The sequence below is a fragment of the Carassius auratus genome, unplaced genomic scaffold, assembly GCF_003368295.1.
Source record: "Carassius auratus strain Wakin unplaced genomic scaffold, ASM336829v1 scaf_tig00008539, whole genome shotgun sequence".
Lineage (NCBI taxonomy): Eukaryota > Metazoa > Chordata > Actinopteri > Cypriniformes > Cyprinidae > Carassius > Carassius auratus.
In genome coordinates this window covers 611022-755200 of record NW_020523950.1, presented here as the reverse complement: position 1 = coordinate 755200, position 144179 = coordinate 611022, and the positions used below count along the sequence as shown (strand labels likewise).

Genomic DNA, 144179 nt, shown 5'->3' with positions numbered 1-144179 from the left:
ATCTTCCAGTTAACATGTATTTAGTTAATCAGCAGAGAAAGCATCATTCAAAGTTATCACATGATTAATCAGTCAGACCAATCAAACACAAGTGCACTTAACAGCACCACCCAAGAGTACATCTGTGCCTTTTAAGAGAACAGAATGCTGCTTAAAACATGATGTTATTACACTGTGGTCACATCTTACAGGTGCATCTCAATAAATTAGAATGTCATGGAAAAGTTTATTTATCTCAGTAATTCAAATCAAATTGTGAGACTCGTATATTAAATATATTCAATGCAACACAGACTAAAGTAGTTTAAGTCTCTGGTTCTTTTTATTGTGATGATTTTGGCTCACATTTAACAAAAACCCACCAATTTACTTAACAAATCAGAATACGTTATAAGACCAATTTAAAAAAAACATACAAACAAAAAAAAAACATTTTTAGTGAATTGTTGACCTTTTGGAAAGTTTGTTAATTTACTGTACATGTTCTCAATACTTGGTAGGGGCTCATTTCGCTTAAATTACTGCCTCAATTTCAGTGTGGCATGGAGGTGATCAGTTTGTGGCACAGCTGAGGTGGTAAGGAATTTGACAGTGGCCTTCAGCCCATCTGCATTTTTTGGACTCTTGTTTCTCAGTTTCCTCTAGACAATACCTCATAGATTCTCTATGAGAAGGCGGTTCTCTCAGTTGGTTTTGCATCTTTTTCTTCTACACTTTTTCCGTTCCACTCAACTTTCTGTTAACATGCTCTGATACAGCACTCTGTGAACAGCCAGCTTCTTTGGAAATGAATGTTTGTGGCTTACCCTTCTTGTGAAGCTTGTCAATGATTTTCTTCTGGACAATGATTGTATAGCCATAATAAACCAAACTGAGAGACTATTTTGAAGACTCAGGAAACCTTTGCAGGTGTTTTGAGTTGATTAGCTGATTGGCATGTCACCATATTCTAATTTGTTGAGATGTGAATTTGTGGGTTTTTGTTAAATGTGAGCCAAAATCATCACAATTAAAAGAACCAAAGACTTCAAACAAACTACGTCAGTCTGTGTGCATTGAATTTGATTTAATACACGAGTTTCACAATTTGAGATTAATTACTGAAATAAATGACCTTTTCCACAACATTCTAATTTATTGAGATGCACCTGTATTTCATGTAAACCATTCAAAAGAAAAGCCCAAAGATTAAGTCTTTAATATCTGTTTTGGTCTGCTGCATTCTTTGATTCATAGAGAAGGGGAGATTTTGCGAGTAATAAACAAAAGGGATCTGAGCGATTGGTATTACAGTACATGGTAATACAAATATAAGGTGGGATTTAGTCTGTGTATTTGTGTGTTTTCTTACTGCGCAGACTCTGTGAGTCAATCCATGAAAAGCAGAGTTTGAGTATAATAGAGATATTTCACAAATATCAGCAGTTTGCAGAGATCCGATCTCTCCTGATACCAGTGCGTAATCTTCCTCCTACCTGGACGCTTGTCAATACAAAACAGTTAGACAGCAAGCACAAGCCGCTTTTCAATTATGCAGCAACCTCTGGAGCTTCAGGACCTGTGATACAAGGAGCTAATCCTTAAAACTCTTTAGCCACTTGACCATCGTTTGTTCCTTCAGGAAGGCAGAGGCCTGTACGATTGGTCTGTTATAAAAAATTCACTACCCGCTAACTCGAAAAATCTCTTGTCATGCATTATGTAGGACAGTGAGATTTCCACGCCTGGAGCCTCTCACCATGTCGCCAAGGCTGAGAAGAGAGCATCTGCTGCTGGGAAACTGCTGGCTAAAGCCGCTGGAAAAACTCTTCGCCCCAGTGCTCCTCATTAACCTTCAACAGCTCTTATATACTCTGAGGAGCAAGATCAGACGAACACTGAGGAAATCTCCCAAAACTGACTGATTGGGTTTTTGAAGCTGATATAACAGTATTGGTCATAGACAAAGGTCCTAATAAATCATGAGCATCAGAAGTCAAGACATTCATGTTGAATAAATAAGCATTTTCAAAATTTCAAGCAGGACATGAATACTCTTTTCCTGAGGTTAGAAGAAAAGACCAATGAGATTCAGCGAGGTCACCACCGAGGCACTCAAATGCAAATGTTCATCCGAAGTAGGATATCTTCAGGGCGGGAACATGTTTTCAACGTGGCTGAATTTAAGTTCTCTTAAGAGTGCGACCCAGGTGTCTTCCACCCCATCCTGTGTGTCATTTCACAATGCCACGCTGTAACCTCTGTCGGAGGGCTCCGTTTGGTCTTACAGCGACATAAGAAAATTGAAAAACTCTTGACCAAAGCGCATATTTAAAAACACCGCCTCTGATGTGGAGGTATTACGTTTTCACATTTTTCATGTATTTTCATTTAGTCTTGCTTTCACACCAATGAGATATGAGGTGGGCATGGGGGAGGACAACAGGAAATCATTCCACAAGGAGGAGGAAATATGTGCAGGGACTGTAGTACAGCCTTCTGTAGTATTATGAGAAATGTTAATCTAAGAGAAGACGAGAACCAAATACATATATGATACAACAGGGTTGCGTTCCATTCAATACTGAATTAAGAACACCATTTAAATTCTGAATTCCTTCATTTGAATTTGATGTGAACAGGGAGCAGAACTGTAGCTTGATTTTAAATGGAAGGAAGAATTCAAATGAAATTAACAGCAATTTTAACTAGAAGAGCAAAGCTTGTCAATAAAAAGTAAGAATGTTGGATTGACAAAGCATTCTTTGAAAGAAAAAAAGTAAGATAAAAGAACACTTAATGTGCCAGAATGCATTACCTGTGTTGAATTTCTTTGAATTGCAAATTCCTAATCCTATCATCACAATTAAACTTCCTGTTCAGATCACATTCAGACTAATATATGTATATAAGGATGTATTCACACCAAGAAAGTCCGCTAGTTCACTTGCTTTGGTCCAAGCAAAATACAGGTTTTTTTTTTTTTTTTTTTGGTGCAGTTCACTTTCACATTGCCCTTTTTTGCAATTGTAAGCAGAAATTGTAAACAAAACCACACATGTGCTAAGATCATCCATTCATTGGACAGAAATTCTCAAGCAGGGAAAAAGAGGAAGTGCAAAAACAGGCTAATCGTGAATATCTTTCATAGAGCAAATTTTATTTATCAGATTCTAACGCAATATAAAGAAACTAATGAGCATCACCTGAGACAACATCATACAAAGTTGTAATTACAACTAGCCAAAAATAAAATCTATAGATATAAAAATTTTCAAAATAGTCTAATTTTATTTTTGTGTACTCACAATATCAAGAAAACAAATAGAAAAACATAATATATATAATATATACTGTATATTTTCTTCAAAATAAGGAGAACAAATAGGATGTGCTTGCCGTCTCGGTCTTGAACAGGAGCGCTTCACAAAAATGCAGCAAAACTCAGTGAATATTTTCCTTACAGACATGATAAATACATCTATTGACAGCTTTAAATGACTTCAGAACAAAATAATTTAAATCCAAAAGAAAAACTCGTATTATGAGGCAATACATAAAGATGCATTTCTTTCTAAAGGAGCGTCCAATGATGAGATGGCGAGCCAGGATCATCAACTTCATTTTTTTGACACTCACTCACTCAAGCAGTTCATTAATAAATAATTCAAATATCTCCATACTATTATCCCCAGCATAGTAATGCTAATTTTTGCGGCAAGCTTTAGCCTATTAAGTGCGCACGTCATGTTGCTGTGCGCCATGATCACGAAAACTCATCATTTGCATGTGTTTTTAAGCATTGTGGTATAAAAACAAGTGATTTAAGCCACTGAAATGCAAACAACAGCACTATTAGCGCGTTCTCTCTCTTTCTGAACGTGCTTTCTGCACTTGTGTTCGATCAAAGTTGGGTCATATTCACACCTTAAACAAACCATACCAGAGTTTGTTTAGAAGCAGAGCAAGACCACCTCTTCAGCTGGGTCTCGGTACGGTAGTTTAGAACGCACCCGAGTGCAGTTGCTGTATTCATACCTGCCAAAAAGATCCGCACCAGGAGGGGAAACGAACTTATGTTTGATTCAACCCAACGAGACAAGACAGGTATAAATACACTCTAAAACACACAAATGCATATTGCATTATACACACATATATGCATACTCAGATATCTTATCAAAACAATATTTATTACAAAGACGAATTCACATGAGAAGCGAAACTACAAAAGTTTGAAACGTTTGGAAAAATGGAAGAAAATGAAGTGCATCTCAGGATTCGCTGCTCTCTTCTGTGATATATACTGTGAATAATATAATGTATATCAATATGCACTGCCTCTGTATGCATAACTAAAAAAACACTGTGCACAATCACATGCCTCTTCATATAACAACCTATAAAATACCTACATAAACATTCGGTCTCTTCCCTTTCGAGGCGTATTGCTCCATATGCACTGACTTCTTGGGAGAAAGTCAAGAATATCCACTTTGGTTCAGCTACTCGGCTGAAATTGCTTTTTATGATGGTGTGGCAGGCAGTGAATCTTTTTTTATATGTTTTCTATATGATATGTAAATTAAGTCAGAGGACAGTAGGATGGCGCCACAGTGTCTTAAAGGAAGTGTGGGGGAAGTCCTCAGCCACGGCACAGCAATTTCACACCTGTCATTTACAACATGACTACTCTAGAGAACCGCAAGTCCCTGGGAGAAACTCTTCAAAGGGACTTCCTGTTCCTCCACTGCTCTACTAGCAGGTAGATTTGACACATGGCACTTTAATTTCACCCTCCACGTAATTTTCAATGAGTGTTTAGATGAGAAATGCGATGAGCAGATATTCATAACAGCAAGTCTAGGAAACAAACATGCAAAGACCTGAATTACATTTCACATCATGACTCATTCTCCATTGCCTAGTTTTCAACATGAATATTCTAATTAACCCTGAAAACACGTTAAACTTATGATCACTTGACCTTCAGCGGCTCTCCAAGAGAAACTCATTATTCATTCAGCGACAGTCGGGATTAAAATCAAACCGAATATGATGACCAGTCGCGCCGGCCAGAGAAGTGCTTGAAAAATGTGAGGACAATTAAAGAACTACGCCCCACAAATTAACATTCCACTATGACAAACCAATAAGCGACAGTTGTAAAGTCAACCATTTATGTTATTGGATTTACTGCAGTCCCACAGATAACTGCCATTTTACAACTGCAGTAAATAAAGAACTAAATGCAAAAATCTACTTGCAAAAATGTCATTAATTACAGGCCCGGGCATCCGACACTAAAATCCCTAATTATACATCAACACTGATATTTTGGTCACGAAAACAAATAAAGGATGATGGCTGCAACAAACCCAGTTTAAAAAAAGAGAGAAAATGTCTTATAATGTCTTATAAAATGCATTCGAATGCATCTGTGCATTCATCTAAATCGTATGAAATATGATGGCTTTTAAGGTGTTGTGATTTTCATTAATATCAAGGTCGGCTCCAAAGCGATTCCCTCACAAAAGACTTTCTGAGGCACTCAAGGACACTATAAGCAGCATATTTTCAGACAAAACTGCATCTGCATTACAAAAGGAGAGAACCTGAGCGCCGTCCTCCTTATGATGAGTGAAAGAAAGCACAGAGAAATCTCTCCACATGGCTGGGGCTTGCAGTCAATGCACTGCCACCTACATGACAACATTCAATCCAGATCAGCATTGCTCGTGCCGCAAACAATGTCCTTGCGTTCCCCTGACCAGAATAGATTTCAATACAATTCCACCAAGCTTTCAGCATTAACTCAAAGAAAATCAAAGAAAGAAAAATGTGGGAGGGTTAAAATGAGCACATTTGTATGCAAGCGCTACATATCAATCCTCAACTACTCTTCACATAATGCAAATCCATTACACATGAATACAAAATATAGAGTTTAGTATTCGAACTATGCTATTCCTTCCAAAGCAGTTGAGCTTCTCTGGATCAACAGAGTAATCTGCTCCTCTTTTGTTCCTATGCCAAGACTTGAATCAAATGAAGCAGAGTTAGACTGGCACAGTGCTGGTGTAAATCTGCGGTCCTCGTGTAGCTATGCTGTAGGGCAGCAGTGAGCAACAGAGAGCACGCTATAGGTCACGTCTCGTCGACATCTCGGGATGATTCAAAGTACACAAGGCTGAGAGAGCCAGACCTGAGCTTCACGCAGACACGTGGGGGCTGAGGTGAGCCCTCTGTATGACAGCTGTGAGATAATCACCAGAGTTTTGTTTCTCTCTGAATCAGCTAAGTGCGCACACACACATCTTATGGTGGAAATGATGATGCAGCAGTGGCCCTTGCCAAAGCTTGTGTTTTTACCATCAGTCTGTGAAGGATCAATTTTGATTTCTGCATGTGTCAGGTGGTTTTGGCAATAAAATAAAATTGCTTTTATTTATAAAGGCTTTATTTAAAATTAAAACTTTTGATTTATCAAAGAATCCTGTAAAAATGTTTCCACAAAAACATTAAGCAGCACATCTGTTTTCAACAAATGTTTCCGGAGCACAAAATCAACTTTAAATCAACATATTAGAAGGATTTCTGAAAGATCATGTGACAGAAGACAGAAGGAGTAATAGTTGCTAAAATTCAGCTTGGGCTGTCAGAAGATTAAATGAATTTGTTCAAATATATATAAAAAATATTTTAATTTGTATTAATATTTCACAATCTTATGATGACTTATTTCAATCAATAAATAAATCATTAACTTACCGACCTCAAACTTAGTGTACTTTCCAATAAATGTTGAGGTTATTTGGATCTGAATATTTTGGATTTTACATTTAGACTGTAGAAACTTTTTTTCTGTCCTTCTTTGTATTTAAAAAAAAAAAACAGCTTGTCCATCATGAAAATCAAAAGCACTTTCTCTTTTTTTACAAACAGCATTACCGGTAGTCATTCAACACTTCATCATTCAGATGAGGCAAAGACGAGCATTTCAAGCCAGTTACTAGTAGAATGTTGTCACTAATCTGTCACTGAAAATTTAATGATTTCAGCTGCAACGCAAATATTACATTTTTACTTATTTTCAGCATATTCAAGATGCATTTTAATTTCTCCTGACAGCAAAGAGACACCTCCAAAACTCACTTCCAACTTCTATGAAGTTCATTTCATATATTACCGGTAACTCAAAGGTTTTGACAGGCTGCTTCAATTTCACACACCCACTTATTAGATAAAGTCATATATTATATGTTAACTTTATTGTTAAGAATATGTATTCTACAGAATGTAAAAAGACAAAATGTAAGTTTCCATGGCAAGATTGTGTTCTCTGTATAATTAACTTACCCTAAAGAGACAATTATAGATCAATGTGACAGAAAAACTTGTTTTTGTGACAATAGTGAAAAGGATTAAATTGCTATTAAGTGCAAAAAAATAATTGTACAGGCAAATATGTTTTAGTGCGTTAAATCCCTTGATGAAAAATTAGTATGTAACAAGCTAGAGCTATCACTTTTAGTCCTAATTTGAGTTAATGTCTCTGTGCTAAAACTGTAAAAATTATGTGAATATCATTAAAGACATGTACATGTATTTTCCCATAATTTCCAAAATCATCAATCACTTAACACAAAAAAATGCTTTCAAGAAGCAATACATGTTTGTGTATTTAGTGCTGTATTGTCATGTACTACAGCCTGTAAAAAAATATAATGATGTTACTTTAGCCACATGAATACTTTTCAGTTCCTTATAACGTTCAACAGCCTTTTCGACAGTCACTACAAAGAAGACCTCGGCCCATCATCCTCTCATGGTCCCTAAAGCAGTCAGAATCCAAAGTACAGAAGCTAAATCACAGAGAATACTAACTCAACACATGCACTCTACTGTCGATCCAGATCTCTCCGACAATCTCATCAGATGACATCTCATTAATCTGTACTCTGTTTACTGTAGATCGTCACCTCAGTAGGGAAAAAAAAAAGATAAACAAACAAGTCCCAGTTACACGTCATGCGAGGCCGGGCTCAGCCATTAGTGCTCGTCATCCCTCAGATACCACAGGCGATGTCATAATTAAATCAGTCTGTTTGCTTTTTCACGGTGCTCCATCAGACTATATTGTTTTCATATTTTTTGGAGATGCGTCTGCTAAAGCTGTCCATCTGGCATTTCTGAAATTGATTTGGGGGAGAAAAACAAATGTCTCGACTTTTTTTGTTTACACGCTACAGTAGCTCCCTCCATTTATCAAACCCTGTCTTTGTCTTCCTGATTAACTTTATTCTTTGGAGGAAGAAAGAAGCATTTCTTCATACTTAGGCAGGAGCCCTTCAAGACTCCTAGAATCGTCTCAAATTAGCTACCCATTACAACTATGATTTATACAGTTATTGACGCAAAGACAGAAGTTGAGCTACTCATCTCACCATTATATACAACATGTTGCTCTGCGTGCTTAGAGAAGTAATGATGCCTGAGATTGTTTTCCTTGAGAAATGCAGTTTTAGACGTGTAGATCAGGTAGATACTCCCATTAAGGAACAGGGAACATCACAAACTATTTAAAGATATATAGCAATGAACACACACAGAGCATTTGTAAAAAAAAAAAATATATATATATATATATTATATTATAGCTCCTCAAAATATATATGGCTTCCCAAGCCTGTCTATGTCAGAGCAGTGACAGAGTGATTTATACCCCTGCTGTTAAGAAAGCGGATGTTTTTTGGTTGAATATTTATTTACTTTCATTTTAAAAGGACAAAACACAAATGAAAGTAATTTATTGTTACTGTAATAATACCACCATAAAGCTCAGGTGATTTGCAAAAGCATCATTGTCTTTCCTTTATGAGAACATAACACCTGAGATAATGAAGACTTGTTCCAACCCCAAAGGTTAATGACTATTCGACCAGGCACTCAATCATCTTTGAAAGTAGCTGGGAAAGGATGGTGTATGACTGGGCCTTATTTACTTGGTCAAAAAGCACAATTTCAAAGCTGGAATAAAAAAGATGAGCGGTGCATCCACGCTTTCTTGCTAACCTGCGCAATAATTTTTACTGCAGCGCCATTATAGAATGCACTGCTCTCTCTCTCACTCTCTTATTTTATTACTCATCCAGTCCAACGCACACCTTGTATAAAAATCAAACCTTGCACCCATAAGCTCAGCTTCAACATTGAAATTCACAGCAGCGCATCACAGCAAGAGAGATGACAACCCACCAGGTCTCTCTCGGGACACTTTTCCTTTAGAAATCAATACATTTGACAACATCAAAGTCACAGTGTGTGACAATATGTTTAACTGAGTTTTGATTGCTGTGAGATTTTCACCCTGTCTGGAGACGAGCACTATGAAGTAGGCTGGTAAAGCAAATTAGGTAACACTTTACTTAAAGCCTTTATGCACAATACATTGTGTTTATTACGCAACTTACAATGCACTGAATTATCTGAGGAATAATTATAATCTTAGTTATAATTATTATAATACTAGTCCACTCACTGTTACACATAATGCATTAAAACACATAATAAACAAACCTTCAAATATTATAATGCATTTTATATCTAGTTACAATTATTTATAAAAAAAAAGATGCATTACAATGTACATCATGAATAACTTTATAATGTGTTATACTTAAAGGCTTCAAGTAAGTGTTTCCGCAAATTATTTCTCAGCTTTGAAACTATGGTAGTCTGCAACAAATTGGCAACATTGGGTAATTGGGAAAAATTGTGCCGTGATAAAATTTCAAGAACACATATATACAATCAACTGCAGTTTCCAGAACTAAAATAAACTATTAGTGGTAATAAAACACCAACAACTTTTATTTTTAACTCAAATTATGATTACAGAGGCAGATAATAAACTTATTTTTGCAAGTCGTGATTTGTAAACTAATACATTTTATGTTTCCATCACAAAACCATCTTAATATACAGCTTTTCTAATGTAGTAAACTTGCTTGGTAGCTCACCTGGTACAGTACTACAGAGCACTTGAGAAACACAAGTCACAATAAAAGTGCTTAAAGATTTGTAGAAGCAATCTGAAGTGGCAAACTTTACATTTATTTATTTATTTAGGCTTGGGGAGAGTTAAGTGTAGGTGGTACAATATTTTGAAAATACAAGAGAGAATTAAACTTTTAGCATCACTTACCAGACATTTCATTTAGGGAATATGTACAACAAACAATTTAATAATATGTTGCCAGATTAACACTTATCTGTTTCGGGGGGAAAAAAATGAAAGCTCCTTTAGCATCACTAATATAAAATAAGCAGTGTTAAATATGCAAATATGCATATTTTTGAGCCTGGGTTGCAAAATATACTTGAAAACTTGACATGTTGTCTGAGAGAAAGGAGGTTTTGAAAACGTGTTTGCCTCAGTTCACTCAATGAGGCATACAGTTGCAATATACCATGTGGTCACGCTACATTGCTGGTTCTTAAATAAGGTAGCTTGTTATTGGAAAAGCTGAGCTACTGTCATGCTAATGAAAATGCAGTTAAGGTATTAGTGCTGCCAAATGTTTTTTTTTTTTGTTTGTTTTTTGTTAGCTACACGACAACACTGTAGCTTAGTTTCATTTGCTAATTAATTAGTAGCTCTACTGCAAGGGTCTTGATAATATTTCAGCTACAGTACTCATTTAGCAGAATTTGCATCATGCAAAACTGGATCGACAAAATCTTTTGATCTTAGAACTACTAGAAAATTCCAAGTTTCCATTTCTACTACTAAGGGATTATGAGGCATTAACCATGCAACTGCTACAGTCTTTACAAAGCATCCTGTGCTTTAACTCTCTACACAGCTTGAACTAGCTCATGTTTTTCATGTCTGATTAAAAGACAGATTTAAATATAGTTCAAATGTTTGAACTATTAAACTACAGTATGTCATTTTAGCTCAGATATTGGTTAGATGAACAGATACATTGAAATGTTATTAGATAGGAAATGAATGCCAGATTAGGTTAAATTCTACTCTCACGTTTTTTGAAAGATCCCCATATTAAAGTCATTTTGGGAAAATGAATATTTCATCCATTCACACAATGTTGAAATGCAATATTGAAGCGCACTGGAATCCCGTGTTCTGATTTACAAAGCTATGTAAAGTAGTTTCTCGCTGAGCTTTTTCCAAGATCCAATTATCAGTGGAAAGATGGGTGGCCAAAGAGCAAGGCAAAGGGATTGGGAACTTCTATGATGCAGATGGTGAATAAAAAGTGTATTTCAAGGCTTTGCATTAGCCAGTTGGTTTCCGTTTAGAGTCGCGGACAAAAACTCTTCATTCAGCAATCAGTGCAAATGAATTTATATTCAAATTCCAATTAGCTATTGACTCAAGTCATTGTGGGAAGAGGTCAAACCACAAACTTTGACTTTGCAGATGGTAAATTTTGCTATGAGGAAGCCGCCTTATTTGATTTCTATAAAGCAACGTTAAGGCCTGTGATCAGACTCTCTCAAGGGTGTGCAGGCTTCATCAGTGTCGTCTGCTGGACAGAAAACACAAGTAGCACAATTTGAATTGACCAGAGGAAACGAGGGACAAACTGACTGACAAAAATGGCAACGCTTTGGAAAGGGCAACAACCGCTAACAGTGACAGTCTCCAATCTGTTGTTTTCCCCTTGCAATTCTATATGGAAATTATACTACGCCCACATCCTCCTGCAGGCCATGACATGCTACAGTTGTTAGATCCAGTGTTTAAGATTTCTGTTTGCAAAATGTATATTATTGCTGATATAAAACAAAGAGATCTACAACATCTGGAGAACACTATCCATTAGCATCATTTTTTATTCTTAAAACCTGTAAATACTGTGTACTAATTACTCTAGAACTGCAGGAAAATGATTACTGATTGGCTGATGGCACCACAAAAACATACACGGTCCCAAAATCTTAACTAATGGCTATTTATGATGTAAAAAAAGTCTATATAACAACTTCCCAAATACAAATGAAAACATCTACTACACTATAATGAAATATTAATATATGCATGCTATTTCTATCAGAATACACAGTTGCCTTTAAACGATTATAAATGGACAAAGACTTTTTTGAACCAGAAGGTACAGTTATGGCAACGAGAGCTAATGAGGCCGTGCTAACCAGCAAAACCTTGACCCCCAGATATAAACAACATGATTCCTAGCAAGAGAACAGCTTTGAAAATATTTCATGTACAGCATTTAATCATTTGCATGTGTTTTCATAATATCAGTGATGGAGATTCATGAAAGAATGCTGTAATCTCAAATAATGCCTAAAATCATTTATACTGTACAATGAGAACACAAAAAGTTCCTTTTTTTTTTTTCATTGGCCACTATAATTGTAACATACTGTTCTAATAATATCCCCAGTGTTATCTTAAAGCCTGTTATGATAAACACAACTTAAAAACGCTTATTCCTCTATGCCGAGCTTCATGTGAAGAGCGATATCCGATAACAAGAAAAGCAATTTCCCTGTATAAATGAGAGTTGAATAGATGTTGTTGGACTGCACAGCGGACTGGCTGTGTGACAGAATGACAGTCCACTGCAAGCAGATCAAACAATCTACAAAACAGCTAATTTCGCTTCAAGAGACAAGCAATGTGTCATTCCATCCCCGTTTGCCCATTTTCAGCCCCTCTCTCCTAACACTTCCTCTTCAATTAGATTGGTCCACCCAGCTCTCAAATTGCCCTTATAATAGCACCGGTTTGGTGGCACAAGCCAATTATAAGACTATAAGGCTATGGGGAAAAAATGTTTATAGACCTGAACTCAGTAGGGACGTTGTATTTTTTTCCTTTTTACCAGCACAATTACTTGGAGATATTTTTAGCTTGAGTGAAAAAGTGTGGTGTTGTAAAATGTCTGAGTAGCTAAAATATTCAATATGGACATAAATTAATATTGCAAGTGTATTTGGGTCATTACACTTCATTGACCATATGGTGTTGCTTGCGCCACATCATCCGAGAACTTCACAAGCAATGCTTTGCATGTGTGAATCACATAAACACAGCAGCGCTTAGCCACAACACAACTGTTTGCCAGTTGCCAGCCAAGGAAAACGTTTAAAGATGCTGAATTTTCACATAGATCAAATGTCATTAGAGTTAAAGAAGAACCGAGATGAAGGAACATGCATTGAGTTATGAAGAAAACCAATGGGAAATCAATAGATCAAAACTAGCCAGCCAAAGCTCTGATGGCCTGGCTGGGTGGTCACATGGCATTAAACAGTGCAAATGACAGCGATGCTCAAGACTCCAGGAGGATGAGAAGGAGATGATTGGGTAGGTCAAAGGGGTCGTTTGAAGATGTGAAACTGGGGTGGGTTACAGGGGTTAAAGAGGAGATCACTCATACAACTGAGGGGCTCATTTGGAAATGGCTAAGGCTTATGAAGTAATGAAAGCAAGAACAGCAACGGAAAGTTAGATGAGTCAAAGTGTGAGAAAGCTGCTAAAGGTAAAGATCCAGAAAGATAATCGCACCTTACAGTCGCTGACAGAAATATAGAGGAAGTTACAGAAAGCAGGCATTTTTTGTTAGTTTAATATGCAGGGATAACTATAATTAAGCAAACTGTAGAGTGATGCATTTATGTAGTGCTAAATATGGCATCATTATGGCAAGATTGGCTCATATAATGGCGTTAAGTTTGGTACACAGGCCCAAACAAACATATACTTTACTGTTTAAAACAGTTTTTGTATCAGTTTGAAATCTATATCAAATAAATTTTGTTATTCTGAAATTACTTCAGAATAAAAAATCATGTTGTTGTTGTTGTTGATTCATTAGAATCCTGAAAATGTTGACAGTTTCCACCAAAATATTAAGCAGCTGTTTTTAACAATGATAAAATGAAATATTTCTTGATCACCAAATCAGAATATTAGAATGATTTCTGAAGGTTCATTTGACGGAAGACTGGATTTTTTTTTTTGAATAATAATCATCAAATAAAATGTGCAACCGTAAGTATGGTGTTATTTTAAAATCATGTGTGGGAAAATGCTTTTTGCTCTGTAGAAGATGAAAGGGAAAAAAGAAGCGGATCTCATTTTGGATGTTTCTGCATTCTTGAAACACTTCTTTCGGAGCAAATCATTAAATCATTCATCGATCCTGCTTCGGGAATGCATCAAATAAAGTCAAATTCTGGCAAAAAGCAAGATGGCATCTGATGGGTTGTTGTCAGCGTTTAAGTGTCAGTCTTAAATCGTATCAAGTGTTAAGCACTCACAAACAGCTTTCCCTCCAATACACTCTTTTATCCAGCAAATGGTGAGGAACCCTGCTTGACAGAAGTTAAAGGAAGCTTAAAGTTGCCAATAAGTACATTAAAGCAGATGCAGTTAGGGACCGAGTTTGAGTCTGATTAATCATATTACCTCCTCAAAGTAAACAAGACAACGACTTTTCCTCCTCTCTCCTACCCTAAAGGGAAGGGGTTCATCCTCTTTTCATGGTGCATTAAATCGAAATGGAGGTTGTCCCAAGAGTAACATTACAAAGCAGCAAAAATGCAGAATCTCTAGCAAGAGCCTGAGATCAGTGTTTTAGCCTTGCACTTCCCTGGCTGGGATCCGAGCCTTGAAGCTGATGCAGTCTTGCCTATTGGAACAAAGCCCTGTTATCCAGCAGCAGAGTCTAGAAGTAACGTCCCACTGACTTCCATTTTCTCAGCATGAATGTACAGTGGTTTCACTGCCTTCGGTACTATAGAAACACACAGGACATCACTGCAGAAAACAACTACGCTTTTAAACAACTCCATTTTCTGTTGTTGTTGCTCTACATCCTGATTTTCATTTCCTGTTTGCTTCGGATAAACACACCTGATTTAATACCGGAAAGACACAATCACATCCTCATAACTAAATTGCATCTCCCCGTCTTATTTGACCCCCTCTTCACGCCTTGGAGCTGCTTTTGTTACCAATCGTTAAGATGGCATTATGCGTGAGTGTTGTCATTTTGTTACCTTTACTGACCTAAGCAGAGGTCTCAGAAATAATGAGGCAAGGGTCTACTGTGGCATAAGTAGGGAATTGACTTCCACGGAGAACAAAGGCAGATGCCTCATTTCAGGGTCAGGAGAAATCGGAGGAATTAGTGAGACTAAACAACAATATCCACATGATTTAGAGCAGGCTTTTACTGAAGAGGATTTAAAGATTAACTTTTTAAGATTTACAAGACTTACGCTTAGAACAGAGTAACTGACTAAGGCCTCTGCATAAGTATTGCAGCATAATTCATAACTTGTATAATTCATAACATTTCTCATAATTTGTGACTTTATATTTCACAACTGAGACTTTGTACCTCACAACTGCATCTGTAAATCTCACAATTGCTACTTTATTTCTAATAATTGCAACTTTATTTCTCATAATTAGGACTTTTTACTTCACACGTTTGAAATCTCACAGATGGGAACATTTTAGATTAGATTCAACTTTATTGTCATTGCACATGTAAGGTACAAGGCAACGAAATGCAGTTAGCATCTAACCAGAAGTGCAATAAGTGCAGTTAGTACAGGATATACAGTGGCTACAATATGTTATAAATGTAAAATAAATATGCAGATAAGGCAGTACTATAGACATAATTTACAGATTTTTACATACTATCAGCATGATATACAGATGGGAGTACTACAAAAAAAATATATATGTGGATTATATAATAAGTGTACTGTATGTACACTAGAAGCAGAAACTATGAACATATGAACATCATTTACACTTGTGCAATGGACATTAAAAAAAATGCATAAAAAATATTCCAGTGTGCAAATGGATCATTCAGTTTTATCATTTCTTATAAATAGGGATGCACCGAAATGAAAATTCTTGGCCGAAACCGAAAACCGAAAAAAAGAAAACCAAGGCCGAAAACCGAAACCGAAACACCGAAAGAAATGATGCCAATTATTAGTACCATTGCATTTATTGCTATGACCGTGCACTAACTTTACTAAAATTAAGACATTGCAATTGCATAAATTAATATTAAAGTTTCAAAGATAATTACAATTACATAACTTATTTAAAAAAAAACATAAAAATACATAATTACAAATGATGCAAATATTTATTAAGCACATTGCAACAATGCACAGTATAAAATAAAATTCTAACTAAAAATGTATCCCACTCATGTGTATATTTAATAATAATGTACAGGCCTACTGGCCTGCAGAAAGGTTTTAAAATGAACAGTTCTCTCATAAAAACAAAGTGCATTTAGGTGAAGTGCATTTGAAATTGTTCTCTGTAGGACTAGAAAGTGCATTACTTCTCCTATAGGCAAGACTGTTATCACTTCTGGGGATGGGGACTTCAGACAGATAACCATCTAGCTGTTGAACAGTTGAGCTTGTCATCTGCCTGACATTTGAGAAATATATGAGAAAGTGTATTTAATTTTTTTTTTTATCAAATTAAAGCAGAAATCTAGCAGAAAATCTAGCATAAATATGGCTACAATCTGATATTATGTATGTATATATGTTTGTGTGTGTGTGTGTATATATTATATATAGTAGCCTAAGATCAAAATAGCCAACGTATTATTATTATTTGAGGCACTTTCTTGCAGAATTCCACTGAACATATCAGACAACGATGGTGAATGCCACTCATCTGGTGCAGAGACCAGTCTTTTCTGCGCTCTGATCTGTCTCCTGCGCTTGGCGCTTCTCCGTCTCCACGCGGGTTCTCCGCATACAGCGCGGCCTGGATCATTTCTCGTGCGCGCTGCCTTATTTCCGCATCTAAGTAATGGTCTTTATAACGCGGATCAAGCACATTCGCGATGAAGTGCAGAGGATCCGAAAAGATCTCAGTGAGACGTGTGCTAACAGACTCTATAAGACTGTACTTTTCTTTGTTTTTACTTCGTGGTCCGTCTTAATCTCTTTGTTAGGAGACGTTTTAGTGCTGCGAATAAAGGAATAAGAAGAGAGAGAATGTTCTCACTGGTGTTAAGTGAATGTCGCGTGGAGCTCCTGGTCTGCGCTTTGCAGGTGCACGTGCAGGTCGCGGTTTCTGTTTGCGTCATCACAACATTTCGGCCGTGTTGTTTCGGTGATAAAAGTCTATCGGCCGAAAACCGAAAAGCCCATTTTCGGCCGAAAATTTTCGGTGGCCGAAATTTCGGTGCATCCCTACTTATAAATACGAATTTCTCATAACTGTGGCTTTATTTCTTATAACTATGACTTTATACCTCATAATTGCATTTTTATAGGACTTTGTCCTTCAAATGACCACTTTATACCTCACAATTAAATTTCTGTATCTCACAATTAGGATCATTTTTCAGAATTGGGACTATTTTTCTAATAATTAGGACTTTTCCTATAATTGACACTTTACACCTCAGAATTAAATTTTTATACCTCACAATTGTGACCATTTCTCTTAAATGTGACATTATTTCTAATAATTAGGCCTTTATATCTTACAATTGAGACTATCTCAATTGCATTTTTATATCTGACAATTGCGATCATTTCCCATAATTATGACTTTATTTCTTAACTGTTACTGAGACTCCAGATTCGTATCACATAATTATGACAATTTCTCATAATTGTAACTTTTTAATCTAATAATCTTTATTTCTCACCATGTTAGTATTTCTTTAAAATCCATATGACATTATATTTTTTTACAGTGATGCAAAAACAGGCTTCTAAAACAGAAGATAAAAGGCAAACACGTTGTATGTAAAGGAGAAGTGCACCAATTAAATCACATGAGAGAGACATAGCGAAAGATAAAATGAGACAAATTTTGTCACAAGAAAGAAATACAATCAAATGTGTGAGGGAAAAAAAATTATCTGGCTTTACAGATAGTGAGCGTTTTTTATCAGCAACCGCTACCTGTAAATGACTGTGATTTCACAATTCAATGAGTAAACAAGCATATGACAGCACTGTATTTCACACATCCAGCCTCACTACTGCCCCCTACAGGGAACTGACTGCAACCCCAAAACTTCACTTGTAAGCTTACGTGGCACACGAGAGCAGAAAGGTATTGAAGGGGACCAAGCGAGCAGGTGGGAAGAAAGAGAGAAATAGAAAACTACAGAGAGAGTAAAAGTCAAAGGAGAAGGCCCAAGGCTCCCTGTGCAAATGCGAGTTATGATCAGACTCTGATCATCAGAGACACAAGTTCTCAAAGGAGACTCACTCCCTTTAGAGCGGTGCTTGAAAGGTGGCTACACGGTATTACAGTATGCTTGTTTACAAGAAAACTGACGTCTCACTTTATCTGCACATTTCTTTTTTCAAGCATTTGTTAGCCAGGAACCATCCATACTTTTCTTGTTTTAGTGTCCATCTGGCATTATTACAATACAAGCCTGGCATTTGCATTGCTTGATGCATGATATTATGAACGATCGAGTAGCATTAGAGAGGCAAAACACTCTTTTCAAGCAAATGTATTGCAATTGCACTTTAACAAACCATAACGCCCGCAGCAAGGCTTGACTGACATGTTCAGTGTAGCGCTCATTGCAATCGACTGGGAGCCTGTGTGCTAAACACACAGGAAATCACTCAACGCCTTGGTGTCATGAATTCAATGAGACAAAAGAGGCAAAACACGTCCCTCATCTTCTCAAAATTTCAAAACAGCGGGTTAATCCTCCCCGAAACTTCAAAGTAATGTGGAAGATTGAAACCAACGAGAGCACACAAAGACAGATGCATTCAAGCAAACGTTCTCCTCATGTGTTCCGCTAACATAATAACTCCCCATTAGCCCTCATGTTCTGTTTGGGGTTTGAGAAAACGCAAAGCTCTAATCTCGAAAATACACTGAACATCAGGTTTATCCTTCATGACTTTTTCTAATCCTGTGAGAACTGATATGCAAAGAAATCTAATGAGAACACACACACACAAATGAACTGTAAATGAAAATGTATCACACATTCTTAATGAAATATGTTCAACATTATAATGTTTGGGGATTTAAAGGGGGGGGGGTGAAATGCTCCTTTTCACTCAATATCCTGTTAATCTTGAGTACCTATAGAGTAGTACTGCATCCTTCATAACTCCAAAAAGTCTTTAGTTTTATTATATACTTAAGCGAAAGATAGTCTGTACCGATTTTTCCTGGAAAAACACGAGCGTCTGTAGGTGTGACGTGTGGGTGGAGCTAAAGAATCACGAGCGCCAGTAGGCTTTTGCTTTGATAGCGTTTGGAAGCTGTGACATTACGTGAGGACAAAACCAACCAAAACAAACCATTGCTAACAGTCAGATTAAGCGTATATTTATGATCCAGAATCAGATCCAGAGGCTGAAATTTAACAAGAGCAGCAGCAACAACAGTGTCTCTATGTGGTATGTACTGAAACTGTATATATTTGCTTAGCGGTTTTGGAAAATGACTAAGTTCCACTTTGTCGTCTTTTTTTTTTTTTTTTTTTTTTTTAAGCTGTACATGTGGAAAGTGCAGTTAGATGACAACATCGCATGTTGTTTACTTGATGTCCCTTACGAAAATTAACCATGGTTTTACTACAAATAAAACCAAAAAACCATGGTTACTGTAGTTAAACCATGGTAACCACAAATTAACCATGGTTTTGCTATATTAACCATAGTTTAACCATGGTATTTGTAGTAAATCTGTGGTTTTACAAATGGCAGTCAATACGCCAAAAAACCATGGGTTACTACAGTTTTACTATAATAAAACCATGGTTATTTTTCGTAAGGGGTGCTTACGCGCCGATAGCTAAGTTAACAACACAGAGATATTTGAAGCCGTTTTACTCACCGCCTGCGGTTCCAACACACGATCGTGACCCTTTTCCGTTGGGACTGCATTATCCTTAAGAAATAAATGATGTGCAAATCCGTCGTCAAACTGAGCCTTGTTTGTAAAACAAGCATCTTCGAAATGCAGGGAACAAACACAAACACTTGCACAACTCCGTTGATGCTCTGTAAAAATAAACTCCATCCACTGGTCCCTTAATGCTGTTTCTCTTTAGGTAATCTGTGCAGGGTTGTCTTGCCCTGGCAACCAAAAACACACTTCTTTTGTGACTTTTCACGATGCTCTCGCTCTGATCAGTGAAATGTCTGTGCTCAGCCTCGCTATACTGGAGCGCGCGCTCTTCCGGCAGAAGTGCCCTTAGGACCCATATAAGGAAATTCCGCTCCATCTAACGTCACACAGAGCCATACTCGAAAAAAACTTTCCGAAACTTGTGACAAACCGGAAGGAGTATTTTTGGAACAGAAATACTCCTTCAAACGTACAACTTAATTTTTGAAACTTTGTCCATGTTTAGCATGGGAATCCAACTCTTTTACAGTGTAAAAAACTCAGTATGCATGAAATAGCACCCCCCCCCCCTTTAAAGAATCCAGGTTTAAAAAAATATCAAATGAATTCACACAAAGGAAGGCAAGTGGAAAGAGAAGCAATTGTTTGTGGTCAGTAGATTTTCACAGTAAATATTTTTATAATGTAAAATGGTTTCTATTTTAAATACATGCTGTTTTTTATTAATCAAAAAAAAAAAAAAAATATATATATATATATATATATATATATTTATATATATATATATATATATATATATATATATATATATATATATTTATATATATATATATATATATATATATATATATATATATATATATATATATATATATATATATTAGATTAAAATTATACACATAATTATTCAAATTATTCATAACATGATGCAAATGACATTACATAAATCGTTGGGACAACTAAGTTAAAATATATAAGAGGGAAACTGAAAAAACATCACAGCCCAGAATCCATCCAAACATCCAAATTATATTTGCTGGGGCTGGGTTTCATTAAACCACAGATTAGTGATTTAGAAGTGTAAAAGATCAAGAGTTCCCTAATGGGTCTGGGACAAATTCCAGAGTAAGAAATGCAAATGTTGCAAGCAGCACCCCTAGAGGACAACCTTTATTTTGTTACACTTATGCTGGCCTTTCAATAGAATTACTCCTTTCATCAGTTGAAAGAAATTGAAGCAGGGTCATCTTACAGTAATTACTCATGCCCTTACATGAACTTCTTGAGTCCACTGGGAATAAAAGGTGCATTTCTGTGCACGCATAAATGTATGCACAATATCGGCATCTTAAGGAGACACCAATTAAAGAAATTATGTTTCTAAACAACTCAGAATGTTGCACAATGTGTCAGTTAATTGAGAACATTTCCACTATAACATAAGGAATTATTCAGCTAATACCACAATAATAACCCCAGCCTAAAATTAATCACCTCATTCTCTTCAGAAAAGCCTTCTATATCTAGCGTTTCAACTTTTCATTATCTGCTCCAACACCTGAGCAGGCATAATACAGCCATCCAATCAAAACAAACACATCTCAATGCACTGCTTGTAATTACAAGACCTCTACAAGCATCGCTCCTCATTACCTCTATTTTATCTTGTAGGACTACAAAGAAAGACAAAGAGAGAGAGAGCTAAACCATTGCTATGAAGGATAGTCTTCACAGTAGCACATCTCATTATCAGCATGTTCTTGGGATGGGGGCATAGCAGTTTGGTCCAGAAACAAACCAAAAAAATGGCACTACCCATCTGTCACACCTGCAATGCAATGCTCATGATTATATTCTACAATTTCCTCTGGCTTTAGAGTTTAACATATAACTTACCATGACTATGCACACGAAAGGGATAATGATTAGATTCCCTGACCAGCTTTGATATTCTCTTTGTGTATTCTCTTCAGTTGCGCAATAAATGTCATACACGCAACCTACATTACAAAGAAGCTTCAGCCAGACCGAAAACACATACTGTCAGTGGAGAGTATTATGATATCCCCTAGGAGCCCCAGACGTGCTCTCAATATGTCAAATCTTCCTAAGAATGAGGGCAATCCACGCCATTAAATTGTACACTACTGTGAACGTAGACGGTCGTGAGTAGACTTCGTTCCGATGAAACAGGTAGTGCAAGATTTATACTGAGCTCCCAACCAATTAGATGTCAGAAAATGTGCATCTGAGGAAAAATAATAACATTGCATGCCATATCTTGAAGGTATCACTACACGGCTGAAACACAAGATGAAGAAAGCAAATATCCGTTAAAAAGCATCCTGATGTGCAAAGGACAAACTAGAACAGGGGTCTACAACAGGGGGTCCACGGCTGGTGAAGCAGGGGGTCTGCCAATTATTGTTTGACCATTTTTATGAAGCAAATATATCTATGGTTACATATATATTTATATACACACACACACACACACACACACACACACACACACACACGTGTGTGTGTGGCAATGGCTTTCTTGATCTACCAAGGCATTTTAACCCGAAAAACTTTGAATACCCCAATATTATAAGTCTGAGGAAAGCACCGCAGCCACTAGGTGGCGAGATAGGAACCTTGTTGAAAATCCCTCAAGGACTCAAGCTAACCAAAAGTTTGTAGCCTACTAATGTTTTGATAATTAGCTACTAATCATCAGTCTTTATGCTGGAACCAACTTCAAAGCTGGCCTATGCCGTCTCCTGGCTCTTCTTGGTCCGTACTAAAGGGTGCATTTGGAGGTGCACCCGCATACTGCTGGACACTCCACACACATAAATCACTGTGACTTTCTCAATGGGCTCCTAAAAGAGCTGCAGCATTGCCATGCAGCGCACGGAGCGCGAGATACTTCTCTTGGTGTGCACATCATTAGAAGGCTCCTCTGCAATCAAGTAAAGCGCGTGTGATAAAATGCCTTCATCAGTCGTCTCGGCGAACAGAAACGATGCCGATTTCGCATTCAAATGACGTCACGTATTCACGAAGCTATCGCAGAGAACAGATTAGGAGGGGATTACTAATGACAAAACTGTCTAGTCTCGATGCATGTCTAGAGTCCCTCTCAAACACCCCAAAGCATTGTGCGGTGTATAAGAGAAGGCATGAACGAATATTCATTTGCTTCTGTATGCATTTAATTATATGGTTCTTTTCACAGGCCTTTGGGAAACACAATGTGAAAAGCAGTTCTGAATTGAGATTACATATCCTGAATTTCTTGTAGAAAATATGTTTGCTATGGTAGATTGCTTATGCACCAGATTATGTAAATAATAATAATAATAATAATAATAATAAATAAACACTTTCGATGTACGTTCATCGATCAAATGGTTATACAAAGACAATAATAACAACTTTAAAAATTCCCAGTTTTGCCTTTATAAAAATGTGCCGTTAATAGGCTAATAATAAATAAAAATACAGTCACTCGCATTACAAAGTTTTTTTTTTTTTTGTGACTAGACATGTATTTTAACAGCATGACTATGCTATATCGGTTTAACATATCAACCTATTTGAGCTCTTAAAATATTTGCTACGATTACAATGGCACACAGGTGGTGCACTGGAAGGTCACATGCTGAAGATCATCACAACTGGCCTCTCCACTGACCAATCAACAAACAGAGCACAGTGCTACTCATACAAACAGAGATACTACTAGAACAAAGGCGTAACATTAACTAAATAACAGAATGGAAAAAATAAACTCACTTTTGTAAATAAACGAAACCCACTCCACAAATTATAAACCAATTCACTCAACAATTTTACTGTACAATTACGTATTGGCTTGTGTCTAATATATATATATATATATATATATATATATATATATATATATATATATATATATATACATATATATATATATATATATATATATATATATATATATATATATATATATATATATATATATATCCCCACACAACGGTACACTCAAACTCACAATTTTAGCCACATAATTTCAGACATTTCACATTCACAGACATTTACACTCTTGAGAATCATATGTAAATTGACCATTTGGGGATGATTTATTGATGCCTGCATAAAGCGTGACTTATTTAACTTTCAGGCATGCATTCGTCACCTAGCCAGAAACACATGCGCTACAATATTTATTTGTTTAGTGCATCAAACCTTAATTAAATTAAACAAGCGCATGCTCTCACGCCAGATTGACTCCTGCCAAATCCCAAGCACCCTGGCCTCCATCTCAGTGGCCCCTCGGAGGAACCCTCTCTTTTACAGCTCTGATTTAAGACCTCCCTTGGACCCTATCCGATCTCGCGCGCAGTGCCAATCCTCGTACCCATCGCTCAAGCATGCACGCGCACGTGCGCGTTCGCTCAATCCTTTTACAAATAGTATCACCGACACCCTTGTCTTCGAAAATCCAAGTTTGTGTGCGTGTGTCTGCTTTTAAAACGATGTCATAACGTGGCATGCATACAATGCGGCGTCGCGAGGAACCGCTTCCAGTCAAACCACCTGTTCTCAACCACCGTATAGACCTGATAATGGACGCATTGATGAGGACAGATGGAGATGTTCGTCTCTCTAACCTGATATTAGAGGCATGCATCCATTTCAACACGGAACTTGATAAATGTACGTTAACTGGACCGCAATTTCTTAATGAATTGCTCGACAATGCACAGATCTTCTCTAGCTACATGAAAATAATCTGTAGGCTACTGAGGAATTAGTCATTAATGGTGCATCCGAGATCTGAACTTACCAATGTGAATAATTGAATCGGGAAGTACAGGCTCCCACTCCAGACTCCAAAATGTGATCAGAAACAATACTGCCGGAAAAACTTTCATCTCTCCCTCTGTTAAAATCTATCCTCGTTAGGTTCAGAAAGATGCCGAAGCGACGATAGTTTTAAATCCTGTGCAGAAAGGCTGCTTGTCCTCCTTTCAAACTGTCAACCGATGCTTTTTTTAATTTATTTTTTTGGCTCGGATGCGCTTCTGTTGGAGGCAAAATCTTCAGTAACCCGTTTGGAGAGCGCCCGTCAAAACATCCTGATGCTCAAGATCTCCAAAGCCAATCCGAATCAATATCAGACAAAGTTAAAATGAGCCCCATACACTGCTGGGTTTTCTGTTCTCCCGCCTAGGTGAATAAATCGGGGTTCCGTGCGCTAAACACGACGCATTTCACAGCATCAACCACCACACGAGTGAACAGAACTTCCTCTGTGCTGATGCAGAAAAGCGCCGCACTCACAACCACGAATACAGTTGCGGATTTTTGCACTGAGCCCTTATTCCGATGCAGTACTGCGGAGAGTTTTCTGCGACAGAGACCGAGCTGCTCTACATGCGGATTCTCGAGCTGTGATGAGTGGGAGGAGGCCTCCAGGATAGATGCGACTACAGGGGCAGCAGCATCAGCACCCGGCGCTGTCCAGAACTGAATTAACAGATGAAAGAGAGACGTGGGCAGAGAGCGAGCGAGAGAAAGACCCACAGTGGGGTGGGCGGAGGTAGTTTATGATAATGTGGCTCCTCCCTTGTCCAGCAACTGCCAATCATTTAGTCGGCAACGGTTTTCTAAACTCAACTCGACTCATTATTTATTATTTTATTTATTTGGTGTAGTACGTTACTGATAATGGTTAGTTGTGGTTAGTTTGTAACACTGTAGTTTTCATTAGATTTCTAGACCTCAATTTCATTTCAGTCATCTGCAATTAATATGTAAGCCCCCTTAAAATCTATGATTTATTATGTATTTATGTAATTATGTAACAGAACTCCAGACAAAAAAAAATAAGAGGGAGATAAAGTATATATTAAGTAGATTTAGAATGACAAATATATATATATATATATATATATATATATATATATATATATATATATATATATATATATTGTACTAGCTGTATTAAATTACTAAAGTGATCCTGGATGTATTTATGTAATATAAATTTCACCCTGTTTTGTAATAAAATAAAATAATAATAATAATAATAATAATAATAATAATAATAATAATAATAAATTGAGATGTTGAGCAAAACTTGGTCTGTTCGTTGTTGATTGAAGGAAACACTTATGCTCACTAAAGTAGTCAGCTGACAAAACCGCTATAAACAAACAACACTTAGAATGAAAAATATTGCGTAAATTTTAACTTTTTGTTGCAGCTGCGACCATTTAGTTGAACCCTTCATGATCTTTTCATGCGTGTTGTAAACAGTGGCTGAAGTTTCACTATGAAATCCTGTCCTTGCCAGTACCTAAAACATTTGTTACATTCAACATTCTTAGTCAAGCGAGATTCAAATTTACAACCTCTCACTCTTATTGCTCTGAGCCACAGCAGCTCATATTTGGATACGTGATTGGGCCCCCCCAAAGGCTGAAATCCTAGAATCATCCCTAATGACAGTCACAAACTGGATTTGCACTGCACTTTATAGAAGTATAAAGGCTACCCTCCATATCCACCAAATGCTTCCTGCTCCACTGGGATAATTTGTAGCACTGTGTCATGGGCCGTCTCCACTTCGCAAGATAAAACAAGGTAGTTCAGAGTTCAATTTGTACTTGTACTCACCTCATAAAATCCTCTAGTTTATTTACCCATGATCTTCAGGTGATGTGCCTACTTTTCTACCTCAAAGAGACTTCCATGAGCTTGCAGTCCATAAGATAAAGCATAGCTCACACTCAAAGTCGACAAACAATGCTGCCTAATGCAAAATCAACATCTTAAAAGATCGTTTTACCGGGCAAGGTATGACATTTTGTCATTCCATCACAACCTTAAAAATGATAACTTTGTGTAGTTTGACTCGAACGACCTGTTTAACCATTCAGTGACATTGTTGATTTTAGTGTGACCCAGGGAACCAAAAGGATTATGGGAGTCAGGAACACAAAGCCGTTGTCTGTATGCCTAGATCAAATTCAGAGAGCGAGAACAATGGCTCATTAAACACAGAGACTGGATCAGGCGTGTGACAAAATGGGAGGAACAGAATATCAATGTATCCCAGAAGAACAGTACAGAGGTCAATAATAGCAAAGCTTCAGTCTAAAACAGATACAAGCAGTCAGCCACTTGATAATCATTTACTTAATTCATACTAAGCCACCAATGCTGTCTATTAGAGATGCATGTAAAGGCATGTGGGATTCTGCTTGATGGGTTTCGATTCACATTTGGCTCCCCGTCCTCTCTTCTTTTAGCTCCAGACATGTATAAATATTGATAATCCACGCAGGGAAAAACAAATGCTCACACGAAGGCTACACTGTCTCCCCAACTGAAAACAGATGCAGCACTCCATCAACTCTTCCTTAATGCAAAAAAAAAAAAAAAAAAAAAACATTTCCATTCTTTTAGACTTTCCACCTGGGCTCATTTATAAAACACAGATCACGCAGCCGTTCATAGCTCACCAACAGGGTTTTCTGAAAATGAATTATGTATAAGCAAGCAAACAGAAATAGACACGGGGTTATCTGCTCACAATGTCATGGCCTGAGATTGACTGAGCAAAATTGGGGTTGAAAGTCAGTTGTGGGCCACTTTTGAAGATGTTATGGAGCTTGTTTTGGCCACAGCAGCTGTCCTGATATACTCACCAAAATATTTATAGGTCTTCTGGCATCAGAGGATTCATTTTTAGATTTGTGCGTAAGAGAAGAGACTTTCCAAAGATAAGTTTCCAAAGTTTCATTAATAATAAAACACCTTTTAACTCGAAAATATCGCAAAGCTAGGGGGACTTCCGAAACAGATGTATACAGTACAACAGTGCGTGCGAATAAAGAGAGAACTGTATACATTTCTGAGATTATTTAATATGATAGTTAATTTAAACACTTGCTTTGTGGCAATAGCTATTACAAAAGCTGAAGTTTTTAAGTCAGTAGATTTACTTTGCCATTCAAAATAAGTGTAACAGACATTAATATTTGAACTGAAACCCAGACAGAGCTGGTTAGCACACACTATGAATACAAATTTAGTAACGGATTATTGTAACATTAAGTTGAGACCTTTAAGTTTGACAGACTGCATAAAAATCAGTTTCAAAAGCCACTGTGTCAGAATGAAGAGAGAGCACTTCAACTTCTATGCGTTACAGTCCATGCATTATTTATAGCACCACCTGTGAATGAAACCCTGCGAGCCGTCGGGCCGGTTAACAGCTGATCACTGGCTCAAATATAGACCAAGAAATAAAACACACAATTGCAACTTTTATTTTTATTTGTTGCACACTTGGCTGAAATGTGCTCCCATTACTAAATGGCATCAACTGCTCATAAATGGAGAAAAAACAGCTTTGTGATTTGTGGCTGTTACGTGTAATTTGTTGCCTGGGCATAAAACTTGGTGGATCAATTTTCTGATATTCACTCCCTCCAGAAAATGTGATTCCATTGACAAAACCTGCAAGCCAGAGCCTGGTCTTTGCTGGACTACGATGACAAGTGTTTCAAAAGACATCATTAAGTAGCTGTGGTCTATAAATAAGAGTCTATTCACTCACAGCTGGACGAGGGGAGGGCTGCTGAAAGAGAGTGCTGATCTGCTACACACGACTCAGGGAGCTGTTCACTTTATGATGGTGCTGAATTCCAGGAAGTCAGTTTAGATGGTGTAGCATCTTAAAAGTCAATCCTTTGGCCATGACTTGCATTTTTTGAATCATATATCCATTTTTTTAAGTGATAGCGGACATTGAACTGTATAGCTGACTAACTGTGGCTGTCTTATGTGCAAGAGAAAACCCATAGGTGGCAAAGCAGTACCTCTTGACAAACAGCAGAGGGCTCCCTTCTATTTGAGCTGCCTGACATTTGACTTTCTATAAAATAAGGCTTTGAAGTAACTGAAGATTTGCTGAGGAATAGGAAAGTAATGAGACTTTCAGGATCAAATGTTTGGATTGTTGATTGGAGCAAAAAAAAAAAAAGATTGATCTAAACATTAAAAGCATGCAGTTCAAGCAAACTCCCTCGTAATTGACTTGCCCCGCAAGAAAAGAGGTAACGTTTTAGATTATAATGTCATTACTAAAATATCGACAAGTCTGCTCATACAGGGACTGCGTATGTCCATAAAGGGACAGTGTTGCAGTGCTCGATTTTGTGGAGTGCTTGGGTCAATACATAGGTGGAGAGGTCTGAATAAAGATGAGTTTCAGGTTATTTACAGTTGCCGCACCAGGACCACGCTCTTTAGATCAATTACTCTCTGTCCTCAGAGAACAAGAGAGAAAGACCCCAATCACACAATGCCATGGCAGCTTTGGTGTCTGTCTATTCTTCCCCCACCCCACATGAGCATTGAGCGGGCACACCTCCTCAGGTCAAGAAAATAATCTGCGCAAGCCGATAAGTTATGGCCTCTAACACAAGACCAAAGACATTTGTTTCAGTGGAAACAACAGCACTGGTTTTAGTCTCCTCAAGTGCATAATCAATCTAAGCTCTGATATTTACTCTTCCCACCATTTATCAAACCAAAATTTTCCTGTCACAGAGTTGGCTTTTATATTTTAAGAGCACTAAAAAGTGTGTTTAAGGGCTGAGGACACAACATGCCCCCTTTGAGACAAACTCATTCCCCCCATGGGGTCTGCCAACCTTCGGGCAAAAGGAGGCCAACAGACACAATCCGACCTCCTTAGCACTGCCCTTCAGTGGAGTTTGTGTTGTATGATTAATGGAACACCTTGCACATGGATGTCTCCGGTCATTGTGCGAGCTGCCTGGAGTTAGACTCAGACTCAAGTGCAGAAGAAGCAACTAATCTCGCACGTCTGTTGCAGAATCCTGGCATAATCGAGCTGGCAAGACTCTGAAAACCCAGAAGAAACTACGCTATCAAACTAGCAACAAGCAAAAGATGGCTATTTCCTTTCATGTCAGAGATGCAGGAGGGAAACTCACAACGTCCAATTTCCATTTCACCCGTGAGAATAATTGACTATTCCTCCCCTGAATGTATAAATCCATCAATGTGATCCTGTGATCTTGGAGCCGAGGCAGGTGTTTTTGCTGATCTGTTTTCTCCAAATTTGTTTGTGTATTGTGTCTTGTCGCAGTGTCTCTCACAGTCAAACCATTTCACCCTCCCCTTCAGCAGGGTGACAGAATACTTGGAGAAATTGGGTCACACATTCATGTATCCCGAATTTGCAGCACTTTTTGAGGGATAAAGACGCAAATGGAATGATAATTTATTTTGGCTCTTCAACAAGATAAAGACAGTAAGCGATACAGCGATTCTGTGGTAATGGGCCATTGCAGGAGGTGAGGTCTAATGCTGCGTTACCAAAAAGGTCTCTAGGGTTGCTGGAGTGAGACTATAGTATCACGGCAGGCCTTAACCCCTCTCCTTTTCATTCAGGTGATAAAGGGAGGCTGAATAATTGGTTTTCTGGCTGAATGACCCTGAAAACACAGAAAAAAATGTGAGTTGAAATGAAGTGAACTGTCTGGGGGTGGATGGATAGAAATGCTGAGTACTCGAGAGTTGATAAGAGCCATTTGAATGTCCAAAATGTCCACAGAGGATTGCAGTGAGACAGCAGAGCAAGAAAGAGACAAAGAGGCCTGAAATAGGAAGAAAGCATTTGGAGTCTCCAGGCTTCCAGAAGGCCTCTGGTGCTGTGAGTGTGGCAAGGAAGAAAGAGGACGGATTCACCAAACTCCTGGAAGTTCTCTGCTGCCATGAGGCTGGAGGAGAGGGTTAGAGAGTTAGTTTTGTTTACAAGGCTTCTAGAGGAAACAAGTTTAGGAAAAGAGGCAGAGGGACTTCTCTGGGAAATGATTAGCAGTAGGGACTTAATTGAAGCAGGTGGGCACCAGCATGATGCCATTTGCTGTGTAATATCACAGCGATGCAGATTACAAGCAAACATAAGAGTCCACGGGTCATCACTATCACCGAAATGCACAGGTGCTCTCTGCCATTAAAGTCTCTCTGGAAACTAGTGCAACCGCATGGCACCTGAGAGCCACTGTGCTGCACAAATTGGCTGATGAAAATGGCAAAAAAAACAAACAAAAAAAAACACTGTACTAACAGTGTGTGTGTGTGTGTGTGTGTGTGTGTGTAGTCAGTCATGTCAGGAATTGCATGAGCTGAACAGTGAACGGACATGATGAAATGATGGGCATGTTCGCTGTTTAATTAACTGACCCAGTATGCATCCTATATATGAGATCAAGAAGGTAGATACACAAAATAAATTTTATGTTTTTGAAAGATGTATTTTATGCTCACCAAAGCTTAATCAATAAAAAAATATAGTAAAAACAGCAATACTGTGAAATATTAATAAAATTTTTAATTACTGCTTTGTATTTGGTTATATATATATTTTTTTATTGAATTTTTACTGTTGATGGCAGGGCTGAATATTCAGCATCCATTACATCCTACAGTGTCAGATGATGATTCAGAAATCATTTTAATATTCTGATTTGCTGCATATGAAATATTTATCATTATTATCAGTGTTGAAAATGGTTGTACTGCTCAGAATTTTTTGTGGAAACTGTGATGCATCCCCCCCCCCCAAGATTATTCGATGAATAGAAAATCTTTTGTAACATTATAGAAATTTTTAGCAACTTACTGACACCGTTTTTTGTCAGTTTAATGTATTCTTGCTAAATAAAAGTATACATTTGTTATTAATCAAAGAATTGATAAAAAATAAACACCCAACGAGCCCAAACCTTTGAATAATAGTGTACATTTGCACAAAATGGCTTGAATGAATGAGTGAAAGTTGCATTCTATTCAGAAAGATATTGTGCAAGAACACACTAAAACTAAAACAATTAATAACTAATGCATAAAAAAATTACAATATTGTATCATAATGTATTCAATGTAATGTTATTCAGAGTAGATTTCCCACACATTTTTGTTAAATATTTCATATACAGTATTATTTGATTTTGCACTGTCAACAAAGTTATTTTCACTGACTAAAATTTGCTGCCATTTTAGTCAGAAATTTAGTAAAATTGCCTAAATTGATTGACATGAATCTCTCACAACAACAGCACAGTGCCCTGCAGGTCGGAAGTTTTGGGTAATACGTAATACAGCTTTGCAGGTTGCCGACTTGCTGTGTTGGTGTTGCTGCAGACACTGGTTTTATAAGTCCTCATTGTGAGCAAAACCAAGAAAAGGAAATTCACAGCTGAAGCATGGCTCTGATGAAAGATGCAAATGAATGTGGCGCCACGGGTGGGAAAACAACTCATAAATGTATCCCAGCATGCATCACTATGCATAAGTACGATCATACTTTCTAGTTATTGAAATCACCACTCAATATGCTTCGCCTGTGCTGTTATCTGATATGAGAATGCTTTAGCATCTCAGCCTGACAAGGCCCTGGACCACAAAATTGATAAACACAAAGTAAATTAATGGGGGCAAATGAAGAAAAAAAAAAAAAAAAACGCGGCTGCACATCGGGGAGGGAGTGAAAGACAGATAGAGTGAACAAGAGTCATTTGACTCTCTTGCTCGCAACCGAGAAACCTGCTGATAATCGCTGAGAGCAAATGAGCCCCAAGTCCCCGCTGTCCTCCCATGACGGAACAGGGGTGGCTGTGCCGGTGCTACATGTCTGATTATTTCTTACATCCCTGGGTCATTTCCAATTTAAGAAGCATGCTATCAAAGCAAGTCAATATTACACGCCGTACCCCCATGGAAATCGCTGAATTCCTGTTAGAGGAAGAAGCTGACGATAACAAGGAGCTCTGGTTGCTCTCTTTGCCTCATCCGGGAAGGAAAGGAATAATAACCACATTTATCTGTCATTACCGGCACCCTACATTTGTTTTGGATGAGTTTGTGCAGAGAGCTATTGGAACACGGAGCGATTTAGGGATTGTAGATCAGCAGAGGTTACTGAGAAAAGGAAAGAAAAAGACGTCGTTTGATCAACAAGCCAGATGATGTGTCATAGCAGATGATGCTAATAATGATTGAAAAGCTGCTCGCCAACCATGGCAACATACCGTGGAAAGAAACGGCACTGCCTTTACCACCCAGGAGCTGTGTGGGCTGCTCTCACTCATCTCCCACTGCTTGTTTCATTCCACAGTTGTTGGAGAGAAAGCAACACCCTGTGGGAAAAGTACGCTGGCAAGCTTGTCTCTTCTTGCTTTCAAGAAAGGCTCACCATGCCAGCGTGTCTGGGCAGGGTGAGAGAAGAGGGCATTGCTCCGGGCACCTTAGGGAGATGGGCATGCCAGCGGGGTGCAGTGGGCAACAGTCACAGTTGCTGGCCCACTACGACCTTCTGTGAGTTTGGGGGGGGGGGGGGTCAACTCAGCATGGGTACTCTCATTGGCAGGCCACAGGCCCAAAGGGTTTTGGACATAGACAAGATCAGTGATATCAGAAGAAGCATCTGGTCGTTCCCAACCCGAATGATGTTCTTTCTTCTGTGGAATACAAAAGGAGAAATTGTGAGGAATGTAGGTCGCTCTTGTCCACACAATGAATGTTGGATGTTTCAGCATCAGTGACAAACTGACAAGTTGGAATAAGAAACAAAAAACAAACAAGGACTAAGTTGTTACAAATCTTGAAACAAACAATTTTGGAGAAGATTCTTGAGAATTTCTCACGGAGGTGTCATACATAACCACATCAAACTTATGAAGACACAGATGAGCGACGACAGGAAAATACACCTCTGTGCATCAAAGTCAGCCCACTACATCAAGACAACAAACACTTGTCATTCCCAGAGTTCTACGGTAACGGTTTTCCTCCCTGCGGAGCAGTGCAATTACTTTTGCCCAGAAGATGAGGGTCTACATCCGCCCTTCTTTCTAGCTTGAGATAACTTGTTTTGGATGACTAAGAGTAGCAGCGATATATGCTGTGAAACCTGGAAATATGAAGTGGACTGTGAAGCCTGAACAGAAATCAGAGAAAGAGAGTGATTTAGACAGGGACCTTGTGAAGTTCGCACAGGCTTTCGAGCTTTACCTTCTGATGCAATACACTAAAGGAAACACAATAAGCAATTTCCATAGGATTTCTCGAGTAGGAAAACATTCATTTTATTTTTTCACCGAGAAGCAACGGCAGGCCAGAGAAAAGGCTACATTTAGACCACTGCAGGCCATCAAAGCAATAGCATTTTCCTTCCTAGTTTTCAAAGATGATGATTGTAGCAGTAATTTTGCTTACACTGTACCCTCCTCGTATGTTAAAATGATGTCAAACATCAAGGAGCAGGTGTACTGATGGAGCAGTGCTGGCAAAACAGTTAATGGAAAGCTTAAATGTGGAAAACATTCTATTATTAACAAAAAAAACCAGGGGCTTACATGTATCAAAACTTATTTCTTTTTTTAAAATATTGGTGTTTAATGAGTGAGTATATTACATTTGGTGAAAATCAGAACATCATAATAAAAACCACCAGTGAGAGAAATAGATACAGATAAAGGTTATTTCAGATCTCTTTTGGGTTTAAATCTCTTAAAAGTAAAATTGTTATGCAAACCCTGTTCATACTGTTGAAAAAAAAAAGAAGAAAATAATCAAAATGATGTAAGAGATGATTTCGGCATAGCAACAGCATCTGCCACAAAGACAACTTTATATGCACTGATACAAAGAGTTCAGACAAACAAATAATAGCTTCTAGTCATTTCATAACATTACATAATAAATAAGGCCAAACAAATAACTATTCAACGATGAAGAATTCTGAATTCGGAAATGTGACGCCACATATAGTCGTGTAGATCCATGTATAGATCCATGAGTTTCCACTCTTGCACAGATTCGACACATGATCCTGCATATTGAAGTCTGTTTAAAAGTCCGTTCTTCAAGCATCATTGCTCAAACGCGTGGTTTAAAGACATGTGTCAAAGACACAAGGGAGGCTCAGGAAGGAACAAGGACAATTCCTGCCTCTGGGAACGCACATTTAACATTCACCAGTCACAAACTGGCACCCACTCAGAATTTAAACCGTATTGCTGACTGCAGTTATCCAGGGCTGAATTGTCTCAAATTGGCTGAAAAACAGCAGTCTGCTCTCTTGAGGTCATTCAAACTTAACCGTTTGCCTTGTATATGGATGAATTAAGCAGATTTTTTTTTTTTTTTTTTTTGGATACTCAACCCTAATAATAAATTCCCAATCATTTTATTTACTGTACATATCAAAGCCAATTGTAGCTTATATTTAACTTCTTTTATTGAAAACAAACACGATCTAGTTAAGGGAGTGAAATTTCAGTATTGGAGCATGTACTAAAGCCTTTTTCTCCCGGACCTGATCACACCGAGAGCTGGAAGTAGGTCTGGGAGGGAGAGGGAGAAGGAGAAAGAGAGAGAGGAAGCGATGGTTCTCCCAACAGATTGCTGAAATTGGAGCACTGGACCTTAGGGAGCAGACCTGCTGGATAGATGGGACTGCATTTCTTCAGGGTTTCCTTCTCCTCCGTGCGTCCTTGCTTGAGCTCCTGATCTGCAAAGCCGGGTCAGCACTGTCCCAACTTTACACCAATGTTCTCCCAAACATTCTCGCTGCCAAAACAAGGCCATTCCTCATTTCAACCGTCTGTCTTAAAGAGCCACACAGATGGGAAATCAAAAACTACCTGTATTACAGTGTATGATGTAGCTGTCCATCTGTGTAAACAATGTGCAAAGTAATTAAACCAAAAATTACATGATTTATAAAGTTATTGGCTTCTAAAGTAAGGAGTGGACTCTGAATCGCTGAAACAAGTCGTTATAGATTTCAAATCTTTTGCCCATCTCTATGTACGTCACTAGGAACACTTTGCATAATAATCTCCTCCTACCGTGTTGGGAGAAACAAAACTCTGACCTGCCCCACCCCCCACACAAAGACGCTCTGGTTGGTGTGATAGCATCATGTCGAGCAGACAGTGTGTTTTTAATTGTAAAGGCAAGTTTGTTTTATTTTCACTGCCAAAGAATGAAGATCAGAAGAACCAATGGCTAAAATTCATTTTTACCACAATACCAGAGCAGTACAACAAATCCTTGTTGTGTTCACAACATTTCACTGATGACTGCTTTTCTAATCTCGGTGAGTACAGCGGGATTTTCAAAGCGTTTGGCCATAAAAGAGGATTCATTACCAACTTTATTTAGAACAACCAGCACATCCGAATCACAACGCGAAGTATGATTAAGTAGTTATGCGTCTGTTTTCTCCCGAACGTCTTATCAGTATGTGTGCTGTCTGCAGTCTGTCTGCGCTGATCTTCATGTACAAATGTATTCAATGTATTAAAATGAAGTGTAACTCCGTGAATACTCAACGAAGAGACATGAGAGAGATATCTATAGAAAGCTTGACATGTCTACTTTAAAACTAAACAAGTGCTGTGACAAGTGAAAACAGATATTCTGTGATAAAGTAATCCATATGAAAACAACGCGATGTCTGTTTTTCATGTCTCCCTTCGTCATATCTAATGTTACCATGCCCCCGCGCAGAACGCGCTATTCAGATTCAAACTGAAGCGCGAGGCTTGAATACGCACACACAGAAGAAAAAGCAGCGAGACTGTTCAAGTTTTTTATTTTACTGTTTGATTCGCGGTGAGTGGAATAAGACATAATTCGCCCCAAACAGATGCTAACGCATAGTTTACCGTGCAGGTGTGTGCGGAACAACCAATCCAAATTGCTTATGTTAGTTGACCAATCAGAACACAGTATGCTACCGAAAGGTGGGGTTTAAGGAAACTGAATCTTTTGAACAGCTTCATGCGAACCGTTTGGGGATCTCTGAGAATTGAGGTAATTTTAAAATGATATTTTGACAAAATGACAATGTTTTTTTTAACCTTGGATGGATTTAAACCTAATGTACAGGACTTATTAACAGTGATAGGAAGCTTAGAATTTTCATCTTACTGGCTCTTTAAGAGTCTGCACTGTATGAGGCAGCTGAAGTTACCAAAATGTTTAATTACATTTTTTTTATGAAAATTCAAAGTCTCGTCTGTCAAATGTAATTTTTTTACAAAGAGGGTTCTACTTTTGCAAAGAGGGTTCTACTGATTAATGAAGGGCATTTCTTTCTTGATGTCTAAATGTTTATGACTTGAGGCTCTCACCGAGTCCTTCCACAAGAGCTGTCAAATCTATTTCAGCTTAGATTCAGTGCCAAAAAATATTTTATTTTTGTTTGAAGCAAATGCAAAATGAAAAAAAAAGAGAGAAAGCGTTACTTGTAATTAGAAGAGGCTAATGAGTGTTAAACTCCCTAAAAAGGGTCTGATAACACGTGGGCAATTCTCACTGGCAGCACAAGTTTCAGTGCCCTCTCTTTGACTGGGGATTGATTCTGCAATATATGCATGATTCTTCAGTGTCACGTTTCCAAGTGCAAAACAATGTGCTAGACTATTCATATGACCTACTATCATAAACATCACTACTAATTGAGCTCAATCTAATAAGCAAGCCAATAAATGGGAGTCTAGGCAAAGGCTTGGAGTTAAAAAGGTTTTGAAAACTTTAATAAAGGTACTACAGGGTTTTGGCAAACTACTGGTGGGCGAATTGAGGAACCGGCCAAAAAGTTTCGGTACTCGTCATGAAGCTGTATTTTTATGTCTTTTTTTTTTTTTCCTCATTCACATGTGTCAGTTTTTCACATCTTCTAAAATGATTGTAACAATATTTTGATAATGGTGGCTTAATATGAGTAACATTTCTACATAAATCAAATATACCGTTCAAACGTTTGGGGACAGTATGTAGTTGTTTTTTTTTTTTTTTTTTTTTTTTTGCAGGAGTCATTCAGTTGATTTATTCAAAAGTGACAATGCACATATTAACAACATTACAAAGGATTTCTATTTCAAATAAATTCATAAAACAATCCTGAAAAAAAAGTTTCCACAAAAATATTAAGCAGCACAACAGATTTCCACATTGAAAAAGAAGAAATGTTACTACAGCAGCAAATCAGCATATTATAAAAATGTGACACTGAAACCTAGAATAATTGCTGCGTAACATTAGGATTTCCATCACAGCAATAAATCATATTTAAGATATATTGAAGTTATTTTAAATTACAATAATATTAAAAGATATTATGGTTTATCACAATATTAAATAAATGCAGCCTTGGTGAGCGTAACCAACTTCTTTCAAGACGCATAAAAAAAAAATCTCCAAACATTTGAACTGTAATGTCACCAAATGGAGATCTGGAGAAACTGTTCTTAAGCTAGACATTTAATTGATCGCTTACAGCACTATGTTATAGTTCATAATGGAGTTACCGGGTTACCAAATTGTACAATTAACTTGCCAAAACCAATTTTTTACTTGAACTTACTCGGTAAGTTTTAATGTTGGATCCTGGATTTCTTTTAATAAATGTAATGCAACAGAAAATGTTGATATCACCTCTAGCGTTTCAGCAGAGCTGTACAATGTGATAGTGTTGCGAGTGAATCTCTCACCCAAATGTACCGTCAATTTAAAGTACTTATCAGAGCAGCATATATCATTCCTTCAAAAAAGCTTAAGTAGTGCAGACGACGGATTGGAATATAGATGATTACTTTAACTCCACAAAAGATGAGATGAGTCTCAGTGTGTGGTTAAAGTTCATTTGAGGTTTGAGAGGAAAAGTGGGTGTGAAGGTACTTGCGGTCACTGAGGAACTGCACCAAGAGGTCACATCCATCTGAGGCATGTGTCAGTTTTCTTTATGTGTGTGTGTGTGTGTGTGTGTGTGTGTTTCAACCGTCCTGCTGAGCAAGAGCCTGCAGTTCGGCTGTATGGAGCGAGTGCTGTAGGAAGATGTTCTTTCGGGTGTACATGTGTAAAGACAGAGGCCCACGGGGCGGTTGACCCAGACGGGCAGTAAAGGAGGACTGAAGCCTGGGAATAGGGCCTCGCTCGCTCCGTGGCCCCCGTTCGCTGTCTGAAGACAGGCTGCGTGAGGGACTGTCTTTGCTGGGGAGGCTCACGCTGCTGCCAGCCACAGCCCGAGGGATCTGAGATGGCCCCGGGTGCTCTGCCTTCCGGGTCCCGGGTAACTCAGACATGGACTGCCCACCTTCAGCTCTCCGTAGCGGCTCCCGCAATCCTCCTCCGCCATTGCTGCAAGCCCTCTCTTCACAAGGCTGACTGTGATGGTCTGCGGCGGACGTTCGTGTCGCCCTTCGCTCCCTTGTGAGGCTGCTGCTGGGAATGTTGCTGTTTTGGCCTGTGGGTCGACTTGGGTAGACTGCCTGTCGAAAACAAAAGATGGGAAAGAGAGAAAAAAAAGTAAGCCACTTAATTCGCTGACATTGTGACAAAGATTCGTTGGCAGTGTAGAACCTTTTCTAATTGTTTCCAGACCAACTGGAATTTTGCCTTTTTTAGAAAGAGGAGGCCAAAGGCACACATTGTGGGGAGGTGGCACAAGACAAATCTGTGCTTAGGAGCTTGAGCCACCTGTTCATTTTGCACACAACACTGCCTCTTCCTTACATAACCAGCCCTATATAATGCTGAATGAGTGCAGGGGAAATATTGTGCATGTAAAAAAAAAAAACTGCAAACTAAAGAGTGACTGCTCGATTCATGCTGTAACTCGACGTGTAACTCAGACTGAGCTGGCAGCCAGAAAGTAATACTTGATGCTAATCGGCATTTCACAAAGTGAGGAAACCTAATTAAGTGTGATGTGGCTAATGTGGGAAACTTCAGCTGTGACGTGAAATTGAATTTAAAATCGAGGCTGTAATTGAATTTGTACTTTATGGGGAAGAATCCGTGCGAGGAGTTGAAAAAAATCAACATGCACTCTAAAAAAAAGAGAGCATTTTTTAAAGTGTGCCAGTGCAGGTGACATGCCTTTCATGTGTGCTAAACTTATTTTATCATTTATTGTGTGAAATGTATTTCATACTTTCATAAACAACCCATTCTGCACATCTAGTTCAACCACAGCACAACCAAACCCAATATCTGGTTCCAACTGGATTTTATAGCAACACTCAAACTACAAGCTCTGTACTGTTAAGACGACAGAATTATATAACAAAAAGGACATTTTCCATGTTCAATGTTCAAAATCCTGAAAAGTTATCCAAAACTTATTTTCTGATCTCACTACTTGCTCATTTATAGTCCTTTGATTTTGTTCTATTATTGTGTAGCACTTCAGATATACAAATAAATGACTATTTACAGTTCTTTTTATATGTTCAGTTTTTATATGTTTTATATGTTCAATAAAACACATACACAACTCTGGGCCTCTCTTTACAGATACCATGCTAAGCAGCGGGTGTTTGGGGACTGCAGCTTGGATTTACAATGTCTGCGTCCTCTCAAGTACATGCGCTGCACCATTCACAGCACAAATTCAGGTGCTAGCAAACATAAATACATCAAATGGTGACAGAGAGAAGGAAAAGTTTTGTACCTGCACTGGAAAAAGGCCAGAAATGCACGCACACGCACACAACACTAGAGTCATCCAGTGGAAAAACAGCGACCAGATTAAATCAGACTGATTTAACGGTCCTAATCCATTTGGGGCTTTATTAGCTTGTGAAGAAGCTGGTCCTGTGTTAATGGCATGCTTCTGTTAAAAGCCCTCCGGCTGATTATGCAGTAGGCTGGAAGTAGCAGGATTCAGCCTACTCATTTTCCACACTTCAGCACACCTACAAACACACACACACACACACACACACACACACACACACACGTGTGCAATGAGCAACTGTTGCAAAGAGGCACACTGTCTAAGCCGCAGGCAATGGACAGTAATCCTTGTGTATTATGTATAGCAGTGGACTGATAACTGAGAGCAGTGTACAGATATCTAGTTATGTATTACATAAAAAATCCACTCAAGCAAGCACAGCTCACTTTTAAATTCCCCGAAAAAGTAATATGTTTGGGTAAGGAAAACAATTCTGCGGCACTTCTCGTCAAGAGTCTCGAAAGACAAGAATGTATTTCTTTGGTGTTGTTGTTTTTCCCCCTCTGGAATCATGTAAAATGAATAAACAACATGAATATCTTGGTTTACAGACAAAGAGCTTTTCTCAAATAAACATGATAAAAAAAAGGAACAGAAGAATTTCAACTTTTTGTGTGGCGACCCCGTATTAAGAAGAGCATGCTCATCTATTCATCTTTCCAAATAAAACTCACATTAAACAAACTGAAACGCACCTTTGCAATCACTCTCAATCAGACAACAACAAAGTGTGGGTAAACAATCGCCGTCTCTCAGATGCTAGGCTCTATATTAAGCCAAAGAGGGGCAGAGAAGCATGTTGTCTGTCTGCACTTCCTGAAACTCCATCCGTCTGAACCTAAGTTAAGATGATGAAGAGTGGCTTTCAGAAAGAGAGAGAGAAAGCGAGAGAGGATGAAGTGCCACAGTCTGAGGGTGCTTAAAGATAAATGGCTGTCCTCCTCGCCAGCGGCTGATTACAAACCGCCTCTGAATACTTTTAATGGGCTCATGGGCTCCCACAACTGCCACACTGTCTCAGCACCTTGTGCCATGCTTTGACATATGAGCCCTGTACGGATGTACAATAAAGACATTTTCATAATTTAAAACAAATCAGTTATTAAAGTCAGCGGAGCTGTCTACATGATCTAGTTGTGTTTTGCGATTTGTATTAAAGAGTGTAAAAGTGAAAAGTAATAGCGTTAATATATTTAATATATTTCCTTCCAACATTCTTTATTGATATTAGGCACACAACATCCATAAACATCCATCTGCCTGTGTACATTAATATTCAAATTTTGGGGTCGGTAACATTTTATAAATTATAAAGTCTAGGCTCACCAAGGCTGCATTTACTTTGTAAAAACAATATATATAGAAATGTCATTAAATTGTTAAAATGTACTTTTTTTTACTGAATGTGATAATATTTTTATAGAATTTTCAGCAGCCATTACTTTAGTCTTCAGTGTCACATGATCCTTCCAAAATAATTCTAATACGCTGATTTGGTGATTTAGAAACATTTCTTAGTATCCATCTTGAACACTATTTGACAGATTTGTAATATAAGTGTTTTTGAAAGGCCTTTTGCCAAAGCGCCCACAGCACGCTAAAAAGAAGTTCCTCATCCCCTTGCCAAAATCAAATAAAACAAGAAATTCTCGATAACCTAGTTGAACTAACCGGCTAATCGTTCAGCAGACGATTAGCACAGCGCCCTGACCAATCCGTCTGCGGGCAGATAAGAGAAACAAATGTCAGCTAAAGAAAGAGACAGCACGTTTATGTGTGCTGAAACAGTGATCAATTGAGAAAGACTGATCGATATTTAACAGGTGAAAAAAAAAGACTCCAGAAATATAAAAAAAAAATAGATTAAAAAAATAGTAAAGATGTGAAGGAGAAATAAGAGGAGTTGAAAGAGAACGTTAGAGCAGGCGAGTGAGAGGGGGTGGGCGGGCGCTCCGTTCACCGAGTTTCGTACAAGCCTTGTTCCTACTGTAGATGATGAGGCATGATGGAGGCTGAATTTGATGTGTGGAGTAACTGAATAAACTTCAAAGGCTTTCCCCCCTATTGAGCCCCTCCAACAACTGTCAGCTTTAGGGAAGATAAGATTCTTTACAGTCCTTCTCTTGTTCTCTCTGACAGCACAGGACCTGGATAAACAATAACGGGAAATAGATATTGAGATGTGGGGAAAAAGATCCAAGTGAGAGCGAAAGAGATGAAGAGAAGAAACAGACAAAACAAATCAATAAATTGAGTTTCTATCAGATCAGGTAGCAGAAGTCTTCAAAAGCTGATGAGATTGGTGCAGCTGCCTGGGTGTCATCGGAAAGCCGCAGCTGCCTGTTTAAGGACCGTCAGCTCCATGAAGTACGGTGGTGTGTGTGGCTTTCCACAACAACGTGTGTCACACAACTTAATTGTCATGGGCTGACTTTGAATCAACATGACGAAACACACAAAGCAATGGAAGAAACCTACCAGCGCCTTATGCTTCAGTTGGTTCTATTTAACCAGCTTCTACCAGCTTCTTCACAACAAAATATTCACAGATTTGCAGACCCCGAAAGCGATGGACAAAATGAACACTTTTTGTAAGACTTTCTGAGCCGAGTAGTCCATAATCAACCAGGCATGATGCATAATTTGGTAATAATAAGGACTGAAGATAAAATCAATGTGAGGACCTGTTCTGCAGTGGAGCAGTCATTTTTGAACAGTATTTCAAAAGTGCAGATGTCTAGTCCAACAACAATGGGACATTTCACTGTTTACCTCATTCCCATTCACAGAGAGTGGAAGCAGAGTGGAGTATACCAACTAATTGGCCAATTTGATCTGAAATGCAAATGATTCAGTAAACACTTCATGTTTACGGAACTGTATATAAGTTTAAAATTCACACACATCAAACACAGAGTTGTGCACCAGAACTGAATTGAGAATGCCTTAAATGATTTCACTCCCACTTTTCAAAACTTTCTCAATGCCATTTCAAAAAAGTTCAAATGCCATTTGTAAAATTGTATATTCTGTTTATATTAGGGCCGGGACTCGATTAAAAAAATTAATCTAATTAATTAGGGACTTTGTAATTAATTAATCAAAATTAATCGCATTTTAATCGCATATAAATATTTGACCTGAGAACAGTGAGAAGTATTTTTTTTTCACATGGATTTATAGTATACCATTGAATGAGGACTGAATACATAAGCTTAAGCAACAAAATATTGTTTATTTTTGTTCAACCAAGTCTAGCAGACCACTGCAATTTTTGCCATGAAGTGTAGCAATAGCATATTTAGAAACAATTTCAGAAATTCAGCAAGCTTATAGGTGTATATATATACTTATAAGCTTATGGCTTATAATCTTTAAAAAAAATTTTTTTTAAATGGAAATATCTGGAACGAAGGCCACTGAAAAGTGGACAGACACTGATTCTCTGTCTGCAGTCCATTCCTTTTGATGTCATTCCAATTCAACTTCCAGTAGCCCAATTCAGTTCAAATTCACTCTCAAATTCCAAGCCAAACCTTTGCTTCAGAATTTTGCCGAAACATGAGCAAATAACATTCATACTAAGCATTGAATATCAAAGTGTATTGAGGTATTAAATACAACCGCTTGCTGGTATGATACTGCTAAATTGAAAGTTTCACAACATCATCAAGTGGAAGTTCTTCAAGTTTGCCAAAGCAGGCAACTGAGGCAATTGAAGTCTGAATATTTCACGAAAAAAGATAAATGCCCTCGGTACCATCTCTTTTTTGGATGAGTGGAATGTTTGGATACATAATTGAATAAAAGCTTACTGAGCCCCTTTCACACTGATATTCCAGATAATACATGGGTAATGTGTCCTAGCAATTATTACCGGATTGTCAGATTTTGGTTCATTCACACCGCCAGTGATTTCCCGTAATCTGTGCGTGCGTTCACACACAACCCGTAAAGGCCCCGTAATGACACGTGACATCAGGATGTGACGTGTAATGTACAAGTCAAAAATGCTAGGCACGTTAACTTTCAGTAAAACTATGACACACAATTTACAGCATTGGTTCTAGCTTTTGTTCACACAGAGCTTGTTCCGGGACTGAACCCAGCAATGTTACTAGGTCCCCAACCCAGGATCGATCACGTAATAAATTCTGGGACATGTTTGCATTCAAACAGAAGGCAATTTTCAAGGACCAACTTTCAGTGTGAAAGGGGCTTTAATGGGGAGCATTTCTGGAGTGTGGGCTTGAGTTTTTCTCCCATAAAACACCTGTGAAAACTGTCGTCTGACCCACTCCATTTCCCTGTGGCTCTTATCAACACAGACTGCTACAGGGCTTGCCTACTTCACAGCACCTCGTTTCTTATACCAGTACATCCTGCATCCAAAGTCAGACACACACTCATTCGCTCTTTCTCTCTTTAAGGGCCTAAGGGCCATCACAAAGCCTACACTGACTGGACGAAAATGCATCTTTAAAATCCACCCTAAACTCAGACTCTCTGGTGTTGTTTACTTTTCCTGTGGCAATTCTGAAGGAAGCTCTCCTTCCTGTTCAGCTGCAATGGGGGGAACATTTTTGAAAAGTTTTCAGATTTCATTGAGCAATTTTAGTTATCATTATGGTACTCAATGAGCTCAAACAACTCAAAACAACCAGCCAAATTAGTTGGAATATTTTATTAAATTGTTTTCATTAAAAAATATCTCAGCTGATATAAAGTTTGCATTAAGCAATATAACACATGCAATAGTGTTGATGTTTTAAATATGAACAAACAATATGAAGAGTTAATACTGACTTGTGTTTCAGACAAAATCTGGCCATTTATATTTTATATTTTGCTACTGCCAATAAAAATGTTTCAATAATGCCAAATCATCAAGCTTTTGTATAGTGCCAAATGCTCTATGATCAGCTTGATATAGGAAAGCAAAAAACACTTTGTCCTTCGCGGCTCTCCTGAGCAGAGCTGTCAGGTGTCACTCACTGTCAGATGACTGTGAGTAAAGGGAAGGCTGGCCCTGTGTACGCTCATCTCATATCTAACTCACCTTGAAGGCTCTACAGTAAGGACCCCTGATGCCAGCTACTCACAAACACACACACACACACACACACAATCAGGTCAAACACATCAGGTTGAATAATTCTAAATTTACAAAGAAAAAAAAACTGAAATGAATCTCTGTCAACCTAGAGATTCACACCAGACTTTTCAGTGTAAAGCAAGAGAGTTTTTTTTAAATGTGGAAGTGTGTGGGTGGCTTGTCTCATTGAAGACACTCCACGTTAAAAACAAAGACAATTTATTCTTACCGGATTTTCCTGTTCTGCATTTTAATTCTCTGTATTTGTCGGCAAAACATTGCAACTATGCACCTCGAGGCATTTGTGAATGTGCAGATTGCAAAGGACTTATTCATTAATATTTATGCTTTAGCTATTTTCATTAATGCTGCAGTAAATTGTTGTATGAGATTGAGAGGGCTTTGGTCCTCATTATCTAAGAGCTGATATATTCACAGCACACTGCAGAAGAACCCCAATGCTTATCGAGTGGGGTCCCATTGCATTAAGCTGGAGAGCAGGAAAGACCCTGGCCTACACAGAAGTGGTCCTTGTGGTGTATGAGTGCATCACGCCTCAACTCTGAGCCTCTGATAGATCCAGGAGAGGCAACTCACACTGCACCTGCCCTACTTTGGTGTGACTAATGAACCTGGGGTGTCCTGAATCTGTCCACTGGCTGGAGGGGGAGGAGAGGTGCAGAGCTGGTCTCTCAGCTGGCCATGGCCACTCACTATAGAGTAGTGATGGATATGCACTCTCATTTCTGGGCACGGAGCCAGACCGAGCATGGACACATGTGAACACACACACACAGAGCCAGGTAACAGTCAGAAGGATGCTGCATCAATTAGCCACGCTGAGTGGGGGGATGACCACGGATCTAACTAGAGGAATGCAGCACACGTATGCCCTTCCTGTCACAAGACTATTGTTCCTGGAAGCATGCCGACAACTTCATTTCCCAAGATGGCAATATGCAAAGTTGAACAAATCATGTTGTATGTTAGGAGGCAGTTCTTTTTGAATTTCAAATGATTGCCTTCATTTCGCTCACTCCCTCAGAGACCCTCAGCTGGTTCTCAAGGACAGATTATGGACTGGGCTGATGGGGCCTCTGACTGCCAGCGGGCTTCAAGCTTAGATAAGTGCAGAAACAAGCCACTACAGATGTAAAATTGAGATAGATAGACAAATGGCATTTGAATATGTGCTGGTAACTTTTGGCAGAATTTAAAAGAAATTAGAAATGTTCTTCACTCCACTGAACCGTTATCACCTGAATGCCCTGTTTAAGCTTTGATGTCTTATTCTGGTCATGGTACACTAAAGTAACTGCAACTTTATTTTGTCTATTTGTAATATTGTGCAACTGCATCTTTATTTTTCATATTTGCTATGCAACTGCTCCTTATTTGATCATTAGAGAGGGATTCAGACTTAAACAGGTCATAGGATGCCCATTTTCCACAAGTTGATATGATTCTTTAGGGTCTTAATGAAAAATCTGTAACATAGTTTAAAACAGCTCTTTTCTTTAAATGTTAATGAGCTATGCTGACCCTGCCCCTCTCTTCCTGCTCTCTGAGGAACGGTTTACTTTAGCCGCATTCATCATGAAACTTGCTAATTAGCACATTATTAGGAAAGGCAATTTGCAACGATTCGTTAAAAAAAAAACTTACACTCACTTCTCCTGTTGGTGAAGCAGAATCATGAATAATTTGCACGATAATAGATGCATTTATGTACATGGGGGGAGTATTCCCTTCAAAAACAAATGTAATCAATTGCATCTTCAGCGGCTCAGATGTTGGGAGTAAATCACAACTGATATGTTCATTAATGCATCCAACATTGGAACACTTCAATCGACTCCGGTGGTAAAACAGTAGTTGACTGATAGCAAACTCACTCAGGGTGGGTCTAAGGTAAGACGCCAGTCCAATCTGTGCTGAAACGCTAATGGCAATCAAACTATCATGGGAGGGGCCTGTTTTTGTGATGATACATAGACGGGCATCGGAGATCATTTCAATTTGAAAAAGGGGTAAAGATTTGAGGTGGGTGTATTTTTATCATTATAGGGTGGTTGTGTAAGCACACCGTCAGCACACATTTCAGTTAAAAAAAACTTGTAAAATGGCGCATTTTTTGTCGCATCATAAGACCCATTTAAATTGTCAAAATGGGATTAAAAATGCAAAAAATAAATGAATAAAATGATTTTTTTTGATGATTACAAAAACTCTCTGCCCCCTTCAAAAAAAAATAAATAAAATAAAAAATTGGTGAATTTACTTTTCATACTTGCTAAATAAAAACGTATTATGTGATCATTAAAGAAGGATGTGATCAAAAATGCAACAATTTGCTTTATAAAACAAAAATCAACATATTATCGGCCATTGTTCAGCATAGTGTGGGTCCAAATGAAATGCTGAACTAACTGAAAAGGAATCTTCGTTTGAGAATAAAATGGTGACAAATCAACATAATTGACTATTCTGAATATTTCAGGGAGAAATATTATATATATATATACATCTCCTACGTGGGACTCGATACTAGCGGTGGGGCTCAGGTGTAGCTCATCTCCAATCACTACACCTGGCCTCACTCCTCGTTCCCACGCCTCTCGGCCCCGCCCCACTCGCCACAATATATATATATATATATATATATATATATATATATATATATATATATATATATATATATATATATATATATATATATATATATATATATATATATATATATATATATATTGTGGCGAGTGGTGCGGGGCCGAGAGGCGTGGGAACGAGGAGTGAGGCCAGGTGTAGTGATTGGAGATGAGCTACACCTGAGCCCCACCGCTAGTATCGAGTCCCACGTAGGAGATGGAAGGATATAAAACTGGAGTGACGACCGTGAAGGACGAGAGAGGACCAGGCCTGGGATATTATTTTATGTTTTGGCTTTTATTTGTGCGCGTCAGTCGCCGTGAGGGGCTGACGCGCCGTTTTGTGTTTATTTCTGATTATTAAAATTATGTTTTGATTGTGCGCTGGTTCCCGCCTCCTTCTTCCCGATGAATATGGAGATTTGTTTGAATCGTTATATATATATATATATATATAAAAATAAAAAAAGCCATTTAAAACCAATTTAAAACATGGCCTCCAGTGAAGCTTGTGCTCTGGACCCTCACAGGACCTTGTACAATCCACCCTTGCCTGTTCTTTAGAGTAAATGGTCTGTCATTTTCAACAGTAAGCAGCAGACTGGGGTAAATAAGTTCCTCAGCAGCTCTCAGCAGCTTTGCCCACTTCGACAAACCCAGTGATTTGCAGTGATATACTGTGCTAATGATGTGCTTGAGGACAATGAATAAAACACTGATGCAATAAAACTTCACACATTCATTTACCTTCTTTAAGAGTCTATAATGTGAAGTTAATAAGCAACTCTCCGTGAAGACATAAATCCAAATCTCTGTTATTTGTTTTTATTTATTTATTTTACTTGAATCCTAATTAGAGGAAGATTGTATCTAATATAGTCCAGATAAAAATATATATGCCCTGAACAGTTGGAGAACAATGCTGGGAGGCAATGCACGAACATTTACATTTCAATGAGTGTTGAGATCTAATTCTTGCATGCAGTGATTACAGACAGTGTAAGATGGTGCAGGTATAAAACATCTGTCAACGTGTATCCCCTGACATAATCTCCCGTGAACATACACGCCATTAAATGATGATCAAGTATCTGATTTTCCATCTTCCATATTACTCATGCATATTCTGTGATGCTTTTTAATCGCTTCTTATCACATATCTAACATAACTACCTGATATCTCCAGGATAAATGTATTTGCTTCACTTAGTTATAGACCCTCAATACTTTAATTGCTTTTAAATACTTTAGATTTGTCTTTTATGGGATATACCATGGCTTAATTACAAAATCGAGTGAGTAATCTCACTGCCTAGAAAGTGAGCTGCATTCTAAGGCAGCATCATAATTGAAATGGAACCTCAAACATCACTGATATTAAAGAATCTAAATTGATATAAATATAGGTGATGTGGGATTGACATTGTCATACTCTATGGCACAGCAATATACAAGTAGCAGTGAGTACGATTTTTTAAAATAAATTAAATCTTGTATTTAGCAAGGATACATTATATTAATCAATTTCACAGTAAATACATTTATAATGTCACAAATGTCTTAAAAACACACACACAACACACATACAGACATAGACATATACATATATATATAAAGAGAGAGAGAGAGAGAGAGAGAGAGAGAGAGAGACATAATAGGACAACTCTTTTCAACATTTATGAAAATGAGTGTTTCTTGAGCATCAAATCATCATATTAGATTGATTTAAGAAGGATAACTTGACACTGAAAACTGGAGTAATGGCTGCTGAAAATTCAGCTTTGCCATCTCAGGAAAAAACATTACATAAAAAAATGTATTACTAAAACTATTCTTAACTAATTTAATTTCTAATTAACTTATGACTTTTGGCAAAATTGCTTTTTAATTCAATATTAGTGTTTACAGTAAAAAAAAAAAAAAATATTTCATTTAAATTATTTAAATAATAATAATTAAAATTTACCAAGAAAAGTCATTCAAATTTATTATTCTGAACATCTGCTGTAAAAAAAGAATTAATTAATAAAAAAATAAAATAAGATTTTATAAGATTTTAAGAAATAAAAATCTGATTTGATTTAAAAGTTAAATACATTTATAGTTGAGCTCTCTGCACCATTTTTACAATATAATCTAAGCCAACTCAAAGGTAACTAGGCCAAGCATGAAGCCAAAGCAGAAAATGCTGCAGATCTTTTTCTCCAGCCTAAAGTGTTCAGAGGGCCTACAGCTAAAGCATACTGCAATGGCCTGGACAGGCCAAGCAGAGTTCTCACAGAGACACACAATTTGGCCACAATTATAGTCCGCTTCAAGCCCTGGACTGCCCCAGTCTCTCTCTCTCTCTCTCTCTCTCTTTCTCTCTCATGTGAATGAGATTCAGCCATGGAGCTTTTCTTTGCTCTAGTCTCAATGCAGTCTGCAGTCCAGAAAAATAATAGAGTGCTAATTAATTTCTAAATCCAGCCTATTCTCAGAGATGAACAAACCTAAAATCTCACTTTTGATGAATGTGCCGATTGCAGTGGTTTTCAATTACGACCCTCAAAAAAAAAAAACCATCATCAATGCATTGTCGTCAGTTAATCGGCACATAAGTACTGTATGACAACTTTGTTCCACATTTCTGGTTTGAACTAATGAGTTCTTGGTTTCCTGAGCTATAAATAACAGTAATTAATTGAATATTTAATAAGAAACAACAATACATTTTAGGTGTTTCCATATTTTATTCCAACATTTCAATGTTACTGTGCAAATAAGCAGAAATACTCTACTTTAGACAAGTTTGTGAGGAAACAGACTGGTTTCTGAGAACATAAAAAATATTTGTTTAAAATGGCATGATGTATACAGTATATTCACTATTTTAACATAGGGGAAAGCGTAACTTTTACCAATTAGTTTTACCAATTACAAAATAACTATGGAGAGAATAAACATCTATTATGTACACTGCTATAAATAAGTTTGGGATCAGTAAGACCTTTATTTTATTTGAAAATAAGTCTCTTACACTCATCAAGGCTGCATTTATTTATCAAAAATGCAGAAAAAAAACTGTAACACGGTCAAAATAACAGTGTTCTATTTTAACTTTTTTTTTTTTTTTACTGGATTTTAGATCAAATACATATCGCCTTGGTTAGTGTAAAAGACTCAAAAACCTTCAAAACCTTGTGGTTCAACCCAAACTTTTGATATTTTACTATAACATTTGAGGCGCACAGACAGATGAGTCACATGATTAAACAAAACATGTTAAAAGACACTGAGGTCTCCCCTGAGTTTTTTCTTTTTCTTTTAAAGCACATCTGGGCACATGGACAAACTTCAGATTACCCAAATAAACCAACATCACAAGACACTTGAACTGCAATCAGTGTCACTTTTTGCATGTATAGGCCTATGGGCTTCAAGTAAATAAATACACACATGCACAAAGAGTAAAACGGCATGTCCATATCAGCAGTGCTTCATACATGACTGCTCGCTCTCCCAAGATACTGGCAAGCATTAAGAGCAGTATGGAGTGAGCAGCAGGTCGTGTACTATAAATGGCAAGACTACATTATGGTTGAAGGCAGCAACCAAGCACCCGCCATAATCCTTTAAACCTGACATGTAAAAATACAGTTCCTTCCCAAGCTAATCAAAATTAATATGGGACACAGAAATGTTGCAATAGTAACAAGCAGCACCTCTCTGAATACAATCTAAACTGCAAAGGGATCGTGAAAAAGCTCAGCCACCAAGCTGGAGCAGAGCTGAGGGAAGCAGTTTGGAGATATCACAGCATGGTTAGGCTACAGATGGCTGCGTGAGGTTTTAATAGGATCCATATGGAGACAGGTATCCAGCACAGCCGTTTGTTTAAAACTCGGAGATGCACACTACAACTCTTGTGAGAATGCACTTGGGGTCTCGATGGACTAGTAAGGGAAAGAGAGTGATGGAAAGGGTGGAAATGTTCGTTTTTATTTGTTTTATTTAATTTTTTTCTTTAAGGCTGCTTTAAAATGGTCCAGAAAATTTGAAAGATGCAAGGGGATTAAAAACAAAAACATGGTTGCGTGATTTCGACCATGACCTCACTGATAAATAAATGAGTTACACGAGGGACCTACAAGGTGGTCTTGGCAATTTAAAAGTAATGATAAAACACTGCAAAAAATGCTGAACTCATAAATAAGCAGCATTATAAAGTTTTGTGCAAGGACTGCAGAAGGAAAGAGACTAATAACTCAGTGTACCTGATTTGTTCCACACGCATGTGATTGCACAAGCAATTTCAGGGATCATCAGTGAGGAATTACTCCACTTTATATGTCTTGTTAAAGGGATAGTAAAGCCAAATAATACAATTCTATAAGTATCCCTCACCCTCATGTTGCTCAAAATTATTTTTTCCAGGCAAATATTGGCAGAATTTTTATTTTTGGGAGATCAATTCTATTAAACTCACTTTCCAGCCAAAAGAGATGTAATCTTACATTAGAGACTTAAAAGGGTCATATGACATTTTTTAAGGATCATTATTTTGTGTATTTGGAGTAGGGCTGCGCAATATATTGAATATTAGCTAATAATAATAGCAATAATTTTGACGACGATGTAAAATTAGAAAATATTGTGAATACTGAATATTTCAAATTTAAGCATACTGTACCAAAAGAATGCGCCGAACGTCCAAAAACTGAATATGTTAGTGCAGTTGTGAGATAACAAAAGTTCAAATCCCCGAATCAGAGCTTCGCCGTTACATAGATAATTTTTTTTCCTGGTGTTTTGCTTATTTTGAGCGATCTGGCAAGCATGCGCACGCAAACAATCGCTCCTCATTGTGGAAACGATGCCGCAGATGATCTGAAAAGCAAGCAAGCAGGAGTTTAGCGATCTATATATATATAAAATACTTATAAAATATACTTATATAAAATACTTATGTATGTACTATATATATATATATATATATATATATATATATATATATATATATATATATATATATATATATATATAATACTTATGTGCTTCAGAAAATAGCTTCCCATCTGAGAGGGTTTTTGGAGCCAGTGGAAACATAGTTTTATGCCACAGAGACAGTAGAAAAACTTATGTTCTTAGCTAAAAACTTGTAAAAAAAATACTTTTCCCAGTTTAATAATTTCCACCTGTTGCACAGTGAAATTTGTGAATTACATGCACTAAAAAGAATGCACTTTTTGTACTAGTTCTGTACTTCAGTTACATTTGCGTGTTAATTTAATAAAAAACAGTAAGTGATCACTTGGTCTAGAGTTTTTTTTTTTTTATTTAAATGCAAATGCAAACATATTGAGATATATATTGAATATCGTAAAAAGTTTGACAATATTGAGCTATAATTTTTTTATATCGCCCAGCCCTAATTTGGAGTAACCAAATATGTTGACATGTTTTAATGTTCAAAAAACACATTATTTTTCAAATACTGTACATTTTTGTAGGTCTTCTATGCCTGGCCTCTCTCAAACGTGTAGTTTTCTACAAAGTCCCTCCTTCTGACAAGCTCAGTCTCCTCTGATTGGCCAAATGACTGGCCGAACACCGCAAGCGAAGAAATCAGAAATCTAATGCCACTTTCCATAAATAAAGCTTCATCTTTCAAAATAAATGTAAAGACAGATAATAATGTCCCTGGTTTTACCATCAGGTCAAGCATGAAAGGGGAAAGGGGAGTGGTGTGACAGAAACAGTGATGACGCTCATATGTGTTTGCATTACATAAACAAAGGATGGTTAAGACATCTGACTCCACTGTGTGACAATGTCTCTTTCTTGCACACACACACATACACGACCTAAAAAACTGTATTTAAACAGTCAATAGCATTTACTTAAACTAATAACTAAACATACTTACAGTAGCTGAATTTGAAGCGCCAGATTGTCGTAGCAAAGTCAAAATGACCTCCTCTCCTAGGTTCACGAAACGCTCATCCATAAAATGCCTTGCAGTTCTGTTTTAAGTAATCTCAAAGATTACTTAATGCATCTATGTTCGGTAGGCCAAATAAAGTGATTTTGCTTTCGTCTAGATCCACACAGCACCTCTCTGACATGGCAGCTTCAACATTGACTGTGGTTACTAAAACCACGCCTACTTTATTTGCGAGACCATTTGAGCGACACTATGCAAATATTTCCACAGTGATGTAGACATGTAGGGGAGTGTTTGAATGAGTCGTTTTAGGAGGGCGTGGCAGAGTCTTAACTTTGATAAAGAATATCTTCTTTGGATTTGAGACTTTAGTCTTTGCAACTTTACAGAACTTCTTTATGCACCGAGAACTTTTAACACATTTCAAAGAGATAGGATAAATTTTAATCGCATCATATGACCCCTTTAATCTTAAACAACCAACATGAAATCAATTACATCTATAGTTTTCCTTAGAATTATTTATTTCCTTTGCTTGAAAAAGAAACTACTGAGAAACACTCAAAATAAAAAATAAAATAAAAAGACCCAGTTTTACTACAGCAGCCTTGACGCTTCAATTGAGGCTTATTAAAAGTTATATCCCTGGTAAAAGACTATCTATAATGGTGCGGAGAGTATAGAAACCCATCTGTCACTTCCCTAGTTTAAATTTAATGATAATATCCACTTTAATTCCTCCAACAGCAGCTGCCCAATAAACACAGAAGTGCTCATGGGAAAGATTAATTATTTTTATTGTTATAAATGTTTTTTTTTCTACTTCCAATAAAAAATTTTGGACTCACCTTGCTGTTCTTTATTATTACCATTTCAGATATTTTAAAATAATAATACTAATAATAAAAATTAAACACATACAGTACATGTACATTACACTGACAATATAAAATGTAAATAGAAATACATAAACAACATGGGCCTTTATAAGAAGTCAAATATAAAATTCCAGTGTTTATACTCTTATCATTACTGGTGACATCATAATATTACTATTCAGCATGCATCTGACACTAATATTTCAGAATATATGATCACACAGAAAAAGATGCTGTTATCTTAGCTTATCTTGATATTTGATATAATGGTATCTGGTAGCATTAGGTTCAACAAACGGGCATTCATATTCACTTCTGTCCAAACTCTTTTAAATATTCATTATGAAAGACTGCGAGTCACTTTTCTCCCTTTAAGTTAGCTACTACACCAGTGTCACAACCATATTTGTCATGCTTTCACTTGGGTTGACAAACTCTGTCAGTCATCTCTACTGAGGCAAATCTCAGAAATGTCATACAACATAACTGCAAAATCACAGCTTATCTTTTTGTTTCTCTTAGTACAGTGAACAAACCTTTCTACCCAATATTCAACACCAAATGCCAAGTTTTGGATATCATAAATGTAATTCCATTACATGTGCCCTTGAGCTTTGACAGCAGGAGTATCATAAAAGTCCAAAGATCATAAAGTATTTTAAGCAGCACTAATTTCACCAGTTTGGTATTTTACCTGTGGAGACGGGAACATACAGTGGATCAATACAGCCAAAATCTTGGCATCTATCCTTAAACGACTTCCTGAATTTATGGAACAGGTCCCACACACCTTCAAGCTAACTTTACAATACATCTTTCCATCCAGTGACACAAAAACAACACTGACAGCAGATTTATGCACTTTTCTGGTACCACAGAGCACATTACAGCATTAGCTCAATTGTATTACAGGGGCCAAATGTTCATATTTTCTCCGACTACCATTAACAGCGAAAACCACAAATTAGAGAAATGCAAAAGCAAACCCTGACAGGTCTGATTTTTCCTGCACCTGCTGTGCACCCACTACATGATGTAGCTAAAACCGGCAGAAATAAATATAGGTGTGATTTGCGGCTTATTGACATTTTTCCTGCAACAGCGCTGGAGGTTTGCTCTATAAATACGAACATGCAAGTCTTCCTCGATTCCACCCAAATCCCACACAAATCTGGGGTTTAAATGACTGTCCGACGTCTCCTTCAGCGGATATTCGCATCCGCCATTTTTCTATCTGTCATGTTTTACTGCAATGCTCAATGTCACGCTTACACCGCAGGTTTGTGATTTGCATTTTCTGTGACAATCTCAACAAAAGCATCAGCGTTGTGACAGCAAAAGCAGTTCCCATGAAAACGCCACCTGACTTAAAAACAAACAAACAAAAAAAACAGATGATTTTAAAGTGTGTAAAGTATTCAAATAAAGCAAGCAATCAACATGTCCCCGACAGAGACGATTAGGACAGAACTGATAAGATTAGCACACACCAATCACCATAATTTCATATACAGTTGCATGGCAATTAAGACATTTGTGTGTGATTATTTGTTGATGGAATTTAAAAGCTCTGCGGTTTCCCTCAATTAGCCAAGGTGAGGACTGGTGGATGAAGCTGCCTGCTTTTGATTAGAGACAGAGCCGCTCTACACAGAAATACACCCTACCTGCATTGTGCTGCCGGCGCAGGCTGCTTCTGTTTACTGCACCCATGGGAAGAGAAAGGGGAGAGGGGAGAACAAAACAACATGGAGACAGATGAACATGATGTGTACAAATGACAGAAAGGAAATTCAGTCAAGTGAAGAGAAAATCAAAAGCTTTACATGCTAACACAACACAATGGCTTGTGGCAGTTTGCAGATATACGATGCATTAGCGCTTATGTAGGTATAAACAGAAGATGAAAACATTATTTGGATAAGAATTAGACCGATGTGGTGGGCAGCGGGAGGGGGATGAGAGCAAAAAGGCTGGAATGGATATAATTCGGTCGCGCTGTTTCTCAATGCATTTCATTTAAACACTGAACAAAATGTCAGGTACAAGAGGTCAACAAAAACCGGCTTGAGCAATTTTCAACAACCATAGAGTAATTTATGATAAGATATCGGCAACACTAAAAGGTATTGCGTTTTGGAATTGCATTATGATAATATGAAATGGCAAATATTTTAAAAGGGGGCTCCAACAGAACTAGTCTGCACTAAACAAAGGCGAATGCAATTTACTAATTTTCATAGACCTAATTACATGCTACAGGGAGCAAATTATATTAAAATATACATGAGAGAGAGAGAGGGAGAGCGAAGAGGCAGAGTGAAATAAAATTGATAATTCCTACATTTGTTCATCCTGTTATCTAGATTGTTTTACAGGTTAATAAAACCATAATGAGCACAGCAGGAACGTGTGTGAAAACGTGTTTCCGGGAGAACAGGAGTCTGACAGTAAGATGGAGAGGTTGGGAAGTGAGGCAGGAGATGCTAGAGAGGCCGTGGGTGGGTGATTATGTCACACTGTGGTGTGGATGGAGAGAGAGAAACTTAAGGGAAAAATATCGCTGCCAAGAATAACAAGGGAACTTGAAACAACTGCAAAAATGGTAATCTGCCCCGAGCTTTAATAAAAGAACGCAGAGGTGAGGCTGGTCCATAAATTATTTCCCATCCTATTGCATGAAATCCAGATGAAGACGGTGTGAAACCTGCTACTCGAGTAAATTAATATATTCATTGATTTCTGGAGTCTGTAGGCAACGGTCAGGCCCGTATTGCAGCACCGCAGGGCATGACAATGTCCTTCCTTAACCAATAATATATGCTGAACTCAACATGTACGCAAAAGAACTAATTGAGGGTGTAACTGATTCAGGGCTGCAACAATTAAACCTATAAAGTCGGTTATAAACAATGACAATAACTGCCGGTGAAGTTCACTGTCAATTGTTGGAGTATTTGCGCTGTGTGGTCAACCTCCATTAGGGACACCATAGTGCCATTTCTATTAGACATATTGTTAGATTCTTATAATACCATCACTTACATTGCACATCCTAGCAGAAAGTGAGCGATGCAAGAAAACCAAAAATGAACTTTGTCATCATTTACTCTGCCCTTATGTAGCTTCAAACCTACATGACTTTCTTTGTTCTTCGGAACTTAAAATCAGATAAATTAATGAATATCCCATTTTGCAAATTTATTGGCAGTACACTGTGACTCCGTTTAATGTTTAAAAGACCCGAGTGTTTGAGCAAAAAGTACATGCCGTTTGATGAAATTTTTCAGAGTGCTCCAGTCAGTTTTCAATTCAGTATAATTCACAACAATAATAGCCTCAAAGGGCAATTTTGGTGGAAAAACAATCCAATATTGAAGCATTTTAATGTTAAAATAATATTCCAATGGATATTAAATAAATGTTCTTTTTGTAAAGAAAAGAAGTTTGGAATGACATGAGGGTGAATTAATGATGAAGAAAAAATCATTTTAAAATGAACTAGCCTTTTAAATGTTCTTGTTGTCCTTAAATTATAAGTACTTTGAGTGCAAATATAAAAACAATATTAATTCCCAGACATCAAATGTAGGTTTTAAAGTTATCATAAATGAAACTTTAAATCAAATCAAGGTGCACAATTAAACCCCCCAGGGGTTGAGGTTTGTTAACATCAGTCCCCTGAGTTTTGCTGCTTTTAAACTGAATCGTGATCAAAACAGTTGTTAGCTGCAGCCCTAAATAGATCCTCAACTCAGCACACAATAGAGAGACTGCAAATCAGCCGTGTCATATTCATATGGCAAAGGGTTGGACATATAACCAGGGACTCATAAATATTCTGATGGGGATTCATGCAAAATCAAATCTGTTTCCTGGGCAGCCAGAGCTGAGGAATGTGACTTTTCTTTCTCTGACAGCTGAATAAATAGCATGGTAGGAGATGGTAATGTCCCCACTACCACTGAATGTCACGTTTATATAATTATTTATTAATTTCTTTATTGTGGTGCAGCGTTCCAGCCTCGCTCGGCCATCTGTCCACAGTGAGGTGTTGAATGTGCATTCTATTATAGCGGCCCTGAAGGGGGCCGAAGAGGCTGGACCCGAGTTCACCTTCTGCTAATAGCAGAGAACACCCTGCGGGCAGTCTCCAGTCGGCCCTGTTCACAGGGACTCAGACCTTCTGTCAGGGTTTAGCATTACAGTTTTTACCTTGACAAAGTTATCATGGACATGTTTATACAGGCCACTGGAGCCTACACAAAAAACAAACAACCTAGAGGGTCTGTGCTTTACAAAAAGCAGAAAGGACAGGAAAGGTGGCCTCTTTGCAACAGGAAGCTAATGAGAACAAATTGGAGAATATGAATGACACATGTAAAGCACATTATATAATTCAGACTTGCCTTGATGCCCTGTTACCTCCAGATACCACTTAGATTTTTAGCGTTTTTGACACATCCACAACATTTGTGAGCTCCAACTACTTCCCCGCTGGTGAATCACACACCCGCACTTCACCTGAAGCCCAGATGGAGAGCCATTCTAATGTTTGGCATGTGTTGCTATCTCTCTATTAACCTCAGAAGAACTCTTAATCTATATATCCCTTTTGTGTTACAACTAATCTATTCTCTTTTTGGCTGTCTTTCAAGTGGTGGTCTCTTGCTCCCACACTATCCCTTCCTCCATTTCTTTTTCACACAATCCCTCTGTGTCTATGGATTCCTTTGAGCTGAGAATCAAGAAGTGGTTCCTACTCAGTGCATCTTTAGTTAAAAAAAAAAAAAAAAAAAATACAAATGAAACTTTTTGCCATGAATAAATTACTCAAATCTATTATCTTTAAACCGACATTACGGTTACTGAATTAACATCTGACTCACCCACTGAAACACAATTGATTAATGTTGGTCATATTAAACTCTACTCAATTCAAGACTTATTGGTTATCATTTAATCACCTTCATGATGTTCCAAACCTATATGGCCCTCCCAAAATGAGATATTAGGAAGAACGATAGCCTCAGTCAACATTCACAGTATATTTTTTAAATCCAACTTCTTTTATTGTGTAGTGGTTTGAACTGACATGTAGTATGTAAATAAGAGATCTGATTCAATGTTGCTGTATTATACTGACATATATATAAATAAAAAAAATGTAAACGTGTATAGTAATTCTTGAAAGAGATTCTTGAGGGTAAATAAAATGACATTTCATATTTTGGATGCACTACCCTTTTAAATCTATATAATTACTTGTTCATATTATAACGGGTCTTAAATACGCACAGTGCATTTAATAAGCTAATTAGCAACGACATTTTTGTTGTAATAAATGGTTAAAGTATTATTGTTTTGGATTAGGAGAGTGTATAATATAGTAAAGTGAAATTGTAAGCACACTCCATGAATGGTGTCTTAAAAAAAAAAAAAAAGGAAAAAAAAAACCTTATTGATTCTGGAACTTTATTTAGACAGTATTGATGAGCAAAAGTAATATACTTTAACAAATAACAATGGAAATTTGATTCAGAACTTTAAATCAAAAATGTCTACAGAAACTCAATAGCCGTCAGCTGAAAAAATAAGTACTCTCCTTTATTTAGTAGCTACTGTATGTAGTAAGTGATAAAAGTAGAGGGTGTACTAACATTTTACAGACGATACATGGACAATTTTTGTATATTTAAGCTGTAAAAACCACTGAAAAAGTAAATTCTAAGCAATATATCGTCTCATCTATTAACATTAATGAAATGCCTTTACAATATCTTAATTTTTCCCAGCACTGTATAACAAAATCTAACTGGCATTTTAGAAGTATACAGTTAAAGAACTGTTATGGAATTGGAATCTTAACTAGAACCATTAATTCCCATTCCTAGTCTCCTCCTGCCTGCTGAATTCCCATTTCTCTACTATCCTCCCTGCAGGTGATTTGAGTCTGGATACAGCCGTGAAGCTGCAGCAACAGGATGTGACTAGCAACAAGGCCTCTCTGAGCCTATGCATTCTTCTAAAGAATGAGATCTCATTAGTCTGTACGAAAATCTGTAGAGAATAAGAGGTGGGACCTCGGCCCACCTGACTACACCCTGGCCTCTGTCCAGCTCACTTATCTCAATCTCAAACTGCGCGTAATGCCACAGAGTGGCACTTAATTATGAGACAAATCGTGCTTCAAAGGCTCGCCTGACATCACAGACACACAAACTCCCAGGGGTGCTTATCACTGAAAGGAAACTACTAGGCATTGGTCTAGATACGACACACTTCAGATGCTGGTCTGGCTAATGGATAACGTAAGCAAAAGCAAGATGAACTCGTAAATAAAAGAAACGAACAAACAAGGGAGGGGTTTTGGCAACAACATAAAAGACCAAACTGTTAAGGGACAGTGTTCTGCTAATTAAACACTAATGCCAGAACAAAAGCATGAACGACTCATTCCATGGCCTGCAGATCTCACACAGACCGCATTCGCTGGAACAGCGTCAGCCGTATCCCAGGAGTTTCTATTCCTGCTAACAAATAGGTCAATATTGCCTAGTAATGCAGAACAGATACTCTCTTCTCGTGCCATTTTTTTGGCTCTGTACGACAGACACTATTGTACACATCAATATAAACAGACAAAGAGGATCAAAGCGTCAGAGGCTCACTGCTTCTCTGCAGAAAGCTTCTCCACCTGAGTAAACACAGAGCTTTCATCTTCCCATTCCGGTCGCCCTGGGCACACCGAATGTTGGGTACCGTTCATTCCAGCATCTATGTGCATTAAAATGCTGCACACACAGTGCACGTACGCTCTGTGTGCTTCCTCAGCTGTTACTTTTAAGCTTTGTGATTAAATATGTTATGGATATCTAACAGGCAGACACAATAAGTTGGATTTGAAGTGCTGGCGCTGGCTGAGGCCGGAGATGAGTAATGCATGATGGACAGTTAGAGAGCTCTAACTAAAAAACACAAAGAGGTAATATGCAAAACAAGTGTCGGTTGTACAGATGGTGTTTCAAAGGAATTCTCAAGTGGCATTTGTGAGAGTGGCCATCTAAAAGGGACTGCTGGTGTACTTCCAAGAGCAGAGAATCCAGCCGAGCGCAGTGATAACCTGGGTTGGCTTTGCTCAGGAACGAAGATAAACGGACAAGAAGGGGATAAAACAAAGGGAGAAAGTGACTAGATACAGATTTATGGAAGGAAGGACCAGTAGCTCAAACCCTGGGTGGCAGAACAGCATGCCATGCTTCGGTGGAAACACCAAAAACAACCACAACACACAAGTGAGAAAACTCACATGGTCTCCTGCAAGAGGCGCTGACTCGAGAGTGGCCCTGAAAGCAAAGCATATATCTTTGAAATCATGCACATGGACAACAAGGAACTTCTACCTGGGATCATTAATTCAGCTCACCTTCTTACCGTGTCTCATTAATGCACTGGCAGTTTATCTGTTTATCTAACTCCTCACCAGGTCACTAAATACACTGAAGATGCTTTACAACGCTGACAAAGTCAGAGACAGATAAGGCAGTAAAAGCTGACGGGTCAAGGTAGAACAATCATGAGGGATGACTTGCACTATTTGGAAGTCTAATCATCCAGGCCGTTTCTACCCAGAGAGATGAGGGCAGGCCCAGACTGCAGGGTTCTTACAGCTCGTGTTACATCACATCGTATGGGGCCTCAGCCATCACCGTCTCATTCCCGACCGGTGGCACTACTTCAGGCAGAGTTATGGATAAGAGCTGCAGGGTGGAAGTGGAAGATATTTCATGCAACTAAGCACAGATTGAAATGGGCTTCACAAAACGGACTGAGAGAGGGGAAAATTACCCAAAAACGACCATAAGAACCAAGGTGAGCGCTGCATCAAAAGGTGAAATGAAAGACAGAATGCTTAAACAGGATTTAAAAAGGTTCAAGCTTCAACAGGGTTTCATCATTCAAAATCTTAAAAAATAGAAAGAATGTAGATTAGGGGCAGTATAAGAGACAAAAAAATTTACTGATATAGTCATGAGGGCTGTTTATCAAGAATCAATTTGATTCTAATTCTAATTATTTTAGTATCATTGATATACTATAATGTTTGTTAACAATTAACTGACCCAATTCATAAGCTGTTGTTTTGATCCAAATTGATTTTATTCATTTGGGCTTATTTCCTTAAATAGTATATTACGGGGAAGTCGTGGCCTAGTGGTTAGTGAGTTTGACTCCTAACCATAGGATTGTGGGTTCAAGTCTCGGTGCCGCCAATACCACGACTTTGGTGCCATTGAGCAAGGCACCGAACCCCAAACTGCTCTCCGTGCGCCGCAGCCCACCGCTCCGGGTTTGTGTTCACTGCTGTGTGTGTGTGTGCACTTTGGATAGATTAAATGCAGAGCACTTATTCGGAGTATGGGTCACCATACTTGGCTGAATGTCACGTCACTTAAATTTAAAAATGTAAAATATAAAATACTATACTTATCCAAAGCGACTTCCAAATGAGACTAGTTGCTTATTGGCATGCATATTACTAGCGTATTGGCAATTTATTAGTACTTATAAAGCACATATTTTGCATCCCTAATCCTACTCAATACCTAAATTTAACAACTACCATACTAAGGAGTAATTAGGATTTTACTGAGGCAAAAGTCTTAATTAGTAATTAATTAATAGCAAGAATTGGACCTTAACATATAGTGACCTTACTATTATTCACAAATTGTGAAAATAATAATACTATACAATTTTATTTCCCAATATTATTTTACTAATTGACTACAGGTCTGTGCCAAACCCATGCTGTTCAGTTGTTCGTTATTTATTATAATAATTCAGTGTTTGATAAAAATTGTATAATTGAGCACTTTTTTGAATGATTCATTAAACAGAAAAAGAGTCAGGGCTGCTTCAATTGTCGGACAATTTCAATGTAAATCAATTTACACAGCAGTCAGGCGACATGATTAATTGCATTAATTGCAACTGTCTTAGTGCCTTGTTTAAATATATATATATATATATATATATATATATATATATATATATATATAATCAATCGTAGTAAATTATTATAGTAAATTAGTATGTTAAATTGAAAGCCCCAAATTAAGCCAAAAAATGAAATACAAATCAACCACAAATGGCAAACAAAATCTCTTCAAACTTCTTGTTCATGTTCAAAACAAGGGAAGCGATTAGTGCTCAGTGGGCATGTCATTCTGAGAGGCTCAGTGCTCACATTCTGACCCATGCAGAGAGAAAAGCAAGCAGGTTTGAGCAATGAAGTTGGGAATTTAGCATAACAGGTCCCCCACATGGAGTGATCAGATGTGCCGCAGCATGACTCGATGAGACAGGGCGACCCCCTCACACACAAATTAATCGAAATAAATAAGCACACCAAAATTATATAAGAGATGCTTGAAACGATTTTGGTGCTCATGAAACAGGCTTGCAACACAAAAAGCCTCTCAGCAAGGTTGGCTGGGGAGCTGAAAAAAAAACAGATCAGTAGGAGATGTCCAGTATGTTCCATTAACAGGTGTCCTCCAGCTACATGGAGCTGACCACTGATCAATCTCCCACACTGGTATAGATCCAACTGTTTGGGCAAGCATCAAAAACAACTTATTCTGGCTGGAAGGGGTTTCCATTTGGCTAAATATTCAAGCATTTTAATAAGAACTGTCACTTATATGAAAAAAAAAAGATTTATGGGCTGGAAGGGAAATAACACAAAACAGAAGCTAATCCATAAAACTTCATATCTACGGAAGGGAAGAATGCCGGAGTAAATGAGCTCTTAAGTGCTTTTTCATTTAAATGGCTGAATGGCAGTGTGGAGGGCACAGCTTAATATTAACAGGCTTAGACTGGCATAATAAAGCAAAATAAACAGACATAAAGGCACAGTCAGGCTTCATACAGAAGGGAAAGAACAGGCCTTTCATCAGGTTTAGATGTGACAATGACACCAGCTTACAAACAACAAAAATTACAAAGTGTTGCATTCAAACCTACATTGGAAAAGAATTGTGCAATCTTAATGAGAATAAAAATAATGGATATTATTTTATAAGCTGTACCTAATTTAGAAGTATAGCTGACCTAAAAAATTTAAAATTGTTGATTTAGAAAATCTGAATATATACAGTACAGACCAAAAGTTTGGACACACCTTCTCATTCAAAGAGTTTTCTTTATTTTCGTGACTATGAAAAATGTCACACTGAAGGCATCAAGGGCTATTTGACCAAGAAGGAGAGTGATGGGGTGCTGCGCCAGATGACCTGGCCTCCACAGTCACCGGACCTGAACCCAATCAAGATGGTTTAGGGGTGAGCTGGACCGCAGACAGAAGGCAAAAGGGCCAAGAAGTGCTAAGCATCTCTCGGGGAACTCCTTCAAGACTGTTGGAAGACCATTTCAGGTGACTACCTCTTGAAGCTCATCAAGAGAATGCCAAGAGTGCACAAAACAGTAATCAAAGCAAAAGGTGGCTACTTTGAAGAACCTAGAATATGACATATGACACTTTTTGTTATTTTGTTATGTATATAATTCTATATATAATTCCACATGTGTTAATTCATAGTTTTGATGCCTTCAGTGTGAATCTACAATGTTCATAGTCATGAAAATAAAGAAAACTCTTTGAATGAGAAGGTGTGTCCAAACTTTTGGTCTGTACTGTATATGGTTCCATGGTTCATGGAAGATGTGTTTCACCTGAGCATTATACATCACTCTGCCATACAACACCTCATTTCTCATTCTCTTTGGAAAGGTGAGCAGGTTGGCCCCTGTCCATCTAGCCATGTCTCTTCGTCCTGACAGGAGCTCCTCAGCAAAAACCCGCTCATTCCTGCAGCGCATCAGGATGTCAGAGGTGGCTTTGAGAAGTCTGTGGCCAGGAGAACCTTGTAGGATCGTTGTCCGGAGCGTCCGAAAGAGGCCAGTCTGGCCCCCCTGGTGCACTGTGACTCAACAGAGGGCACCAAAGGATCTCTTCCTCTCCCTTTCAGCTAATTAGCTCAGCTGAAGAGAGAAGCAGGGTGCTCCAGAAAAAAAGAACGAGAAAGAACGAGGGTAAAAAAAGGAAACAGATGACCTCCTCCAGTTGAAGCAGCCTTCGAAATAGCTGACCCACTTGTAGACACACTTTTGGATATTTGCTTGTCCTCAATGCAGTAACCCATATAGCGGTGCAGTCTACATAGGACAGGATGGAAATGCAGAACTCATCTCTGGCTGATGGGGGGGGGGGGTGATGGTGTGCATTGCGTTCTAGAAGCCTGAGGGTCTCGTGCTTGTGCATGTGCATGTGCAGTTCCTCACCAAGCTCATCCATTGCCAGCACATCTGAGGTAGACAGGAAGAAGTTTCTCCCACATCCTCCCGCGCAATCATTTCCACGCTGGCTGTTTTTGGCACCGCAGCAAAAAAAGACGCCGGCTTATTGCGAAATATGTTGCTTATCTAATGCGACAGCTCCATAATGAGCACTCTTTCTAATATTTCAGCTTTTTTACAGCACTTTTCATCACCACCGAGGTCTGATGGAGTGGCGATGCATTAGCGCCGCGATAGCGGTGGAATGGATTGTCAAGCAATTTGAAAAAGCCATCCGAATTCACGTCACATACGCATATTAGCAATAATACAAAGCATAAAGTCTGTAGAGATGTTAAATGCCAGGGGGAAAATGGACCATGTCTCCACAGGAGTCCAACTGAAAGCCATTTCAATGTAAAGGGACTAAAGGCACTGATGCGAGCACTGCGAGGGTATGGAATATATAACAGAAATCTGTAAAGAAAATTTTGATCATTCTTCTTAACCCTCAGTGAGAGATAACATGCTCATCACAAATGCTGAAAAATCAAACAGATTTATAACTAGAAGGGCCTCTCTAAATATGTGCAAATAGCTTTTAATCAAACATCAATTGGTCTTCATTTAAGTAAGTGTTTCTCAAACAAAAGAGAGAAGATTGTTTAAAGGCTGGGTTTGTCTCAGATGGTTTAATATCTGATGCATTAATCTCTGTTAATGAGTCATTTAAAGTTTGAAGCACTTGAACACAGTTTGCTGACTCACTTCAATATAGCATCATCATTTGCTGTGTGTGAGCCATTAAAAAGCTGCCGGTGGGAACAAGACAGCGCATAGCTTTCGACCAAAATTAAAAATAAAAACAAATAAAAAGGAGGATGGGAATTACTGAACGGGTGGGGGGGAAAGAGGGCGGTCAAACTATCAAAAGGGCAGCAGACAAAAGGGTTAGGCAAAGTTTTGTTGAAATCAGAAACCAAAATTTCGCTATATAGATTCCTTCTCAAAATCAAAATCTACTTTCAGTGCCCTTTACCATTAAAAGTCAATGAAATAAAAAAGACAGATGTGGGGACCTGTATTCAATTAGAAAAACCAGACACAGCTCAATGACCTCAGAACATTAGTAGCGTCGTCACGAGCTTTCGTATGGTGCTTTAATGGGTACTCACCTCTGAGAGTAAGAAATCTGTCTGAGTGCTTTTGTCAGCTTTTTGGCAAAGAGATTTCAGAGCAGCACGGGTGGATTCCTGTTAAAAAGATGTATGTATCAGAAAAGTTTGAAATCGCATTAACGATTACGTTTCATGACATAAAACAGTTCTCTAAAAATATTTGATTCTAACTTGTCAATCTCAGCTTCTTATAATTGTACAGTCGTATATTGACGTTTATTGACACATTGGCTAAACTGTATGGAGTGCCACTTCAAAATAAAAATAATAATAAATATGTATAATAAATCAATCAATCAATCACCTTTATTTATATAGTGCTTTAAACAAAATACATTGCGCCAAAGCACTGAACAACATTCATTTGGAAAACAGTGTCTCAATAATGCAAAATGATAGTTAAAGGCAGTTCATCATTGAATTCATTGATGTCATCTCTGTTCAGTTGAAATAGTGTCTGTTTTAATTTGCAATCAAGTCAACGATATCGCTGTAGATGAAGTGACCCCAACTAAGCAAGCCAGAGGCGACAGCGGCAAGGAACCGAAACTCCATCGGTGACAGAATGGAGAAAAAAACCTTGGGAGAAACCAGGCTCAGTTGGGGGGCCAGTTCTCCTCTGACCAGACGAAACCAGTAGTTCAATTCCAGACTGCAGCAAAGTCAGATTGTGCAGAAGAATCATCTGTTTCCTGTGGTCTTGTCCTGGTGCTCCTCTGAGACAAGGTCTTTACAGGGGATCTGTATCTGGGGCTCTAGTTGTCCTGGTCTCCGCTGTCTTTCAGGGCAGTAGAGGTCCTTTCTAGGTGCTGATCCACCATCTGGTCTGGATACGTACTGGATCCGGGTGACTGCAGTGACCCTCTGATCTGGACACAGACTGGATCTGGTGGCCACGGTGACCTCGGAACAAGAGAGAAACAGACAAATATTAGCGTAGATGCCATTCTTCTAATGATGTAGAAAGTACGGTGTTATGTGAAGTGTTCCGGTTCCAGTTTACCTAATTAATGCAGCCTAAAAATCCTTTAACGGATTTGGATATTAAAAGCATATTAGTATGTTATGTGTATGCCAGGTTAAAGAGATGGGTCTTTAATCTAGATTTAAACTGCAAGAGTGTGTCTGCCTCCCGAACAATGTTAGGTAGGTTATTCCAGAGTTTAGGCGCCAAATAGGAAAAGGATCTGCCGCCCGCAGTTGATTTTGATATTCTAGGTATTATCAAATTGCCTGAGTTTTGAGAACGTAGCGGACGTAGAGGAGTATAATGTAAAAGGAGCTCATTCAAATACTGAGGTGCTAAACCATTCAGGGCTTTATAAGTAATAAGCAATATTTTAAAATCTATACGATGTTTGATAGGGAGCCAGTGCAGTGTGGACAGGACCGGGCTAATATGGTCATACTTCCTGGTTCTAGTAAGAACTCTTGCTGCTGCATTTTGGACTAGCTGTAGTTTGTTTACCAAGCGTGCAGAACAACCACCCAATAAAGCATTACAGTAGTCTAACCTTGAAGTCATAAATGCATGGATTAACATTTCTGCATTTGACATTGAGAGCATAGGCCGTAATTTAGATATATTTTTGAGATGGAAAAATGCAGTTTTACAAATGCTAGAAACGTGGCTTTCTAAGGAAAGATTGCGATCAAGTAGCACACCTAGGTTCCTAACTGATGACGAAGAATTGACAGAGCAACCATCAAGTCTTAGACAGTGTTCTAGGTTATTACAAGTAGAGTTTTTAGGCCCTATGATTAACACCTCTGTTTTTTCTGAATTTAGCAGTAAGAAATTACTCGTCATCCAATTTTTTATATCGACTATGCATTCCATTAGTTTTTCAAATTGGTGTGTTTCACCGGGCTGCGAGGAAATATAGAGCTGCGTATCATCAGCATAACAGTGAAAGCTAACACCATGTTTCCTGATGATATCTCCCAAGGGTAACATATAAAGCGTGAAGAGTAGCGGCCCTAGAACTGAGCCTTGAGGTACTCCATACTGCACTTGTGATCGATATGATACATCTTCATTCACTGCTACGAACTGATGGCGGTCATATAAGTACGATTTAAACCATGCTAATGCACTTCCACTGATGCCAACAAAGTGTTCAAGTCTATGCAAAAGAATGTTGTGGTCAATTGTGTCAAACGCAGCACTAAGATCCAATAAAACTAATAGAGAGATACACCCACGATCAGATGATAAGAGCAGATCATTTGTAACTCTAAGGAGAGCAGTTTCAGTACTATGATACGGTCTAAATCCTGACTGGAAATCCTCACATATACCATTTTTCTCTAAGAAGGAATATAATTGTGAGGATACCACCTTTTCTAGTATCTTGGACAGAAAAGGGAGATTCGAGATTGGTCTATAATTAACTAGTTCTCTGGGGTCAAGTTGTGGCTTTTTTATGAGAGGCTTAATAACAGCCAGTTTGAAGGTTTTGGGGACATGTCCTAATAACAATGAGGAATTAATAATAGTCAGAAGAGGACCTATGACTTCTGGAAGCACCTCTTTTAAGAGCTTAGATGGTATAGGGTCTAACATACATGTTGTAAGTTTAGATGATTTAACAAGTTTATACAATTCTTCCTCTCCTATAGTAGAGAATGAGTGGAACTGTTCCTCAGGGGGTCTATAGTGCACTGTCTGATGCGAAACTGTAGCTGACGGCTGAATGGTTGCAATTTTATCTCTAATAGTATCGATTTTAGAAGTAAAGTAGTTCATAAAGTCATTACTGCTGTGCTGTTGGGAAATGTCAACACTTGTTGAGGCTTTATTTTTCGTTAATTTAGCCACTGTATTGAATAAATACCTGGGGTTATGTTTGTTTTCTTCTAAAAGAGAAGAAAAGTAATCAGATCTAGCAGTTTTTAATGCTTTTCGGTAGGATATGCTACTTTCCCGCCAAGCAATACGAAATACCTCTAGTTTTGTTTTCCTCCAGCTGCGCTCCATTTTTCGGACTGCTCTCTTTAGGGTGCGAGTATGCTCATTATACCATGGTGTCAAACTGTTTTCCTTAACCTTTCTTAAGCGTAAAGGAGCAACTGTATTTAAAGTGCTAGAAAAGAGAGAGTCCATAGTTTCTGTTACATCATCAAGTTGTTCTGAGGATTTGGATATGCTAAGGAATTCGGATACATCAGGAAGATAACTTAAAAAGCTGTCTTTTGTGGTAGAAGTGATGGTTCTTCGATACTTGTAACAAGAAGTAGAATTTACAATTTTGGCTATATGAAGTTTACACAGAACTAAATAATGATCTGAGATATCATCACTTGGCTGAATAATTTCAACACTATCAACATCAATTCCATGTGACAGTATTAAATCTAGAGTATGATTTCGACAATGAGTAGGTCCTGAAACGTGTTGTCTAACACCAATAGAGTTCAGAATGTCTATAAATGCTGATCCCAATGCATCTTTTTCATTATCGACATGGATATTAAAATCACCAACTATTAAGACTTTATCTGCAGCCAGAACTAACTCGGATGTAAAATCACCAAACTCTTTAATAAAGTCTGTATGGTGCCCTGGTGGCCTGTATACAGTAGCCAGTACAAACATAACAGGGGATTTATCATTAACATTGGTTTCTCTGGATAATGTTATATGAAGCACCATTACTTCAAACGAGTTATACTTGAAGCCTGCCCTCTGAGAAATCCTGAAAACGTTATTATAAATTGAAGCAACACCTCCCCCTTTGCCTTTTAGACGCGGCTCGTGTTTATAACAATAATCTTGGGGGGTGGACTCATTTAAAATAATGTAATCATCAGGTTTTAGCCAGGTTTCTGTCAAGCAGAGCACATCTATATTATGATCAGTTATCATATTATTTACAAAAAGTGTTTTCGTAGAAATGGATCTGATATTCAATAAGCCAATCTTTATCATTTGTTTATCCATATTGCATTTGTTTTTTATTTGTTGAACCTCAATTAAATTGTTAACCTTAACTTGGTTTGGACGTTTTTTGTATTTTCTAGTTCGTGGAACAGACACAGTCTCTATAGTGTAATATCTTGGTGAAAGAGTCTCTATGTGCTGAGAATTAACTGACCTCTGTGACGGGAGGCAGCTAGCAGACGGTCGGTTTAGCCAGTCTGTCTGCTTCCTGACCTGGGCCCCAGTTAGTCAAGTATAAACACTAAGACTATTTGCCATATTTCTAGACAGAAGAGTGGCGCCACCCCAGGAGGGATGAAGACCATCTCTTTTAAACAGGTCAGGTCTGCCCCAAAAGCTCGTCCAATTGTCTATATAACCTATGTTATTCTGTGGGCACCACTTAGACATCCAGCCATTGAGTGATGACAATCTGCTATGCATCTCATCACCACGGTAAGCAGGGAGGGGACCAGAGCATATTACAGTGTCTGACATCGTGCTTGCAAGTTCACACACCTCTTTAAAGTTATTTTTAGTGATCTCCGACTGGCGAAGTCGAACATCATTAGCGCCGGCATGAATAACAATCTTACTGTATTTACGTTTAGCATTAGCCAGCACTTTTAAATTTGCCAAGATGTCAGGCGCTCTGGCTCCCGGTAAACATTTGACTATGGTGGCTGGTGTCTCTATATTCACCTTCCGTACAATAGAATCGCCAATAACTAGAGCACTTTCATCAGGTTTCTCAGTGGGTGCATCACTGAGTGGGGAGAACCTGTTTAATGTTTTGATCGGAACAGAAGAGCGGTGTTTTGACCCACGACTACGCTGCCTCACCGTCACCCAGTTGCCCTGCTGCAGGGGCTCTGCTGGAACCGGACAATGTACAGGAATCCCTGAGCTAGACGCATCCAAAGCCATATCTAGAGCCCTAACATTCTTACTGTCCTCAATTAAAGTTTGGATGCGTGTCTCTAATTCTGAAATCTTCTCTGTCAGCCTAACTGTTTCCCTGCATTTATCACATGTGAATCCCTCATCAGCGACAGAGATAGATAAACTGTACATGTGGCAAGAGGTGCAAATAACAATTGTAGGAGAAGCCATTACTCACCGTGCTTGATGAAATATTCTTACTGCGGTTGTTTGATGAACTTGTGGAAAACTGCAGCGTGAGAGAGGAGAGGAGAGGAGAAAAGAAAACGCTAATGACAAGCTAACAAGTGCTAACGCTTTGCAGGTGTACTGCAGTCACGGAAGAGTGAACGATCAAAGTTAATCTGATAAGATTGATCGGTAATATCAGAAATATGGTGTGAATTTAGTTATATTTTACAATTAAAAAAACAAACAAACAGACAGTGATAGTAAGAAAGATTATAGAGAAAAAATATAAAATAAAAACAGCTACATGGAGCTATGATTAGCTACAGAAGGCCAACAGGAAGTAGAGAAAACACTGTCCAAAAGTATTCTGTTTTTAGAATATAATTATTATATTCTAAAAAGTTGTGTTTATCTGTTTATTTGTTGCATTTATTTTTATTTTTGAATTAATATATTGATAATTGATTTTATTTTTAACTGGCCCTCCAAGCCCTCTATAAAACTGTACATCTGGACGAAATACACACACATACACATAGGGTTATGATAATGATCCTCTGATTGTACATTCATATGGGCTATTTGATCAGAAAAATGTTGAGACTTGGCTTGGAATATCAAGCAGCCTTAATACCCCTCTCGAATGCAGCAGAACGGCAGACTAATAAAATAAGAAATATGGTGCAGCAAAATTTAGGGCAGCCATACTTCATTAATGACATTCAATAAAGACAGTAAAAATTGACAAAGACGAGCCTAGCCAGCAGGCTGCCAGTTTCACCAGTGAGTATTATTTTACGAGCTTTTGCCATGATTTATTAAGCCATTGTGGCCGCAGGTTCTTTTTCCACTAAAAATAGAGCGGAGGTCTCTGGGCGAAAGAATCTGCAAAGCAATGATGTCAATGACCAACTATTCTGTTGATTCCAATGTCGTCAGCAGGAAACCGCAGTTTGCATTTGTGTTTACATATGTTCAGTACACATGCTTTACTGGAAATAAAATAACCACTGCAGTTCTTGGGTCAAAACACAGTCACAGGTTCCTACGGAGCAAAGAAACTGCAGTGAGCACTGTGGTATTATCCAACAGACTGCCTTTCTCTGAGAAAAAGACTGTGACCTTCAGAGACGTGCTTAACACTACTGGGAGCACATTTTCTGAATTCAGTTCTCGAAGAGAAGACAGATAAGGACAACATCAATTCAAACCTCTACAGACTGAGCTAAAGTTGAACTTGCAATCTTTTCATTGAACACCTAGACAGCGATCAGTAAGTATGGAGAACGTTTAAACTAGTAATGCAGTGCAGCAGCTGAAAGAATAAAGGCGCATTCACTCACACAATTTCATGCTCAGATTAGCAGCACCAAAGCGTCCTGGAGTCATTAGTTTTCAACGAGAGCTGGAGATTTCTAGAGCTTGACTTTTTGTGAAGTATGGACATTTTGGGGTTAATCTTATCCACTCGTTCCTCTTGTCCAATCAGAAGACGATAAATGTTAAAAATTTGCAGCACCAAAGCTTCCGGAGTTCTTTAGTTTTCAAAAAGAATTGGGGATTTGCAGAGCTCGACTTTTTTTGCAATGTGGTGCCTGTAATCAAAACTGCAGGCAGGGTTTAAGAAGGCCTTTGGGACATGGCATATAGCGCAAGTTGTACAAAATGCTGTTATGACCCTTTTAAGATGCTTTTGCCACCCTTTTGAAGTTTGAAAGCTTCAGTAAAAATGCATTGTAAATACACAAAAAGACAAACCAGGTCTACACTGAAAATCTCATAAGGATAAGTAAATGACACAATTAAAATTTGGGGGTGAATCTTAGACCATCATTTCTTTTGTGCAACTGGAAGACGTTTAAAGTTTGTTCAAGGTTTGCAGCACCAAAGCTTCCAGAAGTCATTGATTTTCAATGCGAGTTTTCCAATTTCCCAAGTTCGACTTTTTTTAAATGCGTTGACTAAAAATGGGAGTCATCAAAAGTGTGGACAAGGTTTACAGAGGCCTTTGGGACATGGAATATATAGCATATGACTAATGAATTTTATTAGCCTCTCATGAGTCTTATGAAACATTTATGATGCTTTTGCAACCTTTTTAAAAGCATCAGTGATCATTCAGTGTAAATAAATGGAAAAAAGCCATCAGGGAGACATTCAAAATCTCATACAGGAAAAGTAAAATTACTGAATTTGCATTTTTTTTTGGGGGGGGGGAGGTCTTCACCACTCGTTCCTCTCATCCAATCATAAAACACCAAATTCTAGACGAGATATAAAAATCAGTCATGGATTGTTTGAAACATTATGTGCTTTATATGTCCTTATGTCCTTTTGCATTTACAGCCTCTTTACTGCCCTCTATTGTTTTAATTCGTCCTACCCCTCCTTCACGCCTATCACGCCATCCCATTCCTCTTTTCGAGACCACTACTATAAATCTAAGATGGACTGTCATATTTCTCCTTCACTCGTCTCTGTCCTAGCTGCTGGGACTGGGGAACATTATGTGTCTCACAGTGCATGTAAAGCTCACGACGAGCTGTTTACTGCACGTTAAGTGAGTCTATCAAATATCATCCCAAGTCAAAGGAAACTGCAGAGCAGCATCTCCATAACTTCCTAATGCGAGCCTTGGGAGAGGGAAAGGACATTAAACCAACAAGATGTTAACTCAATCTGTCAAATAAATGCATGAAATTATGATATTCCAATGACAATAGGGCAAAGAAACCAGTTTATACAAACGTAAGACTTTCTGAAGGTGGTTATGAAACTGGCAGTTATGAAATGTTACATTGAACTCGTTGAGTTTCTCACCAACTCAGCCTGAAGTCGTACAATGAGCTCGTCTCTCTCCTTCAGCTGCTGTTGCAGGAACTGGTTCTCTTCTCTCCCAGGATCCTGCACACAAAGCACACACAAACACGTTTAAACATTTTTTTTTTTAAGTCAGTCTGCGTTATTCAAACCATCGCCCCCAGTTTGAATCTGCAGCCTCATGTGTGGGCGTAAAACTGCTGCGGTTGAGAGGTGGAGGTGTGCTTTTGGTACGGTTTCAGTCTCCTCCATAAACTTCACCTAAACTAGTAGGCACTTTCTCACAACCTTGTGCTGTCAGCATCCATTATGTGAGGCTGGGAGAGGGGAGGGAGGAACTGAAGCTTCAAGGGCAGCAGAGGTGGACCGGGAGGCCCAGGAGCAGAATACGGCCTCCACGAACGAACGAAAAGAACCGCCAAATTAGAAAGCGCTGGGATGAGGTAGCTGGACATAATATGCATGAGTTGGGAGACCTTCATGAGAGATCAGGGAAGGGGATCATGGTCTTCAATGCCACATACTTGAGGAAATGGTTGTTCAAAGCTCTTTGGCTTTAGCTTGGATGAGCTCCTTTTATCAACATTACATATACATCTCAAAGGAGCTGTTGTCAATCTTTGATGCTTCTCTGTAAAGGAAACTAATTTCTGCCTGAAGATGATGACATACAAAGCAACTAAACTAGAATCATACAGTACCTACACATTTTTTTTATTTTTTATGAACGTCTGCAACCCCATCAGCAAGGCTCAAGTATCTCTTCATCGCTACCAAACCGAAACATATTCCTTTGAACTCAAATACTGGATTTAATTAAGCTGTATAATAATGGCCATTAATTATCATTAATATGATTACAATAGCATTTTAAATTGCCATTATCACAATGAGTCACTTTAAAACTAAAACCAATCAATTACTGTTGGTGAAAAACATACTAAGTCTTCTACCATTCAAAGGTTTCAAATCGATATGAAATTTTTACCTCTGTGTCTTATGCTTTTATTTAGTTAGTAATTTAGTTTGTTTTCATTTCGGCCATTTTTTATTTAGTCTTAGTCTTTTAAATTAGTCCTAGTTCTGTGTCAAATGTACTTTAGTTATTATCGTATTTAGTCATTATTGTCCTGTTGTTGCTTAGTCAAGTTTTAGTCAACTAAATGACTTAAAGGGGGGGTGAAATGCTCGTTTTCACTCAATATCCTGTTAATCTTGAGTACCTATAGAGTAGTACTGCATCTTTCATAACTCCAAAAAGTCTTTAGTTTTATTATATTCATAAGAGAAAGATAGTCTGTACCGATTTTTCCCGGAAAAACACGACCAGCTGGAGGCGTGACGTGTGGGCGGAGCTAAAGAATCACGAGCGCCAGTACCCAGTAGGCTTTTGCGTTGAGAGCATGTGGAAGCTGTGACATTACCGTTAGGGAAAAACCATCATCCAAAACAAACCAGGGCTTACAGTCAGATTCAGCCGTTTGTTTATGATCCAGAATCAGATCCCGAGGCTGAAACTGAACGAGAGCAGCAGCAGCAGCAACGACTCGCTCCGAGCGGGGCTCGAACCCGGGTCTCCGGCATGGGAGGGGACGCACTAACAAGGAGACAGAGATATTTGAAGCAGTTTTACTCACTGCCTGCGGTTCCAACACACGATCGTGACCCTTTTTCGTTGGGATTGCATCATCCTTAAGAAATAAACGATACGCAAATCCGTCGTCAAACTGGGCCTTGTTTGTAAAACAAGCATCTTCGAAATGCAGGGAACAAACACAAACACTTGCACAACTCCGTTGATGCTCTGTAAAAATAATTTTGTCCAGTTTTTTTTCAACAAATATAAAAGAGAGATTTGTGAATACTTTTATTTTTTTTAAATCCATTTTAGTCTCTGCTTTTACAGTCAATGGCATTGCATGATGATATAGTCACAGTTATTGTTTATTGACCTTATTGTACTCTTGTCATCGTCTCATTTTAGTCATGGAAAAAAAAAGCCTACAATTCTGTCATCATTTACTCACCCTCAAGTTGTTTCAAACTTGTAGGAGTTTCTTTCTTCAGCTTAGCACAAAATATATTTTGAAGAAACTAGACAGTTGACGGTAGCCATTGACTTCCATAGTATTTTTAAACGCAGAACTTTAGCCTTCTACCAGTCAGTTTCTTAAGAGATCCAGGTGAAGTTTCATACCATTCTTCCCACAGAACTTTTTCAAAAATTTACCACTTAATCTTTAAATCTTTTACATTTACATTTATGCATTCAGCAGACGCTTTTATCCAAAGTGACTTACAGTCCACTCAGGTTTTTTTTATCTCTCCAAACTAAAGACTCTGATGTACTTTTCCTCTTGTTGTTTTGAACCATGACCATTCACTTCTATCTTTGTCCTGGTTAGATATAGTCTGCTTCCTTCTGTATAGACAGCAGTACATGAAACAGTCTTCATCCAAAATTTCTAGAGATATGATATTTTTTATTTAGGCCTTTTAAAACCCACATTTGACTTGCAAGTATTCAATTTCCACACTTCATTAAGCAGCACAAACATTTGCAACAGTGTCTCAAATACCAAAATGGACTTTGACTGTATTTAGGATGATTAAATGCTTCATTGACTGAACAGAAGCATTAGTTTCTATCAGCAACACAAAAATGTCTTTATGATGTCAAACATTTCATTGGTACTGTAATACACACTTCCAATCAAAAGTTTAGAGTGAATAAGAATTTCAGCTCTTATGCTCATTGGATATATATATATATATATATATATATATATATATATATATATATATATATATATATATATATATATATATATATATATATATATATATATATATATATATATATATATATATATATATATATATACACATACATACATACATACATACACACACACACACACACACATATATATATATATATATACACATATATATATATATATATATATATATATATATATATATATATATATATATATATATATATAAACAGCAAATATAATGCAAATATTAAAATGTAAATACTCGTTTTCATTTGTTTATAATAAAATCCATTATTACTGTACATTAGCATTAAAAAAAACTTACTGACACCAAATTTTGTAGCATACATAAAATAATGTATTTAAAAATGAAAAAAATAAAATAATATTACATTAGTTTTGTGTAATGTGTGTCTTTGTCATTCTTTTATCTTTGTTATTAAAAAATAAAGATAATAAATAATTTTTTTTTTTTTTTATCTTCGCACTCTTTGGCCTAAATATCTGCCATTCTTTTTTTTGTTGTTGTTACCTTGAAAGGCTATGTCTTTATAATAGGGAAACTAGTTAGCAAAATAGTAAAACCAACATGACAAATTGTGATAAAATCGTGATGCAGTATTTCTAGAAAAAAAAAAAAAAAGATATTTTTTCCATATCGCCCACCCCTACATACACACACACACGGATACACAACACACAGGACAGAGAGCTGGGTCTCTACCCCATGCTGTAAAGCTGCATTTGAGTGGCTCCTCCATCTGTCTGTCCTAGATGAAATATTTGAGGCAAGAAGAGGACGAGGACCTAATAAATGAGAATGGCCTACTATCACAGAGCCCTGATCATAAAAGGCAACACTTAACAGTGCAGCAATCGATGCAGTCAAAGAAATAATGCTCTGTCACCAAGAATGCGGTGATCATTCTGTTTATCAGTCTCATTTAATGCTGGGCGATATATATTGAATATTCGCTTTCCTAAAGACAACATCATTCGGTTAGTTTTGCAATCCTTCCAAAGACAGGAATCTCAAAAGAGATTTTTCAATGGTATTAAACTTCAGTCACAGGACAGTGTTCAATTCATTTCTGTGAATCAATTCGATTTGATTCAAATTATTCAAATTAAATGCTTTAGTAAAAACATACAGTAAGCGTAGGTAAACATTGGTAGGGTTTATTGCTAGAGTATATTGTTGTCCATCTGTCAATCGATTTTCAAGGGGATGCTGAAACTTATAAAATTTTTACTGGTTCTGAATCAATTATTAAATATCATTGTTTCTTAATTCAATTTTGAAATAAGCAAGGAAAAATGCCTTAATTCTGGTCAGTTATTATTATTATTTATTTTTTTACTGTATTTTACATTACTCTGAATATCATTGGCTACAATGTCTGTATGGTAAAAAATTTTATTCCACCAAATGAAAAAAAAGAAAAAAAATGAAGATATTTTTTCAATTTTTTTTTTTTTATGCACCGATTTGTGATCATTTAGAAAGAAAGAAATATTTGTATTCAGGAAAGATTCATTAAATTGATCGAGAATGGCAAAAATATTAAGCATAAATAACTCATTTCAACATTTAGAATAATAACAGGAAATGTTTTTTGAGAATTGGAATAATTCTAATACATTAGCATATTAGAATGATTTCTGAAGGATCATGTGACACTGAAAACTGGAGTAATGGCTGGTGAAAATTTTGCTTTTTCCATCACAGGAATAAACTACATTTTAAAATATATAAAATTATAAAACAGTTACTCTAAATCAGTGTTCCTGAAATCTTGCCCTGGTGGGCCAATTGCGCTGCAGAGTTTAGCTCCAACCCTAATAAAAATCACTAACCTGTAATTCTCTAATGATCCCGAAGACACTGATTAGCATGCTCAGGTGTGTCTGATTAGGGTTAGTGCTAAATTCAGCAGGAAAGTGGATCTTGTGGGCCAATATTTTACAATATTACTTTTTGTACTGTTTATATACAAATATGAGGAGCCTTGGTGAGCATAAGAGATTTTTAAAAATCTTACTGGCTACAAACTTTTTTAATGTTAGTGTACGTACTTATATATATATCATTAAACTGAAAATTTTTGCCAAATTTGCCATAACGCTCTGCCCTACCTGACAGTTTCATTAACAAGAATGGTACAAGATTAGAGAAGTGCAGAGTATTTCACAGATGTACTTTAAAGGTAGGCATAAATAGGAGTAAATGTGATAGATGTCCTCAGTTATTCCTGTATAAAGAGGTTTGTGATGTTATAAACTCAGAGTCGCTTGTGCAACTACACCCACTTAACAAGGAGTTATTAATGCGCAGCTGACAGGGACACCAGGACGAATGACTTTGGAACCCCAGTCCAAGCTCGTTTCCCAGGGTGCAGAGCAAGAGGCTCCATTATTCCCCTAACCGACGCCACACTCTCGCTGCTGGAGAACACTTTTCACAGGCTCTAATTATAAAGAAGGTGGGGATAACAAATGTTTGGTGAGAGAAGTTTTCTGTTAAAAGTAGGACGTGAAGTGACACGGTTCCGTCTCAGGTGGGTTCTAGGGCTTTATTTTTAAAATCGGGATTTGTTTCCTTTTTTTTAACGGGATGAATCAGGACAAGTCCCACCCCTCTCCTGTCAGTTGAACACAATGTCAGAATGCATGGGGTCCTATTCTAAGCATTTCCCTCTCCCGCTGCGTGGCGCTAGGCTACAGATGAGCCGGAATGTCACGTGATCCGCTGCCGCAACCGTCGCTTCTGTTAGCACTCCATGTAGGTCAGTAAGGAGGACAGAGAAAGACGCAGACCTCGTTTCCACTTTCGCAATATTTTGGAGCCGAAAAAAAGTCCTGATGAAAAAACGAAATCCTCTTCTACCACGCAAAAGCTTGTCATACAAAAATGATAAACCTTTCCCAATGACAGTCGTAGCCCATCTCCACAAGATTAGGGGAAATAACCAAATAATCTCATCAAGATAGTGGGAACATTTTATTGATGGTTGAGGAAAATGTACCAATTCTATCAGAGAGAGAAGCCTGAATGAAAAGTGCAGAGTGTGTTTAGGAGAGGCACAATGGAGTTAGAAAATTACCTCGGTCTCAATGCAGTCATTTAGCTCTGTTGTTATGTTTGATCCACAGTCTTTGCAATCTTTTTCTCAAGCGTTTTTAATCAAAGTGTGACCCGACAGCAATACCACAGCAGCAAAGAAAGTGTGCATCCACGTTATTAATGGAAAAGAAACACATTTTGAAAAAAACTGACTGCGGACAATTACCTTAAAGGGGAGTGACATCTCACTGCAGGGGCTTATGGGTAGAGAGTGAAGGCTGCTGGCAGGACTGATCTCAGTGCTCTGAAAGGCAAAGGTCAGAAATTGTAATATTTAATGAGCACATGAAAAGAAAATAACTACTAAAAAAAAAAAAGACCATAAATAAAATTCTGCTCATCTCACTCTAAACTAGTTGCCTCTTAGATTACTAAACTTGCCAGTACCATAAACCTTTGCTGTGACCCACACACACAGCCAAAGACTTCAAATATAACTGGCAAGAAAATACTGTAAAATAAGTGTAATAACAAAATTATCATTATTCCCACTTTTTAATGTACTATTGTTAATTTATGTTTTTTCATGTACATTTATAACACATTTACTAATGTAAATTTAACAACTTAATTTAAAAACGTATATGTAGAAATGAATATTAATCAAGTTCAATAAATGCTTTAAAAGAAGTTGATGATACCTAATGCACAAATTGTGTCACACTGTTATTACTCTAAAACTCACTAACGAAACACACTGGGAAATTAGCTCATGTTGTATATATTATGTAATTATACCATCCAAACAGAGGAGCAGACAGCACTGTCCTCTCTGGGCTGTAGCCTCAAACGCTTCTCTCCATCACTCTACTGCTGCCTCTTCCCCATATTAATGTGAGGAAGAGAGCTGCAGACAAAATATCGAGCGATAATATGAATGTCAGACACTTCTGCACTGCTAAAGAGGATGATAAAAATGTTAATATTGGCCAAAATAAAAAACAACACACAACCAAAAGAAAAGAAAAGAAAATTAACTTAAATGGGTCCTATTATGCACTTTTTACAAGATGTAATACAAGTCTCAGGTATGACTTGAAGGGATGTGTGAAGCTTCAGCTCAAAGAATATTTATTAGTCTACGCTGTAAATCCCTTTTTCGGATGGAAGCAAAAACATGTCGTTTTCACGTGTGTCTGTGCCTTTACAGCTTTTGCCTCAATAATTTCGGCAACAATAAACAAAATGTTTGTTTAGTTTTAATTATCATCCCTATCAATTGTCAGATACTCACAAAGTTGTGTCAAAAACACAAAAAAGTTCACACAAACACAGTCCTTTATGTCTGCCTTGGGCAGGAATGATTTAAATTAGAAATATTGTGATGTGTACGTTCCGGGAAAAAAACAAAACTCAGGACTGTAATTAACTGTAGCAGTTCTATGTGATGTACATCTACACAGAAATAATTGATTTTTTAAAGCAGCACTTAAAACAAAACAAAAATATAACTTAAAGAAAACAGCAGTGCATCTCTGAGGCAATGCTTTCTTTCTTAAAGCAGCACTATTAATGGGTGTTTGTGGAGGGACACCGTGACATTCAGTTATTCCACCGAAAGAGAGGGGGAAAAAATACCAGGAAAATGAGGTGACTATAATCAAGTGGTTTCAACGGGTCTATACGTTTCAAACAAGGTAGAATACCACAACCATTACAATGTCATTTTGGTAAATGCATCACAGCATATGTGAATGGATTTTAAATAGCATTTCAGACTCCATAATTATTAAAAAATTCAAGACTGATCCAGCATGTGCTGCTTTTGATTAATGTGTTTTCTACGCTTGCATTTAAAAGTACAAGGAGAGGACAAGAAAACTGTAATGAAAAGTGCAAAGTTATCAAAGAAGCTATGAAAGAAAAAGACAAACGTTTCACTAAAGAAGATTCCAACAAGATTCAGTGCCTTCAAACTAAAACTGCTAAACGACAAAACAACACAAGTAGAGTCAAAATGATTTTCTGAAAAATGCAAAACAGTAATTTAAGAATTTACCCTGTTCAATGTTTAAACTAAAATCTCTGCTCAGAATATGAAGTAATAATCAGAATGGTCTATATGGACATGGCTACATCTCAACTATTTTTGCTGGTGGGAAACGCAATAGTTATGTAAATGAAACCGGCAGGACGCACAAAAAAACAAAGCCAATTTATTCCACAAAGGATGCCATGCCAGGTTCTGAATGCCAACAGGCACTACAGTACATAATGTTCAAAGGTGTTCAATTCAAGCTTAGGTAACATTAAAACATATATAATAATAATAACTATGTCTGGGAGGTAAAACGCTCTTGATTTAGGCTCTGATATCAGTCTATAGCTTTCCTTTCGTAGTAACGAAGTGTGAGTGGACAATCTATGTCCCTTTCTCATATTCATTACTTAACATTTGGTTAAATCAAAACCTCTCTGAACATTCTGAACCAGCATCCTCAACGTGCTGCCCTGAATTAGTCAGGAGCAAGGTTTCAAAAAGCCCAAAAGACACAAGAAGAAACAAAGAACAGGAGATGCATATACTCACTGGTCAAGCATATAAAACCCAGCGCAGTAATGCACAAGTCATTTCGATTTTTTTTACACTGTAGTTTACAAATGCTGAGGGAAGATGGCTAATTTACATGTTAATGAGAACAGTCAGTAAAGAGGCCAAAGAACTTCCTATTCAATATTCATGTTCCCCAGTTGTGCGCTGTTATTTGGACCTTCACCGAGGAAAGTGATTGTTATTGTGAGGGAATGTAAAACAGAGTTTATGCAGCTACTTCTTGGGGAAAGTGGAATGGAAATGAGGGTGTTCTAGTTAATAAATTAAGTTGGGTTAGCATTATTAATTGTAAGAGATAAAACCTAAAGTTTATTTATTATTATTATTATTATTACTACTGTGGTGACTTCAAAGAGCATTCAAATAAAATCCCATATTATTACCATGACAGACACTCCAAATAATGTTCTGAAAAGTGGGAATGCAATCTTATAATTTCACACTATTTTTTTTTTCTAAATAAATACCGGTAATTAAATCCATTTTGAGATTTCTTAAAAACGACATTTAAGAGAGTCATATTATTAGTGTTTTAAAAAAATATATATTAAAAGAAAAAAACTAATAATTGGAGAATCGCATAGGTAAATCTAAACGTAAAATATTATGGAAAAATTAGCATGCACTATAAATATACAATATCAACTGATATCAATTAATAGAAATCGAAATAATAAATGGGTTTGTAACCAATATGGCATTGATAAATCTCTACAAAATACTTTAGTCAAAAATAAAATCGACATTAAAAAAAATTATAATAATCTGCAGATAAATTAGTTACCTTTACAGTAATAGTCTTGCTGTAACATTTTACTGGCTGAAAAATCGACACAAAAAATGGACAATCTTTTCTTTCCCTCACAGCCTTGTTTTCATTCGTGTCACATTAAGTATAGTTTCTACTCTAACCAAGGTCTACATACTGACTGAATATGTCTCTTCTGAGTGTGAGATCCTCCTGGTGTTCACCCTGAATGATGAGGCATGAAACTGCCAGGGCACTGAGAGCTCTTCTACCTGTTCTAATGTACTCGTGATGAAGGCCATGGCAGCTTCATGAATCAACTGTCAGGGTGGAACATTACCTCATGCAGGGTCCTGCGTAACCGCAGCAGAAGCGTCTTTAGCGCTGTACAGTCCTGCTGCATCAGCCTGAACGGCAATGCTTCCAGCCCGGGCAAAGTTTCATCATCACGAGACAGACAGAGGGACAACGCTCGCTGCTCCCTGGAAAGATCAAAAGACAACAATTTCTGTGAGCAGGAAACAGTCTTGCTGTTTTGGGGTCAAGATACCAGAAATCCCACTCAAAAATGTCCTAATGTCCTCCTGTGCGCGTTCTCCGCAGCAGGCGCATGAGGCAATTGGACCATTTACACTCTATATATAATCTAATGTAGAAGTGTCAATGGTCCATTTGAGAGATAGGTGGTGGTAATGCACTTATAAGTCTGCGATCCGCCATAAAGCAAGAAAAAGAAGACTCCTCATGCGCCGACTGCTGAAAACGTGCACAGGAGAGTTCTAACAGTTTAGATATTGCATGAATCAGAGGTAAAAAACAATATAAATACTGTTCAATTTCTTGCACAGACCGATCATTTTGTGTCTTTACACATCAATGTATCCTCAGGAGCCATAGAGTTTATTTTGGTTTGTATGTTTTAGCCGTGATTCCCATCCACTTACATTATAAGACTGCAACAGTTTGAGCTTAAAATCTCAGTTTGTGTTCTACTGAAGAAACAAAGTCACCTACATCTTGGATGCCCTTGGGGTAAGCAGATAAACATACATTTTTCATTTTTGGGTGAACTATCCCTTTAATGCAATAACACCATTATTGTTCTCCTCTGATTGCAATTTAAACTGGAATTAAATGTAAATAACCTCATTTTGTCTATTGTTTGCATTGTGCAGATTTCTGTGCAAATGAACAGATCAATCATTCATGTAGTGAATGGGATCAAATTAAACTTGATTAGAAACGCTTCTTGAAAAGACTGAAAGGCAAAGGTCCAGAGTGGAGAAAAGACCCTCGAGAGACACTTTAGAGGATAGTCATGCCCTCTTCATCAGGCCTTTCATTGAGTCTAAGTGGATCCTAATCTTTATATAAGGAATTACAAAACATTACTTTTTTCCAATCTACTGAGATCTTGACTGAATGACACAGCATCTATATCAGGGGAAAAAATAATTTTCCAAGGATGACGTACACAATATCAAAGACTTACCACCCGAAGGTTAGGCAATATCTTTCCTTATCTCAAGAAAAAAAGCTCTTACACTCTTAATTTTTGAAAAAACAAAAGCACACTGTATATCAACGGCGTATATCAAAGTTATGTTCAAAGGAAGCACAGGGGTATTTGGACAGATAAAAAAAAATCTCTTATTGAGAATCCCACACAAAACATGAAGAGAGACCTCTTGCTAATTACGAATCTGATTCTGCTCAACAGAAAGATCACATCTTTACGTGTTTCTGGGCTTCAGATCGAATTTAATTCAATGTGCTTCAGATATAATTAAGTATTTCTGCTTTTTAAAAGTACACCGATAACAAAGATCAAAAGGAACCTCAGAGTTTTTGATTAGAATTAAGCATTGATTCCTGGGAACCCATCCAACAAGAGCTCTACAGAGTCTATAAACACAGTCAGGCTACCGAACAAACATCTGACACTTTTGTTGCCGTTTTTCATTACCACACTGTTTATTTCAGGGCCTTTGTGGTGAGTGTCCTTGGAGCTGCCAGAAGAAAGTGAAATTTCACTTTGCTACTGCATGGCAGGTTACAAGCTTTCCATCTCACACTTGTCAATAAATATCACGTTCTGAAACATCCTCTCTGAAAAATGGGAATATGTTTTCTTGTTTCTCAATCCATAGCATCGACTGTTAAAACACTATGCATCCTCAAGGAAAATATCAAGTGTTTCTGCTTTGCGAAATTGACAAAAGATTTCATAAATGGCTGGGGTTGCTAAATGCCTCAGAAAGCATAGACAGAATCCTGACTTATTCATGATCCTCAAGCTGAGACATGGCATAGGAGAAGGTGTTCTTATTCAACATATTCATTCAAATATTAAAGCCAGTATAACTCCGTGTCTGCACAGAAAGCCAACAGTTAAAGCACACTTCATTCTTTGTTTTTGCCTGTGAGAACCGACTACGGCACCTAACAGATTCCTCTAATATTGTATCATACTGTGAGTCAACTGATATATTTGTCAAATCATGCCATGGAAAAATCGATCATTCCACACATGAATTCTAAAAGCAGAAGTATGGAAACACTATGCTTATAACGTAAAAAGGAAATCAGACAAAGCACTGCAGAAGTTTATATTGTACCTTACAAATTCTAGATATGTAGCTCCGACACCTGAGTGTTTTAACAGCATTCTGAAATGGTTTTCAGAAAAGCAATTAAGAAGAAGAAAAAAAAGAGAGAACTCAACCTTGCACTTTCAAGCAATTTCCAGACACATTAAAAACACAGACCTCCTATAAACATAACTCTCAATGTCACTATTCTGTCTTGAAGGGGACGTCATTTACTTGAAAGAAGCTCTATGCATCAGTTTATTATAGATTCAATCATTAATTAAAATTTTAGATGGCAGGGCCTCTGTGATTCGGCTTAAGTAATGTGATTGCTACAATAACTAGAGTAATTTGAGAGGTGAATCTGACACTGTGACAACACTTAGCCTATATGAACATGCAAACAAAAATTAAGCCTTGCTTTTGACCGATATTTAGTTTGTAATTTCAATCCTACAGCCATGGACCATCATGTTAATTTACGATAATACGGCCTATGCATTCTAATACGTAGGCAGCCCACTAAATTTTGGAACAAAGCCTGTACATTATTTATGATATCACACAAACCATTTATATTTAGTTAAAGCTGCAGTCGGTAACTTTTGACACTCTAGCGGTTAATAAACAGAACTGCTTGCGTCTTGCGGAAGAACATCGTAGCCGGAACTACTTCTCTCGGTTTATGTCTATGAAGAATCACAAAGGTTACTCCGCCGCGGTACCCCCGAAGCAATCTAAAATAGTCCAAATATAAACAGTTATTATAGGTGTACCCTAGTGATTCAGGATAAGCTAAAAACACGGTTTGGAAAATGGATTCATGGTGTACTCGCTTATATACATTTTTCTACATTTTGAACACAAAGTTACGGACTGCAGCTCTGATTGGTTGTTTCTTAACGGGAGCGATGTATTTCTGCAAATGGTAATAAGACCACTGGGAGGAGCCAGAGGAGCTTGATTTTTTCACAGATTATCTGTCTCATATTCTACTGTCAGGACATAATAACAGATTAAACAAATATGTAAAAAATATATTTTTATGTAAGGGAAGACAAGTTTATTTATATAGCACATTTCGTACACAATGGTAATTCAAAGTGCTTTACATAAAAGAAAGTAAAATAATCATGAAGAAAAATAACAAAAATAAAACAAGCAATTTTAAAACTTTTAAAATGATTAAAACATTTAAAAACAGTTAGAAAATGATTTTACATTAAAAAAAATAATAATAATAATAATAAAACAGTGAAAATATAGTGCAATCAGTTCGGACATTGCACAGTGCTCATTCAACAAATGCACAGTTAAACAGATGCGTTTTGAGTCTAGATTTAAATGTGAATAGTGTTTTAGCACATCTGATCTCTTCTGGAAGCTGATTCCAACTGCGGGCAGCATAGTAACTAAAGGCAGACTCCCCTTGTTTTGTGTGAACCCTTGGTATTTCTAACTGACTTGATCCTAGTGATCTGAGTGCTCTATAGGTTTATATTCAGTGAACATATCTGCAATATATTTCGGTTCATATCTGCAATATATTTTTACAAAAGTTACCTACTGCAGCTTTAAGGCAATACTATTATAAATCAGGTCTTTGAACACACTTTGCTCCAAGATGTACCTAAAATCTGCTGACCTCAGGGTCTTTTCATTGTGCTTCAGTTGCAGCTTTGTCTCAATGTTTACACTAACACACTGTTAAAAAATTGCAGTTTAGTTGTTTTAATTTATTATTTTAAGTTGACACAAATTGAATTTGTTTATTCAACTTAACATTTTAAGTTTTTACTGTCTAAGCTAGTTTGTAATTTGACTGAACCAGAGTATTTGCCCCCTCAACTTAATTTTTTTTATTTATTTTTTTTATGTGTTCTCAACATCACTTTAAAATCGCAAGAACTTGTTCAGTGTAGACAAAAGACCTTTGCCAACCATCTTGGTAAGCTTCTCCACAAAGTTCAGAAATTCATAAATTTATATTAGCGTTGCTCAAAATGCTCAAGCATTTTTTTTTTAAGACCAATCATTTTGCTAGATAAGACCCTTATTCCAGTGACGTGGCCAAGGATGGTGACCTATACTGGGAATTTGTGCCCTGCATCATTTATCCCATCCTTAGTGCAAACACACGGAGCAGTGGGTGGCCTTGTTTTTTTTTTCTTTTTTCTGCAGTGCCCAGGGAGCAGTTGGGGGTTTGGTGCTTTGCTCAAGGGCACCTCAAGCGTGGCATTGAAGGTGGAAGAGAGCGCTGTACATTCACTCCCCCCACTCTACTGGGTGCTCTTTGTGTGTACACGCTCGGCTTGGATCATGTAGAGACCTTTGAAGCTGCACTGAAAAAGCAAATTTGGACCTTCAACCCATTGGTTCCCATTTAAGTCCAATATAATGGAGAAAAACTCTTGAGTGTTTTCCTCAAAAACCTTAATTTATTTGCGACTGAAGAAAGACATGAACATCTGGGATGACATAGGGGTGAGTAATTTATCAGGAAATGTTCATTCTGGAAGTGAACTAATCCTTTAATTTAACAACGTAAACCTTTTAGGTAATTTTTATAAGAGACTTGAGTGAACCTAGATTTGAAAGTTTACTAAATCCTCTTAATTGCTTGAATAAGTTTATACCATCTTTAATCCAAAGTTATGAACAGAAAACAACATTGGATTTAAAATATCTTTAATTCTTAGAACAAAAGACAAAAACAACAAACTGAAATTCATAGTGTCAATGAGCTCAGAATGTTCAAAATCCACTGTGTATTCAGCGGCTCAGATGTTGGGAGTAAATCACAACTGCTATGTTCATTAATACATCCAACAACAGAACACTTAAATCGACTCCGGCGGTGAAACAATGGTGGACTGATGACAGCTCCCTCAGGGTGGGTCTAAGGTAAGACGTCAATCAAACTATTGTGGGAGGGGCCTGTCTCGATTTAAAAAACGGGGAAATTATTAAACGAGATTTAAAAAAAAAAAAGAACACTAGGTGGATTTTTATCATTACAGGGTGGTTGTGTACACACACTGACAAGACACATTTCAGTTCAAACAACTTTTAAAAGTACATGTAGTTTCCGATGACCCCTTTAAGTCACTTGCACCACCCCACGACATAATATCCTTTATCACCTCACTTCTGCCCATGATCTGACTATGCCACTGCAAACACTGTCACCTAGTCTGATCTTTTATGCATGTAACCTCTGCTTAGCAGGTTGACATCCCCACCGCGTGAGCTCTCATTTAGAAGCTGTATATTATTTCAAGTTGTTGACAGGCAGAGCACCAGAGTTCTGTACTGGCATCTGTCAGATGTAAAAGACTCCCTCAGATGAGTGAATGTTCTGTGTTACATCTATTAGCACAATTTTCTCATTAGGCCATTAGCATCCTCATTAGCATTAGGCAAGACTGGCCCTTTGTTCTTTTAATTGCATTTTTAAGTTTGCACTAAAGGAACTCCATAGCTGCACAGACATGTATTTGAAAACCATGGATCTGAATGCATGGCTTCCAGGAGCAGGGTTCAGATCAGAGAAATGCTCACAGTCCATCCTAGTATAGTTATTATCGTAATGTGAGAGATCCAAAAACTTGTGCCCTTTTTCTGCTGGCAAAAAAAACATACAGAGATGGACTGCTGTAAACATTGAGAGAGTCCATAAGATGGGTTCAGCTTTGATGTGAGCATCAGAGAGAGAGAGAGAGATAAAAACAGAATGAAAAGAGGTATTAAATTAAATGTAAATGATCTTCCCTACCAGCCAAAGATGAATTTTTACACGAGGTGTAGGAGGTATGACCAAAATCTTTTATCACAGTATCAGTAATTTTATATAATAGTAACAGAATCATACACAGTACTTAATTTTCCTAGAAATACCCCCATTAATTTGTCATTAATTTATTTTAAAATGTAATATATGGAAAAATTATTATTATTAACAATGTAAAAATGCTACATTTATCTGTGAATTCTTGAAATTATACTTTGATAATTTGTAAAGAACAGCAGTTATCTGAAATAGATTTTTGTATGGTCACTTTAAATCAATTTAAGCATTCTTACTGAATAAAAGTAATACAAAAAAATTCACCCAATGTTTTTTTTTTTTTTTATAATAAAAGTAAAAACAATTACATTATATAAAAATATTACATTATATTGTGCTATATTAGTATGAGCATTAAAAAGAAGAAAAAAAATACATCGTTTGACTACTAACATTGCATATTGACAGACCACTCAGTTCAGATTTCTGGCAGCAATACTAGAAGTCAACAGTTTTTCACACTGCCATCAACCATCTCCATCAAACTCATTTTTGAGCTTTGACTCATTTTTATTACGACGGCTATCTTCCGGCCAGGATCAGCAACCTCGGCGATGACATCATCTCTGTTTGCTTGTTTACCCTGAACTTTTCAACACCAAACATCCTAAAAGCTTAAATGTGTTGATTTTGCTCATTATGTGACGTCCCTTGTGGCTTAATTGTGGTTAATTCATTTCTAGCAGGGAGTTAAGCGATGATGTCAGAGCAGACGTGGTAGGGGTTGCAGGCGCTTTGCTGACATTAAAGCAATGTTTCTGGTTGATCAAATATTTACGCCTTTAGAGGAGTCATTTGTTGAATGTCTTACATGAATGAGCTTCATTTAAAACGGACAAATTCAATGGACATTTAACATTAAATCTTTGTTCCTCCCCTCAAAAAAATATGAATCACTCAAGCATTAAGATATTTTAATTTTCTATTAGAAGGTATCGATCCTTAATGTAGAAGAAAATTACAGTCAACATGTCATAAAGGCCTCAAAAAAAATCCTTTTGCCATTTATGACTAAGAATCACTTGTGCTTTAACATTTCATGGCTTGTGAATGCACATCAGGCGAAGAGGCGGTCAGCTTTACAAAGACTGTGAGTCCAATGAGTGATGTCACAAGCTTCCTTGCTACGTGTGACAACAATGGGATCTGGCGCTGTGACTCAGCCAGAGCCCCAGGAGACTTTCCCCAAGCCAGAGATCTCTCTCAGTCTCTCTCTCTCTCACACACACACACACGCACACACACGCACACACACACAGAGAGACTGTGGAGAAATCAACGCAACACCACAACCGAGAGTGCGATCAAAGGTTAGGAATTGACACCCCAACTCCACAGTACAGAAAAAGAATCTCAGTAATTAGTTATGCTCAAAATAAAAGTCTAGTGTTCGTTTTGTCACACCCGCGTTTCCTTGAAAGTCCCCTCTCACGCTCTTTCTTTGAATCACCTTGACAGACTTAAGGAGACTTGGAAAGTAGCACAAGGCCAGACATGCTGCCTTCTGTTGTGGAGGACCACAGCTTGCGGAGAGCTGAGGAGTCTGCCCCCTGCTGAAGCAAACCTGCTCCTGAAGGACATGAGGAAAAGAGAGAGAGAGAGAGAGAAAGAAAGAACCCAGCTGGTCGTGAGCTTTGAGTCTCAGCATTTCTCTGTCTGGCTCTGGGCTAAAGGTGCACTCAGCAAGTTGCTGTTTACATTTTGCAGGCGGTGTACTTTCATGTGTGTGCTTTATAAAAACCCATGAGCTCTGTAAGAACTCTGTAGAATGTAAACATGATTATTAATATTTATATTAACATCAACACTACTACTAACATATAATAATACATTTTTTACATATTTTCACTGTTGTTGGAATTATTACAATTTACTGTCATCATTATTGACATGTAGTAGTAGTAATAATAATAATAATAATAATAATAACAACATTTGAGTAGTAGCTGTTTTTGTTGTTGTCGGTTAATTCTTTTGGGAACTTGTGATGAATTCACTTTCTGGTTTGACCGACAGATCAACATCACGACCGTGCAGCTCTACAGCAAACATGCCTGTTCAAAGCAGACAGACAACAGAGGCTTCAAGTCATAAAGAAAAAAAAAGCTGTTCATTTCTTCAGGTCAAACTTTTAATGAGGAAAAACAGCTGAGTGCACCTCTAAAGAAAAGACGAACAAAATACGATCTAGAGTACAATAAAACTGAATGGTCCTTAAGAACAATTAGGTTTTTTTCCTCTTATACGACATTGCTGTTAGCAGTACTAAATCAAAATATATCATTAGAAATATATATATAGTCAAGGATTTCAGTTTCCCTTAAATTAAAATATGATAAAACCAATTATAAACCTTTATACACTGTCTTTGGCAGCACTTCTAAGATGGACTGAGATCTTTTTTTTTCCGTCTCTTCCTATAACTTCATCTTTCTGCCTCCCTTCACAGAGCACAACACTTCCTTCTGCCTCTCGTCAGAGCTGTAAAATGGGCTAACGTTGCGTCACTGATCGAGAAAAACATAACACGAGCTGCCGTGCATCAGTCTCGCTGATGGCTGATGCGTTTTCCACACCAACAGCCCGGATTTCGCCTTGGGATAATATATCTTGTCACTTAGTCAGGGTGTAAGATTATAGCCCATCAAACAGTGCATCCTCAACTCTAGCTGAGCTGACTCGCGGCAGAAAACGGGCCTCCCAGCCACTGTCCATTAAAGACATCTATACTAGCTGACACCTCTCCACCATAATGACACTATACCACAATCCCATGCATCTTTGCAGCCGTTTCTCTCCCGAGTCTTCTGAATGATGAATTTGACAAACATGAGAAAAAGCCAACTACTTTACTTCTTTTGAGTTTCATTATTTTCAACTCTGGGTGAATTATTAGACGCTAAGAGCAAAAAAAGGACAGTTCTACCAGAAATGAAAGTTATAATAATAATAATAATAATAATAATAATAATATTATTATATATATATATATATATATATATATATATATATATATATATATATATATATATACACACACACACTAAAGATCATAGACTAAAGATTGTCTGATGATGAAAAAGCACAAACCCTTATCAATAACAGGGTCAGACAATCATAGCACAAACTGTGAGATCTTAAACATGATGAGAACAGAACAGTCCTGAGGTACCGTAAATTGTAGTACCATAAATTTAGACAGAATTTCCTCAGATGCGGCATAAACCAAAGAAAACTGGCTTGCAGGGCTACTCGGTAATCTCATTCAAAACTGTGTCAAAGATATCAAGACAAGGTCATTCAATCACCACCTGCTGACAAGCTGAAAATACGCTTTCTAGCAGCAGCACGGCTTTTATGAGGCATTCGCTAGCTCAAATATACTATAAAATTTCATATAACGGTGTAGGTTTGGAAAAGTACCACTTATAACTTTTCAGCAATATAAGGTAATATTTGGCACAGTGGTGTTGCATTTAAACATACAACCTTCTACTTATGCAGAAAACCGATACAGGTCCTATTACAATTAGTTGACATGTAGTAGGTTGGGTACATTGTGTAATAATTTCAAAATAAATTGCTCTATTTTGGGGCATGCTTTAAAATCTGTACAAATAATTATAAGGTCAGGAAATGTATTCAATTTTCTAGGCTAATTTCCATGCTAATATAATTTGCTCTGTGTCCACATGGGATTTATCCAGTTTTGAAATGAATCTGCTGTTATTACCCATGAGAATATAACTGCCAGTCAGAATAGACAGAGTTTGAGAGAATGTTATCTAATCATACAAACTGTTGGCGCAGTCAATGCTCATAAATACATCAGAGAAACTTTGATAGTTTAGGGAACAAAATGCAAAGCAGTGGATGAAATATGACTTGCATCCACTGAGAACACAGCTGTATAAATTAGTTTCATCTCACATCAGCATTGTCATGAGTGTATTTCTTGGCTTGCTAGTTTGCGATCGCTGCAGTTTACTTGGTACTCTGTGAATTCATTTCATCCAAATGTTTCCAATCTGGCTTAATCCTTGCTTCTGTTTAACATAGTAGGACAATCCCTCAAATGTGTACTGATGCTCCAAAATGAAAATTCTTAGAATAATGCAATTTACTTATGCCAGACATAGAGAGGGAGCAATTCTCAGGAAACAAAAACGTAATTGCATCAATATATCATCCATCATTATTTACATGATGGATGATGATGGATCATTTGACATGCTTGCAGTTTTTTTGTACATCACAGATTGTTACTAAATTTTTTTTTTTTTTTTACTTTCAGCCACAATTTCCAGTTTTATATTATTAAATGTTTATTTATAAATATTTAATAGCTTTCACTTGCATATATTCATAACATATGTCAAACTAAAGCAGAGATCACTTATATCACATTCTTTCTTCTGTGGAAATCAAAAGGTGATATTTGGTGTATGGACCAAAAAAAAAAACATTTTAGGAATTATCATATTTTTTAAGAACTGAAATGATTTTATAAAGAGGACTTGGAACAAATATGAATTTTATAATGTCTCTGCACTAAAGTGCCAACTAATTTTTGAAGATTTTAAAATGTTTTCGAACATTCTCACCAAGACTGCATTTATTTGATCAAAAATACAGTAATATTGTAAAATATTATTACAATTTTCAATAATTGTTTTCTTTTTGAATGCATTTTAAAATGTATTTCTGTAATGGCAAAAGTGATTTTTCAGAGCCATTACTCCAGCCTTTACATGATCCTAGAGAAATCATTCTACTAAGCTGATCTTGTGCAAGAAATATTTCTTATTATAATCAATGATGAAAACAATTATGCTGCTTAATATTTTTGTGGAAACAGTGATACTTTTTTAATTAATAGAAAGTTCAAAAGAACAGCATTTATTTAAAATAATTTATTTTTGTAACATTGTAAATCCCTTTACAGTCACTTTTGATGAATGCACTGCATCCTTGCTGAATAATAAAAAAAAAATAAAAAATAAAATATATATATATATATATATATATTTTTTTTTTTTTTTTTTTTTTTATATATCCATTTTCTTGTAGTGCTGGTGAAAATGTTGGCAGGCAGTAACAATCTGAACTACAAGTCTGACTGGACTAGCAGAAAAATCCTTGTTGTTGTGCTCTGCAAATCTATTCAGTTCTTGAAACAATTGGAGGATCACTGTGTGATTTGTAACACTAGGTAAACACCATTACGGAGTCAATAAAATGGGAATGTAACATTATCTCCCCTGTTGAAACATTAATGTTCACAGTGCATCTGTTAAATTAAGAGTATGCAGAGAAACTGCAGTGAGGAAACGATACCTGAGGGGGGTCTCCTTGGGCTCTCTTCCAGGGGTCCTGCCGGTGGGGGCCTCCAGAGGTGAGGGCAGCAGGTTAAGGCATGATGCAAGGGATTGACTCGAATCCTCCCGTGAGGCTGTAACAGCAAATTAAGGGGGGAAAAAAGCTTCTGGGTGAAAAACAAATGTCAAGTGTTTTTATTTTCCAGAAATAAGGTCTTCATTTATAAGACATTTTTGTACAATAAACTAAATTTTGTACATTGTTGGGTCGCCAATTGTCCAAGGTGTAATCTGGGTCCTGAAGCAAACCAGCTGAGAAACAATGACCTCATGCATAGGCACTTCGATATTTACTTCTTTTGCAAAAAAATAAAAAATGCTCTGGTAAATATCAGCAATGACATTCACAGTGTTTATCTGTCTAGAGGCTTTGCCTGTGGTGCATTTTAACATGTAGAGTCACGTGCTGATGCAAGTCCTCCTCAAATATCAGAACACTTAGAAATTTAAGATGACGACATGACTAATTCATAATTGTGTTTGTGCATAACTTTATGGTGTAATACTTTACAAGGTATTAAAATCTGACGACTTGCCCATGTCTTCTTCAGCTAAAGCTGGGGGGAATAAGGTCTCATCTTTTTTCATCTACGACAAAAATAATTTCTTCAAGCGACGCAGCTATTATAAGGATATGTAATTGCTATAACAAGATATTCACAGATTTAACGGCATGAATATGAATGAGAGATAAACGCCACAATACATGTTGAAGAGTTCAGACTTTTAACGTGGCATTTATCTCTCATAAAAAGTATGTTTATCTCGAGAAATTGTTTTTCTCTCACAGAAAGAAGAGAGCAACTGGAGTCTGGTAAAAACATACCATGGTGAGGTCGCTGCTGGTCATCAGAGAGGTCAAGATCCAGCATCAGGTCATCCTCATCCAACTCAGATGAGCCAAGGTTATTCAAAACATCCTGGAAAAGGGAATAACACTATCATGCAAGGGCCAAAATAAAACTTTTTTGCTAAGGAGAGCTCCATGAATATTGCTCTGGGTCTATTTTACATTCCATGCCATAATTGACCAACAAATGAAGTTGTGTAGTTTCAGATATTTAATTAATTTAGAATTAAAGAATATAGTAAATGTACATTTATAGTATGCATTATTCCCAGTTCTTTTTTAGAAAGTCAGATATATGATCTAAATATAAAAATGTATTGTGCATTTATTTGAAATGTATTATTCATGATTTATTTAGAAAATAATTAAGCACATCGCTTATAAACTATAAATATGGCATATGTATAAATTTTATAAATGCATACATCAATCATTTGTTTGTGAAGCAAAAATGGTAAAAATGAGAACAACTTAAAATTTAATGACCAGGCCAATAGGAAGAAGTCCTGCTGTCCAATAAACATTGATATTTTACCAGTTATGACATATTTAGAATCCATTGTAAAGCTACTTTGCAGTAAAAAAAAAAAAAGACTAATGGCTTTCTTAAATTCGGCCTAAACCTCCAGTTTTGTGTCATGGTCTCTTTATTAAAGCTAGATGACAAAAGGATTTAATTTGACTCAAAGATGCCTACACAGCAACCTTTCCACACATCCAACTAAACAGCACAAAAATAATAATCATAATAATAACAATTCCACTGTGCACTCAAGAAACAGAAAACCTGTATATTGCTCTAACCAAAGTGTCACACTGCCATCTTGTGCCCAGCATGAAAAGAACACCTTAAGATTGAAAGCTAAAAGTAAAAAAAAAACGGTTAGTTTATTCTAGAACACATGCTGCATCTAATATGGAATATTTCGAGCCAATTTGATTTAAAAGTGCATGTAAAAGACAAAAAGGCAAAAGAGCAGCTATTATGTCCTACTGAAGTGGAAAATCACAGCTCTGTGACTAATTAAGCAAGACAAGAGAAAACGAGTGGATAGTAAATCAGAACAACAACAAAAAGCCTTAACTTTGACTTTGCTAGAAATTAAAAGGTCGCTGGGCACCTGATTAAGACTCAGGATATGAAATGGCCTGGCCTTTACCGTAATGAAATATTATGATGCCAAATGACTAAATGAACATAATGCATCACTACTGTTGCAATTTTAGTAAGAACATAATATTGATGAAGTGAATGGCCTTATTCAGTGACCTGTTCAGACAGCTTATTTAGATATATTAACGAAGACCAGCGTCATGGTTCAGAAATGTCCTTGTGAACATAAACGGCCAGTTGGTTTTGTGCATAAGCTTGCAAACTGTCTCAATCAACTAAGGTCACTAATCACAGACAAAGATATTGACAACAGGAGCACAAAAGACAAAAACTACCATTTTTACCCTCTATAAAAATTTCAGAAAGAAAGTAACAGAGAGCTGACATTTGGTGTGATTCAGTCTCCATCTCCCGACATTCAGATGGACTTTTCTGATCTTTTCATGTCAGTGTCAGGAGAAAACATGCTTTACTTATTAATGAAATATCCTGCAGCCCTCAACAAAAAGGACAAAACCGTTCAATGGCAATGTAAACAACTTTCATCCCTTTGTATATCAGGAATCACTTAAAAAAATAATAATAACCCTGTGAGAAAATAAACACAGAAACACTATTTGAGAAGGCAATCTAACAAGTTACACAGCAGGTTATGCAAAGATAGAAAAACCTCTGTGCTGCTACCAGAAATTAGTATGAGGAGTCAGAAAACATTTGCACAAATGTATCCTATGGATTAGGAAATGACCTGAGCTGAACTCAGGGCGCCTACACTTAAAGTCCACTGCAAGACGTTAAGAACATCTTGAGCCTCTTGGTACAGTAGTGAGATACTGAAATAATATTAGGGAGAAATTGTAAAAATAGAGAGATGACATGGGATAGATTCAAACCCATTTTTCGCATGATCAGCATGGGGCAATGTGTTAGTTTTGGACACCAGCGTAAGTTATTGGTTGCAAGATACAGCACAGGTTTACTAAGGGGGTCATATGTTGTTGCTAAAAAGATCATTATTTCGTGTATTTGGTGTAATGAAATGTGTTTATGTGGTTTAAGGTGAAAAAAATAAATAAACATTTTCCTCATACTGTATATTATTGTTTCTCCTCTATGCCCCGCCTTTCTGAAATATATCGATTTTTACAAAGCTCATCGTTCTGTAAAGGTGTGCTCTGATTGGCCAGCTATCCAACGTATTGTAATTGTCCGAATGCCTCAAGCATGTGATGGAAACGTTATGCCTCTTACCATACGGTGATGCCGTGTCTCGGTCAGAACACCGGGGTGACAAGACAAAAACATTCAATCCCATTAGAAATGAGGCAGTTACTGCATCCAGTGTGGAAACATAATTACAGATTATAATGACTTACACTGTCTTTTTACACATTGCATCACGCCACGTAAACATTGAACCATGTCTGTATTTGTGATCAGAGAAACAACAAGGGCTACTATACAAAACGCGTTGGCATCATCAGTGGCAAATCTTTTAAATATGTAAACGTGCGATTCAGAACAGCTGGCATTGTAATCTTCTCTCCCAGGACCAGGAAACAGTCCTCCATAAAATGCATTGCAATGCACACATCTGAATATTTGGGTTGAACTGTTCTGGAACAGTGTTGTAAAAAACTTAACAACTTAACATCACTGATTTCTAGTCGTTTCCTCTTCTGGAAGGCCAAACAAAGTATTTTTGCTTTCACAACAAAACACACATCTTCAAACGTGGCGGCTGTGGTGTCAGCAACAATAAAATTACGCCTTCTTTCTTTGCATGAACATTTGGGCGGTGTTATGCCAATCTCCCTACATCGTGACGTAGACATGTGGGGCGTGTTTAAACAAGGTGTTTTAGTAGAACGTGGACAAGTCTTCATTTTATAAAGAATATATTTTTGGGTTTGAGACTTTAGTCTTTGCAACTTTAGGGACCTCATCTATTCACGAACAGCTTGTAACACTCCAAAGGGAAAGGAAAACTTGAAATCACATCATATGACCCCTTTAAATAGTTTAAAAAAGAAAATCTCGCCATCTTATTTGAGGAGATTTCTTTTTTTTTGTTTTGTTTTTTTATGTTTTTTTTTGTTTTATTAGTATAGCCAACACAGCTCAAATAACGTAATTTCATCTTTACATTTAGATCGTCTTTGTCATCCTCAAATGCCTACCTAAAATAATCTTAAAGAACAATTTAATGACACTGTTGAATAATGTTTAGCAACTTTGGATTGAACAGGTTTCAATATTGCAGAGACAACCTCAATTAAAGAAATACCGGCCAATTTCAAGTCTAGGCCACAACATATTGAGCAAAACTACAAATAATTTTGAAATACAGATTTGACGAGTGGTGCGGGAACGAGAGCCGTGGGAGTGATTGGAAATGGGCGGCACCTGCTCCACTCACCGGTCTCGAGAACCACAGAGGAGATCGGAAGAATACAGTGAAGGACGAGAGAGGACCAGGCCTGGGTTTTATTTTGTGTTTTGGTTTTTGTTTGTGCGCGGCAGTCGTCCGCGAGGGGCTGTCATGCTGTTTTATCTTTATTTTATTATTAAAACTTCATTTGAATGTCCGCCGGTTCCCGCCTCCTTCTTCCAGTGATTGTCAAGTTTTATAGTGTTACAACAGGCCTCATTCAATAAAGAAGCTTTCTTATAAGTGAAACTCAGGCCCTTAGGCACATTCCCCTAACTAACACTTGCTGCTGCCAAAAGTTTCATTCATCGGCAAGACCAAAGTCACCTGCTCCACAATATGAAGGTTGATTACAAGCTAAAAACAATTAGGCTGTATCAAACAAGAACAATATTGATGCAAATGGAGCAGCAAAAAGCTAAACAAATTTACCAAATGACACTTATGTGATTTACAAGCTTGTTGGCCAAAGATTACAGAAATGGTAAACTGCTGTAATTCCTCAAATGTGAATGTTTGAAGAACACAGAGAGAAGTAGCTGGCATGCTTCCCCTGGGAGCAGTGAGAAGAGCACAATTCCTCACTGTGACAATGGAATACTTCCCTTTTCCTGCCTGTCTTTGTGTTTACATAAAAAGTTATGAGAGTCATCCCCATAAAAAGTGTGTTACTGCGCATTTACATTCTTTGGTGATTACAGTCTCAAAAAAAAATAAAAATAATTATAACAGATTCTCCATACACACACAATATATTTTTAAAGAGGGCTTAAAGGGGTCCTATAATGCTCTTTTACAAAGTCTTGATATTGTTTTGGGGGTGTACTAGAACAGGATCTCATACTAGGTTGTTTGATAAACATTATTTTTCACATATTTTACATTATTACAACACCTCTCTCCAAATAGTATCAAATGAAAGTCTGCCTCCTGAAATACGAAATGTGCTGTGATTGGTTAGCTGAGCCAGTCTGTGCTGTGATTGGCTACGCTCTGCACCTGGTCGGGAAATGTCATGCCCCTTACCATAGCTGCCTGTGAGCTTCAGTGTAAATATAGTGTCAAAATCAAATCAATTTGAGAGCGATTTAAACCCGGAAGATTGTAATGACTCTTAAGTTCATCTGCCTTGGGAAAGCTACCATGTCTCTGTGTTACCTTCTCTAATGCAGCTCAACCAGGTCTTGTCCCATTCATCAGAAAATATGTGTTATAGTCCAAATGAGACGTTCATTTTAGTTTTTGAAAAGTGATTTCTGTTCAATAAAACATCTCTTTTTGAAGTGAACTATGATCTTTGTATCTTTGCAGTTCTTTTTTTAAAAGCAACATTACAGACTAACTAAAGCATTATAGCACCCCTTTAAAATAAAAATAAGTAGGTAGCAATTGGCTTTTAAAATGGGACATTCAGAATATATGTGTGTGTGTGTGTGTGTGTGTGTGTGTGTGTGTGTGTGTGTGTGTGTGTGTGTGTGTGTGTGTGTGTGTGTGTGTGTGTGTGTGTGTGTGTGTGTGTGTGTTTTATAAATATCACTGTTTTTCATGCTTAAGTTCATTTGAAATTAACACACTTCAGTAAGCGAGTGAGTTATTAGACCAATTCATACAAACAACTTTTGAGTTTGGGACATGTCTGAGACTGATTCATTAAGAACCAACTCATTCATTCGCAAATCGGACATCACGGATGATAATGTTCATTGTTCCGTGGAGTTTGCACAACACAAAATGTTGCCCTTTTTGTGAACTTGACTGGAGAATGACTGCACCATAGAAAAATTTCCCTTCAACAAATCGGTTTCATCTGGCATCTAAAACTTTGGACAACATATACATTTATCTTTATCTGGCACAGCTTCAAGAATAAAAGATTCTGGATGCTCAAAGTCACCCAAAAAATACAACATTGTTTCCTAAGATTTCTGTTGACAAACCTGCTCAGACACGCTGCCTTCAGGATGTAGCCTCATCCAAGAACAACTGCCAAACAGGATAATGTAAATGGAAAGGCCAGGTCAGCCCAGCCAGAGTAAAGGTAACCCTCACTCACAAATTTTGCACAACACAAGACTTGATGACAAATTAGCAGTGGCACCTTAGCAAGCATTAAAGAACAATAACACAGGATGTGGTGTTTTTCCTCCGCTACGCTGGAAAACAAGAGCAATTACTTTGGCCTCAAGCTGTGCAGGTACAGGCTACATTAAGCCAAACAAAGCCTTTACAACTTTGTAGGAACTAGCCAAAAGTATGAGCCATTGATTTACATTACTAATTGTATTCCTGTGTAAAATCTTTATCTGTTAGCCCTATAACACCAGTGACTGGCACCAGCTAAAAATAGTCACTACTAACTACTAGCATTTAAATGTTCAATAAGGGTTTTTTTTTTTTTCCTTGAGGTATAATTTCCTTGAAATTATAGTTTTATTCAGCAAGAACACATTAAATTATTCAAAAGTGACATTTATAATATTACAAAAGATTTAGATTTCAAAGAAAATGCTGCTCTTTTGAACTTTCTATTCATCAAAGAATCCTGTATTATGGTTTCCACAAAATATTAAGCCCCACAATTTAAGGAAATTTAAGGAACATTTCTTGATCACCAAAATAATATGTGACCCTGGACCACAAAACCAGTCTTAAGTTGCTGGGGTATCTTTTTAGCAATAGCCACAAAATAAAAATCATTAGGATATTAAGCAAAGATCATGTTCCATTAATTTATTAAGTACATTTCCTACTGTAAATATATTAAAACTTAATATTTGATTAGTAATATACATTGCTAAGAATTCATTTGGACAACTTCAAAAGGCGATTTTCGAAATATTTAGATTTTTTGCAGCCTTAGATTCCAGATGTTTAAATAGTTGTATCTCGGCCAAATATAGTCCAGTCCTGATAAACCATACATCAATGGAAAATGTATTTATTCAGCTTTCAGATGAAAAATTGACACTTAAGACTGGTTTTGTGGTCCCCAATTAGAATGACTTTCTGGATGATCGTGCGACACTAAAGACTGGAGTAATGGCTGCTGAAACAGGAATAAATTACAATATAATAAAATAGAAAAAATATATATTAAAACATAATTATTTTAAATTGCAATAATATTTAACAATATTGCTGTTTTTGTGTTTTTGATCAAATAATGCAGTCTTGGTGGGCATAAGGTACTTCTTTTAAAAGCATTATAAAATCTTAACAATCCCAAACTTTCGAACAATCGTTCGAATAATTGTTTAAATAATTCAAATTCAAATCAGTGTATATTTTCAGGCAGCAGGCTACAAGTCAATAGAGATGGGTTAGGGGCAATTCACATATTGCGTCTTTTGCCCGCTCAAGTTCGTTATCTCGAATGTAGGCACGCAGTATGCACGCTCATAATGGAAGCGACACGCACGCGGTGCGACCAAATGGCAACCTCCCGCTCGCTCTCTTGAGGCCAATAAGGAAGTGACTTAAACTGCAATTCATCGACTGGCCGCTTGAGGCTAGCTGCAGAAGAGAGTCAGTCCCATAGACTCCCCATGTTAAAATGGCCAACTTTACAGCAGAAAAAACATGTTTACAGCCTGGTTCAAAAAATGATTTTGGTCTATATTGCTAATTTTGCCCTTCATGACAACTGTGAGGGGGGTGAATTTTTTTTTTATAACTCCTCTGTTTAAATTATATTAAGCCTTAAAGTTCTGCATAATTAAGGGCGTGGCCACTTGAGTGACAGGTGGATTGCCGCTGCTGATAATGCAGTCGCACTAGGTGGGCGTGGCTTCAGCAATCAGCTCCCGCCGCCTTTTTGCCCATTTTCGATTATCCGGGAGAGTCGCGCGGTGACGCGCTTCCAAGATGGCGACGGCCCGCTTTGCACACTTTAGGCTTCAAAACCGCTATTGAGGAGTCTATGGGTGATGTCACGGACACTACGTCCATATTTTTTTACAGTCTATGGGTGCGACGCGCCCGTTTTTCCAGGCGCAACCGCACCGCATCGAGTTAAAAACATCTCAACTTTTCAGAATGCCGCAAGCGCACCGCGGGTCATGTGACAAGAACTAACCAATCAGCTTCATCCTTTCCCGTAACAATGTTGAAAGCTCAGCCAAGATTAAGGAACAGCTGATCATAGTTGTATGTGGATTGCCATTTTGAAATAAATTTAGCAGCAGAGCTACTGCAAGCGATTTTTAGAGCTGCAAATCCATTTATCCTTTGCTGAAATTTCCGCGTCTTCATGGAGAGAGCACGTCATGGTTGTTTAGCAAAGGCAGACGCCTCAGGGGCGCAACTGCCCGAGCACTTTAGAAAGAAGGAGAAAGCGGTGCGCCTAGCGTTTTCCACGCGTTTTTAGGTGCGATATGTGAACAGCCCCTTAGTATGGTTGACTATCTTGTTACTATTCTGTTAGGTCGACTATATATTTTCAGCATTTGTGCATTTATATGGAGACACAATTTTTTTAATATTTGAAAGTGTTTTAGCATGCTGAAAGTGTGCAGTACCAAAGTTCAGTTCACTTGGCAGCCATATTTGCAATGCCTCCAGGCAGCTATTTTGGGTGTCCTATCGACTTGAATGGGGGAATCCTGAAATCTAATGAAAACTCTTTGCCACATTCACAGTAAAAAAAAGACGACGTTCAAATCATATTTAACATATTTCAAATCATCAAAAAAAAAATTATTTTCATGCTCAAATAGCATTAGAAAAAGTTTATATTTCTGGTTGGCCCATCCAATGCTCATATGCAGTCATAGTCAGTCCCAAGTGTGGGTCTCAGGACAATGACTGTATCTATGGCAACCAGAGTTTCTAATGGCAGCTGCAGGAACCAACTGACAACTGGCTCTCTTTAATATAGAAGGCGTTATTGGTTACACCATAATGCACATTGCATTTCATCCGATTAATAATAATAGGAGTGCAGTCTTTATATATCGGAGGTCTTAGGTAGCAATCTTTTAGCATTCTAACAGTTAGCGCTTTAAATATATTTTGTTCTCACTAAAAGACCACTACAGGAATTAAAGAACTGCTCCACCGCCTTTAACAAACTTCAACACAATCACTGTTGGACTACAGATGGCCTGCTGTGAACAGTGCTCCTGTTATTACGCATAATCCACAGGTTCATTGTGAGCTCCTGTGGAGATATTAAAAGGACAGTTTTTTCTGTAGTCTGCTTTTAATACACAGATGGTGGCTTTAATAAATACCTGCAGAACAAAAAGGCTCAGACTGTTTTATGTTGTGAACCTGATATTTCACAATCATAATATTTCTAAATGAAACTGAAGTTGAATTCTCGCCCAGTAGCTCAGTTTGAGGACAGACTGTTCAAGGTTGATTTACAGCAGTGCCATACTTTTCCATTTCGTAATTATTGATTTAACTGCATTCAGCGGCATATATTTAATGACTTGGAAATGTTCTTATATCTTTCACCTGCTCTGGGTTTAATTACTTTTCAGAGTAGATTTGAGTGTACTTTTTTCTTCAAGTCTAGGTTGAGCCACAACACTGACTAAACACAATCTGGACCTTCTAAGTAAAGGTGTATTTATACTACAGTCAGTTGAAACCTCTTGAATACACACAACCGCTCTCTATTTAATTAGTCGTTGGACTTACTTTCTTCTGTGGAATACAAAAGTGTGAATTTATGAAAAATACATTTTCCATCCTTTTCAGTATAATGAATGTTATGAGTACTGGGGCTATTATTATATGGTTAGGTCCATATATATTTGGATACACTGGAACTGCATCGAAGAGAGCAACCAGCATATCACAATTTACTGCATTTAAATATATTTATTGTTAACAATAATTTCACACTGAACCTCCAAATTAATGTAGAAACAACATTAATATAGCATATTCTGAATATGTGTTTAATGACATCTTTTTAATAAGCAGCTTATTATTAATGAAGGCCAGTTTTATTGATACCAATACTGCTACTGATGTTTTGATTAAATGCATTTTTCCCTCAGTTTCTGGCATCAGTTATAGCCATTTAAAGTTACAGTATAACCGAAAGACATTATCATTAACATTTAACAAGTTCTGAAAAATACAGAACACAAATTTATTTAAATTAAAACAATCTTCTCACAAACGACCAACTGTATATGCATAAACTATATAGATTATTCTTTATTCAAGCTACAAAAGTTAATCAGCGAGCAGAGAAGTGAGTTATCTCTCGCTTTTTTTATCTTTTTTTTATTTATTTATATCAAAAGACAGATTGCAGCAGGTTTCTCTTTTAACCCAGATATACATGATGCACATCTAAAACACTTTCTCTTGTCTCCCAACTATTTAAGGGAATTTTGGACTTATGGTCATTTAAGGCCGCGTTTACAATGGTCTACGGTTACAATGGTCACTTACCGAAACAAATTGACATAACCGTGTGCGTTTTTGTCCATTAAAGCGTATTTGTCCATAAGAGTTTACACACAAGTGCTCATCAATAGACGTCGATCGATATGGGTTTTTCACTGGCCAATGCCGATATTTAAAACTCAGCGCAGCCGATGGCTGATATATGATGCCTTTTTTTTATCTCATAAAAATGACATGAAAAATTAGCAAATTATTATTGCAGGCTACAAGATAGTAATAGAATTAGTAGCAGCCCAATTTAAAGTAACAATACATTTCTCAAAACAGTGCTGAAGCATGCTTTTTGTTTATGTATGTTTTACTGACAGACACCAGTGTATCCCACAGGCTGCAAATGAATTTTCTGCCAGCAGGAGGCGCTGTTGGAGCGCTGTAATCAAATAAGAGGTGCTTACAAAAGCTACTTTATCAGGCATTACAGGAAAGACGAAATTTACATCGATGCTTTTCTCAAGAGAATCAGTTCTTTTCAAAGACACATTCATATGAAAACACCTGTGATGCATTTAAATTTTACATTTTAATCTATTTGTGGTGGTCAGTTTTGATATAGTGACGAGCCGTCAAAATAACTGAATGTATAGGAAACACTGGACACTTAATAAACAAAAAGTAAATAAATATTGTAATTAAATTCTATTGTTTATAAAATTACAAGTGCAGCTATGTTTACCTATGGCTATGATTTTATTAATACAACTCTCTGATTGGTTTTATAGTCTCAAGCATTCAGAAATCAAATATGATAAAACCAAGGTTAATTTTGGTAATTTTGTATTAGTCTACATAACAGTGTTATTCAATAAAACCATATGATTATTAGGCTATTAATTAAAGGGGGTGGGGGGGTGAAATGCTCGTTTTCACTCAATGTCCTGTTAATCTTGAGTAGCTATAGAGTAGTACTGCATCCTTCATAACTCCAAAAAGTCTTTAGTTTTATTATATTCATAAGAGAAAGATAGTCTGTACCGATTTTTCCCGGAAAAACACGACCAGCTAGAGGCGTGACGTGTGGGCGGAGCTAAAGAATCACGAGCGCCAGTAGGCTTTTGCGTTGAGAGCGTTTGGAAGCTGTGACACAGATCCAGAGGCTGAAATTTAACAAGAGCAGCATCAGCAAAGGCGTCTCTATGTGGTATGTACTTAAACTGTATATATTTGCTTAGCGGTTTTGGAAAATGACTAAGTTTCACTTTATGTCGTCTTTTTTTTTTTTTTAAGCTGTACATGTGGAAAGTGCAGTTTGATGACAACATCGCATGTTGTTTACTTAATGTGCTCACGCGCAGATAGCTAAGTTAACAACACAGAGATATTTGAAGCAGTTTTACTCACCGCATGCAGTTCCAACACACGATCGTGACCCTTTTTCATTGGGATTGCATCATCCTTAAGAAATAAACGATGTGCAAATCCAGCGTCAACCTGGGCCTTGTTTGTAAAACAAGCATCTTCGAAATGCAGGGGAACAAACACAAAAACTTGCACAACTCCGTTGATGCGCTGTAAAAATAAACTCCATCCACTGGTCCCTTAATGACGTTTCTCTTTTGGTAATCTGTGCAGGGTTGTCTTGCCCTGGTAACCAAAAACACACCTCTTTTGTGACTTTTCACGACGCTCTCGCTCTGATCAGTGAATCGCTCTGATCAGTGAAATGTCTGTGCTGCTCAGCCTCGCTATACGGGAGCATGCGCTCTTCCGGCAGAAGTGCCTTAGGACCCATATAAGGAAATTCCGCTCCATCTAACGTCACACAGAGCCATACTTGAAAAAAACTTTCCGAAACTTGTGACAAACCGGAAGGAGTATTTTGGGAACAAAAATACTCCTTCAAACGTACAACTTAATTTTTGAAACTTTGTCCATGTTTAGCATGGGAATCCAACTCTTTAACAGTGTAAAAATCTCAGTGTGCATGAAATAGCATTTCACCCCCCCTTTAACCAATCTTTATTGTTTCGTTGTTTTTATATAATACATTTTAAGTCATGAAAACTAGAATATTAAGTCAAATGCATTGTTGTTGGTGAAATTATTACGACATTTAAACCCGTTACTAAGATCAACGGTCAAAACTATTTCACAGGAAGTTGAATGTAGCTACCTGAAAAAGATGCATGGGCTTCATTTTTTTCTCGGTGCCGGACTGCACTGATGTCTTTTCCCAGATATAGCCTAGTTGTCCATTAATTATGTTGATAATTTGTATTCAGCCACAAACAGGAGGTGAGAGCGAGAGAGGGCGCAGATGCGGGAATGGCGCATCACGTCTGCTTATACTGCAAACTGCGTTAATCATAAAATTTATTTTATTTATATATAATTTATTTTGTTTTGGTAATGTTTTGATAATTCTTTTTTATATATGTTAATATCAATATAGAATGAGAATAGTTTTTTTTTTTTTTTTAGTAACTGGGTACTGGCTATAAGTCAAATGGCCACAGTGATAATAAAAATAAAAGATTTTACAAATATTACACAGCCTGCTGCTCATAACTGCTTAAGAGTGCGATGATATCGAGGATATTGTAAGACCTACAAACAAATTTCATGAGGAAAGTTAACGTGCACGTTATAATCAGCCCAGAAGTGTCGTCTGAATTGAACGTGTTTCTACTTATACATGCGAATGATTTGTTGCATTTACAGTATGAATATGATAACTTTCTGGCATCAATTCTAGTAGGGTAAAATATAATAATGGGCTGCCATCAGCTGAAGCTGTGTGTGAACAAGCCGCAGTGGCAGGGTGTGAGCTGTATCCTCTCTCACGCAGCCTCAGAGGGAGTTCTGCAACAACGCTAAGCTCCCCGCCATGGCTTGCATATAAATCGGACTAACCTACAGCACAATTAATAAAAAAAAATAAATCGACCAGCCGATCAATCGTTCGACCTCTACTTGTCAACATTGCTATCTATTGATGCTGTAGTCTCCGACAGGTTGTTGTTTCTTTTTCAGCTATGAAACAAAGGCCTGGGCCAGTGTTGCCACCTTGTGGACAAACAACTAATAAATCCAAAAACAACTCGAGGCGTATTTGCAACCTGCGCTTTCTCTTCTCTCGGGCTGGATAAAGATGATTGGTGGGCCACCAACTGTACAGCCCTGCAGTACATGATTCAGAAATACTTTGTGTCACTGTTATTGTATTAAATTTGTTTATGAATTAGCTTTCATATTTATTACATTTACATTTAGTCATTTAGCTGACGCTTTTATCCAAAGCGACTTACAATTGCTATATATGTCAGAGGTCGCACGCCTCTGGAGCAACTAGAGGTTAAGTGTCTTGCTCAGGGACACATTGGTGTCAACCAGTGGATTCGAACCCAGGTCTCTCCGACCAATGGCATGTGTCTTATCCACTGCGCCATCACCACCCCTATTTATGTTTTTTTCTCTATAATAATCTTTCTTTGGCACACGACATGTTCAGGCACTGGAATCTTCTACAGAGGGAAAGTGACCCATGGATCTAGCCCTGCTGACCTGCTGGGTAAAATGGTGTGAGAGGATTTGTCTGTTTAATTAAGCACTGCGATTATATCGCTGGGAGGGAATTTAATCCCTTGGAAAGACACTGTGAGAATCTACATCAATGGTTTTACAAGACAGTCCTGTATTTTAAAAATGCGAGTTTGAGCAAAGGAATTGCATTATACTTACCAAGCTGCCCAGTTTGGAAGATGAAGAAGTGGTTCTGTGCTTGGATAAAGTGTTGCCCTCCATGCAGTGAGGATCCCTGAGGTTGAGGTGAAGACTGGGTCCTCCTGCACCCTCAGAGGCTGACCGCAGACGTCGATCCAAGCGCATCACCTCATGGTACGGGCTCACACTGCTGCACATGGACACTGTGAAAGATACAACATAGATTAGAAAATCATATCCCTCAAAACAGAGAGCTGCTGGCCAACAGTTCAGAGTTATTAAGCAAAGGACAATAACAATTACAAAACTTTGGAATGCACTGTATTTGATCATACACACACACACACACACACACACACACACGAGATATCATAAATACACTCAAGTTACAATAAAATGATATGGCATATACACATGAATTGCTGTGATTTGCACTTCTATGGAAAACAATATTCAAATGTAGTGGAAAAATAAATATGGAAACACCTTGTTACCAAGTTTCCTCCCTTAAAATGAATTATTACAATTTCAACAGTATCTCACTGTATGTACAGAGATGAATCTCAATGGACTACAAAATTAGGTTTTAGGTCACAATCTAAAGAATATGTAAAACATATATCAAAGACATTAAATACACAATGAAAAAGTGTTAAGCCTAGGGCACAAACTACAACTCACCCACTGCATTAGATTTGCTTAAAATATGTTTAGTTAGTTTATCTCTTAACCTAGGGTAGATATTACAATCTAAACAACATGGATAGGTGAAACAGTCTAACAAAGAGTCATTAGTTATGTTTCCGTACTCTACTATCATCATAAATGCTTTAATCCTGGATCCAACGAACACAAACACTCAGTGAAAGCCCAAAACCTACACAGTCACATACAAACTGCATCAAAATACACAATAACGGTGATAATTAAATATAGTCACAAGGAAAAAACATGCAAAACATAAACTAGCTCAAATTATCAGCACATCTTAATTAAACAAAAAGGGTTTATGGAATACTTGTTATGCCAAAAGAATCTGCTGCCAACATGGCAAACAACAGACCTGACTGTATCCAGACATATTCCTCCTATTTAAAGATAAGCGAGTATAACTAAAAACATCTTAATAACCTCAAAAAGAGCTTTATCATTTACATGAATACTAATGAATGACCCCAAGCCTGTAAGTGTAAATGAAACCACTGAGTGTAGAGTTCACTCTCTCCTGCAAGAGGATCTATAGTAAAGCCAATATCAGGTCTCCACTACAGGAAATTCAATACAGCAGAGCTGGTTAGTCTCCCATAAACCTCTAAGCCACAGGCATTCTGGAGTGAAAGCACTCATAAGGAAAAAGTCATTTACAGAAAGGAAGATCACAGGTCATAAGAAAACTACAGCCAAACTGGAGCATAAAGTATTGTTTGTAAAGGGAGGGGTGAATCTTTTCTTAAAAATTCTTAAAGTTCCCAGTTTTTGTTTGCGTGGATAAAAATACTAGTTCAAGCTTTCAGCAGTTCCAGATCTGTGAAGATCAGTTACACATTCAGTTTAAGGTTACATGTTATGCAGAGCTTTTATAGCTTATTACATGAGAGCTAGGGCTGCACGATTATGACAAAAATCATAATTGTCGATTATTCCCTTGAAATTGTAATTGCGATTATATATTACGATTAGCACAATTTAGATTGAATAATTTTTTTAATAGCTTTATGCCATTGTTTGAAGCCACTGCATGCCATATTGTTATATCAAAATAAACCAGCGGAAAACACTCTTCCTTTTTTTTAAGCCTCAAATATCATATATATCATATCATATCATATCATATCATATATATATATATATATATATATATATATATATATATATATATATATATATATATATATATATATATATATATATATAATTATTATTATTATTATTTTATTTATTTATTTTTTCTGAGAAACCAAACCAAAGTAAATATATGCATGGTATTATGTTATATTAAAACAAAGAAATTCAAACAATTGGGAAAAAAACCCTTAAGATAATCTGTAGAGAGAACAACAACATATCTTATGCACACAGAATGATGTAAGTGAACTTTTTTTTTTTTGTGTAATTGTGCCTTTAAACGATTACATAATTGTGTCATCTGTAATTGTAATTGCGATTACAAATTCGATTAATTGTGCAGCCCTAATGAGAGCCTAAATGTCATTTTTAAAACACAAATATGATAATTAACTATGTGACTGATTAATTCATAACAAATTATGAATAATGTGGCATTAATAGTATCTGACATTAATAGATGTCTGACATCTCTTCAGCATTGACTGACTTCTCAATTATCATGTTATGTGGCTCTCTGGAATACTACATGCTGATTGGCCAATCACAGTATTTTGCATTGCAATATTTTGTATACTACGGAATATAATTGACTACTGTTCCCATAAAAAAAATGTTTGTGCATATATGTGTGATATATTCATGTATATGATCTATTTCAGAGGTCCCTTCTCTTATAATAAAAACATTTCAGGTCACATCATCAATACTTCAAGCCTAGCCTATGTTTTTATTTATTTTGGCAAGTAGCCGTGTAATATCAGTAAAATGTGCAGATAGTCTGCTCACGTCATTCTGCCTTACAAAAACAGAATTGTGAAGACAATTAATTTAGTTGTCAATCATGTTTAAAACCAATTTAACCAGAAATAAATAACTTCACGAATACTTTTTCCCTTTGTTTTTTCCCAATCAAAAGAGCAGTTCATTATCTTGGTATAGCAGAAAGTTATCGAGGACGCTCTGAGGTCATAAGAGAGCTACAGATGAAATCTCAGTGAAAGATTAGTGAAACTGGTTTAAAGATCAAAGATTAACATGTTTCTGACATGGAACAAGTATGTGAATAATTTCCCACAAAACAGAAACAGAATAGCCTCTATATAAAAAAAATAAAGCACTGACATTACCTGTGTGCGGCTTTCTCAGGTGACTTGGCCTGGTCTCTAGTTTGCTCAGGCATAACGATCTTCCTGCCTGCTGGGTGAGCACAGTGTTCCTTGACCGCTTTTCACGGGCGTCTGGGTTGGAGCTGCTGTCCTCACTCAGTTCTGGAGCTTGATCAGTCTCACTGGCCTCTGACTGGTCAGGGTTAGCATTAGCATTAGCATTAGGGTTATTGTTAGAGTTCAGCTCTTGCACTGTCTGCAGTGTTACTGGTTCAGTATGGGCAGTGGTGCTCTCACACTGTGTGTTGGCTGTGTGGCTGGTATCTGGCAGTAAGTGCTTTTCCGTGCTGGCCTGGGGTGGGGAGAAGGGCACCTGCGAGGGAGAAAGAGCTTGGCTGAAGTTTTCAGGTGGAGCAGCTGGACTGGGGACTGGCAAAGCGTCCACTTCTGAGACCGAGTCTTCAGTGACATGAACAAAATCGGACGGTGTTATTGCCGTGGTGCGGTCTTCTGAGATAATGGGCGATTGTAGAGAACTCTCAGCCAGTTCTCCAGGCCAGGAACCTGGCGTAACAGTTTTAAGAGGATCTTCCACACCATCCTGACCAATGTCTGGGACATTGGATGAGTTCTTGGAAAACCTTTGGTGAGCTGATAAGGACTTGGGCAGTAGCTGCTTCTTATGCTTGGAAGACCTCTTGCTGCTCACATCATCGAGGAACCCCGAATCATCTCCCTCGTTGGTCCCTGAGCTGATGCAATTAATAAACACGCTGCGGTTGGTGGACGCTTTCTCTAGGTTTTCTGTCTGAGATCGGGTGATCTTCTTCTTGTGTCCACCAAATCCGAATGAATGTCGTGTCTTTGAGATGGAATCATCTCGAAAGGTGACCTCAGATCCCGGGCTGTTATTGTCCAGGCTGAGCTGGGTCGGGTCGCTGTTCCTCTTGCTGTGGAAGCTGAGGGACGGTGTGCGGAACAGGCTGCGCCGTTTGCCCGTGCTGCTAGAACTGGAATTCGTGCTGGAGGGAGAGGAAGTGTGGACGCCATTGCCAACACCACCGGACGAGGGTGAGGAGGGGAGCGAGTCCTGCCTCTTTCGCACACTACGTCTAAAGATGGGCAGCCTGGAGACCAGGGTGGAGCGGCGTGTCCCTGACTCGCCCATTAAGATCAAGCACCAGTTCAGACACCCTGCAAACAGGTAAAGAGACAGATCCAGAATCAGCATGACACCCTTAACAAAGTTAAATATATAAATATATATAAATGTGATCCCAAGTAGTATCCCAACCAATTAAGTAAAAAAACTAATTAGAATTCAATTCAATTGTATTTGTAGTGGTTTTTACAAATCATAGAAAAAGCAACTTCACAGAAAATTAAGTTTCTACAATATTTAGTAGTAGCTTATCGGTGGTGACTGTCAGGTTGAGCACATATGGCAGAAATGTATGGGGAAAATCAATTATAGACGTAATCAAACAGATGATGAACACTATTAACAGCAATTATTATATAATGCAATCACACTTATAGCAATATTTGTTAGTTCTGTATGTTGATTCAGGGTTAGCATCATCTGAGGTCCTCTGAGGGTCAGCATCATCTCTTCTCAGGATCCAGACTGAAGCTTGTGTAAATCCTAGTTACCATGGGATGTAAATCTCTGCATGTTCACTTGATTTTGACATTTTCTCAATTTCAAATATTTTAAATATTTGTCAAAAATAAAAAAGAAACAAAGAAAGAAACAAAGAACAAAGTTTTAGACAATGTGTATTTTGTATATTCTCATAAATAATTATTATTGTATTCTTTTTTGTATTTTAGTGGAAAAAGTAAAGGAAATAGTACAACAACTTTTAATGGTGATCTAAAATGGGTCCCTAAAAATAATAATAGCAGACACAGACCTATTATTTTAAAGAGCTCAGAGTCCACTTGTCAGCCAATGTCCTCATTTGTCCTCAAATGTGGGGGACAAGTTAGTTAAAATACTGTATATCAACTTACTAATTAATTGGCTGCTAAAAATCTGAAAGGCTGGTAAAATTCTGCCTTATCTGTGTCTAATAGGCAAAAAATAATAATTCCCCACCATAGCCACAATGATTAAGATTCACAAGTGAAAAATCCAGGAGAAATTAGCATTTCTGTTTGCAGAGCACATTTCAGTACAGCACATTAAGCATTCTGTGTTGACCTTATGCTGACATGTACTTTACTAAAATCAGGGTGAATCAGGTGTTCCCTCTGACAAATCTACAAAACATGTAGACACTTCGTTCCCTTGTTGTGACAGTTGGAGATACACCCTTGACAGCTTTACTTAGTTTGCCTGACCTTACATGTTTTAATGGGTAACTGCAGTCTACAGCACAATTAATTATTTTCAGGTAGGTAGCATAATAATCATGACAATGCCAATGTCGTAATAAACAACTAACCAACTCATTAAACTTTTATTCAAGTAAAAAAAAAAAAAAAATGATGGCACACAAGTTATAACAATAAGGGTTTTGTGGGAAACAGGTAACGTTAGCCTTCATTACATTTGGCATAACTAACATTTAGAAAAATTATTCGCTAGCAAAATTTTAATTAGAAGTAATTTAAATGGCATAAAATCTAACGCGAAACTATGCCAATGGTAAAAATCAATAAAGTGTGAAAATCTATGAATCGAAGCAAAAAGGCCCATAACCAGCAATCTGATGTTTTCTGGCTGTCAAAACAGCATTTTTTTTGGACATCCTACTCGCGTGGATCATATTTGGGAATCGCAGCACTGCTATAGAGCTCCAAAAATTCTAATTAGGTATCTCTCTATGTTTTGAGATAGAGCAATTACGGAATACAGGCCTATTGTTAAATGTACCATTCATATCAGCAGCTGCACTGATGGACACACGGCGTTTAAGAAACACGGAGTAACCAATAAAACGGCGACATTTACAGCAGCCGCCTGCTACAAACGCTCTGCCTGCAGGAACAGCTCCACACACAAGACATTACCTTGAGATGTAACCTCCGTTTATATTTAAAACCCGCTGATATTCCCTTCGCTGTCAGTTTCAGCGTGAAGCCAAAATGCTCGTGGCATCACATCCGGCGACTTTAACGTCAAAGCGCTAAATTCTCCTGTCAGGATCCTGGCTCTGGCTCTGGCTCTGGCTCGAGCTAGTAAATCCACCTCAAGTGACGTGGAATGTGCTCGCGCTTTGCTTCCGCGTTTCCGCCTCTGAAAATGACGCATGGTACCTGCGTAAGCGTCATTTAAAAACGGCACACAGGTGCAGTAGCCCTGAGAAAGTACAATAAAAGAGTGTAATCCACTGATCTATAATAGATCAGTGGTGAAATTACACAGTTGTCTTTATCATCACTGAAATTTCATGTAGCCTATAAGAAAAACAATGGTTTCAGTTTATAAATAGTTTTTAACATTATTGCAGAATTGTATGACGGCTAAAATGTAAAAGCAAAAATCTTAATAATATCGATTTTTCAGTCAATTTGTAAGCTTTTTTCTTGATTTGTTTGTTTGTTTGATTGTTTTTGTTTATTATTATACTCTGGCACCATTTAATTTAATTATATATAAATATATATGTGTGTGTGTGTATATATATAACGGTCCACCCAATAGGCTACTATAATTCTAAGAGAATGATTCTATACTATGATTCTAAGAGAACTCATTAGCTGATCGAGCCAGGAAATACAAAAGTGCATGGAGTTAAATTCTGTACCTTTACCCTGAATCCCATAACATAACTGGGCTAAAATTCCTCCACAGCCTGCTGCAATTCTTTGGATGTCCACGTGATGTCTCTATTGCTACAAAATTCTAACGATGCATGTTTCTGGAAAGGTAAGGAAGTTACATTTGGGAAGCAGCTAATGTTCATGACATTTGAGACTTAATTTTAGCTTTATAAAAACAATATTTCAGACAGAAATTAATTCACATGCTCAATTATACCCTGCAGTGTCAATGAATTAATTTTTTAAAATCTGAATTCAATTCATACAATTTAAAAGTAACATGTCTGTTCTGTGTGATCAGACAACACAGCGATGACTGCATACATCAACCACCAGGGCAGTGTTTGTATATGTCACAACTCCCCTGCCATCTCTTACTATGGAGCGCAACCAGGAGGAATTCAGAGAATTTTCACCAGCTGGTGAATATTATTACGCAGGACAGTGCCCCCTCTACAAGTCAGCTATACATGGCACATTTTCGTGAACTGGTGTTCTTCCCACAGGAAGGATTCTCTGAGATATGGCATCAGTTCTGTGATATTCTTCCTCCTAGAGGGCCTGCACAGGCACTTGTCTGCTTCAGTGCTTAAGGTTTTTTTTTTTTTTGGCTGCGATTGCAGGGAATCACAACACTATAGATGGCAGATGGGTAGGGAAGAACAACCTGGTTATAAGATTCCTAAGAGGCACCCAGAGGTTGCATCCTCCAAGGCCACACCTCATCCCCTCTTGGTATCTCTCAGTGGTCCTTAAGTGAAACTCACTATTAGAATCCATTGAGAGCTAGTATCCCTTGAGTGAACTCACGTAATGCATTAGTGCCCCATTTGTGGTGGCTCCCCTGACTTAGGATTCAGTCTCTCCCCTAGACAGACACTCGATCTGTCACAAGGTTCTGTGTTTAGTAGTTCTCTCATTATGTGGGGCCCACCACAAAAACTTCCCTATATGGTACTTTGTCCCATAAGTCCACAGGTTTATCTTAAAATGTTACCTCCCATTTTGGGTATGATGCGACCTCTGTAGTGTCCTTCCTCCACTGGGGGAACAGAAACTTTCCCAGCATTAACTACCAGGACTTTCAGCCATTACTTATTCTGTTTCCCGAACAAAATGAGAAAAGGCTCCGTCTGAGGTAACCTCTGCTTTCTCGGCAGCTCTTCTGGTTGTAAGAGAGTGAGCTCATGTCTTGGGTGTTGGAAGGTTATGAGGAGGAGAAGCGCATTTGGTCGTGATACAAGGCTTGTCAACATCTGCCCCCTTGTGGTCTTGTAATGCAGTTCAGCAGCTATACCGTTTAGTATAGAGACCCCTAGTGTCAGAAACTTCAACACTTGATGGAAGTGACAGACTGAAAGGGAACATCTCAGTTACGTATGAAACCCTTGTTCCCTGATGGAGGGAATTGAGACATTGTTACCTTTAAACCACAACTCTGAACTGCCTCTGAGTGGGTTGAGACCATAGACTGTATAAAAACATGGACGTAGTGTATGTGACGTCACCCATTGGTTTCCGAAGAGCGTTTTTGAAGCCAAAATTGGGCCGGGGCCTTAATTATGCAGAACTTTAAGGCTTAATACAATTTAAATGGATGAGTTACAAAAGAAATTCACCTTCCTCACAGTTGTCACAAAGGGCAAAAATAGCTATATAGAGCAAAATAATTTTTTGTACCTGTAGTGTTTGCATGTAGTCCTGTTCCATGTTTTATGTTCAACAACAGAACTATGACGTAAACATGTATGAATGCTACAGTACCAGGCTGTAAACATTTTTTTTTTTTTTTTCTGCTGTAAAGTTGGGCTTTTTAACATGGGGAGTCTATGGGATTGATTCCCTAGTACTGGAAACTTTGAAACAATGTCTCTGTTCCCTCCATAGGGAATGAGGGTTACTATACATAACCGAGACATTTTTGCAGGCATATGCTTACTTCATAAACTGCATAGGCCGTGTACAAAACCAAGGCAGCTATGTATAAAAACAGACTTTAATAAATGAAGCGTCCAACATGCCAATAAATGTGTTACATAAACATCTAGAAAACCATTAAAAAATATATCTGCTCAGATTTTATGTGATTATTGAAGTGATTTGAATGTTCAATGAGCATTTTTAAATGCAATCGAGAAAGTGTCGTTAGACTGCGTCACTACATGTGTCACTCCTGGCAGCACTAATAAACTCAGTCTGAATCATCTCAACTTGTGTGTGTCTGAGGGCTGATTCATTCAATTCCACACTAATATGTGTGTATTCTAATGACCTTTTCCTTCTTTGCATCCATTTTGTCATCATACAAAAAAATCTAATAATGTTCTTGTTTTTATATTTAATGTGTTTCTGATTATTCTGTATAATATCTATATTACCCAGAAAAGTGGATTGGTAAATGCTCTCAGAAACAATAAAAACAGGAACAGTTCACTCAGAAATGAAAATTCTGTCATTATGTACTTAACCTAATGATGTTAAACCATCACTTTATGTTCTCTGAACATGAAAAGAGAAATTTGTTAGAATGTACTGGTTCTTTTATTACCCATCCAGTTTCATTGAAAAAAAAATAAAAAATAAGAATAAAATCATAATAATGGTCTAAAATATGTGCTTTACTTCAATCCTTCAGAAGCAATACATCAGGAACAGACTTAAATTATTACAAAATCTATTTAAATGTTTAAATATACTGTTCTCCTTAACACGCCTAGAGCATGTGACAAGATTTTAAGTTAATAACTTATATTTCATAACTGTTCTGTAACTTATAGTGAATATAGCACACAGGACTTTTTACTTGTCATTTTAAGGTATTTTTATATCTTTTTAGAAGCTTAAAAGATTCAGTCCCCATTCATGGTAACTGCATAGAAAAGAGGAATTTTAAAACATCTTTTGTGTTCCAAAGATGAAAGAAAATCTGGTTTTGGGTGTGGGTGAGTAAATAATGACAGAATTTTCATTACTGGCTAACATTCTCTGGGATATTGCCCTGAGAGTGTTATTTTCAGAATCAGCTTCATTCAACTCCTCTTCCTCTTCCTTTTCTGCCTTTCATTGCTTGTTCTGGGTCTGAGACTCTACATATTTCCATTATCATCCATTATCAGATATTATTAAAGGGCTCTCACTGGCTTTCCTCCTAAACATTTAATAATTACCTTTTCGTGGCTTTGAATGTCTTTCAGTTGTTTCTTTGACTAATGCTTGCACTTTCTTTCCCAGAAAATGGTTTTATCAGTGTATTATCTTTGAAATGTCATGGCGATGCGGACAGCTTTAAGAGGCAGTTGCTATGAGACAGATGATAGTGGCACTGCAGCAAAGCTGTTTAAGTGTGCTGTGACAGAGACAAGAATAATGTAGCGCTCAAGAAAGTGACCACTGAACTTACCCCTGATGTAGTTGGAAAAGTGACAAATTAAGAATCTATATTCCTCCCATATGCACTCTTTGATGGACTTTTGTGTTATTTAACTGTCCCTTTAAACTATATGTGAACCATAAAAGTTAAATGCATGAATAAGTGTACTGTAATATGCATCATTTAATACAGTGAATCAAAAAAATAATGCCAACACTGATGTATGGTTTAAAATTGGCATATTTAAAATCCACTTTTAATGTTAAAACAGTATTTATGTGCCAAAAACACAACAATGTAGTTTTGCAATTTTGCATTTCTTATAATCTGCACGACACAAACTGATAAATCAGCCTGAAATGATAATAAACCGTAGTGTGTTCACATATTCAAATCTGGCTGTTCAGATCTGTTTGACGTCAGTAAGATGCGAGATCTCTCTCACAAAAAAAAAAGAAATGCAATGTTTTTTTTTTCCTGATATAACTCATTATCTAAATCATTAACAGTGATGCACATAGTATCTGACTCTTTTTTATGATTTCAGTTTGTGTACATACAGTATAATACACATATAATAACCACGGCAGCCTCCTAAGTATTTACAGTTCCTTCTTGCTGTGCTGTAAGACCCTTCGATTTCTTGTCCATTAGTGCCATGTTTCCATCATCCAGTCCTTCCAGATCAGGCTCTATGTCACAAACACAGTCCTTTAATGGATCGTGAACTGTAAGGTAAAAGCAGAAAGCTATTCTCACTCCGTTAAACACTGAGCTATTTTTTTTTCTTTTCCCGCATCATAGGCCATATCACATGCCTCTTAACTGCAGTAGAAATATGAATTAAAAACAAAAGCCGAAATAATTTACCGCTTTTGTGCATGAGAACTGTCTGTTATTTTGAGAGAAAGTAAATGTTGTTGAAAAAAATTTTTGATTCACAAATTTGAATTATAATTAAGAATATTTACAATTCAATAAAATATATAAAATACAACCTTGTATTGAGTGTATTATAGCCGATCTATTTTCCCAAACACTTCTTTATCTTGATGCTTGGTTATGAAGAAAACATTCTGTCTTTCCTTTTGTTTAGTTAGAATTTTCTTGATAAGGAACTCGACCCTTCTCCCCTCCTGAGCCTGGAAGAAAGAAGCCGCTACTTTCCTCCGAAGGCGTCGCGCATAGACCTCCAGCGGCAGCAGGGCGTAGCTGAACAGATAGAGGAACAGCAGCGCCGTCACTACACCTGGGTTCAGTTTACTGGATTGGGCCTCACACATGTTTGGATCAGAGTGTATTCGGGTTGTGTAAGTTCTGTTGAAGTTCAACAATTCTGCCTGACAGTCTAAGCTAAAGATCTGACAGATGCCCACTTCTGCTCCAACCTGAGATGAATAAGAAAGATAAAGCAGAAGAGAAGAAAAAGAATTGTTATTATTTTTCACAATTGTGAACAGTAACTAGCCTATGAGTGTTTTCATTTTTGGAAACTTCTGCTTTAACTTGAAAGAAACATTCTGTCATCATTTACAGTTGTTCCAAACCTGTATGCATTACTTTCTTCTGTTGAACACAAAAGATGATATTTTGAAGAATGTTGGTAACCAAACAGTTGACGGTAGCCACTGACTTCCATGTGGAAAAAAAAATATATAATATGGAAGTCAATTAAGTCTTTGACTTCCGGTTTAGTTTGACTTTTTGTTTACTTACACATTTGTACATAAGTATACATCTTAAAACAATGCTTTAATCTACATTAGATGCTTTTATCCGAAGCGAATTACAAATGAGGAACAATAGCAATAGGTCAGAGACTAATTTCTTGGAGTTACATTTCATCAGAATATCTGTAAGGAGAAACTTGGGGAGTGGATAACCTTGAAGTCGACGTTGATGCCGATGTTGGTGGGTGGCATGTTTGAAATCCAAGCACCACATAATTTCACCAAGTAATATAAGAAGTGGTCCAGCACTATCAAAAAGATTGTCATTAGCAGATACAGAGTGATCACCACTGCTGGAGCCAGACATTTGAAAAGTTCTTTTTGAGTTATTCTGAAACTGGTGGAGTTTACTCCATTTTTCACATCCTTTGCTTCAACCACAATCCCTTGTTCAGCTCCTTTCCTCCTGAGCCCACCTGTGATATATGTGTTATCAAATCTTACAGACGTCAGGTAAGACCGAAGGTACATGACGGACTCTGTGAACAAATACAGAACAAAAACAGCAGCAAAGATTCTGCTGAATAGCAGCTTCAGGTCCTGTACTTGATGGTCAACTTCAGAGAAATCCTCCTGCACCCGCTGACTCAACAAATGCAACCGTCGCTTCACTTCGGAGACATTAATATGTGTGCTGTGATCAAAATCATGCAGCGTTTGCAGTAAACTCCCATATGCACTCTCCTCGGCTCTTCTGACCATATTGTCCTTTATGCTGTTTATGAGCTCCGAGCTGCTTAGGAGACTTTGAGAGAGTTTTTCTGATGTGCATTTCACAACATTTGTGAGAGTTGCAATGTTGGCGGCCATGTTGGGTAGGACGTACAGCACTATGATCATCATAGATGTGGACAAGATCAGTTTACAGCCTTGCCGGGTGAACAACGTCGGGAAGATTAGAGTGAAAGCACATCGAAACGGATGGATGAGAGATGACAGGATAAACACAGCTATGGCATAGATACCAACTGCAATCAATGCTGTCTGGATGTCATATTTTAAAAGATTTATGAGCCAGTGGAAAAGCAGTGAAGCAGTTACAGCAGCCAATGAGAGACAGAGAAGAAGTAGGGCGAGTAGGTGACTTGCACTCTGAGGAGTCGGAGAAGAGTAACACAACCACAGCGCCTCCATCCTGCTCATCACTGAGGCTCTAACACACACAGACACATAAACAGTGACACAGAGAGTTAGAAATCAGACAAAAGGAAAATATTCATCTCTATAGGATAACTGAAAGAGTCTTTATCGGCTTATTTTGCTTACAGTTGTTCTAATGGAATATAAGTCACTTCTATAAACTAAAAGTAAAAAATAAATCCTTTTGACTTTATTTCTTTAGCGGAACAGAAAAAAAAATAATTTGCTATAACACAAATTTTCTAGTCTGCTTTTTCCATTAAAAGTGAATGGTGATTATATGACTCAAACAAAATCAAACAAAGTCATATGATAACCACTAACAAAGTCATATGGACAAATTAGAAAATACATTTCGTTTTCCACTAAAGAAAATTACAGATTTTGAGGATGAGGATGTGTAAACAGTGACACTTTTCTGGGGGGAAATTCTGTTGAAGATGTACATCTAAAGTATCAACAATTAAATAGCAAGTTTCTTTATGAAACATTTGATTATTAAATTTTCAAACATGTTTTGTTACATGGCATTGCAATGAAGTGCTAGTATCAGCAATAGCAAAATCAACAACTACGTAATTATTAAATGTAGTGCAATAATATATCTCATTATGTACATGAGAACACAAACACTGTAAAATAAAGTGTTAACACTAAACTAATACATAGCCTACTTCCACTTGGTCTACTTCTTGCTCATTTATGGTGCTAATTGTCTCCATTAGGAACCATAAATCTTTTATAATTGCAGAAATACAGACATACCTGAGAGACAAAATAGAGAGATGGTAGTTTCTTAAAGGCATCATTATTGTTGGTTAAAAGAGGCAGTTGGAGGCTTAAATAAGGTCATATCTCAACATTGAAAGGTCGGTCATCATCATAGCAGAACAGCTTCATATTGAGCTTGTCACAGAAGACACATATTTATACATATTCAGTCCTATGACTCTGAGCTGGGTGCTGAACACACATTCATACTGACTCATTCGGTTGCTCAGATTCACATGAATCCCAAACACCGTTCACACTGCGCAGCCTCTAACATGTTCACTTACACAACACCATGTGGCTTGGCAGAAAAAAACAACACTGCTCTTTTCATGGAGGATAAATAAATAAAAAATTAAGAGGTAAGTCTGTAAATACTGTGCTTGTTGTTTCAAGTGGTTTTCATAAAACAAGTACAGTCTTCTGAGCGTTTAACGTTATCATTTCCATCACTCCCACACTGTATTTTCTCCTGTTCTGTAACGACAGTGGATATATTGTCTTTATATGGATTCATTAATATGGATTTGAGTATTAAATCTGTAACTGTCTGTTTAGAGGATCACCAATAACTCAAGATAATCTTGCTGAATAAAAGCTGGAATTGGGATTTATACATAATGAGCAACAACAGAAATGTTACATAATTAATCATTATAACGTACATTGCATTAATCCAACTAATTTACAACATTAATACAAATGTCTACACAACAAATTTACAATAAAAAAAATGCAGATGATACTTTATTAACAATGTTAAGATTTAAGAAAATGTAACATCCTGAAATCAACATGCTTCCTACCAGTTTAAATCTACATATATAAACATAACATATTTTTTAAACATTTTTAAATTTCTTGCCCCGAATTGGTGAAGTGTCATCTAGGCACAAGAGGGCAGTGCTGAGTAGGAAGTGAGGTAATGATAGTCATGATCCATCCACATTGGGAATTCCTCAGTTAAGCTATTTTTCAATTTTTTTTAGTCTTATATCTACAGTATTTACAGAATCTGGACCGAATTTGAGTCCATATTGGTTTCTGTGGTTGTTTTCTATCCTGTCATATTCATAGTCGCTATAGTATGCAAAGCCACAGTTGCTGAGGAAGCATTTAAAGGTCTCGCCCAATCAGGGTATTTGTGTAGATTGAACATATGAAGACCCTAGTGTTCATGCCCAGAGACACACAAAGAATTCTCAGGGTGTTCATCACAAACCCCGTTTTCACCTGGGAACATTACACACGTCTTATTCAGCAACCGAAAACAACTGTGTGCTCGGATGTAATGTGTTTTTGTGGTTGTTTTCTCACCATATCTTTGACCATCAGGTGTCCGGAGGCAAAGGCGATTGAGTTTGGAGGTGCGGACACAAGAAGCATGAAAGCGTAAGAGCAGCCAGTCGTTGCTGGGATCATGAAGTTCAGTGGGTTGACTTTCATACAGATGGCCTGAAAATAAAGTGTTTGGTGGATATTATGACTATGATCATAATCATAGAATCATATATGCGTAATATTGGGACATTTATGTCACACTAAAAAATGTATGGAAACAATCACATCAAGCTGTTTTCATTTTGCTTGAGATGAATTATAACAATTTTAAATATACAATCTTGATGTAAAAAATAAAAAAAATACATGTCACTTCTTTGATGGCGATGGTAGGTGATGTGTCAAAATTTGAATGCACTTATTTGAGGTCAGTAAGACTTTTTTATATATAATAATAATAATAATAATAATAAAAATAATAATAATAATAAAAATAATAATAATAATAGAGCTATGTATATAAATTACAACTTTTATTTAGCAAGGACGCATTAAATTTATCAAAAGTAAATACATTTCCTCAGAAAAGACTCCCATCACAAAGCCATCACAAGAATGAATTCAGTTTTAAAATATTAAAATAGAAAACACTTTTTAATTATAGCAATATTAGTGAAAGTGACAAGACATTTAGTCAAGTATGGTGTCCCATACTCTGAATTTGTGTTCTGAATTTAACCCATCTAAATGCACACACAAACACACACAGCAGTGAATCGTGAAAACACACCTACTCTTTTTTTTAATCAAATAAATGCAGTCGTGGTAAGCTTAAAAGACTTCTTATGCTTCTATACTGTGTATATATGTTTTGTCCATACCAGTTCAGCGATGAGAACTTTCAGCTATGTAATGTCAAGTTCCAGCTTGTATTTCAGACCAAAAAGTAAAAAGCAGATAATGAGGTACCTCGCAGCCTCTGGCCATTAAAAATCCACCACCCATCAGTAAAGTCATATTCCACGGCACACACTCTATGAGCTTTTCTCCATGACAACAGGGGAACATATGATGTATTTGAGTCTGGAGAGATAAAGATAGAAATGAAAATTAATTATGACCTCAAGCTGAACATATCAAGGGCAAATCATATGTGAAAGAAAGATTTAAGGATGTAAACAGACATTCTGTTTACATCCTTTAAATATATATATATTGGAGGGGATCAAGGGTTGCTGATTAAAAACAAACAAAAAAAAAGACCCATATTGATCGACAATAAATCTGAATGATCCTGTACAAATACACAAACATAATAAATATATATAACATTACAGTGAGTTCAAGGCAGATTCATCCTACAGCTCACTCAAGGTTTATGTTGCACAAAACATCTACAGGAAATGCTGTGTTTTTGACATCAGAATTTGATTACATATTTTGAACTGCTCAAGAAAAGAAAATTGATTTGGAACAGGCTGAGATTAAAATTCAACTGAGAAGAGATGAAATGTAGATCTTTACTTCATTTGATTGCTCCTAAAAATGGTAAATGTGGACACCAGAATGTTTGATGCTGCTACTTCACAGCTCTCAATATAAAATACTGCCAGTGAGTTAGACAGCACAGCTTTTACATGTGGCCTAGAATTAATAATTTAATATGCACCTTTAAAAAAATTCTAATAAATATGAAAAAATAATTCACAATACAGGCCTAACACTGAAGCCAACGTGGTTTCACAAAATTGGTTTAATATTCACTTTCATTACGATTACTATGATGAATCAACCTCTTAAGTTCAGCACAAAAATCTATATTTGCCAAACATTAATGCACTGAGCCAAAAATACAAATGAACACAAAGCCATGTAGGAGATATCTCAGCAAATCTAATGACAATAATAGGGCTACAGTTTTTTGTTTTTTTTCTGTTGCTCATCTTGCCTAAACAACACCAATGTCATGGGTTCAATTTCTAAGAAAAACTGCAGTAAAGTAACTTGCTTTGGATTATAAGCCTCTGCCAAATGTATAAATGTAAACTTTACACTGCTGTTCAACATCAAGAATCAGATTAAAAAAGCAGAAATACAAATATGTAATTTTATTTGAGCACACACAATACACTCGTTAAAATAAAGATTCCAAAAGGGGGGTTTTACAGCGATACCATAGAAGAACTATCTTCTGCTTTTATCTGTACCATAGAAGAATTATCTTCCCCAAATAACCTTTTAGTAAACAAGTCTTGAAAAAAATGTGAAGAACATTTTAACAATCTGAAGAACCTTTTTCCACCATAAAACTTTTGTGCACAGGATGTTAAAGGTTCTTCATGGATCTATTTGGATGCCAATAAAGAACATTTATTATTACATATTTTTTTTATTAATTTACAGAACTTCTAATAAGCCAGCTAGAAATTTTACAACCACTTTACAACCAAACCCCTAAATCACTAAATATTTTTATTCCAAGAGACCTTTTCTGCAGAGTAGATTAATAAAAAATTAGCAAACAGATTTTTTCTCCTCAATTATAGACAGAAGATACAGTATATACTGTGTGTACACAGTGTAAATGAAGTAGTGATATGTGATTTGTTTGAGATTATTATAATCCCTCTGCACACAGTTATTTGCTGGATCTCTCTTAGATACGTTAATATGAATCATTAACATTCTTTGTCTCATTCCACATTAACTGCACTCAGACATGCTCCTGAAACCTCTTTAACTGCCAGAATAAACTGTGTTGCTTTAAAGTTACTGTAGTAAACAGAATGCAGTAACAAGATTTATCCTGCCAAAAAATGTAAAAATAAATAAAATCACAAAACAAAACAGTGTCCCATTTTACCTAATTCAAGCCTTATACAAGCCTATACTGTATTATGTTTTAGGGCCATAATTTATTTTATGAAATTAATCATGTTGATTGATTGTGAAGTTTGTTCAAATTAAAATGTATAATTCCATAGCTCTCAGCTGTTGTAAAACCACAAGCAGAAAATCAATAAACCACCCACTGACCTCTTGAATCGAACCACCAGTGGAGAGAAGGATGCTGGGATGGAAAGAAAAAGAGGATGGAGATGATGATGACTCCAGTTACTGCGTCAGAAACGTAGCTGAAAGGAGATCAACACAGAAACATGTAGGGAGAAGCAGTAAGTGTTGCTAGTGTTACCTTCGGTGTTGCTTTTTCAAGCTCTAGTTAGCAACAATGAGGCAAAGTTGTTCAGTGCAACCTTCAGATGGTGGATGATAGGAAAAGCTGTTCTGTTTTTTTTTTTTTTTTTTTTTTTTTATTGTTGATCTGAAAATTCATACTTATAGAGTCCAAGATCACTGCTATAAAGATGAACACTTACTGTATGAACCATAGCTTTTTATCCAAATATGCATACTTCTGTATACTGTATATAGTAGGCAAAAAATACTATCCTATGTCCTAATTCACAGTGTATATAAAACATAGCCTGACCTACTTTCTTTGAGATTCTGAGGTCTGCATCTAAATTTTTGTTTTGTTTTGTTTTTAGTTTTTAACGACCGCAATGTTATTTTAGACACAGCCATGAATTGATGGAAGCTGGTTGTTATTTGGTTGACTAGTTATCAGATGCTTTTAATAAGTTTAATGTTGTCACTTAATTTGTGAATTTAATTGTTTAATTAAGTGAGGTCACCAAATTACAAAAAAGACTGTTTAAAAAAAAAAAGGTTTAATGAAAACTTCCACTGTCTTCCATTTGTAGGACAATCGAAATATTGTAGGGGCCAGAGAATGTGTGAGAATTAGCAGTCTGAAAGAAAGATGAATTTGTGAAACATTTTTGCAAAGACAGCAATAAAAAAGCTGCTGCACAATGGTGCCACATTGTTGTGTCCGATGTTTCTACATTTTTTATGTACGTTACAATGGGATTCTTTCATTTACATTTATTAATTTAGCAGACACTTTTATTATTTTATGTTGTAGACCACAAAATATAAATTGATTTACAATTGAGATACAAGTTTTAACAAAAAGAATATATATATATATATATATATATATATATATATATATATATATATATATATATATATATATATATATATATATATATATAAATTATAAAATGATAAACCTCACAATTGAACCATTAAACCATTTTTTTAAAAGAATGGAATGATTTGAAAGTATAAATTATTATATTATTTAAAACAGATGTGGGTGAATTTTCGCATTGGTCAGAAACAAAAACTGTAGACTGGATTGTTGAAAATGCAAATTCATTATCTGCCACTAGGAGGTGCTTTTGGAACATCAGAGATATTTAGTGGTTTCCCCGGTAACTGCTGTAAACAAAGCAGCTCAGCTAATAAATGATACTTTATCAGGTAATGTCACGATTGTCAGCTGGAGTGCCCATGAACTCCAGTAGAGGGCACTCCACTCAGGACTCTGGCATTTTGTGTCCATTCCCATTTCCTATTCCATTTCCCAGAATCCTGTGCTTAGGGCTAATCACCACCAGGTGCTCCCCATTACTACTCCCCTATATATACTGTGTTTGGACTCTTAATGATTGCAAAGTCTTGTTTAGTTCTGCCTGGCATTTCCTAGCGTTTTCCCTGTGTTTGTTCCTTCCGTGTCTGATCTTGGATTGTGTATACCGACTGTGATTCTCTGCTGCCTGCCCCGACCTCTGCTTGTTTTTGGTTCTGATTTTGATTATCCCCTGACATACCTGACAATGTTTTCTGATCTCTGCCTGTTTGACCATTCTTAATAATAAACTACTGCATAAGGATCTGAACATCTTGGACTCCACGTTACAGGTAAAATAAAATGCGATCGAAACTTTTCTGAAGACAATCAGTTCCCTTCAGTGGTTCCTTCATTCATATAAAAACTTGAATGAGTGACAAAAGTGTGAAAAAAGATAGCCTATATTGATGAGGAAAGTCTACTGATGAGTTACCAGCGTAATTTTATTTTATTCATTTTAATTTATAGGGCTGTCAATCAATTAAAATATATATTATATATTAAATAAATAATAAATATATAAAATATATATTCCATGATTGTAATGAGTTAACTTGTGAATAATCACAATTTAATCACACATTTTTATTTGTTCTAAACATAACTTAAATTAATACTTAATACAGACAAGGCTTAAGCTAGTCCCAGAATAAAATACATGTTTGAACTGTCTCAACTGAAAATATCTTGCTCTGACATATCTTAAAATATGTCAGTGTCATTGTTCTGTGTCAAGATGCACACCTGTAAAATTTTACTCTAAGGTATTTTTGTAAAAGTTGCATAACCCCATTTGTGAAACCAGGCCTTCAAGTTTTAATCTAATCAACATGGGCATGGACAATTATTTTAGCAACTCTATTTAATGTTCTACTGTTAGTGTTATCTGTATGCACCAAGGGTCTGAGAGTAACACAGTTTCAATTATGTACTGTACATGTGGAAGAATTGACAATATACTGTAGCAGGCTTGACTTGACATGGACAAATATGGATGCTTTATGTAATATATGTTTATTATTAGTGAAACCATTGTTAACAGAGCATGAAAAGCATGATTCATAGGTCATATATGTTTTTCAAAGAACTTGTTTATGTCTATTAGACACATGAAAAAATAAAATAGAAATACTAGGTTCCTATTACTTCTTTGTCTTTGTACTGAGCAAATATACTTACACAAACCTGTTTGCATTTTTGCAAGACAGGGCAGCTCACTTCTGAACATGCAAAATGTACATTTATTATTTATTATTACATTTGTTTGCCTCTCTCTGTGCCACATACTGTATTTTGATGCAGCTAAATTCTAAAAACTGTCTTCCTTTATATATTTGACGGTTTCTGTCGTCAGACAACAGGATGAACATGAAAAAGTGACAGAAACACGACTCATTAAGACTAACCAGCTCTCCCTTCCCTTCCTGTGTTCCTTTCTGTGCCACCTCTGTAGTGCAAATAGATAGATAGATAGATAGATAGATAGATAGATAGATAGATAGATAGATAGATAGATAGATAGATAGATAGATAGATAGATAGATACCTAAAAAAAATATGGTTTAGAGGAAACATGAAATAAGTAATGTTATAGATTATAAAGGTTTTTATAATTAATTAATTCTGAAAAGCCGTCTAGAAGTAACCCCAACTTAGAGTTCCACCCAGGGAATTTTGGCCATTTCCACCACTGACACTAACCATAGTTTAACCATGGTATTTTTTAATGGAAGTGTAGTTATACAAATGGTGGCCTTCCAAAAGAGGAAGATATCCGCTTCATCATGTCTGGAGCTGATATGTGCTGGTTGGAGGAAATACATCAACTTTGCACTGTGGAATCACTGGATCGGCTTTCACCGTGGACGAAGCGGAGTCCAGCACCGTAAAATGTGTTGATTTTCACATTGGTCCAATCAAAAACAGCAGCTCTGCCAGCAGGAGGCACAATTGAAGTGGCAGAAATACAGCGGTTTCCCCGGTAACGGCAGTAAACACAGCAGCACCACACTTTGAAGCATGCATTGCTCGTATTTATTTCAAAATTTCATAGCCTTTTGAAATTTAATCGTCACATTCATCATATTGCAATTTTTACCCAAAATGTAAGACCTCTTGAAATCATAATTAAGACTTACTTGTTCCATTTAAGTCTTTTTATGGCCTTAAATTTAATACAACTAAATTTAAGACTTTTTAAGGAGGTGGGGAAACCCTGTAAAAAAACTCACTTACTCACACAGCTGCAGATAAGATGTGCTGTGTGAATGAAAATGTCAAAACAATTGTGCAGACAAGATATTAATGCAAGCAGTAATCCTGATTTTTAGTAGTCCTGATCTCAGCACATTAATATGAACCACTGAATCAATGTAATTGCCATAACCCTGCTAACTGATTCATCGTCTCATGTTCAGAAACGGCGTGCTTTCAATCTTATTCCTCTCATCTAGAGATGGTGAATCATTGAGCCCACCCACTGCACACGTCATTCGGTTCTCTCTCTGTTTTTTCTTTAAGTTGTGGGTTTGTCTTGGTGTGACTCGAGTTGAACTGCAATCTTGTAGATAGAGAAAGGTCAGCTCTGTGGAGGATGCAGATCGAATAGTCCATATTTTTGAACCTCTCTGAATGAGTGCATTAGTGTAATGGACCACAAAAAAAAAAAAAGGGAGAGGAGGAAGCCCTTATTTCTGGATACACTTATTTACATATGTACAGACTAAAGTGTCTTGGAGACATTGACAGAGTTCTTCTAGATTTATTCTCTCTCAGTTTGTTCTGTTCCTTCATGTTATTCCAGACAGACTGATGATGGTGAGACGTCAGACTCCTTGTGCAAGCAAAAATATCACTGGATTATTACAATTAATGGAAAAAATCATGTTTGGAAATGTAAACTGATATTTCCTACTGACACACTACAGCAAAATATAGAAATAACTGGCTTAAAACCATTTTTTGTTGGTGAAAATACTAGTGGCCTAAGACACTTGCACAGTACTGTATATAAATTTGACATTAATTTGTTCTTAGTAAATATGTATTTTTGAATACAAATTTTCAAAAACATATTAAAGTAACTCCTAATTCTATACATTTTTCATCTTGAAGAATAAATCAAATCCATGATGACAGAGTTTTGTTGTAGCACATATAAAATAAATTTGACCTTTACGTAAAAGTATAAATATATAGCCATTGTGTTGGTCTGAATTATATTCGATTTTAAATAAATTATGAAAACCAGCATTCAAGCATCGTATTCATTGCTGTGAGAGAAGACAAATGATACTGATTATTATTTAAGTGAATAAAGTTTTTTAAAATTTTTTATGAAGTTGTTTGTTTTTAGTCCCTCAGGAATTTTACATTTATTTATTTTTTTGAGATAAACAGATAAAGGTATTTCATGAATCAACACCCTATAATCTGAAAACTGCTATTCTAAAAATTTAAAAGGATATAACGAAATGCTCACATGCAGTCAGAATATGACAGTTTTTTAATTTGGTTTCTACATATGTATTTCTACATGGTTCCTGTGATTGTTTCTACATGTTAGCTTGTGAGATGTTGTATCATTGTTACCCCTTGAAGAAGTCGTTGTATTACCTGTGAGTGTTTGTTTGTAGTTAGAGTTCTAGTGTTTAGAGTCTTTGTTTATCGTCTCAACCCAGTCTTGTTTAGTTATTTAGTCTCTGCCCAAGTCATTGTTTTCCCCCTCGTGGGTTTTGTTTTCCCCTTTTTTTGTTTTTAATAAACCGTTGTGTTGTACTTCCTGTTTGCAATTGAGTTCACCCCTACCCTCCATATAACACTAATAGTAACTAAATACTGGAACTGGGTTTTAATATCCACAGATATATAGCAGAGGGGGGATGTTTTGAAACATTTTAATTCATAAAAATAATGATAACATGAACTACATGACATCATGCACTTAATAATTGTATTGTCTAGCATTCAATGCTTCCTATGCTCACATACTGCAATTAAATTTAGCCATTTAATTTAATTCTCAATAAAACTGTTTTTATTACTATATTTTAATGTTTCTGTTGTCAGACGATGGAATGAATATTATAATGACCAAAATGCGGTCCATTAAGACTACATAACCAGCTCTCAAACATTAATCTGCACTAATGAAATCAAATACACATACGATAAAGTCAGTGGTTATGCTGTGACTGATGTCGGCTATACTTGCTTGTAAAATAGAGTAAGAAGCAACAGAATATCTTTTTTTTTTTTTTTTACCTGAAAGTGCTGCTCCTCTCTGTGCTAGCTGAACACAGCAGATACAGAGAGAGAGGCTCGCCCTGGGAAAGAGAGACTTCGCGCTCGTGCGGCAGCACCAGAGAGTCTCAGAGACTAAAAAATGATTGTCCAAAAAGTCGCTAGATTTGTCACTAGTCGCTTTTTTTGGAAAAAAGTCGCTAAATCTAGCCAAAAAAGTGGCCAAGTTGGCAACCCCACTGCCCAGCGGACCGGCTTTAACCATCTCGCAAGTGTTGATGGGCTATTACTCCTGAGGTGTAACCAATCAGAAAGTGCCGTGGGCAGGACATTGAGCAAGTCTGCAGAATGCTGATTACAGAGAGGATGAGCCAGCCAAAGTAGTGCATTTTAAAATAAAATTAGACTTTAATCAAACCACGGATGTCACGCTGTCTGGTCTGTGTTTCCCTGGGTGTCCACTAGTGGTCTCACTTCCCCATAGGCACCTCACCACAGGCACTACAATTCCCACAAGCCTTGCCCCTTCATCACAGTAATTGCACTCCGGTTAATTGCACTCAGGTGTCTTCACTTGATAGTCATCAACCTGCCTATGTAATCTGGTCTGTTTCCAATTGTCTGGATGGAGTCCTTACTTTCCTTTCCTTGGAGTCCTTAAGTTTCCTCATGTGCCTAGTTTTCTAGTTCCTGTTCTTGATCTTGTTTGTTTATTTGTTTGTTTCTGTTTGGACTGATGTTTGATTATGACCCCGGCTTGTTTGATTCCAATTTTGGATTACCCTTAATAAACCTACACTGCACTTGGATCTTCCGTCTCCTGTGTTCCCGTACATGAAAACGGTTCCGTGATAAGTTTTGTGATCCGTCTCGCCACTAGTGAAGTAGCACTGATCACTTTGAGGGGGGGGATAAATTTATCCTCACCGAGGATAAAAATAATTGACCAGAAAGGGTCCCACGCATCCCCCCGGCAAATCGCACCCTGTATATATTATCATTCAAATATATTTTTTTTTTTCAATTAAAGGCCAGAGCAAAATGAAAAATCTTACTGGTGATCATATCAGCTGTAAAACATACTTTGTGTAACTTCAGGGGCCCTAATTTAATGATCTAAATGCAAAGTGTAATGTGTATGGTGCAGGTGTACTCAGGGCATGTCCAAATCAATGCAAGAATCTAAAACAAATATACTGCATGAGTAAGTTTCCATTTGAGATGTACTGTTCACCTTCGGGGTTTTTCACATAGAATCAACCCCTAAAATGTTAAAGGTTGAACCACAACACTGCACTGTGGTTCAACCTTTAACATTTTAGGGGTTGATTCCATGTGAAAAACCCAGAGATACCTTTGATCTCTCACTTCATGACATTTATGAATTATTTGTGTAAGCCAAACTCAAGGAAAATCAGTTCAGTCTGAGGTCTCCAGGAGGGTTCATGTTCATTAACTTGGCACTCCTAAACATAACAAAGTGGCATGAATGAGATCATACAAATTCATACGAATTAGCCACCAGTTCACTAAAACTTAAAACAGGTAAACATTGCCATGAGATTGTGCTGGCTTATCCAACCAATGAATTAAAGAAAGAAAACTATATAATGAGGTTAACTGCATGTGTGTTTATCTCTCGCTCTGTTTGTATAATCTGATTCAAGACTCACATTTTTTGCTTATAATGCATCATTTACATGCAAGTCGTGAACAAACAAGCTCAACAGCTGCAATAAATTACATCCACTAAACATGCTCTACAGTCTTTTCACACAGCAGGTGCTATACTTTCAGACCCATTTGTGCTCAATCTTTTCCCAGATGGCAGCATAGTCAGTCCCCCTCCAAACCAATTTGAATAAACAGAATTATTTTGAAAAAAAAAAAGTTTTGAACAATGAGGGAGAACTTTTGAATGTAGACTACAAGAATACATGCACTAGAGTAAATGAGTCATGCCTATACCTTTGTTCTACACCTTTCAGTAGCACAAAGACACATGAAGTCTATACAGTGGTAATGAGAAACGAAATGTTATTCATGTTAATGTTCAAATAAAGCTAATGGACTAATTGCACTGATTTAATTGTGTGAACTAAAGCCTGATCTGAAAACAGTATCTCACCTTTGATATTTTGTTAGACAGATGATGGAGCTGACTGCAGAATGGAGATGACAGCACCATGGTTTCAAAATGTACCTACCAAATTGTGCTATAAGTTTGATTGCATCATATAATAATTAATGTTGTTCATCGTCTGTTTTCTGTACATTTCTGCCATATGCACATAAACTGACAGTCACCACTGGTAAGCTACTACTAAATATTGTAGAAACTTAATTTTCTGTGAAGTTGCTTTGCAATGATTGTACTGTAAAACGTGCTATACAAATAAACTTGAACTGAATTGAATCCAGCATTGATACTGACATGAATAATTGATCTGTCAGGCTGCTAATGCTGTCTGTACAGTATTGTACAGATCAATACTTTTAAAATACATGATTTTCCATGACTTTTCCATTCATGCATGAATAGTGAATGAGTATTACTCTATTTTTTTAACTAATACTACACAAATGGCACTATCAATCTTGCCAATTAAATATTTTAGAGCTGAGCATAATTCGAAAATGGCATATTCATTATAGTCATAACATTAATGACTGTGTCTTCACAAAATGTCCACATCTCTTCCATAAGCACTTAAAGTACTTTTTTCTTGTTATCCGTTTACATTTCTTTCACTGTGCTGTACTTGCATGTCTAGACTGCACTCTTCAATGCAATTTGGAACTTTTTATTGCAGCATTTTTCATGTAATTGCATACCTAAGATGAGTTACTTTCATTGTATCGCTCAGACGAATGTTACATTGGATAAAAGTATCCAGTAAATTAATGTAGTTGAATAAAAAATAAAAGAATGAATGCAAAAGTATTACTGTGGTAATTTACCATGACAACCATGGAAAAATAGTATACCTCTTTAGCTGACCCACCAAGATCAAATTAGGGGCGAGTGAGGGCTGCAGTTCCTCCGTTGCTTGTAAGGTACACAAATCAGAAATCCTTTCCACACCTTCATCTGGTATTGAGCCTCTCTTCTGGCTTCTTCCAGATTCGTTTGCTCTGATCTATCTGTCCAGTCCGGTCTGTGAGATTACAGAGGGACAGAATCTTTTAATAATAATTCAATTGTTTAAGCCTATGAAAGGATGATCTAATAAGTTCTCATATTCATATTCACAAGAACATTCTTAAGGTTTTCCACATTGCATTTGGATCAGAAAATTCAGCTATGCTAAACTTAAAATCCAATAATTGGGTCTAGATTATCAATAATATTATTACACATTATTACATTTGTTGCTGCAATTACTGCAAGAACTTTATAGAAGTTGTTTGACTTTTAATGGTAAATTTATATTAAATCTTCAAGCTCACTGTGTTTGATCTTTGCTTGTTTGCTTGTTCAAAGATAGTCACATGAATTCTTCTCTTACCTGTCTTCTGTGGCCAGCATCTGTTTTTCAAAACGAAGCACATGCATCTTCACCTGAGAATCACCTGCAATGGAATGTTTACTTTTTTAATTACAAACACCTCTTTAATATGAAATTAATTTCCGATAAAAAAAAAGCTTCTGTCTGAATTTTTAAAACGAAGAAGACGCATTCTCAATCTCTTTATACGTTAAAGGAATTTTGCCAGACAACAAAAGCGCTGTGTTGGAAAAATTCAGTTCAGAGTTCTCTGTTCAGGTTGTATATTATATTTTCATGTGTGCAGGTTGATTTCACACACAAACAAATTCTCAAACCAATTAGATCATTGATAATATGCAGATGTCATGATTGCATTCAATTAAAATGTTACACATAAAGACTTTAATTTCCTAAGCTTGTATATATTAATTTCTCCAAACCAACCCTCTGGATCACTCTTGTCCTTGCGGTTCTCTTTTAGAGTTTCCAGATTCCTGAAAAGGCTTTCCAGTAAGGCATTAGCAATGGGTAGCATCATGGCTGTTGTGGCTGTATTACTCAACCACACTGACAGGAAAGAGGAAGCGATCATCATGCCTATCACTAGACAAGTAGAGCCAAACTATTACAGAACCATTCCTACAATAACTAGTATAATAAAATCTAAATCAAAATAACACATGATGCTAAATTAATGCTGTACACATGAACTATACAACATGCAACATCCTTTGTACATAAAAGAAAACCACAAGCAGTGTAACTATTTAAATAAAATATCATAAAATACACAGGGAATTCTGGGAAACTTCTTTGTTTTGTGTTTTGTTTTTTTGAAGCACATTAAGAGCAATTGGAATTCAGTTTGCTAGGAATGATGATGATGATGATTATTATTATTATTATCAGTAGTAGTAGTAGTAGTAGTAGTAGTATTAGTATTATTATTATTGCTTAAGGTTTTCATTATTTGAGTTCTTTTTATTAATGATAAAGCCATGATGCTGTCCAATATCCTGCAGAGAGATAGAAGTTTAGACAAATTTCACATACCTCTTTCATTTTGTTTTTTGTTTTTTATCACTGAATAAAACAACATGCATAAATCTTAATTTAATATTCATTCCCTGGAAACACACTGACCCTAACCTCTGCTCCTGGGGCTTTCATGTCATTCTGATAATGGGTACCAGAATATGCATTTTTTTATTATTAAGCTCACTTATAATCTTTACATGGTAAAATGGTATGTACCCATTGCATCCTGCCACCAGCATTACAAGAACAAATAAACTGTCTGACCCTGTAATTTACAAAAATGCTTACTTCGGCTGACACAGCTCCTGTTTGCAGCAGTTTTGCATGAAGAAGATTCAGATTTGATTTTGTCATATCTGTTCCTGTAGAGCTCAGCAATTCTCTGTTTAATACCACTTAAAGGGCTGTAGCATGTTTCAAACTCAGATGGGTTACAATTAACAAAATAAATAATTGATTACTGATTTTCTCTGTTGCTACATAGATTATGGACTATAAAATTATTTATTAGCTAAAAAAAAGTTGTCCTTCCCTGGAAATATATCAATAACCGTCTGGTATATAGTGAGCATATTTTCTCTTAAACCCTCAGGGATTAACTCGAAGACTTATGTGTTCTGAACATTCAGTATGACTATTGTCACCACAGGAATAATTAAATTTCTAAATATATTAGAATTGTTACAAGGTCGAAGTATGGAAGGAAGAAGACAGGGTCGGCTTACTGTGACTTGTGCATTTTTATTAAATGAAAATGAAGCACAAACAAAAAGTTTGCGCAGCCAGTTTTCAAAACACAGTTCAGACAAACACTTCATTTTGTAGTAGTTCACGACACTCAGCCTCTAAAAGCACGCACAAGCTCTCCATCCAGTCTCTTGCTACCCTTCCCGCTTTCCAGTGGCTTTTTATCCATTCTATCAACACCAATTACAGCAAGCACACACAGGTGTTTTTATTATCTTGCACTTGACCTATTTACTCACCGTCTCCCGACTCCCTCTGCAGACCTCACTGAACCACGCCCCCCCTCGCCACATGAATATATTAATGGTGTCATGTGATGCAATTTCGAGTTTTCCTTTCTTTTTGGAGTGTTAGAAGCTCTTGGTGCATAAATAAGGTCTGTAAATCTGCAAAGACTAAAGTCTCAAATCCAAAGAGTGATTCTTTATAAGTTAGACTTGTAAAATCCCTCCAAAAACGGCGCGTTCCAGCACACCCCTACCTCCATGTCATGATGTGGGAAGATTTGCATAACACCACCCAAATGCTCGTGCTAAGAAAGGCGGCTTAATTTCTGTTCTAGCTGTTGCCACTGGTGCCATGTGGTGGAGATGCTGTGTTTTGTTGTGAAAGCAAAAATATTTTGTTTTGCCTTCCAGAAGAGGACGATATCCGCTTCGTCATGCCTACAGCTGATCCGTGCTGGTGGCAGAGTAAATATATCAACTTTGCACTGTGGATCACTGGATCAGCATCACAGTATATTAAGGGCGTAACATTTCCGTCAAACGCTTGAGGTATTCGGCCAATCACAGCGCACTGGATAGCTGGCCAATTGGCTTACTGAACAGTATACTTAGTTTTTCGGACCAATGAGCTTCGTGAAAATCAACGCATTTCAGAAAGGCAGGGCAAAGAGGAGAAACAAAAATGTACAGTGTGTGGAAAATAATGTGGTTTTTGAACCTTAAACCACTTAAACACATTGTATTACACCAAATACACAACATAATGTTATTTTTAGAAACATCATATGACCCCTTTACTATATTAGAATAGAACAGTGCTTTTCACTTTTTAGGGGATCAATCCAGAAAATTCATTATTTTACATGGAAAAAATAATCAGCTTTAAGTCTTTTACACATAAAAAAAAAAACTTAAACATTTTAATCCTATATCAAATTGACCAACAATTGCAGAGTGAGTTCTAAAGCACTTTTATATCTGCTGAACCTCAAGGTTTTGTCTGGCGTTTTTTTTTTTTTTTTTTGCATTGTATCTTGGTATATTACTACTAAATGAATGATAAATGTTGTTTGAAATTATGAGAATTGTTTACAGAGAACAAAAACTTATTGCTTTAATCTAATATTGCATCTCTTATACTTGAAGCAACAACAAACACAGTAAAACATTACAAGCAGCATATAAGATGCACATGTGTACATCCGTTGCTTATGCAACTAGTGGTGTGCTGTGTTTAGACCTGAACGGACTGAATCTGACAGTAAATTGAGATTGAATAGAAAAGAAAAAAAAAACATTCTTTTTAGAATATAAGCGAATAAGCACATGTGCTCAGAGAAAGACCTTTGTGGAAAGGATGTGCTTAACTATAGACCCCCCATTTTACAATAATTTTCTTCTCTTATTAGGCTTCAAAGACCCTTCTAGCCAGTATATCATTTGTTTAATTAAGAATATAAAACCTTCCACTGATTTAATCTGCTGGGGAAAAAACTAATAGAAACCTACTGCGGAGAAAAACAGATGAGAAGAGGAGGAGAAATATGATTCCATTTCATGTTAGCTCTGCTTTCTTAGAAAGACAATGACATTTTCTTTAAATGTCACTGTCACGGCTCTCTTCATATTTACACAGATCAACATCTATTTTTCTCTAAAGGGCACATATGACAATGACTCTTCTACTCATGAGTTATGAAAACAGGTCATATTTAAGATCAGGTTATGCCTCTTCAAGCGTTATTAAAATAGTATCTGGAAAACGTATGTGGTCTGCAATTTATTTGATTTTTTTTTTTACATTTTTGGTCTGTTATTATTTCTAAATAAAAACCATAAAACAAATTCTTGAAATAAAACAAACATTAACTGTCACGGTAGGGTTTAGGTGGAACACAAAGAGAGGGTTGGATCCAAGTGCAGGTAAGGGTTTTATTTAAACAGAAGGGTAAATACAAAATAAACAGTCATGAGAGACAAACAAAACCAAAAGCGGGAACCGGATGAAACGGGGAACTCGGAAGAACAAGAAGGTAGAGGAAGTCTCGGGGAACGAGAGCCTGAGACACATAGGGTAAGGACTCCATAAAGACGACAGAGAAAGACAGCTCTATATAGGGAGACTAATGACTAAGGATAGTCAACACCTGTGCGATTTAATTGGAGTGCAATTACTGTGACGACATGACCAGACAAGCGGAATTAAAGTGCCTATGGTGAAGTGCCTAAGGAGAAGTGCGCTCACTAGGGGACACCCAGGAAACAGAGACTGATAGCGTGACATTACCCCCTCCCCTACGGAGCAGCTACCAGATGCTCCACCTGAAACCCCGGAAAACCCAACAGAAAAAGAGGTAGGAGGGAGGTGAAGCGGAGGCGGACTAGGGGGAGGGACGGAGGGTCAGAAAACAGAGACAAACAACCAGGTGTAATGGAGAGACAAAGACAGGACAACCAGGTAAAATGGAAGAAAAGAGACGGAACAACCAGACGTGATGGAAAGGCAGAGACAGGAAGGTGTAACACAAAACAAGGAGTCCAGGAGGGTGGTGGACCGGCGGAGGTACAGGGGGAGGGAAGGAGGGCCAGACTAAACTAAAGGGAACAGACAGAAACAGAACTCAAAAAAACACAAAACATAAGTCCATGAAGGACATGTTGAGGCGTCCACCAGGACGGAACAGATGACCACCACAGCCGTGTGGTCAAGGCCAGAGCCCTCCAGGGCGGAGTGGAAGACCACCACGGCCTTGTGGTCAAAGTCAAAGCCCTCCAGGGCGGAGCGGAAGACCACCACGTCTTTGTGGTCGAGGCCGGAGTCCACCAGGGCGGAGCGGAAGACCACCACGTCCTCGTGGTCACCGCCAGAGTCCCCCAGGGCGGAGCGGAAGACCACCACGGCCTTGTGGTCAAAGTCAAAGCCCTCCAGGGCGGAGCGGAAGACCACCACGTCTTTGTGGTCGAGGCCGGAGTCCACCAGGGCGGAGCGGAAGACCACCACGTCCTCATGGTCACCGCCAGAGTCCTCCAGGGCGGAGCGGACGACCACCACGTCCTCATTGTCACCGCCAGAGTCCCCCAGGGCGGAGCGGACGACCACCACGTCCTCGTGGTCACCGCCAGAGTCCCCCAGGGCGGAGCAGAAGACCGCCACGGCCTTGTGGTCACCGCCTCGGGAACTGTATCGGGCACCGCCTCGGGAGCAGGATCGGGCACCGCCTCGGCCTCTCGAACAGCATCGAGCACCTCCTCGGGAACAGCCTCGGGAACAGCATCGGGCACCGCCTCGGGAACAGCATCGGGCACCGCCTCGGGAACAGCATCGGGCACCGCCTCGGCCTCTTGAACAGCCTCGAGCACCGCCTCGGGAACTGCATCGGGAACAACATCGGGCACCGCCTCGGGAACTGCATCGGGCACCGCCTCGGGAACTGCATCGAGCAGCGCCTCGGGAACTGCATCGGGCACCCCCTCGGGAACAGCCTTGGGAACTGCATCGAGCACCGCCTCGGGAACTGCATCGGGCACCGCCTCGGGAACTGCATCGGGCACCGCCTCGGGAACAGCATCGGGCACCGCCTCGGGAACAGCATTGGGCACCGCCTCGGGAACAGCATCGGGTACCTCCTCGGGAACAGCATCGGGAACTGCATCGAGCACCGTCTCGGGAACTGCATCGGGCACCGCCTCGGGAACTGCATCGGGCACCGCCTCGGGAACAGCCTCGGCCACTCGAACAGCATCGAGCACCTCCTCGGGAACAGCCTCGGCTTCCGGAGCAGCAGCGGGCACCGCATCGGGAACGACCTCGGCCACCGCCTCGGCCTCCGGAACAGCATCGGGAACTGCATCGAGCACCGCCTCGGGAACTGCATCGGGCACCGCCTCGGGAACTGCATCGGGCACCACCTCGGGAACAGCATCGGGCACCGCCTCGGGAACAGCC

General features: G+C 37.4%; 3 protein-coding genes across 5 annotated transcripts; all 3 read right to left on the bottom strand.

Moving 5' to 3' along the window:
- Positions 1–36906: 36906 nt before the first annotated feature.
- On the bottom strand, positions 36907–117111 carry LOC113072105 (serine-rich coiled-coil domain-containing protein 1-like). 3 transcript variants are annotated; one of them, XM_026245255.1, is made up of 11 exons: positions 116901–117111; positions 113904–115076; positions 110947–111131; positions 97271–97364; positions 96404–96518; positions 84969–85110; positions 81493–81570; positions 75420–75503; positions 67562–67639; positions 56711–56746; positions 39116–39246 (listed from the first exon to the last, which is right to left on the bottom strand). In XM_026245255.1, exons 2-10 carry the CDS (start codon positions 115048–115050, stop codon positions 56744–56746), a joined length of 1926 nt encoding a protein of 641 aa, XP_026101040.1. In that variant the 5' UTR covers positions 115051–115076; positions 116901–117111; the 3' UTR covers positions 39116–39246; positions 56711–56743. The 3 variants fall into 3 exon arrangements, with proteins under 3 accessions (XP_026101039.1, XP_026101038.1, XP_026101040.1); XM_026245253.1 differs by lacking the exon at positions 56711–56746 and having other exon boundaries at positions 36972–39246; XM_026245254.1 differs by lacking the exons at positions 56711–56746; positions 67562–67639 and having other exon boundaries at positions 36907–39246.
- A 4925-nt stretch (positions 117112–122036) lies between these two features.
- On the bottom strand, positions 122037–129179 carry LOC113072107 (osteoclast stimulatory transmembrane protein-like). Its single transcript, XM_026245257.1, has 5 exons — positions 128982–129179; positions 126915–127028; positions 125982–126119; positions 122907–123906; positions 122037–122411 (listed from the first exon to the last, which is right to left on the bottom strand). Exons 4-5 carry the CDS (start codon positions 123894–123896, stop codon positions 122037–122039), a joined length of 1365 nt encoding a protein of 454 aa, XP_026101042.1. The 5' UTR covers positions 123897–123906; positions 125982–126119; positions 126915–127028; positions 128982–129179.
- On the bottom strand, positions 126980–139479 carry LOC113072106 (solute carrier family 13 member 3-like). Its single transcript, XM_026245256.1, is given in 7 exon segments — positions 126980–127028; positions 137719–137754; positions 137756–137782; positions 137784–137888; positions 138240–138303; positions 138666–138824; positions 139476–139479. Coding segments are annotated over 7 exon segments (444 nt in total).
- Between the last annotated feature and the right edge of the window lie 4700 nt (positions 139480–144179).

What these genes read in the sequence shown, in the direction of transcription:
- LOC113072105 (XM_026245253.1), bottom strand. Translation starts at nt 115,050, where the DNA reads ATGGGCGAGTCAGGGACACGCCGCTCCACCCTGGTCTCCAGGCTGCCC. An exon ending in TACGCAGGACCCTGCATGAG is followed by an intron (nt 81,571 to 84,968) that starts GTAATGTTCCAC and finishes TTTGCCTTTCAG; the next exon opens with AGCACTGAGATCAGTCCTGC. An exon ending in AGATGTCACTCCCCTTTAAG is followed by an intron (nt 75,504 to 81,492) that starts GTAATTGTCCGC and finishes CTTTGTGTGCAG; the next exon opens with GATCCTGGGAGAGAAGAGAA.
- LOC113072107 (XM_026245257.1), bottom strand. Translation starts at nt 123,896, where the DNA reads ATGAGCAGGATGGAGGCGCTGTGGTTGTGTTACTCTTCTCCGACTCCT. An exon ending in GCATCAACGTCGACTTCAAG is followed by an intron (nt 122,412 to 122,906) that starts GTTATCCACTCC and finishes TATTCATCTCAG; the next exon opens with GTTGGAGCAGAAGTGGGCAT.